This window comes from Budorcas taxicolor, chromosome 21, assembly GCF_023091745.1.
Source record: "Budorcas taxicolor isolate Tak-1 chromosome 21, Takin1.1, whole genome shotgun sequence".
Classification (NCBI taxonomy): Eukaryota; Metazoa; Chordata; class Mammalia; order Artiodactyla; family Bovidae; genus Budorcas; species Budorcas taxicolor.
In genome coordinates, this window is record NC_068930.1 from 68675995 (window position 1) to 68804102 (window position 128108).

Here is a 128108-nt window from a genome sequence, read left to right on the forward strand (position 1 = left end):
GGCTGTCGAGCACCCAGTCTAATAGCTCGTGCTTCTCATTCTTAGCTTCCTGACTTGGTTGAGGATACTTGAAGGCAGAGCAGTATCCTCTTCGTTCCATCTGTCACACTTGAGCAGAGTGGATGCAGCCCAGCTTCTCAGCACTTTTTATTTACTCATTTTTATTACTTATTTCAAACCTCCTGCCATATGCCAGTCATTGTTATAGGCTGAGAAGGGGAAGTGGCAGGAAAAAGGCCAATTTGCTGCCTTTTTGACGTCTGTTCACTTCTGAGCATGAAGGCAAGATTGAAATTTCGAGAGAGGTCCTGAATCTGGGGAGCAGGCCCTCTTGTGCCCGGGGAGATCAGGAGAAAGGCCTGAAAGGACCAGGTGGTAGATTTTCGAATCTGTAGGGAGTTAAAAGGGTTTGAGCTAGTAAAAATGCATGCGAAATTTAAAGAGTCCTTATATATTTTAATGAAAGTATTCTGATTCTTCTGGATTCAAATGCAAATAAGATAACACGTGTGCAATTGTACCCACTGTATTCCAGGCACTTTTGTTATCATCTCTAATTTTCCCAGCAATCCTCAAAGCTCGGCATTATATCTACTATTTTATCTAAGGGGCACCTAAGTTTCAGAGAGGTTAGATCCCTTTCCCACACATCTGCTTAATCGGTAAAGCTGAAAATCTGACCTATGTCTTCTAATTAAAACGTCAATGCTTGTTTTTATCATTCTGACCCTAATTTTGTGAAACAAAGTCTGTGAGGTGTTCTGGCTCTATGTGCTTTATGTAATGTTTCGTTGGTAACTGACTGTATCGCATTGCTGAGCCCTGACTGTGGTCAGTGACAACCTGCTGAGAACTTCATTCGCCTGAACATGTGCAGTACTTTCCTCATCAGAGTCCTGTGAGGGAGCTGCTGGCATTGTCCTGTCTGTTCCGCAGCTTGTCCAGCTTCACATGAGCTGGCACTTGAACCCGCGCCTTCTGACTCTGGGACCTGTGCCTTTACTGTCTTAGTCATACGAGGGGCTTTGTGGCTGAAGAGAGTTCTGTGGTCACTTGGATGAGAAAAATCGCACAACCCCCCCCCCCCCCGCCCCCCCCCCCCCCCCCGCCTGGGCCCTGCAGAGTATCATGAAAGCTCTGATGCATCCTGCATGGGCAGCTATTACATGTGTGAATTTTGCCCCTGAGTTTCCCATGTATGTTTGATGAAGGGATTTGTGCTGCTTAGCATTTGCATGCATGCTAAGTCGCTTCAGTCATGCCTGACTCTTTGCGACCCCATGGACTGTAGCCCACAAGGCTCCTCCGTCCATAGCATTCTCCAGGCAAGAATACTGGAGTGGGTTGCCATTTCCTCCCCCAAGGGAATCTTCCCCACCCCGGGATTGAACCCGAGTATTTCTGCATCTCCCGCACTGTCAGGCAGGTTCCCCACCAATAGCGCCTAACACTAAATTTTTAGTTCAACCTCTGGAAAAATTCTGCTGTACAGGAAGGAGAATCTGAGCCTGGGAATTAGAAGAGGGAGGAAAGAGAATTGTTGTTCAGTCACTAAGCCATGTCCTACTCTTTGCAAACCCATGGATTGCAGTATGCCAGGAGAAGAGAATATTCAGGGGGAAGTACATAAATGGAGGAAGATAATAAGGCCTGAGATTTGAAGTCTCATTTAGATATGAGTTCAGGCTTCTGCTCTTACTGGCTATGTATTGTAATTTGGGGGGCAAATCATTTTTTATTCTTTTTGGGTCTCACTTGCCTTACCTGTAAAATATTATTGTGAGGAAAAGTGTGATTGTATATGCAAAAATGCTTTGTTAACAGTAAAACTCATGTAAGTTTTTTTTCTTTTTTCAGTTGGTGTTTACCAAGTTCATTGCCACTCTAGTACCCAGTACAACGTCTACCAGCTATTTGAAGATCAGTTAACAGTTGTTGGATGAATGAGTGGCTTTCGTCTTTTAGGTCTCAGGGTTCTGTAGCTGGTATGTTACAACTGAGAAATGTTTTACAATGAGGATTTGCTTCTTGGATTTTCTTTCTAAATTGTGTTTTGTGTGTGTTAAAGATGTTTACTTATCTGGCTGCATTGGGTATCGGAGCACATGGGATCTTTACTTGTGGCTCATGGACTCTGGTGTGGTGTGTGGGCTCAGTCATCGTGGCGGGTGGGCTTGATTGTTGCTGCATGTGGGATCTTAGTTCCCCGACCAGGGATTGAACCCGTGTCCTCTGCCTTAGAAGGCAGATTCTTAACCACTGGACCAGCAGGGACGTCCCCCTAAATTGTATTTTTGCTAGGTTTTCTGTTTTTGGAATTTAATGAAGTCACCCAAGTGGAAAATCAAGACTCACTCACTTTGTTGTATTCCAGTTTGGACTGCTAAGGCAGTTTATTTTGTGTTTTTCTGATATGTCCCTGGCAGCTAGAAATTTTTGGACAGTTGCAAAGCGGTAAATTGCATTCAACAGTGTGCATGTGGTGGCTTTTTTTTTTTTTTTTCCTTTAATAGCACTGTTGAGTCTCAGATGTGCCCACCCATCTGTGGTTTATTTTTTAAGGAATTTCTAATATATCACCCTCTCGATGTAATTACTCTTGATGTTTCCGTGCTAAAGTCTAGCTGTTCTAAAGGACTGTCGGGAGAAGACACTTGCTGCACTTCTGCGCACGAGCGCAGGTGGGGGAGTGCTGACGTATCAGAGCGCTCTTTGGCAACTTCAGATAAGTCGCTTGTGTCTTCTTCTGTTTTTATTCAGTCACCAAGTCATGTCCAGCTCTTTGCTACTCCATGGACTGCAGCACACCAGGCTCTCTTGACTTTGTGCTTTTGCTTTCCAATCCTCTGTGATGAGAAGGACTTTTCTTTTTAATAATTACTTTTTAAAAAATTTGGCTGCGCTGGATCTTAGTTGCAGCATGTGCGATCTAGTTCCCCGACCAGGGGTTGAACCTGGGCCCCCTGCGTTGGGAACACAGGATCTTAGCCACTGGACCCCCAGGGAAGCCGGAAAAGGACATCTTTTTTTGATGTTAGTACTAGAAGGTCTTGTAGGTCTTCATAGAACCATTCGGTTTCCGCTTCTTTGACGTTAGTGGTTGTGGCATAGACTTGGATTACTGTGATGTTAAATGGTTTGCCTTGGAAATGAACTGGGTTCATTCAGTCATTTTTGAGATTGCACCCAAGTACTGCATTTTGTTGACTATGAGGGCTACTCCGTTTCTTCTAAGGGATTCTTGCCCATAGTAGGAGGTATAATGGTCATCTGAATGAAATTTGCCCATTCCTGTCCATTCAGTTCACTGATTTCTAAGATGTCAATGTTCGCTCTTGCCATCTCCTGCTTGACCACTTCCAATTTACCTTGATTCGTGGACCTAACATTCCAGGTTCCTAGGCAATGTTGTTATTTACAGCATGGGGCTTTACTTTCACCCCGCAGACACATCCACAACTGAGCGTCATCTCCACTTTTGGCCCAGCCTTTCATTCTTTCTGGAGCTATTTCTCTGCTCTTCCCCAGTAACATACTGGATACTTTCTGACCTGGAGGCCTCATCTCCTGGCGTCATATTTTTCTGCCCTTTCATACTGTTCACGGGGTTCTCGAGGCAAGAATACTGGAATGGATTGCTATTCCCTCCACCAGTGGATCACGTTCTGTCAGAACTCTCCGCTAGGACCCATCCCTTTTGAGTGGCCCTGCGTGGCGTGGCTCATGGCTTCTTTGAGTTACGCAAGCCCCTTCGCCGTAACAGGTCTGTGGTCCATGAAGGGGAGTTGTGTTTCAGCACCCGGCCGGAGAGACAGGGATGAGCTTAAGGGTATTTCAGTGGGTCAGATGTGGCACAAAGATCGAGGGTCTGGGTGTTTTTGTTTATTTTTGGCCATGCTGGGTCTTTGTTGCTGTGCATGGGCTCTCTAGTTGCGGCCGGCGGGAGCTGTTCTTCCCAGCGCATGGCCTTCTCGTTGCAATGGCTTCCCTTGTCGCGGAGCACGGGCTCTGGAGCTCAGGCTCAGTAGTTGTGACTTATGGGCCTAGTTGCTCCGCAGCTTGTGGAGTTTTTCCGGACCAGGGATCAAACCCATGGCCCCTGCCTTAGCAAGTGGATTCCCATCAACCGCTCCACCGGGGAAGTTCCAGAAGATTTTTTAAAGAGAGACAACCAAATTATGTTTTAGCACACCTGTTTGCTTCCCTGACTAGCACTGTTATTCCTTAAGAGAGGCTGTGTTGTGCACACCAGCCGTTTCTGGAGAGGGGGTTTAGGTAGAGGGGAACCAGCAGTCCGCCGCAGTCACCTGACCTGGTCATGCAGTGTGTGTGGGCCGGCCACGACCCAGCCCCTGCCTTGGTGATTGGCTCAGGTGCAAGGTGACATCTGAGTCCTCCCTGGGACCCCAGCTGTTAGGAAAGGTGCCATCAAGAAAGCCCCAAGTCATTGTAGCCCTCTTTCCCACTGTGTGGGTAAAGACCGTCTGAAAATGAAGCCAGAGAGGGTGGTAGGGTTCAGCAAAGGCCAAAGAAATGGAATTCTCCTGGCATTGTTGAGCCTGTGTGTCCTGCGTGCCGTCCTGCTTAATCCAGACTTAGCCAAGTGCCTTATCTTTTTTGTACTGTATGAACTAATTCCATTTTTCCCCATTAGTGTCTGTCACTTACAACCTAAAGAATCCCAAATAATTCAAAACCATGCAAGATAAATAAAAACAGAGTAAAACCTGTACCGTTTTTACCTCCAGAGGAGATGAGTGCCCCGGTTATCTTCTGAACTGTCAGACCACGTCCACTGGATTGTATCCATCAGGCTTCCAACAGAGGATTGTGGTCTGGGACACTTGTGGACTGAATTGTGTCCCCCTAAATTTGTGGGTCGAAGCTCTCAGCCCCATTGCGACTGTATTTGGAGATGGGGCCTTTAAGGAGGTACTGAAGGTCAAACCGGTCGTAAGGCTGGAGGCTTCGTCCACTGGGACTTGTTCCTTTAAGAATAGCAGAGTCTCCAGGAGACCTCTGGCACAGAGGAAGGCTGTGTGAGGCGCAGGGAGGGGCGGCATCCACAGCCCAGGGAAGAGGCCCCGCGAGGAAGCCGCCTGCCCACACCTCGAGCGGGACTCCAGCCTCCTCCTCCTACGAGGAAGGGAGTTGGCGACTGCTGGGACACCCAGTCCGTGGTATTTCATTACGGCCGCCCAAGCAGACACATTTAAAACAGAGAATAGGATGCTCAGGCAACTCAGGATGTCGTCTGAAGACAGTCTGTGAAAGGCTTGGGGGGTACTTTCAGAAGAAGAAAAGGCACCTTTAGAACTGAAAAAGCTCTTGAGTTCTCCTCTGGCTCATCGCACTACGAGCCACTTTTTTGGACCCAGTATTTCAATACTTTTCATTTTCAACGGGGTCCCTTGAGGCGTTTCCATTGGGAAAGGGAAGTAATATTTACTCTGTGTCTCAGGCAATTTATAGTTATTATATCCTCGTTTATCATTCAGAGCTAGACCATAGGATACAGATGGGACAGCTTCTGTAAATTCCACTACTAAGTGCCAAGAGCTCTATTTTAATACATTATTTAATCAACACCACACTCAGCAAGTTAGGAATTACCTCCCTCTTACGGACGAGGAAACAAAGCGGGGAAGGGCCTGAACTTGGGCATGATTGCCAGGGTAGCTCTCAGCAGAGCCGGGTCTAGGACTCAAGTCTGACGACTCCTATCCTGTTGCCTTTCTCCCTGTGCCCTGTAAGGACGGGAAGTGCAGACCTGGGAAGGCTGAGGACCCAAGGCCAGACGAGGCAGAACAAAGCCAGACCTGACTCCTACACGCAGGGTGAATGCACTTCCTTGGAATGTACTCCCTCGCAAGAAGTTAACCCTTTCTATGGATCTTCCCGCTCTTTTTGCTCTGACATTTTCCTACCTACCCCCAAGTTTATACATCAGTCAGTCAGACCTTCCCTGGAGTTAGAGACCAAGAGGAAAGGCTTCCCCGGTTAACTCTTTGTTGGCCTCATGTTTAATTCTCATTTGGTCCATGAGTAGCTCCATTCATCAAAGTCACTCAACTGTGTTGTGCCTCAGTTTCTTCTTTTTTCAGATTAGCATGGCACGGTGAACATGAAGAGCTGACGAATACGTAAAGTCTCACACTAAAAAGTCATGGTATCATTATTACGTTCATAATGTAGGAATTTATAATGCATAGTCGTATATGTTTTGTCTTTGAATATGAATATAACTGTTACTGGCAATAATGGTCCGCCTTCTGTTGTCCCCTTTAATTCCAAGACCTTCAGGAACACAGTATTAATTAAAGGAGGAAGTGGTGTTTAGCAGCATGGAGAGGATGCATTTGAAAAGCTACGAGAACTCCTGGGTGTGAGACTGAGCTCTAGCAAGCTGTGAGATATGGGCAAGTCCTTCACACAGGCTTTGAATGCCCTCCTTCAATGTGGTGATGGATAACCTCCCACATCTGCCTCACAGGACAGCTTCCTTAATTGGAGGCGTGATGTTTGTGCCTTCATTACGGTGCGGGGAGAGGAGCGGGAGTAGAGTGCGCCATGTGCCGTGGCCTGGCTTCAGGGCGACTTGCCACCTGCTAGTGGCCTTGAGCCACTCCTGGCTTCAGTTCACTCGTATCTAAAGTGGAAAGAATGATAATAGATGTGAAGAGTCCAGTGTGCAGTAGGTGCTCGGTAAATGTCTTTAGAGAGAGGGAGTGTTATTAGACGTATACCCTGGATATGACATTTTCAATAGTATATCACCAAATGGCTTGCACCATGGATTTGGACCCGATGGATAAATTTGTCTTAGTGTATTTTTCCAGATACTCTTTGGCGAACCGTTTTTTATTTTTGTGAAAATGCTGATGTCTGTCTTAGAAAACTCTCTCTGAAAGTTTTGCTTTTGATTTGCAGAGAGTGGAACATTTCTAAGGCGGGAATTAATTACCCGAGCACAGACAGAGTGAATCGAATCAGAGACTAGTGGATAGTGGTGCCGTGTCCTCTCGAGCAGCCCTCACGGATGGAAATAGAACCCAAGCTGCAAGTGGGAGCCATGTGCAGCATTTTAAATATTCAATCGCCCTGTTAAGTAAAAGGAACAGATAAAATTAATTCCAACAATCTCTTTATCTAAAAGTACTGCATCTAAAATATTATAATTGCAACACGTAATCAGCAGAGAAACTATTGATGAGCTATTATTGGATGACTTTTGGTTCTAAGTCTTTGAGGTCTGGTGTGTCTTTTACACTAGTATCGCTCCTCAGACCAGCCCGTTTCTGCTGCTCCTGGTCACACGTGCCTCAAGGCATGGCTTTGGACCCTGCAGCTCCTGAGTCCCCCTGAACTGAGAAGGAAAAGTAACTCAGACCTCTGTTACATTATTGCATTTAGCAAATGGACTTGAAATTGCTGGGCCAAATAGAATCTCCAGATTTGTGCAGTATTCCTTGCTCTGTATTGGGTTTCGCTGCTTTTGGAGGTTTCCAAACACTTCGTGAATTGCTTCTGATTTCTCTGTTCCTGACGAGAGCACCACGGAGACTCTGCCTCTTTAACCCTCATGTCTGGGCAGCGGCCCCCGAGCAGGAACACACCGTGACAGGGCTTCAGCAGCAGCCCCCGAGCTCGAGGAGTTGGGGGAGTGGGGATGCTCTTTTTGGTGACTTGGAGCCCTTTTGAAAAATTAGTGGAAATTATTAATACAGTCACTGAGAAAGTCTGACGTGCTTAAGCCACAACGTTGTGTGCAGTTTCGGGGGAATATGGATCCAGGAGCCAGGCTGCATACCTCCAGCGTCGAGTGAGGCATGTGGCCGGCCCCCGTTTGTGAGGGAGGGGAGGGTTGGGGAGCTCACAGCACACTGGACAGGGCAGGCAGCAGAGAACAGACACACAGTTGGCACTTGCAGTTGCCCCCGGACAGAGCTTTCTAATTTAAAATCTTTTAATTCTTCATGACACACGACATTTCTTAAACACAGAGGTTTTGCTTGAACACACACACGTAGCAGCAACCCCTCTATCCAGAATCCCATGTTAGAACTGTCCAGAGACTTCCCTAGGGGTACAGTGGTAAGACTCTGTGCTGTCAATGCAGGGGGTCTGGGTTCAATCCCTAGTCTGGGGACTAGGTCACAGATGCCCAGGAGGAAGATTGAAGATCCTGTGTGCCTCAAATAAATATTAAAAAAAAAAAAAGAGGATGCACTTTCTATTAAAAAAGAAAGAACTGTTGAGAAAGCTTCATACAAAGCCATAGGAAAATAAACATGGGCTGAGCACTCCCAGGCTGCCGGGCGCTGGGGAAGATAAAGTCAAACCTGGTGACTGCCCTCCCGGAGCCCACAGTGACAGACCCAGAAACAGATGGTGTAGTGGCATCCATGTAGTGGCGTCTGAGCTGCAGAGCTGGGGTTGGGGGACCTGACACGCATGTGCTGCTGGGTGTGTGCTGAAAAGGTTCCGGCAGAGACGGAGCCTGAAAGCGGTCCTCCCACATAATTTGCATAATTTGTGGTCGTGGGGACTGCATTCATGCTTTCCCCTAAGGGGGTAAAAAAGGCAGAAACCGTTCGAAGAAAAGCTGGGCAGAGACGTTGACAGAGGAGCTCGTTCCAGCCGGTGTGTTGATACGACCCCACCCGAGGGTGGTGAGCCTCCTGCATGGGGTTGATGGAGTTAGAGCCGCCTGTGAACTCTGGGTGGGAAAGGGCTATGGAAAGTGGGGGACCACTGAGAGGCAGGAGCCAGACGAGGAAGCTCTGAGGGGATCTCTTCTCGTTGGGACACTGAGGCAGAGAGGGGACTCGCTTGTCCAAGGCCAGTGGGGGACGGATGGGAGACTCAGGACCAGCTGCCCAAATCCCGTGCCTCCTGGGCTCTTTCCTCTGTGCCCCAAGGGGAGTGTCTCTTGAGCTTAGGATTTTTTGGAGGCTGCTAGCACATGGGATTAGCGTGGCATCCTTTGTGTTTACAGGGCAGGGAGCATCTAGGAAAAGTTCTGAGTGACAGTTACTATCCCAAAGGCCAGGCTAGCAGAGGTTTCTTTACATATATGTAGAAAAGCAGCCCATTGCTTTGTACTTGCTTTGCAGGATGCCCGTGGCTTACAGGTCTGCTGTTGCCTCATCAGTCCCAGGCAGCGTCAGGATCAGCCACCTTATTAAATCATTTTACAGGGGATTGCCGGGGTCCAGCCCCGGTGGATCCAGGGAATTCGAAGCGGGGACGGCGTTGGCGAGGAAAGACTTATTTATTTATTAATATAAGATTAGATCAGGAAGAAATAGTGTAGTAGGAAAATTTAGTGGAGAAAAGAGTCTGATTAGCTTGGCTTACGTGGAAAACCAATGAAGTTCCGGACAAGGTACTTGCACCGGCTACGTTAGGCCGCCGGCGCCCGTTTGAATATCGGAGAGTGCCCCGCCTTGGGCGCTCTCTCTTACGAGTAAGTAGACACAGTGAGCCTCCACGTTCCAAGGGATCAGCCTGAAAAGGAGAGGGAGGGAGCAAGAGAAAGAATCGACACGGGGGAGGCCAGGCTTGTGCAAAAACCCCCTCCAACTTTATTATTTAAAAGGTGTTTATATACCCTAAGTTTTACATAATGGAAGATACAGAGTTACGCAGGGGCAGCAGTCCTGACCCTTTCTGTATATCTTTTTTGTATACAAAAGGTCTCAGGTGATTTACAGTATCTTCTGGCCAGGAGGCTTGCTAACACTTTTTTGGCTCTCTTTCTTAATGAACGTTAATCTCGTTTCCCCTGAAGTGTTTTTCTTTAATCTGCATCTCCTTAAAGCACTAAAGTTACATCTCTGTAGAACAAAGGTGCAGTGGGTTATAACAAAGAAGGTACTTAACTCAAAGATCTAATGTTGCTAATACCAGGTCTACTACTTGTTTTTCTGTATACCAACTATATCTAAAAATAAAGGATATGAAAATTTGGCAGCAAGCATTGACTCAACAAGTGAAACCTTTAATCAGTCCTATTCTAGTGATTTTGGCTCCTCGGAAGCCCCTACATTCCTAGGATGTTTTAAGCTTCCTGTGCCTCTTGCGGTCAGGAGGCCTCAAACAATCACAAGCGCAGCTGTACGAGCCCTGCAGGCAGGCTAGAAAGCCATCAGAGGGGTTTTTGGGTTGAAACACTCTTTCAAATGCAGAAGACTAAAGCCCTGAATTGACTTTTTCCAGAGAATGTCAGAAGAGTGGAAAAGCAGGCAGATTCTTATTTTTTGGGGTACATGCTCAGGAAATGCTAGGGGGAAAACCTGAGGTCTGACTCGACCCTGCCCATCAGATCTCTGCCGCTGCATGACCTTGTCACGGGTGGAATTCCTCACGCTGGCTTCCGGCAGGGGATGAAATAGGCCAGGGTAGAGAGGTGAAGAGATTTGCCTGGGGTCCCACTGCCGCTCAAGGACAGAGCTTGCACTGGTCTGCATCTCGTGGTCCCAGGGTCAGGCCATTCCACGGTCACAGACTGTTCTTCCTCCATCCAGTAGTCCTCCGTTTAAACAACTGCCTGTGTCTGGTCCTGCGTCGGGGCCTGGGGCTGCAGAGATGCTCAAAGCGGCGTCCTGCCCAGTGGCTCAGTTAGGTGGTGGTTTCCCAGAGGACGCAGCGCTGCAGTAGACACAGCTGGATGGAGCAGGGTGTTGTCTGCCCTGCCTGTTCCCTTGCGGGTTCACAGGTAGGTCTGTTTGTTCTCGATCAGTTTGGGCAGGACCTTGATTAATCATTTCCCGGCTATGAACTCAAAGTTGAAAAAGAGGCTGGTATTGGTGGGAAATCAAGATTATTAAAATTTTAGAGCGGAAAGGCTTTGTGAAGGGCTGGAGCTGATGATCTCCGGAGGGCCTGACGGCTGGAGCAGCTGGATTTAGTCACTGTCGCATAGATGACCTCAAGGTAGCGACTTCGGAGGCACTCCGCTGCAGCCGGAGGAGGCGGAGCTCCGTGGCCGAATGTGCCTGTTGTCAGAATGCAGAGATGGTAGCGGCATGTGTCAAACACAGATACGTTAGTTCACAGATTGCAGGCCAGGATGGTAGGGGTTTTTTTTGTTTTCGTTTTTTAATTTTTAAATCGTGAACTCTGTTATTAGCTAGATCTAGACTGATGAAATTGAAGTGCAATTCAGTGGAAGTTGAAGAGTCCCGCAAACTAGGAAGTGCCCACCCAGGGTTGTATGGAATGTGATTCCACTGCTCTGCCAGAAAGATCACATTGTATTGTAAGGTAGCAAACATGATGTTGTGGGGTGACTTTGATTTGGCTTGGTGATGGGGAAAACGGTAATTCTTGCAAATGTTGCTACTTCATAGTAATAACTTGCGGTGGAACTTTCTCTCGAATTTTTCCCATTGCACTGAATGAACTGCATTCCTTAGTTGAGAGCTACTGCTGGAGACCCCTGTGAACAGATAAACTGGCACCCGGATAAATTGGCCTTCCCTGTATTTCTAGAGGTCCACGGCCCTCTGACAAGCTTCTCTGACAGTGACATATCCTGTTTTTCAGGAGTTTTTCCCCATTCATTGTTTTATTTAATCTTCACAAGCAGAGTGGAAACAAAGAAGCTGACTCAGACCAGATCAAAATGGTTTGAGCCTCAGTGCCGACTGTGCTCAGGCGGCCTGCTCATCCCGCTCCCTCATTTGAAAGCTGAGATGACAGTCCTGGAAGGTGACTCGTTTCCCTGAGACCCGGAGCCCGGCAGCTGTAGCCTGTGCGTCCCCCATCCAGCATACCTGCCCCTGCATCCTTGAAGCCTGGTGAGGGCATCAGTCACAGGAGAAACTTTAGCGGGGGATAAGCCGTCAGCAGCAGAACTGCCTGAAACAGCAGCCAGGCTTTTTGGACAAAGATATTTTTTAAGAAGACTTTTTTTTTTTAATTAGTTCATTAACAAAGTAATTCTGTCTCCTGTCGGCAGAGGCTAAGGAGCTCAGCTATAGCAGCTGCCTCCCTAGTAACAGGTTTTATTGGCTACCCTCAGAAGCAGCATCATTGGCTTTTGTGGAATAGAGGATTTAAAAATAGACTGGACTTGGTTTGCAGAGCAGGGAGGGCTCCTCAAGGTGAGCTGGCAGTTCTCTCGCTGTGAGGACAGGCAGCGATGCGCAGAGAGGCGGGGGCGCCCTGCAGTTAGGCGGGCGGCCTCCAGTCAGGGCCTCCGCCTCCACCACCGGGGGCCTGCGTGCTTGCCCTCACAGTACAGCCCTTTCAGAGGGACCTCCCCTCATCTCCGCACCCACTTTGTGGGCTGCAGCAGGCTGAGGAGCAGGGCTGGGGCGAGGCGCCTGTCAGCTGCCCGAGAGGGTGCTGACCGAGGCCTGCCCTGCTCTGCAAGCTTGGGAACGCTGGGTAAAGAAAGCATTTCATCCTTCTGAGCTTCAGAAAATATGTTTTTATCTTGGCCTCTTCCGCCGACCGACCGATTGCACTGATGAGGCTGTTGTGATGACTGAGAGTGTGAAACCAGCCTCTTTAAATGCAGATCACTGTAGAAATGGTAAAGGCTGTTCTAGCTAGGAGTCAGAAATAGACCTCCACTGCCTACCTCCTCCTTTGCTTTTCTCTTTCCCCTCGTCTCTCCCTGTCGGTGCTGCTCTGACTCTAGGTCTCCAGCATCAGTCAAGTTCCTGCCTTGGCCCCTGTCCTTCAGGCTCGTTTCCTTTGCTGCCCAGGTGTAGAGGGGTGCAGGCTGTATGACCTGGGACACCTGTCTGAGGTGCCAGGTCACAGGAGACCTGCGTTCAGGTTCCAGCGTTTCCACTAACTCGCTGTGGCTTTTTAAATGAGCTGCTGCTTCTCTGTGGGCCTGTCTTCTTTACAGCAGGCCTGCTCCACATTGGCACAGTTGACATTTGGGCCCAGGTGATCCTTTGTTGTGGGGGCTGCCCTGTGTATTTCAGGAGGTTTACAGCATCATCGGTCTTACCTAGTACATACCAGTAACCTCCCTGGTTGGGAGCCTCTGCTTTATAATGTTCAGTCGCTAAGTCTTGTCCAACTCTCTGACAACCAGGCTCCGCTGTCCATAGCATTTTCCAGGCAAGAATACTGGAGTATGTTACCATTTCCTTCTCCAGGGGACCTTCCTGACCCAGGGATTAAACCCATGTCCCCTGCATTGGCAGGCAGATTCTTTACCGCTGAGCCACCAGGGAATCCTCACTGATTTTTAATAGAGTAAGGGTAATCATAAAACCAGGACCCACTTTGCAGATTATCTTGAGCATCATATGAAATAGAGTGAGGCATTTTCTAAAATCTAGCACAGTCTTCTGCTGCCTTGATCCCCTGTTCAGGCTGAACGTGCACAGTCGTGGCTCCTAACTGCCCCGCCTGGGAACAGCCTTTCCTGTGCGCTCAGGTCGCCCCGTGCTTTCCCAGCAGTGTCCTTGCAGCAAGCAGCGTGTTGCATCTGCCCGTCCCGAGTACAGGGGTGTGTTTCGTTCCACTTCACGTCCCTGATGTTTCACAGCACATGCCTTGTCAGAGGTGCCCCACACATGCTTGTTGAGTGAATACATCTCTCCCTTGGGAGCAATGCTTTTTCACGTTTCCCCACCCATCATCCGCTTTGACCCTCACCAGAGCTCTGTCAGCCAGAACGGGCTGGGGTTACTTCTCTCGCCTCTCGTGGCTGAGCACGCGTGAGAAGGAGGAGGCTTGGGGAGCTTGGGGAGGGGACTGGCAATAAGTTCAGGTGTTACTCTTTGTCTGCTTTGTTCTGTCCTGAGTATATTAATTAAGACTAAATCACTCCGTGATGTTTGTTCTCCCTGTGTGTCTGTGTTTATGGCTAACCGGCAGAATAAAATTATGGAATGAATCGATGAATTCCTGGAATGCTCTGAGGCCACTGTGAGCCCTGATGATGTTAAGCAGTCTTGACAGCTTTTTCCTCCAGCCATTATCCTGAATCCCATGAAAGCCAAGTTGACTTCCAGCCTAATCAGAGCAGTAGGTCACCCAGAAGCAGCTTAGAGCAGAACTAAAATCTTGAGAAGAGACCTGTCTGGTGTGATGCGATATTTTCCCTCCATCTTGTCATTGAAAACAAAAGTGTTGAAATTTCAGACGTAGGATTCCATTCTCTTTAAAGGCTTCTGAGACAGTGAGCCTACAAGACTGAAAACGCAGAGGGTCAGAACCCAGGAGACACTGTGAACAAAAAGGAGCATCGGGGTATTTGCTGCTGGTCAGTCACAGTCGTGCCTGACTCTTCGCTGCCCCGCGGACCGCAGCATGCCTGTCCTTCACCGTCTCCCGGAACTTGCTCAGACTCATGCCCTTTGAGTCTGTGATGCCATCCAGCCAGCTCAACCTGTCATCCTCTTCTCCTGCCTTCTAATCTTTCCCAGCGAGTCTTCAGCAAACACAGTGTTGATTAAAAATTTTGATAAACAGTAAGAAGTCCTGGACTTAAGCATCAGGAGGTTTGGCTTCCAAATTCAGTTTTTCACCCACTGTTCTGAGACCAGGGTCAGATCTCTTTCACGTGACCTGAGCCTCTTCACGAGGCCATTAAACCCAAAGACAGAAACAAGTCCTCTGTTCAGAGCAGAGCCCGTTGGGCCGGCTGTGGCAGTCACACAGAGTCGAACTCAAACATTCCGTCCAGCCCCCTATAAACAGATGGCTGCTACACTTAAAACTGACCGGATGGCCTGTGTCAAACCCAAAACCGTTTTCCCGCTCTAAAGCAGGAAGCACTGCTTGTCTGTCTCTGGACTCCAGCGTCGCGCACATTCCCTGCTTGCTCCACTGGCCCTGATCACCTCCCTCGGGACCCCATGAAGGCAGCGTTCCGCCTCTCCAGCGAGCTCCATTTCGCAGGCCCAGAGCGCGCGCTCTCGCTTCCTTTCATCCCTCAGCCAGTCCTTATGCGTTCTGACGGCTGCTTGCCTCACTGTCTTAGTCACCCTCTCAGAATGTTTCCAGGGGCCAGTACCTCTCACACGGTGATGCCAAAACCTGGTCTCATCATTCCTTCTGTGCTCCAGCCCGACAGGGCCTGGCTACATACTCCGCGGCCTGTATCACAAAATAACGGAGTCAAATACCCATTCAGTGTTCTGGTTCAAATTCTGTGTTCCAGTAATGAGATGTGTGTACGACACCAATACGCTTAGTACCTCATGATTTTTCAAGATGACTTGGGGAGATGTTGGACAACTGATGTTTGGCAAAGGTAGTTCAATGAAGAAACCAGTGTCTTTTCAGCAGATGTTCAAGTTGGAACAATTAGATGTGAATATGCCCAAAAAATGAGCTTTGACCTAACCCCTACACATTGTACAAAAGTTACCTCAAAGTGGATGCTAAATCCAAATGTAAAATACGAAACTACAAACATTCTGGGAGAAAACCGGAGACAACCTTCAGGACCTAAGGTTAGGCAAAGGATTTGACCAAAAGCAACCATCCATAAGAGAAAAAAAGAGAGACGGAATGGACTTAGTCAAATTAAAATAACTCTGGTTTTCTCAAAATTAAAAACTGTTAACTCTGTGAAAAGACACTGGGGAGTAATGTAAAGGCACAAGACAGACTTGGGAAAATAATCGCATCAAAGGGCTCGTCTTTAGAACGCGCAGAGAGATTCTCAAAGCTTAACAGCAATGGAACAGCCCAGTGTTTAAAAAGCGGGCAAAAGATTGCATAGACATTTCACCAAAGAGGATGTACAGATGGCAGACAAGCACAGGAAAAGATACCCAGCATCATCAGTCATCAGAGAAACGCAAGTTAGAATTCCAGTGAGCTATGACAACACAGTTACTAAAACGGCTGAAATAAAGAAGATCCCGACGGTGCCACGTGCGGGTTCGAGGACAGCTCTCTGGCATTGCTGGTAGGGGTAGAAACAGACCGGCTACTCTGGAAGACAGTGCCGTTGGCAGCTTCTTATGCAGTTAAGCGTGTAACCCAGTAATCTTAGTCCTAGAGACTGCATTTGTATAACATTCTGTGAAAGGAAACGGCGACGATGGAGAACAGATCAGTGGGAGAAAGTGGCGGGGGGGGGGGGTGTGAGCCTGAAGGGGTAGTGGAGGGAATTTTGGGGGTACGGGAACTCAGTCTGGTTGTGGTGATGGTTACTCATATCCAGACAGGCATTAAACTCATTCCAAATGAAGTAAAAATCAAAACCAAAGCAAAACAAGTTCTGAGGAACAGACAAAAAGCACTGGGAGTTGGAATGATGAAGAATGGTTTCTCAGTATCCTGCTCCTTTGGATTTATAGTTATGATTACTAATTAACCATAACTAGCTGCTGCTGCTGCTGCTAAGTTGCTTCAGTTGTATCCGACTCTGTGTGACCTCATAGACGACAGCCCACCAGGCTCCCCCGTCCCTGGGATTCTCCAGGCAAGAACACTGGAGTGGGTTGCCATTTCCTTCTCCAATGCATGAAAGTGAAAAGTGAAAGGGAAGTCGCTCAGGCGTGTCCGATTCTTAGCAACCCCATGGACTGCAGCCTACCAGGCTCCTCCTCCATCCATGGGATTTTCCAGGCAAGGGTACTGGAGTTGGGTGCTATTGCCTTCTCCATAACTAGCTAATTGTCCTTTTATCGTCAAATGCTTGTTAAAGCCGTTGGGTGTCACTGAAAGGAGGCAGAAGGCTTGGAAACATACAAATACTCAACTTACAGCTTGAGAAGTTAAATGTTCTTGGGCCAAGTTCCTAGACTTCCCTTAAAGCCTGAGCATAATTCAAGTTCATGGACATTGCCTTGAAGTCACAGAGCACGTACACTGCAACAGCTGGATTCCAGGAAGGCCTTTTTAGTCAGAAATCCTATTTTGTTCTATTTTCATTTTATTCTCCAAAAGGCTGACATAACTTGAGAGTTGTTGAGAAAGAGGTCCTTTCTACTGGGATTATTTCTGATGTGAGCCAAAATGGTGAGGTGATTTTCCTCAACAGCCTCCAAGTCCCACCAATTCATAACCAACCCATTTGGAAGCATTGCAGTTGCTATATTGGGGATATTTTTTAAATCATAGCTTTATTCAGACATAATTTACATACCATTAAATTTGTCCAGTTAAAGTGTGCTGTTCAGTACACTTTAATATATTCTGTTTCGCCGCTGTTACTGCAGTGAATTTTGGAACATTTTTGTCACCAAAAGAGAAACTCTGTACCGCTTAGCCGTCCTTTCCATTTCCCCCGTCCCTTCCCCCAGCAACCACCGAGCTACCACTGTCTCTGTGGATCTGCCTAAGCCGAGCATTTCAGTAAACGGAATCTTGCAATGTGTGCTTCTCTCTCCTAGCCTGATGTTTTCAGGGTGCCCGCACGTTGCCCGTGCGTCACTCTTGGAGGTGTTGAATTACACAAGTCCGTCCAAGAAGCAGCATTTCCTCTCGTCCCTCCCCTCAAGGGGACAGAGGTGTAGTGGAGGCATCACTGTGATAAGTGAGATTTGTGAGGTGATGGAATTCCAGTTGAGCTATTTCGAGTCCTAAAAGATGATGCTGTGAACGTGCTGCACTCAGCATGTCAGCAAATTTGGAAAACTCAGCAGTGGCCACAGGACTGGAAAAGGTCAGTTTTCATTCCAATCCCAGAGAAAGGCAGTGCCAAAGAATGCTCAAACTACCACACAATTGCACTCATCTCACACGCTAGTAGAGTCATGCTCAAAATTCTCCAGGCCAGGCTTCAGTAGTACGTGAACCATGAAATTCCAGATGTTCAAGCTGGTTTTAGAAACGGCAGAGGAACCAGAGATCAACTTGCCAACATCCGCTGGATCATGGAAAAAGCAAGAGAGTTCCAGAAAAACATCTATTTCTGCTTTATTGACTATGCCAAAGTCTTTGACTGTGTGGACCACAATAAACTGTGGAAAATTCCGAAAGAGATGGGAATACCAGACCACCTGACCTGCCTCTTGAGAAACCTGTATGCAGGTCGAGAAGCAACAGTTAGAACTGGACGTGGAACAGACTGGTTCCAAATAATAGGAAAAGGAGTATGTCAAGGCTGTATATTGTCACCCTGCTTCTTTAACTTCTATGCAGAGTACATCATGAGAAACGCTGGGCTGGATGAAGCACAAGCTGGAATCAAGGTTGCCGGGAAAAATATCAATAACCTGAGCTATGAAGCGACTTAGCAGCAGCAGCAGCAGCAGCAACATGCAGATAACACCACCCTTATGGGAGAAAGTGAAGAAGAACTAAAGAGCCTCTTGATGAAAGTGAAAGAAGAGAGTGAAAAAGTTGGCTTAAAGCTCAACATTCAGAAAACGAAGATCATGGCATCTGGTCCCATCACTTCATGGCAAATAGATGGGGAAACAGTGGAAACAGTGACTGACTTTATTTTGGGGGGCTCCAAAATATTAAAAAACAGAGACATTACTTTGCCAACAAAGGTCTGTCTAGTCAAGGCTATGGTTTTTCCAGCAGTCATGTATGGATGTGAGAGCTGGACTATAAAGAAAGCTGAGCACCAAAGAATTGATGCGTTTGAACTGTGGTGTTGGAGAAGACTCTTGAGAGTCCCTTGGACTGCAAGGAGATCCAACCAGTCCATCCTAAACGAGATCAGTCCTGAATATTCATTGGAAGGAGTGATGAAGCTGAAACTCCAATCCTTTGGCCACCTGATGCAAAGGACTGACTCATTGGAAAAGACCCTGATGCTGGGAAAGATGGAGGGCAGGAGGAGAAGGGGACGACAGAGGATGAGATGGTTGGATGGCATCACTGACTCAGTGGACATGAGTTTTATTAGGCTGTGAAAGTTGGTGATGGACAGAGAGGCCTGGCATGCTGCGGTCCATGGGGTCGCAAAGAGTCAGACACGACTGAGCGACTGGACTGAACTGACTGCATACAGACATTCTGGGGAGAGCGGACCAGGGGAGAGGAGAGGGGCGGGGCCTTAATTGAGCTTCGGTATCTTTCTATGGTTTTGAGTTTTCTAACTTGAAATAAACAGAACTTTAAAACAAGGAATATCTGAGTGGAGAACTAATGCCTCCCACTTTTTTTTTACTTTGTATCTGTCTCTTTTAAGAAAGATCTAGTAAATCATGTATTTCTAAAATTTCCCTGGGATGGACTTATTTCTCCCCATCATTTTTCCATTACGTAGTTGAAACTACATTCGTTTGTACTCACGATTATTTTTTCATGTTTAATATTCCCCTGGATCCCTCATCATGCTTTTTCTCCTTTAATTGTTGTTTGATATTAAAATTGCTAACAAGTGTTCTTTTTATTTGTATTTGCCTTATAGCTTTCCATTTATTTTCAGTCCCGAAGTATCCTTTGGTTTTAACTGGCTTGTGTTGACTGGATAACTCGGGTTCTTTTTTTTTTTTTGTCCATTCCAACGTGTTATATTCCCTGTCTGTTGACCAGTGATTTCAACCCCTTTACAGTAGGCCATGATTGTTAGTGCAGCCGTTTTCAGACTAGGGCACGGTCATTCTGGGGGGGTGTCGGGCCTTCCCAGAGCTGCACTGGCAGAGGTAGCCTGAAGGGGGTCAGTTTCTGGAGCTCCCAGTTCCATGTGTCTGGGGTGTGCTGGCTTCCCTTCTTCACGTGACCCCTCGCGGTCCCACTTTTCTCACTGCATGGAGAGAGGCAGGCATCTCTTTCGCCCTTCCCAAATCTTGCGAAGATCCGTTGCTGCAGGATACAGTAACCTTCAGTGGACCAAACAGGAGTAATTTGAGAATGCGTTGGTCCTGAAGGAGCCTCCCGCGAGCCAAGCAAAGACAGCATCTGCAGGAAATAACGAAGGGGGCAGCTCTTGTTTCATCCAGGCTGCCGGTTTTGTGCAGAGGGCCGCGCCCCTACCTGCCTAGTTGTCTGTTCTAAAAATAAGAATTCTCTCGCTGTGGTGTGGATAAGCATGTTAAAGTTGGAAAATTAGGTTTTTTCTGAGTAGAAAGTGAAACTAATGTGGCTGGACAGTTTGATAGAGCAGACAGGCTCTACCAGTGAAGTTTTAGGGCAGACCTTTTTCATAAACTGAAAGAATTTAAGCTCACATCTTAAGGTGCATTTATAAATATTAGCATATTTAATCCATGCATACCATATATGATGTTTGTAAGTATTAAATCGTTTGCAATTATCTGAACTTCCTGTCATGGTCTGAGTGCAGGTTGGCACCCCACTCCAGTACTCCTGCCTGGAAAATCCCGTGGATGGAGGAGCCTGGAAGGCTGCAGTCCATGGGGTCGCTGAGGGTCGGACACGACTGAGCGACTTCCCTTTCACTTTTCGCTTTCATGCATTGGAGAAGGAAATGGCAACCCGCTCCAGTGTTCTTGCCTGGAGAATCCCAGGGACAGGGGAGCCTGGTGGGCTGCCGTCTAGGGGGTCACACAGAGTTGGACACGACTGGTGACTTTGCAGCAGCAGCAGAGTGGGAGACGCTGTTAGAACGGCGGGCCAGCTCAAGGGAGAACTGACGCTGAACAGGGGTCCCCAGGGTACAAGGAGTGGGCTAGGGGTCTTGCGGGTCGTTTGCTGGTTGAATGCCTCGTGTACACTGGGTAGGGGAAGGGTAGGGCAGGTGCCTTCTCCCTCTGGGGTGGGAGGGGGGACGGGTTATACTACTCCATTGACCGTCACAACTTGGGGGCGGGAGGGATGATAAGGGTCTGGGCTTTCTGCCCCTGTGTTCCCAGACCCTCCTTGGCTTTATCTGCTGTCTCGTCCCTGGCTCACCACGTTTCCCATGAAAAATTATAGATGTCACCTTAAAAATATGCAGCAGGGTATATAATTTTTCTAAATATTTCTAGAGGGTACATAAGCAGAAAAACTGGGGGACTAGAATAGTACACATATTTCTTCTTAGTCTGTATTTTCTATTTTTAACGCTGTTTTTTCCTTGTTTTCTCCCCCCCTCCCACTGCCATCCCCATTCTGATACACATGCTGAATTTTCTTAAATTGAGTTGAAAACTAAAGGCTCTCTCTTCCCTCTGCCAGCTGCTCCTCCTAGCTCACTGTGCCCCTGCTCACTCTTCGTTTTCATCAGCAGTGTTTGGAGTCTGGTCAGGGTCTGGCTTCCCTGGGTCTTCAGTGTGCTCTGACCTCTCTTCCTCGTAGAGTAACCCCCCCCCCCACACACACACAAGGAATTTTTGTTCAGAATTAGAAATACGCTCCCTTAAAAAATGGTTTCTGACTATCATTGCTTACTCAAACATAATTAAACCTCCAGCTGCAAGAAACTTTATCAGATTTTCGCGCCAACACCCCCCCCATTTTTCTAGCCATTTAAATCATTTTGCAGTTTGCAATTCAGTGATATTTTCAAAACCTTTTTATATCACTTCAAAAGAAAACTCCATGCTTATTAAGTCATCTCTTCCCATACCTCCCTACCATCCCCCCATATTCATTATATTTTTAATTTTATTCATTATATATATATATATTTTTTTTAATGTTTTGCCATCTTTGGGGGCTCTTGCTGGTTGAGGAGAGACTGCCCTTCCCAGGGCAGTAAATTTACTGTAGACAGTAAATCTGTTGGTGAGTTCACTTTTCGTAAACACACCAGCCAGTCTGCAGTCCATACTCTTCATCCTTCTCTGTCTGGCTCACATTCCAAGCCAGTATTTCTTCCTGCCCTAAAGCTTCTCCGGGCCCCACAGCCTGCTGGAATTATTCAAACCAGCCAATCCTAGTCTGTTTATCCCGCCCTGCTTTCCCCACGGAAATTCCGAGAAAGGCTGCAGCCCCTGGCCTTCCGCTCGCTCCTTCCTGCCTGCGGACCAGCACTGGCGCCTCTGCAGCACAGACCTTTTGTTTCAGGGGGTCGGTGAGTAACGTTAACTTTTCTTTCAGTGGCACTGCTGCCACTCAGTCACCTTTATGGATTAAGATCCAGACACAAATTAGCACCACTGTGACAGTGGTGATCTGTGTCCTGTCTCTCTGTGAATTCTACATTTCTTGTTTAAATGGAATCATACAGTGTGTGGTCTTGATATCTGGCTTCCTTCACTTCACGTAATGATTTCAAGGCTTGCCTATGCTGTGGCGTGTATCAGTACCTACCTCCCTTTTATGGCTGAACAGTGTTAAATTATATGCTCCCGCTTTTTTGTAACTAGTTATTTCTTCATAAATGTTCTTTTGTGCTTGAATATATCCAGTAAAAGGTCTTCAAAGTAAGATCTGTACCTGGTAAACTTAAGACCTTATATACCTGAAAATGCATTTCCCCCTCATATTTAAATAATAATTTAGTTTGGTATGAAATGCAAGTATCGAAGGTTTTCCCACTAGAATTCTGAAGATAACATTCTATTGTCTTTTTGCAGCTAGGATGTAGAAGTCTGGTCTGACTTTCATTTTTCTATTGGTGATCTGATTTTACACTTGGAAACTTTTTAGAATTTTCTCTTTGTCTGATGTTTGTAAATATTATAATCTGGGTGCTTGGACATGCATACTTATGTGTTTCATTTATCAATTTTTTTTTTTTTTCATTTATCAATTCTGTTTGTCACCCTGTGAGCCTTTTCAGTCTAAGCTGTTAGGTCTTTCTTTCTTGGATTCTGAGAAATTCCGTCATTGATTCTCCAGATGTTTCATCTCTTTCTCTTCTCTTCTCACAGGAGTTGGTACTTTTCTCCTTTCCTTGCTCTTCCTTCCTGATGGGCCTTTTGTTGTGTTGTGTCCGTCGCTCATTCGTGTCCGACTCTTTGCGGCCCCCTGCACTGCAGCCTCCAGGCTCCTCTGTCCCTGGGATTCTCCAGGCAGGAGTTGTGGAGCGGGCCGCCATTTGCTTCTCCAGCGGATCTTTCCAGCCTGGGTCTCCCACGCTGCAGGCAGATTCTTTACCATCTAAGCCACCAGGGGAGCCCAGGTCAGTTGTGTGACGTGATTTTGTGTTTTTCATCTCTTGTCAGCTCTTCCACTGAGGCTGCCCATTGAGTTCTTTATTTCAACAGTTATATTTTTACACTAAAAAATTACTTGGTTCTTCTTTCTCATAGCTTATTCCCACCTTATAATTGTATCTTCCCTATATCTCCAATGGTTTTATTATGCTGGTTAAATTTTCAAAGTGTTTCCCATGGTATAGTTTGTCCATAAGAAAAGCTTCTGTGTGTTTCATTTACTATCACACTACTCTACTACAACACTGCTTCACTTTTTAAATTTTTATTTATTTTTATTAAGTATAGTTTATTTACAATGCCGTGTTAGTTTCTGGTGTAAAGCAAAGTGATTCAGTTCTATAAATATATATAAATATGTGTGTGGGGGAGGTTTTTTTTTTTCAGATTCTTTTCCGTTATAATTTATTACAAGATACAGAGTATATAGTTTCCTGTGCTATATAGGACCTTATTGTTTATCTATTTTATGCATACTAGTATCTATCTGTTAATCCCAAACTCCTAATTTACCCCTCCCCTCTCTTTCCCTTTTGGTAGCCATAAGTTTATTTTTGGTGTCTGTGAGTCTGTTTCCGTTTCCTAAATAAATTCATCTGTGTCATGGTTTAGATTCCACATGTAAACGACATCACACAATATTTGTCTTTCTCTGACTTAGTTCACACAGTAGGATAATCTCTAGGTCCAACCATGTTGCTGCAAATGACATTAGTTCATTCTTTTTTATGGCCGAGTAGTATTCCATTGTTGGAGAAGGCAATGGCACCCCACTCCAGTACTCTTGCCTGGAAAATCCCATGGACGGAGGAGCCTGGTGGGCTGCAGTCCATGGGGTCACTAAGGGTCAGATGTCAGACGCGACTGAGAGACTTCCCTTTCACTTTCATGCATTGGAGAAGGAAGTGCCAACCCACTCCAGTGTTCTTGCCTGGAGGATCCCAGGGACGGGGGAGCCTGGTGGGCTGCCGTCTATGGGGTCGCACAGAGTCGGACACGACTGAAGCACCTGAGCAGCGGCGGCAGCAGCAGCAGGGTTCCATTGTGTATATGGGCCACATGTTCTTCGTCTGTTCTCCTGTTGATGAACACTTAGGTTGCTTCCATGTCTTGCCTACTGTAAATAGTGCTGCTTTGAACACTGAGGTGCATGTATTTTTTCAAATTAGAGTTTTCTCCAGATACATGCCCAGGAGTGGGATTGCCGGATCACATGACATATTGGTAACTCTCATTTCCTAAGGAAGCTCCGTGCAGTCCTCCATGGTGGCTGCACCAGTTTGAATTTCCACCAGGTGTAGGAGGCTTCTCTTTATTCCACACCCTGTCCAACATTTGTTATTTGTAGACCGCCATTGCTTCACTTCTGACCCCAGATGTGTGAGGTTTTCACACATGAAGCATTTTTGCGACACTAACTGGGTGTCCTGCAATGATCTGGAGATAGCGTCAGATCCCGTAGGCTACGGGCTCTGTCCCACAAGGCTGTTACCACCCAGTCCACCCCCACCTTTGCTTCAGATATCAGTCACAAATCCAGGTTATTACCTGGGCTTCCCACCAACTGGCTATTAATTGGAGGCTCCCATACCCCCTTTGGTGGGGTTCAATTAGTTTCCTTGGAAGAGTTTGGAGAACTCAGGGAACCAGTTTATTACAAAGGAGATGAAAGGATACAGATGGAGTCAGATGTAAAGACATACAAGGCAGAGTCCAGAATGGTCCTGAGCACAGGGGCTTCTGTCCTCGTGTGGAGGTTGTCTCGTCCTGCCAGCTCTGGATGCATTCTCTCCACCAAGCTGGAAGCTCTCCAGACCCTGCCCTTTGGGGATGTTATGGAGGCTCCGTCAAATAGGCATGGTTGAGTACATCATAGCCCATGATTACTGAACTCAACCTTCTTGGAAGCAGAGGCTTTGGATTGTAAATTACAATCTAAGGGGGTTCCCTTAGGGGGTTTCCAAAAGTCACTTCATTAACGTAAACTCAGGGGTGGTTGAAAGGTGCTTGTTATCAATAACAAAAAGACACGGTTCTCTTTTATAGCTTTCACACAAAGCTGTTTCAGGAAGTGAAGACTAAAAGACCAAGTATTAAAACAAGGAATGCTTCCCTTGCTCTTATACTTTGGAAATTCCAAGCGTTTGGAGACCTCAGAGCCAGAGACAGGGACAAAGAGGAAATATGTGTTTCTTATTGTGTGTCACAGTTTTCGTCGTTTAAATGACGCCTTTCTTTTAAATCTTCGTTTTGTAGTGCTTGTACTTCTTAGAGGTACTACGGTTCTCCCTGTGAGTTCATTGTTTTCTCGGAACGTTCAGTTGCCCCCCTAGTCCTGTGTGGGTTTGTGCTGCAGATGAGTTTGGCCAGGAGCTTAGCTCCCCTGGTGGCTCAGATAGTAAAGAATCTGCTGCAATGTGGAGACCCAAGTTTGATCCCTAGGTCAGGAAGACCCTCTGTAGAAGGGAATGGCAACCCACTCCAGTATTCTTGCCTGGAGACTTCACGGACAGAGGTACAGTCTGTGGGGTCGAAAAGAGTCAAGCACAACTGAGCGACTAACGCTTTCACTTAAGTTGAGATGGAAGTTCCTCGGGCAGATCACGATAATAATATGGACAAAGCCCATCTCTTCCCTTTCCAGATGCTTAGGTTTGAAAAGCAAGACCGTATCTGTATCCTCTCTGTACCACCCATAGTTCGTATCTTTTTAATCCCAGTCTCTGCAGCAGAACAGTTCTGAACACCCACTATGTACCAAGAATTATGCTGGGCACAGGTGGTTATAACGGATGAATAAAACATGGTAGCTCCTACCTAAAGGAAGTCATCTATGACAGCTGAACTGATAATGTTGTTAAGTGCTGAAGAAACACAGCAGCAGGAATGACTTTTTCTGGGGGTGTGGGGGGCACTAAGTGCCTCCTTGAAGAGCAGTATGTAAATTGGGTCTTAGAGGACAAAAGTCTGACTGCAGTTGGTCATGAAGCTTGCTAATTGCTCTGGACACTTGAAGAGTAAATCAGTGAGACAGTTATGAAATTCTGTTTAAGGAAGCACCCTATAATGTGTTACTGCGAATTGAGCTCAGCACCTAGTAACGCTGTTCAGGGTATAGTCGGTGCAGGGTAGATGTTGAGCTCATGAATAAATGTATGAATAAAGAAATGAAGGAGAAGGGCACCAGTGATGGTCACTAATTCCGTGTAGTCATTTCTCTGTCCTCTTTTTCTCTACTCCTAGAACACAAGGACCTTCTACTCAGAAGGACCTTCTACTCAGAACACTCTGCCTTCTTTTTAACACAAATTCTCATGAAAAGCCAGTATTATATAAGCATGATTTTTTTTTCTGTATTTCTTAAACAAAGACGCTTTTATGCTCAAATATCCCACCAAGACTAAGTAGAAGAGAGATTAGTCTGTTTAGAGAAAAGGAAACTAAAATCAACCAGTGACTTAAGCCACACGGCGACTAGATCTTAACTACATTTCCTAAGTAAGCTATCTTTTAGTATAGCTCCCTAATTTATTTTCAACCATTCTGCTTCCTTTTGGGATCCAGCCACGTGGAAAATACCTCTTTCAATTCAAGTCAGTATAGTTGTCATTTATTGAGCATGATCAAGAGCCGTGCCTTAGCATTCAATTTAATATCCTATGTGAGATTTGGTGCTCCTTGGCTTCATTTCTTTATTGGTATATTTATTGATGCAGTCAGCATCTGCCCTGTACCTAGTATATTCAGAACAGCTTACTAGATGCTGAACTCAATTCGTAGTAACACATTATAAGGTGCTACCTTAAACAGAACATTTTTTTAACTGTCTCACTAAATTTCTCTTCAAGTGTCAACAGCCCCTATCCTACTTTTCCAACATTTTCTATTTCCCTGACACAGTCGACTTAGAAACTGGTGCTGCACCTGCAACCCATAGTTATTACTATAACCGGTCCTTTCATTGAACATGAGGCAGCTAGGTCAAACATGGAGGAAGTGAATGCCTAAGGACAAACAGCATGCCAGTAATGAAGCATGGGCTAGACTCCATATCTCAAAATCTCTGGCCATAGATCTTTCCATGTTTCTTGCTCCATCTCAGAATTCTTCCACTCAAGTGCTGTATTAAAGCCAGATGGTAGAGGGTTTTTTTTTTAATGCCCCCCAAAATTCACTCTTACCTGTTACCTATTTATTGAAGCCAAAAAAAGAGAGTAGAAACATGTTTGGAGAGCAGACGAAATGAAGGATGAAAGTAAAAGGCACATTTCCATAATAATGATATTTAAACTCAGCCTGGTATCTTTAGGAAATGCTCAGGAAATGAAAAATAGTGCCCGTTGATACTTTAATAATCATAATGAACTTCTGCTTCTGGCTGTGACAGAGTAATTGTTATAGACTTGTCATCTTGACAGAAACAACTATGAAACTGAACAAAGCATTCAAGATTCCTGAATAGATGGAGGATATTGAAATTCATACGAAATATTAAGTTCTTAACAATTTTCAGGCACTGAACAGGCAGCACAGTACTCTGAGTGGAGATGCCCCCGTGATAAGCCCCACCATTGGTCTAGCTTTCTACCTGGAGTTTCCTTCTGGTCCTGGCACAAAATGGTGGAACTCAAGCTAAAAGTTGATCTTAGTGAGCTCAGCAGTCAGATGTTGGAATTCCAAGCTTCTGAAATAGCTGGACATTGCAAGGGCAAGGAAATAGGGAAGCGGAAGCCAGCTTGAGTTTTGTGTAGGGATTCACTTCAGGTTGTTGGCTGCGGGCTGCTGTGAATGAGTAGAGTGAGACTCTCCATGAGTCTCAGCACAGATGGCCTTCTGTAGGGCTGGGAGCTGAATGATGTCCAAGGTCAGGCAGTGCTGGGAGATGCTGGAGATGCCTGTCAGCCCAAATGAAGAGGCCTCACTGAGCACCTAGGCATTCAGGTGAGACCCCAGAACAGCTGCACTTTAGGAATAAGGACTATGCCCTTGAGAAAGGGACACACCCTAGGACTAAATTCAAAGTGGAACCAGAACTTGAGAAAGAATTAATCCAAGCTTGAGAGCACTGAAAGGACCTGCCAATAATTTACCTAAGAGCCGAGACAAGCTCAGTACCTTTAAAGGAAGACACCATGATCCAGACCCTGAGTGTATCATAACAGTGTCAGATGTATCAATTCATGGACATACAGTCAGAAGATGTGCCCTATATACATAAGGGGAAAAATCAGTAGACAGGTGGCTCTGAAGTTGGAACTAGCAGACAAGTACTTCAAAGTTGATGGTATAAAAATATGTTCAAAGACTTAAAGGGAATGATGGATAAAAAGACCAAACAGATGGAGACAGAGAAATGGAAATTATTAAAAATTTGCCAAATGGAAACTATAGCCCTAGAAATAAAGGTTTAAAATTCACTGGATGACGGAATATTCGCTGGTGGTCAAGTCGTTGGGACTGCATGCTCCCACAGCAGGGGGCACGGATTCAGTCCCTAGTCAGGGGACTGAGACTCTGCAAGCTGTGTGGCCCAGCCAGAAAATTCCCTGGACTAGATCACAGGTGGATCAGAGACAGCGCCAGGAAGTGTTGGTGGACTTGGAAATGAACCAATAGGAATCATCTAATCTGAGAAACAGGAAAATAGTACTGAAAAAAATTAGCAGCCTTGGTGACTTGTGAGATAGTAACAAGAGGTCTACATATGTAGAATCAGAATTCTGGAGGGAAAAGGGAACAGTGGGACAGGAAAAAATTGTTTAAAGAAATAATTATCAAAATGTCCCATGTTTGGTGAAAAGCCTGAACTTAAACATCCAAGAATTCCAGTAAACCCTAGCAGGATAAATATAAAGAGAACCACGCCGGAGGCCATCATGGTCACAACTGCTGGAAACCAAAGAAAGAGAGAAAATATTAAAGGTGGCCAGAAGAAGGATTACATAGAGAGGATGATGATGTGGATGATGGCTGACTTCTGTCAGATGCTGTGGATGCCAGCAGACAGTAGAAGAACATTTTTGAGGTGCTGATAGGAAAAAAAAATCTCAACATCCTCTATTCAGAAAAAAAAAAATGCCTTTGAGTATGTTAAGCAAAACAAAGACATTCCAATAAAAGAAGGGTAAGAGATTTTATTGCCAGCATCCCTGATGTATAAGAAACACTAATTGCAGTTCCTCAGTCTGAAAAAAAATGAAACACCGGACTGGAAGAAACACAAGCTACAATCAAGACTGCCGGGAGAAATATCAATAACCTCAGATATGCAGATGACACCACCCTTATGGCAGAAAGTGAAGAGGAACTAAAAAGCCTCTTGATGAAAGTGAAAGAGGAGAGTGAAAAAGTTGGCCTAAAGTTCAACATTCAGAAAATGAAGATCATGGCGTCCAGTCCCATCACTTCATGGGAAATAGATGGAGAAACAGTGTAAACAGTGTCAGACTTTATTTTTTGGGGCTCCAAAATCACTGCAGATGGTGATTGCAGCCATGAAATAAAAACACGCTTACTCCTTGGAAGAAAAGTTATGACCAACCTAGACAGCATATTCAAAAGCAGAGACATTACTTTGCCGACTACCGTCCGTCTAGTCAAGGCTATGGTTTTTCCTTTGGTCATGTATGGATGTGAGAGTTGGACTGTGAAGAAGGCTGAGTGCCGAAGAATTGATGCTTTTGAACTGTGGTGTTGGAGAAGACTCTTGAGAGTCCCTTGGACTGCAAGGAGATCCAACCAGTCCTTTCTGAAGGAGATCAGCCCTGGGGATTACTTTGGAAGGAATGATGCTAAAGCTGAAACTCCAGTACTTTGGCCACCTCATGCGAAGAGTTGACTCTTGGAGAAGACTCTGATGCTGGGAGGGATTGGGGGCAGGAGGAGAAGGGGACGACAGAGGATGAGATGGCTGGATGGCATCACGGACTTGATAGACGTGAGTCTGAGTGAACTCTGGGAGTTGGTGATGGACAGGAAGGCCTGGCGTGCTGCAATTCATGGGGTCGCAAAGAGTCGGACATGACTGAGCGACTGAACTATACCATTAACGATGGGAGTGGATTTATGCACTCGTAAAGTTCTTATGTTTTACATTAGTGTAATATTAATTCTAAGTATACTGTGCAAAGTTAAGAATGTATATTTAAATGCCTAGAAAGATCTCTAAAAAATAATGTAAAGAGGAATAGCTAAAAAGTCAACAGTATAGAAAAGTTAAAATGGAGTTTTAAAGAGTATTTAGTTTACCCGAAAGAGTGCAGGAAAGGAGTAGCAGGGAAACCAAAAACAAATGAGATAAACAGAAAAAATAGCAAAACGATAGGCTTCTACCCAAACACATCAATAAATGTAAATGGACTAAATACTCCAATTAACAGGTAGAGGTGGGTATGCTCATTAGCTTGATTGTGGTGATTATTTCATAATATATATGTCTAGCATTAGCCAAGGAGTGCAGGTAGCCTCTGGAAGCTGTAAAAAGGCCAGGAAATTGTTCTCCTTTTGAGCCTCCAGAAGAGCCTGTTGAACTTTCCAACACCTTGGTCAAGCCCAGTGAGGCCATGAGATCAGTGTCAGATGGCCGGCCTACTATTATCTTATAAAACTAAGGTAATAAATTTGTGCTGTTACAAGGCATAAGTTTGTGGTAACTTGTTTTAGCAGTAAAAGAATTTATAAGGACAGAAAAAGATATACCAGGCAAACAGTGAGCAGAAGGAAGTTTGAATGGTTGCATTAATATCAGATAGAGTAACCTTAAAGACAGTGTTAGCAGCAATGAAGAGGGGCATTTTATACTGATCAAAAGGGCCATTCATCCAGAAGATAGAATATCCTTAAAAATATATGTACCTAACAAGAGCTTCAAAATAGGTGGAGGAAAACCATTTGACAGAAATAGACAAACCCCCAATCATGGTCGAAGGTTGTAACACTCTTGTGTCAGCAGTTGGTAACAGCAGTTAGAGAGAAATAAGTCAGCAGTGACAGCAGACCAATACGGACATAAGATCTGAACCAAACTGTTAAGCACCTTCACTTGCCGGACGTTTTTTGACCCCTGTACCCAACGTCAGAACGCACCTTCTTGTGCATGTGGTACAGTCGCCAAGATCAACTACCTCCTGGGCCGTTGAACAAGCCTCCATAAATTTAAGAGGATTGAAGTCATACAGGGAAAATGAAGAAAGACTCCTGTGTACGTTCTTTGACCACAGTAGCACGTCAGTCGTGTCTGACTCTGTGCGACCCCATAGATGGTAGCCCGTCAGGCTCCCCTGTCCCTGGGATTCTCCAGGCAAGAACACTGGAGTGGGTTTGCCATTTCCTTCTCCAATGAGTGAAAGTGAAAAGTGAAAGTTTAGTCGCTCAGTCGTGTCCGACTCAGCGACCCCATGGACTGCAGCCTACCCGGCTCCTCCGTCCATGGGATTTTCCAGGCAAGAGCACTGGACTGGGGTGCCATTGCCTTCTCCTAGTATTAAGTTAGAAATAAATAATAATAACAGAAGTAGGATAACACCGAACATTTGGAAATTAAAGTATTTCTCAATAATAAAAGAGTCACAGGGTAAAATAGAAAATATTTTGAACTAAGAAAAAAACCACAGTATGTCGAAGTTTGTGGTTTGCAACCTAAAGCTGCTTTTAAAGGGAGATGTGTACCTTTGAAATCCTTTGAAAATGCATTTTCGGCACTCGGCTCTCACTGCCTGTGCTTTCAGCTCTCCAGTCAGAAGCACTCTTTCTACTGTACCATACTCGGAACAGCTGTTTTCTGCTCTATCGGTAATAACATCTTAACACATCAATTTGCTAACCTGTCAGTCGCTTCCTTTCTCAACAGTAAAAGCCCTTCAAGGACAACAGTTGCCGTTCAGGTCAGTGTTTTGTCTCCAGTTTCTGACACAGCGCATGACGCTTGGAGGGTTCTCAGTCAGTTCTGAATGAAAGCAGGGGAGTGGATCTTACCTTCCTGAGAACCCAGTGGAGACAGGCGGACCGAGGATGATTAACCCCATTTTACAGCAGAGGAAACACAAGCCCAGGTTCCGTTAACGAGCCGGTGACAAGGCCAGGCTTCCATCACCCCTCAGATATTTTCCTTTCAGGCCACCGATAACAGAAATGTCACCATTCATGAGAAGCGTCTCCCTAACAGAAGTACGGAGTTCATTAGCGAGTAAACCGTCAGGCCGTCCCCAGCTGTAATGCCATCATGGCGTGTGTGCACGCTGGAGGATGGGCCAGGTGCCTTTCCGAAAGCGTCTAGGGAGCCATTGGTGCTGGGCCCCCGAGTCGGGACAGGTGGGGAGCCAGGGCCTTGGCCTTCTCCGCGCCGCACCCACCCGCCCGGCCCCTGCAGAAAGTGCCGGAGTGCGAGGCTGCAGCCTGGCACGCGGGCCGCCCACACTGGGGGCTCTGTGCCGCAAGCTCTGTTTCTCTGTTTTCTGCCTAGGTTTCAGTTCTCAACTGGGGCTTGTTTCCCCTTTGTCTCTGGTTCAGCTTCCTTTTCCTGTTTGGTTTCAAGTAGAGTCTAAAACTCAAGTTGCTGCCTTCCCAGAGTCTGTGCGCTCAGGTCAGCTGGCCTGGCGGGAACTCGGGACTCACCTCCTCGGGCTCCCTGTCCTGCAGACTTGCAGCCATGACCACTGTGTGAGTACGGGGGCCGCAGGGGACAGGGGACCTCAGGAGCAGACCTGCAGCCGTAGCGGTGTACAGCCCGAGGGACCATGGCAGCCTCCCCAGGTCCCCCGGTTGCACTGATAGGGAGACCGAGGCCAGAGGGCAGGAGGACTCACGACCACTAGACAGTTATGGTTACGATGGAGCCGCCCGCTCCGTCCGCTGGTCCATCACCGCACCAGCCTGTGCCTCTGGATGCCAGTTGTCGTTAGTGGCACTGTGTATATGAGTGTGTGAGTGTGAGTGTGTGTGTGTGTGTGTGTGTGTGGCAGAAGCACTTCCTCAGAAGTCAGACACCTGGCTCGGTTGGTGGGGGGCTCCGAGCTATCTCAGGGTCTGGGGTTTGGCTCAGAGGTGCTCTTCTCTCTAGAATGGCCTGAGAGCGCTCGGGGATGTTCTCTGAATCCTGGGCACAGAGGGAGGGACTGCGGTGCCTTTTGTACAGGTGGAGACCGCATGGGCTGTCTCAGCAGAGCCCCGACCTTCTACCCAAGGCCCTCGGGGCTGAGTGTAGGCAGCGGATGGCTTGGGCTGCGGTGGTTTGGCACGTGTGTGGGCACCAGCCAGTCCGCGTCCTGCCCTGGTAGTTGTGAGCTACTCTTTCTGAAGGTGAGATGCGACTCAGACTTGATTCTCCCCCACCCTGAGATCCCATGGAAGACTGGATCGTAAGACAAAGCTTTATCCTCTGGGATTTGGGGGACTGAACTTCATCGACTCATGGCAGCCCTATGTCTCAGCATAAGTTATACTCCTTCCCCTTTAAAGATTCCTTCTCAGTTCCCAGACTGCTGTTTGACCAGTGTTCTTGTTTGATTCTTTCAACCATGTCAGGTGGTCAGCTCAGGAAGGGTCATCACTGCTGTTCAGGGGGCAAGGAGGCCTGGCCTCTGACCAGCCTTGGAGCTTTGCTCAGCGCCGCATGGCTGGTTGAGGAGGGCCAGGAGAGCCTACCCAGCACAGGATAGCCATGTCAGGAGGTTCTCCCGGGACGCCGAGCGGGCTCTCTGTAGGTGGTCTGCGGGGAGTTACGACAGGGACAGAATAGTAAGGGGGCCCGTCTGGCGCTCCTGGTCAGCAGGGGAGCTTTGGCCATCGCAGCATACCCCACCCCACCCTGAGGGCCTCAGCCAGGCTGCCAGAGCCCCTTGCTCCAGGCCCAGCGGCTCACAAAGCCCAGGGACGCAGTTGGCCTCTCCTGCTCCTTTGCAGCTGGTTTTCCTTTCCTTTAACATTTACTTAGTTGGCTGCAGCGGGTCTTAGCTGCAGCATTCAGGATCTGCAGTCTTCGTTGCAGCACGTGGGATCTTTAGTTGCGCCATGTAGAATCTAGTTCCCTGACCAGGGATTGAACCCGGGCCCCCTACGTTGAGAGCACAGAGTCTTACACTGGACCAACCGGGAAGTCCCTGCAGCCAGTTTTACATCATTTTAGTCATTCCCCTGAGCTTTGCGGGATTTGTGAGTAGAGTTGTGGCAAACAAGACTTGCCTCTTTAAAGGCACGTCAGCTTCCACAGAGGGCAGGGACCAAAGTCATCATCACCCGAAAGCTACACTGTGGGAAGCTCAGTGTACTCCATCCTGTCTGCTGCTGAAGGCAGAAAACAATATCAGAAGGAAACGAGCACGGAGCAGAGCCACTCCTAAACCGTTAAAACCGGAACAGGCTTGTAAGTCTCCATCTTCAAGCAACTCGAGGCCCTCCACCTGCAGTAGGGCGCCCAGGGGAGTGGTGCTTCAGGCACGTTAGCCTCCTCGTCTACCAGATTCGCCCTCTCTTATCTTGTTTTAAGTATTCCTTCATATTTGTTTAAGGGGGGAGAAAGTTGTTGCTGGTGATAATACCTTGAAATCTGAAAACTACTGATTTAGTCCAGCTCTGAGGTGCACGGATGGGGAAACTGAGGCCCAGAGTCAGGGCAGAGCTTCTCTGTGAGTGAGTGAGTGGTCCAGCCAAACCGCAGGCCAGGTTTTCTGGGGCTCCCGCCCTGCGAGGCCCCGGCCCACAGGCTATCAGCGGGGCTGCCCCTGCAGCAGGGCTGTGGAGCCTGGTCACTGAAGAGCGTCTTGAAACTTTGCTGTCCTGTTCTGATCAGAGCATCTCCTGGGAGTGTGTTGTCTTCATTGGGTGTCCTGAGGCAGGAAGTGCCTGAGAGCCGGTCTAGACTTTGACAGCTGACCCCTTAAAAGAGAAAATAACAGCGGTACCCAGTTTCCAGTTCTCTGCCAGGCATTGTGCTCATCATGTGGTCTGATGTATGTTGTATTTAACCTCGTCCTCTGTGGTTCCCGCCGCTGTTCCATCTCGCTGGTAAGGACAGGGGTCAGCAGAGTCAGCTTACCAGCTCCAGGGCACACTGTTGGGAGAGTTGGGGTCTAAAGCCAGGCCTCTTGTGTTTTCAAAAGCTAAGGGGTCTCACAGAGTCGGACACGACTGAAGTGACTTAGCAGCAGTAGCAGCAAGCTCGTCTGTAACCTCTCAAAGGAACTTGCCCGGAATCAGAGTTTGAATCAAGGCTGCTAGTCTCTGTTACTCTGTGTAGTCTCCAGTTTCCCACTGGTAAGACCACGGAGGCAGGAGGCCTCCTCAGCCCTCCTGTAGTGCCCATGTTGCTGTCAGTCATCCTGCCTTCGCCCCCTCCCCTCCCAGCCTAGAGCTGCTCGGGCACAGGGTCTGCGCCTGCCCGCGTGCCCCGGGATGGCACACACTCAGGTGTCAACCTGAGCCTGTGATCAGGGGCTCAGCTGGGCTCAGCCTGGTCTCGTCGCCAGGCTTTAAGCTTACCCTCGGAGATGCATGTACTGCCCTGTTCCTTGGCCTGGCCAGATCTCCTCAGAGGCCCCCAAGCCTGTGGACCCCTGCTTCCCTTCTACATAGACTCGGGGACGCAGGCGTATATTGGAACTAGAAAGTGTCTCTGAGGTTGGAGCCGCCCTTGTGTCCACCTGGCCTGTCAGCTGGGTGGCCTCGAGAGGAAGAGTGGGAAGGCTTGAGACGGGCTCAGGCTGAGGGTGTCAGACTCTCAACAGTTGGTCAGAGTGTGTGTTCCAGATTCTACCAGGCTTCCCAGAGAAGCAGAGCCAGCTGTCCAGGCATCTGGGACACTGGCGTCGAAGTGAGGAGAGACCGGCAGTCTTGGCCACACATGGCCTGGCAGTCTGGCTCTCCCGACCAGCTTGGATGGCAGAAAGGATTTGGGGGCTTGACACTGAATTTATTCCTCATTTACCCAAAGCCTTTCTTTAATTGGCACACTCACAAAACTGGGCCTTAGTCACCATTTGAGATTCTGCGTGTTGCTCGGTGATGTCTGACTTATTATTTTCATTCCTGTGGTGCAGCAGTTCCCAAAATGTGCTCAGAAGACCTGCCCTCTTCAGGCTCTGAGTCAAAACTGTGTTTGTAATAATACTGAGATGTTATTCTCCTTTTCCAGTCTCATCTCATGAGTGCACGGTAGAATTTTCCAGAGGCTCTATGACATGTGTTGACATTGTCACTGCGCCAGCCAAGGAAATGTGTGCTTGCGTTTTTTTAAAATTCTTAGGTTTAATTTCAGATACGATAAATATAGATAGACTTAATCTCCATAAACAGAAGCTTTTTGGCTCCCTCAGTAATTTTTTAAAACTTATTTTATTGAAGTGTAGTTGATTCACAATGCTGTGTTAATTTCTGCCACACAGAAGAGTGATCACACGTACATATGCATTCTTTTTCATCTTCTTTCCCAGTATGGTTTATCACAGGATGCTGAGTCTAGCTCCCTGTGCTGCAAGGCAGGGCCTCGTCTGTCCATTCCGCATGGGAGAGTTTGCCTCTGCCCATCCCAGAGCACAGTCCACCCCTCCGGTGGCCCCTTGCAGCCCCCGCTGGCAAGCCCGAGTCTGCTCTCTGTGTCTGAGTCTGTCTCTGTGTCATGGATAAGTACGTTCGTGTCACATTTCGGATTCCACATGTAAGCGACATCACGTGGTATCCGTCTCTCCCTGTCTTCACTTAGGGTGATCATCGCTAGGGGCCTCTGTATTGCTGCAGATGGCATTATGGACCCTTCTGTGCGGCTCAGTGATATTCCGCTGCGTCTATGCACCACATCATCTTCATCCACCCCACCGTCAGTGGACGTGGAGGGTGTTTCCGTGTCTTGGCTATTGTGAATAGTGCTACTGTGGACATAGGGGTGCACGTATCTTTTTTAATTATAGTTTTTTTTTCGGATGTCTGCCCAGGAGTGGGATTGCTGGGTCATATGGGAACTTTGTTTTTATTTTTTTGAGATATTTCCATACTGTTCTCCATAGTGGCTGCGCCAATTTATATTCCCACCGGCAGTGTAGGAGGGCTCCGTTTTCTCCACACCCTCTCCAGCATTTGTTTATAGACTTTTTAATGATGGCCATTCTGACCGGTGTGAGGCGATAACCTCATTGTAGTTTTGATTTGCATTTCTGTAATAATTAGCTACCATCTTCAAATATTTATATGGGTGTAAAGGGGCCCTGAGACCAAAAAACATTTGAGGACCACTTCTGTAAAATGGCTGTATGACTGAACTACAAAAGGCAAGCAAGAATCTAGGCTGGCAGCTCCCACTGGCCAAGGAGAGGACTGGGGTGCAGGGGCCTCTTGAGCTCAGCAGCTTTCTGAGGTGACATCGCAGTTCCTGGGCCAAGTGGGATGGCGGCATCATGGGAACCCACGCCTGCTTCTCACAGTCATCAACTGTTTCAGAATGAACATTTTTAAGTTTAGAACAAAGTATCAAATCTGTTTCAGGTCCGTTCACATTAAGAGAAAAAAGGTCACCCTAGAGAGAAGGCAATGGCACCCCACTCCAGTACTCTCGCCTGGAAAATCCCACAGATGGAGGAACCGGGTAGGCTGCAATCCATGGGGTCGCTAAAAGTCGGACACGACTGAGCAACTTCACTTTCACTTTTCACTTTCATGCATTGGAGAAGGAAATGGCAACCCACTCCAGTGTTCTTGCCTGGAGAATCCCAGGGACAGGGGAGCCTGGTGGGCTGCCGGCTCTGGGGTCGCACAGAGTCGGACATGACTAAAGTGACGTAGCAGCAGCAGCAGAGGGGATTTACTTGTTACCAAGGGGAATGTCCCTTCCCACTGGGAAGATCTGGCATCCGCTCCAGTCATCAAGTTTGTGTCTCGGAGGAGGCAGCTGAATGTGCTTCCTGATGTGGTGTGAAAAAACGGCTACCCACTCCCACCTGTATGTCGTGTTCTTCCTGTTCACCCCGCCCCCCTCTGCACCCCTGGAGTGCGGTGGGCCATGTGCCTCCCCTTGAGGACGCAAACCACGGCTCTGTTCAGACAACCAGTTTCTAAGTACCAGGCATGGGCATATACTTGGTGCATAGTCAGTACTCAGAAAAAGGGGTGTTCTCTTGGTTTATTTGTCAGATTGATGCAGGAAGAGAAAGCAGTAGTGACCCAGTCTTACGGGAGTCTTGGTCCCATCCCCTACCCCTCACGTCCACCCCAAAGAATCCCTAAAGAGGCTGAGAAATACGATACCTGGCAAAACTAGGCACACCCGAAAGCAAGCATTTATGCAAAGATTATTATTGAGCAGTCACTGGGGCTCCAGAGATGAACAATACTTTTGAAACAAAGCACAAAAAACCTGCCTCATGCAAGACAGAGAAAATCGACAGACCTTCAGGACAGTGGCAGTGAACAGGGTAGGGGTTTCCTGGAGGCAGTAGCACCGACCTAAGCTGAGACGGTGGGATGCAAACTGTGTGGGTAGGGAAGAGAAACCGTCCCGGATGAGGGAGGTGCTGGCTTAAGCAGATGGCACATCGGCATGAGGTGAGACCTGAGATAGCCTGGAGAGTCACCCTGAGCATCCTGGCAGGACGCGGGCCGTCGGGTCCTGCCTGTGCCCCGAGCCCCCAGGTGGAGGCTCACCGCCAGAGGCTTGGGCCGTGCTGCAGGGGCACCCCCCCACGCTGGGCCTCTGAGCCCTGCTGTGCCCGCGTGCGCTCCTGTGTCACCTCCTGAGAGGGCGATGCCGCAGCCCCACTGAAGAGCCTCTGGGTGACCTTTCTTCACACCACCTACTGTGCCTGCTACTGTTGTGCGGGTCTGTCTTCGCAGGTATCGTATATCTCAGCTTGATGGAAGAGAAATGAGAGCTGGAGGCAGCAGCTGGGAGCGGGTGCCAGCTCCTATCAGCTTACAGCAGCCAGGCTCAGGCTCAGCATGTTTTCAGGGGAGAGGGAGCGGGCCCTCCCAGTTGTCTAACCACTACCCCACTGTGCCTGGGACTGTCCTGGTCTTAGCGCTGAGCGTCCTGCCCCGCCTCCCATGAAGCCCCTCAGTCCCAGACAAAGCCAGGTTGCCGGTCGGGACAGTGTGAGGAGGTGTTCAGTCTAGAGGGGGCGGACCCGCTGGGTCAGGCTGAGCAGGGCCGGTGGGGAGGGTGAGGCGTGACTGGACCCGAGTGCGCTCCTAGGGGACCCGGGGGCCAGCGCGCGCCTTCCCAGAGCAGCAGATCTCTCCCCCACCGGCCTCCAGGGAGCCTCACTCTGCAGCAGGCCCACCTCAGCCTTGCGGTTTCCTGACTCAAGATCCCAGGCCGCAGTGAGACCCACAGCACTGATGGTAATCTGCAGCAGATGCTTCTGTTTGGCAGTTACTTACTGCCTCTCTGAGAATAAACAGAGTAGGATTGTAGGTGGAATGTTCCCACGGGCACACGACCACGAGGGCACTTGTGCACAGTCAGAGCAGTTTGCAGCACATGAGGGACCACGTTTACAAAGGGGAAAGCCCCCCGCCCTCAAGGAGCTCGTCATCTAGTGGGGCAGACGGTGCTTAACACAGATGCTGAGAAGCAGGACAGATGGGTGAGAGCCCTGGTGAGAGGCAGAGATGAGCGCAGCGCTGAGGGGCTGGTCCTTACAGGTCCAAGTGCTGAACAGTGTCCAGGCTCAACCCTGGGCTTGGTTTTCTGGCAAGCCTCTTGGGGTGGCCTTATTGCTGTCTGTTCCCTTCTTGGTTTGCATCATTTTACTCGAATTTTACGGCTTCCTAGGTGGTACAGTGGTAAAGAATCCACCTGCCAGTGCAGGAGACCCAGGAGACACAGGTTCGATCCCTGGATCAGAAAGACCTCCTGGAAGAGGAAATGGCAACCCACTCCAGTATTCTTGCCAGGAAAATCCAATGGACAGAGGAGTCTGGCGGGATACAGTCCATGGGATCACAGAGTCGGACGCAACACACACCCTAACTTTGGGACATCATCCTCTGTCCTTCAAATCATAGTAAATGCCTGAAAAGGCCCCGAAAAGTATTTGTAGAGTAGAAAGGATTCCACGTTGACTGCACAGGAAAGAGTGTGGCTGGGATGGGGTGTCAGTGCCAGCCCATGCAGGGTCCAGAGGGCTCATTCTCGGTCATGCAGGGAGTGGTGGGGCAGGAGTCCAGCGGCTGGTGGACGTGGAAGCTGTGCTTTCCCAGGACTAGACGGGGGTGGGGGGAGGTGGAGACTGACTTCAGGCTGCCCTCTCCACGTCTTCCCATGTGTTGGTTTTATCCACAAGCACATCAGTGGTTTCTTAGGTCAAGTCCAGGAAGATCCCTGAGTAGATTGCACAGTTGTCTGCAGAAAGTCTGTGGTGTGTTTGCCGCTTTTAAGTGAGAGATTTCAGTAGTGGTCTCTGAAGAGTTAACTGCTGAACCAATGACAAGACTCTGACTCTGCTGGCCAGGGGCTGGGCTTCTGGGCAGAGCTCAGCATGAACTCAGATGTCTGAGGAGCCCTGAGGTCAACCAGCCTGGTGTCCATGAGGAAACTGAGGCCCAGAGCATGCCCTGACCAGAGAGCCATCCACGGCTTTGTTATTGTCCATCTCACACAGCACTGGGAGGGAATTACAGGCTGGGGTTTTTTGCAGGGCCCACAAATACCCGTACAAAAGCCCAAAATGAGACTGGACTTGGACCGCTCACTCTGTAAGAGCCTTCTCCTGGGAGAGAAGCTCTGCTTGTACCTCCAGCTCAGAACAGCCTGTCAGGTCCCAGGGGGAAAGTCCGTCAGCCTGGCGGTCCATGTGAACGCAGCCCTGTGTGAACGGGGCCTGGTGGACGGACCCCACTGGTCAGTGGTGGTTTGCTCTTGTGAAGGTAGCGTGTCTGAGATGAGCGCCGGGAGGACCAGCCTTGGTGCAGAGGGTGTGGGGCTAGGGCTGGGCAGGTAGCAATAGTCTTTTTCAGTTTAGTAAAGGGAATCGTGTATATATGTGTTTAAAATACAATTCAGTGTAAACTGTACTTGAAAATACTTGTTTTCAATAAACCATTTTTGAAAGTACTCGTTCACCAAATTGTTGTTCAGTTGCTCAGTGGTGTCTGGCTCTTTCAGGACCCCGTGCGCTGTAGCCCGCCGGGCTCCTCCGTCCATGGGATTTTCCCAGGCGAGAACCAGGGAGTGTGTTGCCACTCCCTTCTCGAGGGGATCTTCCCGACCCACGGTTCGAACCTGTGTCTCCTGCATCGGCAGGCACATTCTTTACCACAGCACCACCAGGGAGGCCCCATTTACCAAATTAACTTTCCTCAAAAACACTGATTGGGACAAGTGAAGTGTCTGGTGCATGTGAAATGTGTGTGTAGTACAGAGTTTCATATTCACCCAAGTGGAGCTGTTAAATAGGGACAGGGAATATATGGCGCTCAGAGACAGTGTCTAGGCTGAGTAGTAATCAAGAGTTATTAAAACAAGAAAAAAAATTTATAACTAGATATGATGGATGATAAGACTTACTGTGGTGATCATTTTGCAATATAAACAAATAGTGAAACATTTCATATACCTGAAACTAATATAATGTTATATATCAGTAGTATCTCAATAAAAATAATAAATAAAATGCTGACTCCTATAAAACAAAACAAAAATCCCAATGGAATAATAAGCCATATCTTAAGTGAAGAAGTACTTCCTTGCATTTAGGTTTTGTTAGTGGTAATAAAATAAGCAGAGACAGATAAACACTGGTCAAATGGTCGGGGGGGTTGGGCGTTTGGGATATTTGGCCATGCTGTGCAGTGTGTGGGATCTTAGTTCTCTGACCAGGGATTGAACCTGCGTCCCTGTACTGGAAATGCAGAGTCTTAACCACTAGACCGCCAGGGAAGTCCAAAAAGAGGGTTTTTTTTTTTTTTAATCTACAAGTTAAATTTGAACCTGAAGTTCTAAAAAAGAGAGGGGCAGTAGGGAGGGGCCTGTGACTATAATTACTACTTTAAAAATAGTGGTTTATGTTTCAGCATCTCCCAGGGGCAAGCACAGCGGTGGACCCATGCCTTACCATCTCCACTGAGCAGCCCCGGAGGTGTGTGTGGGGCTGCTGGGTTGGCTCCGCGTGCAGCACACCGTCCTCGCCCCCCTTCACCCCCACCTATGCTGGCCTCCCCCGCCTGGAGTCCCACATCCCCTTCCTGAACCCGCCTGGGGCTGACAGCTCTGCATCTTCAAACCCACACCGCAGTTTCTTCAGAAAGTCTCCCCGGTTCCCCAAAGCCCTCCAGGCTGAGAAGGTGTGTGATCATTCGTCGTCTTTCCTGAATAGCTCTGAGCTCGCTGAGGGCATCTCTGCATCACTGAATGTGTCTTGACTCCTCACTGGCATCTGTGCTTGTCAGATGAAGACAAGAGGGTCATGCCAGAAGTGGGACCCAGACCCCAAGCGAGCATGTGACCAGGGGGACTCCCTAGAGCAGAGTGGGGTGGCTTTGTCGTGTGAACGATGGATACTAGAGCCAAGACATTTGTTCACTTGTCCACTGGATCAGGCAGAACTGTTGGAACACCTCTGCACCTCAAGGGTGCGGAGTGGACTGTCCCTGAGGACAAGGAAAACTCAAGCTGCTCTGCAGCATAACGGGCTGGTGTGTAGAGCAGGGAGTCCCTGTGGCTGGCAACTCCCTCAGAGGCTCGGTGGGGGCTAGGGCTGCTTTAGAAGATGGGTCGTGTTGTGCGGGAGAGAGTGGGGTCCCCTCCAGAGCTCTCTTCACAGGGGCCGGTTATCAGGCCCTGCTCTGTGCCAGGGTCCTGAGACTGCAGAGAATGAGACCTACGTGTCCCTGCCTGCGGGGAGCCTGCACCATGCAGGCTGTCTCTTTGGGTCTCCTAAGAGGCAGGCCCCAAGACCCCAAGGAAGGTTAGTTACTAGAGGTCAGTGAAGGATGGAGGGAGCGGAGAGGCCCACAGAGCCTCAGGCCACGAGGCAGGTCTGCAGGAGGAGAGGGGGCAGGAAGGACTGAGGAGGAAGCATCTCCGGTTCGGGCCTGGCTAAGGAGGAGGTTTCCCCTGGGGATGACCCCTGCCCCCACCAGGGACCAGGTCACCTTGTCACCATTTAGTCGTTGGCAGAGAACATGACCTCTGTGCAGACGTGGTGGGTGTCCAGGGACAGCAGCTGGAACCTCTGGTGGAGCCAGGCTCTTTGCAGGTGAACTGAAGGGCGCTCCTGCATGGCCATCGTACAGGGTCTCCGCCACACGCGCCCTTCCTGGTTGCTCCCCCAGGGGCATCTTGGGGCTTTTGCATCCCATGCCAGTGAGTGCCGCAGCTGGGGCTTCGGCTCAGATCCCCTGACTTGATCGCACCTGTGCCTTGCTAACAAACTTCGTGCTGCGTCTCAGGGTCCCTCCCAGCGCCTGAGCCGGCATGCGCGCCTGCTCGCTCCCTTCCCTGTGGGCCTGAGCACAGCTGCAGCAGTGAGTAACACACTTAGCCCCGACCCTGACTAGTAGTTTCCATCAGGGGGGACTCTGACTTGACCTGGACCAAGGCCTGCTGATTCTGTGTACAGTTCACTCTGATTCCTAGCAGACTTCGTGAGGACAGGGCTCAGCTAGGGGAGCAGCAACTTGCGGCTGCTGCTCAGTCACTTCAGTCGTGTCCGACTCCGTGCAGCTCCATAGACGGCAGCCTGCCAGGCTCCTCTGTCCCTAGGATTCTCCAGGCAAGAGTAACTTGCCAATATTCTCCTAAAAGAGACACAGTTTCAGGCTCCAGAACTCAGAGAAGGCAGAGCATAGTGCTGTGTTTGGCTTTGTTTTTTAAAACAGAAAAATTATTTTTAGGTGTGTATTTATTTGGCTGTGCTGGGTCTTAGTTGTAGCATGTGGGATCTAGTTCCCTGACCAGGGATCAGACCTGGGCCCCCTGCATTGGAAGCGCAGAGTCTTAGCCACTGGACCCCCAGAGAAGTCCCTGGTTATCTTTTTGTTTTGCTTTCTTCTCCCTGCCAATATGATATGGCTGTCTTCTGGGAAAACCCCTGCCTGTTTGGCTCATCACTGATTTCCCCTTATTTGTTTGTTGAATGAATAATGAATCATGAAAAAAAAGGTGTAGCACGATCTCAGAAGAGCAAAACCCATATCGTGCACTCCCAATACGTGTGACCACAGGCAGCCCTCGACACAGGGCTGGGACAGCTGGCGTCAGGTGGACCCGACTGCTGCTCCCTGGGGCGGAGCTGAGGGGGCGGCAGCCCAGCCGAGATGGAGCGGAGGAGGTATTTGGGGGCGGGGGGTCTGGGCGCTCTGAACGTGAAGTCATTGGCTGGACTGCTGTGGAATGTGCGTTGAGGCAGTATGTGTGCATGGGTGTCTGTGCACACGCCCAGATTACCGTTAAGATAATCGTAGTCTGCACGTGGTCCTCCACCTTCTAGGAGTGTTAGGGGAGCGGGTCCTGGGGAGGCTCGGGCACCGACTGCTGAGGCCAAGCTGAGGTTGTTCCAGGCCACTGAGGGCCAGTCGCATAAAACCACAAGTTTGCCGCCTGGTGACCACCAGGAAGGGGCCGAGGGAACCTCCTCAAGTGGTCGGTCTCCCTGCCCCTTAAATATGGTAACGGGACTGACTGACTGTCCTGCCTGCTCGGTCTCCTCATGACCGTGCCCACCGCACACGCTTTCACTTCCTCAGACACCGGCCCTGACTTGCTGGGCTTCACTTTCCACTCCGGATTCCTGAGCTGTGTTCCTCCGGCCTCCCTTCCCACTAGCAGCCGCTCCCCACCGCTGCTGGTGTGCCTTCCTGTACAGCCACGTCTCACCTTCTGAACTAGGGGCTTCCAGCAGACTAGAGACGGAGAGCGTGGATGCCCAAGGTGATGAAGGTGAAGAGGCGGCAGGCCCGGGAGGCTGGCCCCAAGCTGGTGGCAGGCGTGGTAGTACGCTGACTTCCCTGATGACTGTCTTCTCTCTCCAGGCGCTTCTTTCACTTTTTCCCTGGTTTTCTGTCATATTCTGAGCAGGGGAAATTGCTTGGAAATGTCTCCAGTGAACAGGGTACAGCCATCTGCTTGTTTTGATTTCCATCATTCTGTTCTTTAGACCCTCACCTAGTCATGTTACTGTCTGCATAGCTCGTGTGAAGCTGCACTCTCGTAGCATCACCAGTTGAGCATTTTGTCGGCTGTTGTGAAGAATGTTATCGATGATGTATACTCTAGAGTCAGACAGAACTGGTTGGAGGTCCCAGATAAAATCACCCAATGCCTGTGTGAATTTGTGTAAATCTTTCCGAGTCTCCAAGCCATGCTTTTTCTCAACTACAGAATGGGGAGGAGAAGTGGCTGCTTCCTAAGTTGTGAAGCTTAGGTGCTTTAGCGCGTTTTCTTATCTAACATTGTGCCTGGAATATTGTAGACAGCACATTATGGCTGAAATTCCTTTTCCCGTTCAATCACTTTTCCCCTGAAGGCAGAGCTGTGAGTCTCTTCCACGTACCTCCATGGAAACATTGACCCAGGAGCTCCTCTCCACTCCCCTGGTCTGTGAATTCTCAGAACCCATCACCTCACCCAGCAGCCCTTCTGTAGGGAGTTGGACGCTCTGGTGACCAGGGAGTTCCTCTGTGGCAGCTGGCCTCCGTTTCAGAAAAGGACAAAGCCAGCATCCATCCCTTGTGGCTGAGGCCGACACTTAACGTTCTCTCTCGCTCTGCAGTGAACAGAGTATCTGCCAAGCCCGGGCTTCCGTGATGGTCTACGATGACACCAGTAAGAAATGGGTACCAATCAAACCTGGCCAGCAGGGCTTCAGCCGGATCAACATCTACCACAACACTGCCAGCAACACCTTCAGAGTCGTCGGAGTCAAGCTTCAGGATCAGCAGGTAAGTGCTGGAGGGACAGGCCATGCCCACGAGCCTGCGCCACACACGCACGCGCACATACGCACGCACGTGACATGGTGACGTGGTGGAGAGCGGCCGGAACAGCACGGTCACGGTTTCGTCAGAGGCCTGGCTTCAAAGTCCTGACTACATATTTTCATACTCCAAGGTGTTAGACCCTGAGCACGCTGTCTTCTAAGCTTCCTTTCTCAGAGACAGCAATCCGCACCATGCCTCCCTCGTTGTGATATCATATTAGAATAAAAACAGTAGATGGGAAACGGCTTTTACAAATGTGCCACTGTGTTAGCATTACTCTCTGCCTTGTTACTGTTGTTCAGTTGCTAAGTCATGTCCGACTCTTTGCAACCCCATGGACTGCAGCCTGCCAGGGTCCTCTGTCGTCCACTATCTCCCAGAGTTTGTGCAAATTCATGTCCATTGAGTTGGTGATGCCATCCAACCGTCTTATCCTCTGCCACCCTCTTCTCCTTTTGCCTTTAATCTTTCCCAGCATCAGGGTCTTTTCCAATGAGTCAGCTCTTCATATCATGGGGCCACAGTATTGGAGCTTCAGCTTCTGCATCAGTCCTTCCAGTGAATAGTCAGGGTTGTAGCGAATAAAACAACAACATTCTCTGCCTACGTACCTATAAATATTGGCCTGGCCAGAAAGTTCGTTCGGATTTTTCTGTAACATCTTGCAGGAAAGATGTTAAGGAAAAACCCAAGTGAACTTTTTGGCCAAACCAATCCTATAGCTGTGAAGAGTTTTTGGTCCACCAACTCCCTGAGTCTTACTTTGAAAGGCAAGAAGGTACTTAAATCTTCAAGATGATTTGAAGATTCTGGGATCATTTATCTCCTTAGCAGTGCATCCTGGGCAAATCAGATGATCGCGTTCATAAGTGTGTCTGATAAGCACGTGTGCAAATAAATACACGGCAAGTCCGCCTGTGCCGGGGTAGTCGTGTAATATAACTCGACAGAGTGGTCTGACGTGACACGGGCTGAAACACAGACATAGACAAAGGGCTCGTGTGGCGTAACCACAGCGACTTTGGTCAGGGCTTCAGCTCTTTTCTCAGAGATTGACAAGGACATTTTCAGCAGCGAAATAAACAGATCTGTAGTTTAGCATTTGTGAAAACCTTAAATAGCACCTTCTGGCAGCCCGTGTTGGTCAGTCCTCGGCTGAGCTGAGCAGCAGGTTAGCTGCTATCTCTGCAAGAATCATCATGTTCGCAAATAGAAAAGAGAACAGAAACCAAGACTCTATTTTTAAAGCGTGTCGCCTGTTGAATGGGTTTCTGCTTTGGCCAGAACAGTCCGATAGAATTTCAGATTCTTGTGGCTAAAGAGCGGAGCCTCACTTCAGAATCCCTGGTCCGAGGGAGTCTGTCTGACCTGGAGCCCTGGCCACCTCCAGGTCAATCTCCATCCCTTGGGGTTGAGCCTTACTGGCAGGAAGGTTATTCTAGGAAGCTTCTAGAAGTTGTTTACCTGTTCTTAAAGTTCATTGATTCTTGCTCTGCTTTTTAGAGGCACACCACACCATACACTGCAGGGACATATGACACCTTTAGCTCCAGCTGCAGTGACAACCAAAACATCTCACACGTTTCCCTAACACCTATGGGTGGGGGCCAAGGCAGTTCCACTCTGGTGCTCACTTTTGATATACAGCCCACGGCCTTGTGCAGTTCCTAAATCACAGTGGGTGTCCCTAAGTGGACAAGTTTTCCATTCCCTTCATGCCTCTCGGTTGCCCTGCAGGGCACACTGGGAAGATACCATGGTGTGTGGGAAGGGCTTGGGACTGGAGAACCAGATTCCCTGAAACCAGCATAAACCTTGTTCTCAGGAGCCTCAGCCACCTTCAGAGGAAAGCACATATCGGGGCTCATTTGGGAGGAGGCCTTTCCTGCATCTGGGGGTGGGGGCAGGCAAGCAGTGACCCCCCCCCAGGAAAATTCAGAGAGACTCAGTTGCCTTAGCAATCTTCTCGGTCTGACAGAGGAGTTAGCAACACAGCCTTCCACTTGGAATTACACATTCAGCAAATAGGCTCCTGGAACATGGTTGCAGCTCTGCCTGGGTGGCTGGAGCATGTTAGTCAGAAACACAAAAGAGGTTCTCAGTAAACCAAGGCATTAGAGAGAGTGGAAGGAGGCCTGGTCTATAATAACCTTTATGGACAGAGGAGAAGAAGTTTATTTTCCTCAGGTCTGTTTTCCAGCAATATGGATTACAACGTCAAGCATCTTCAGAGAAACAGATTCCTGGTCTTATACCCAGATAGGGATATCTTATGTGTGTTTAATGCTCTTTATGGCTCATGGAGCACCCTTCACGTCTATTATTTCATTCCCCCAATAACACCAAAAAGGAGAATGCTGTAAGAATTCTTGCCCCCATTTTGCTAAAATAGGTGGACATAAAACCAGGTGATTGTATGTGGGGGAAAAGGAGTGGTAAGACAGTATCATTAGCCAAGGTCTAACCTGAATGAGGGGAAGAAACCAAAAAAAGCTTAGTGGAGAATGATAGTTCATTATGTCCACTGGAAGTGTTAGCTACCAAATGTAGTTCTCAGGCTACGTTAATAGAAGTAGAGGTGCGGACGGAGGGAGGTTATAGTCCTGCTCGGCTCCACCATGAACTGGTCGTACTTCACCGTGAACGTCAGGACTAGATCTGAGTGCCGCATGGCATCTGTAATGAGGACAGCAGCCAAACTGGTGAGAAGTCTGAAAGCAGCGCTAATATGTGGAACCGTTGAAGAAGTAGCAAGAGATACATACCTGGGGGAGAGAAAAACCGAAAGGGGCATGAGCACAGTTTTCAGATCTCTGAAGGGCTCCTTCTCCGTATGGAAGGGAAATCTTACTTCCTCTGTGAAACCCGGAGAACAGAACTAGGAATACTGCATGGATACAATCAAGAAGGTTTAAACTCCATAAAAGAAAGAACTGTTTAACAAGGATTCTATGGAAGAGTGTATTGCTTTGTGAGCCCACGAGCCAGCTGGCCATTTGGTAAGCGTCCTGGGAAGGACATCCTGTCACTGGGTAGAGGTTTGGATGCGGTGAGACCTCACATGAGGCCTTGGCCAGCATGTAGACCCTCAGGTTTCAGGCCCAGATGAGCTCGTGGGCCAGGAAGACTGTTGCCCACCATCAGCTTCTTTCTCTGTAAAGGGCTCTTGACTATTCTTATTCAGAGGCCTCAGAAACATGTTAGATAGTATTTGGAGTTGCACAGCCTTCCTTGAAGAGGACAGGAAATCACTCCCACTTGTTCCTGCATTCCTCAAAATAAAACATGTGCAAATGTAATTGTGGACTCTGACACACACACACAAAAAGTGACCTTTTAAAATAAGTTTAACCTTCAGTACTTGTCTAGATTAGTCCTGCCAAAGCTTGGAGAATTAGTTTTAAAATAAAGCATATAAGGACACAGGTTAAAAAGTAACAGAGGGAAAAAGCATAAACCTTACAGACACTGACCAAGGAAAATGGTGTGACTGTATTAATATTATACAGAATAGACTTCAAGGCAAAGAAGTATTACTGAAGATATAGGACCTATTTAATGATAAAAAGCATCAGCTGAAAAAAATATAACAATCTTAAATTTTTAGGCTCTAATATATCTTCAAAATATATAAAGCAAAAATGGGCAGTTCTAAAGGAAGAAATAGAAGCATCCAGAAGCCTTGTTGGCGATTCTGATGACACCTGCAAGAAACTGAATAAGCAGACATAGAAAATTTGAAGAGCGTGATTGACCAACTTGACCTAATTTACATTTATAGAAACTATAAGCAGTCACAGTAGAATATACAATCTTTTCAAGTGCACATTGAGCGTTAACCAAAATAGACTGCATTCTGGGCCACAAAGTCAATCTCAACACGTGTAATAGGATAAAAATCATACAGAGGTTTTCTTTGATCACAGAGGAAGTAAACAGTATATAATTAAATAATCCATGATACCAAAAGAAAAAAGAATTCACAATATAAATTAAAAAGTATTTTGGACAGAACAGTAGTGAAACTGCAATGTAGCAAAACTTGTGGGATGAACCAGCATGTAGGGAAATGTATAGTTAGAAATGCATATTTTGGAAAAAAAATGAAAAGTCAGTGACCCAAGCTTCTATCTCAAGAAGCTAGAAAAAAAACATAAACCAGCAAAAATAGAAGGAAAAATTAAAGCCTTAAATTTAATGAAATAGAAAGCAGATACACAATAGAGAAAAAGCAAAATATTTTTGTTTTTTATTTTTTAAAGAGTCTAGGTAGACCTCCATTTATATGGTCACATGATTGATGACAAAAGTACCATTATACTTCGTGGGCTAAAGATGGTCGTTTCAATGGATGATACCAGAACAATCAGATATCAATACCAAAAAAAAAAAAGAAAGAAAACTTTACCCCATCTCATGCTATACCCCCAAATTAATTCGAAGTCAACCTAAATATGAAAAGTGAATCAGTAAAGTATCTACAAGAAGATTCATGAAAATATCTTCATCCTATTGAGGGGAAAATACAGGAAAGCATCTTTATAACCTGGAACAGGACACAAAAAACATTAACTGGAAAAAAAATAATGAAGTTGGACTTCTTTAAAGTTAAGGAGTTTTTTTATTAAAAGGCACCATTAAAAGAGGTCAGACTAGGAGAAGGGGTGTGTGTCTATGAATATGACAAAGAACTCATGAAGAATATATACAGAACTCCTACAACCTAAAATGAAAAAGGCAGATAGCCTCTTAAAAATGAGCAAAAAGACTTGAACAAGAGTTTCACAGAAGGGAAAAAAAAAAAAACAGTGGCAACAAGACATGCAAATGAGCCCATGGAAGTTGCTCCGCATCATCAGGGAGGTGCGGAGATATCAATGATATGATATCAGGGAGGTGCGGATGAGAACTGCCGAGCACTTACACACACACACCAGGCACTTACACACATACCAAGCGACCAAAACGTAAAGGCTGAAATGGAAAAGGACGCCACATGTGGTGAGGATGCAGAGCAGCTGGAGTTCCCACTGGAGCTGGTGGAGGCGTCAGTCAATACAGCCTCTTTGAAGAATGGTTTGCCAAATCCTAGTAAAACTCCATGTATACCTACTCGTGGGTAACATACCCACGAGAAAGGAGCACCTGTGTGCACTAAAAGACCCATGTGAAAATGGTCACGGCAGTTTTACTCCTAATAGCCAACAGCTAGAAATGATGGGCAGGAGAATGGATAAGTAACTTATGGTATATCAAAAAAGAGAATGGCACTAGCAATCAAGAAAGCCTGAATTCTTACCAACGCAGTGGCACAGGTGAGTCTCATAGACGCCACATTGAATGAAAGAACATCGAAAAAGAGTGCGTGCTGCGTGAATTCACTTCTGTGTCGTTCCAGAACAGGAGAAAGTAACTGATGCTGGCACTCAGAAATGTGGGCATCTCTGGGGAGGAGTGTGTAAGATGAAGCTGATCCACACCCCTAGGTGGACTTGCAGTAATGCGCATGCTGTAAGGAGGTGAACAAAGGAGTGGAGCCACTCTAGGCACAGAGCGTTTTAAGCATCAGCCCATGAGGCCTGTCCGTCAGTTAATGAACCCTGACCACCTCTCAGCAGATGGTCAAGTGAGTCGGCTGTGTGTCATCCACACATCTGTCCAAAACACATTGCATGAACTCTCATTTTTTAGAAGGCATTTGGGAGGTTTAGAATAGATCTTTTCAAGCAGAAAATACCAGATGTTTCAATGACCGTGTCCATTGATCCAGAAATTCTGTTTATAGGAATGTTCATGCTGATATATCCACAAGGATATTCAGTCCAGCATAATTTATAATATTTTCATTTTACATATGAAAAAAGTAATGTCAATAACTTTTCCAAGGTTAAAAGACCCTGATGCTGGGAAAGATTGAGGGCAGGAGAAGGAGACGACAGAGGATGAGATGGTTGGATGGCATCACCGACACAATGGACATGGGTTTGGGTGGACTCTGGGAGTTGGTGATGGACAGAGAGGCCTGGCGTACTGAGGTTCATGGGGTCGCAAAGAGTCGAACACGATTGAGCAATTGAACTGAACTGAACTAGATATTCCCTCTGGTCTCTGAGTTCCTTAAGCCAGTACTTTTGGCCACACTGTTCCTGTATTCAGGATAGGCATCCACCACCCCCAATTTCCACTGCCTCTAAGTCCCCCTCCAAGAACACAGACAACCAGAGATTTCAAACCATAGGTTCTAAGTCTCACTTCCCCACGTCCTCCCCTTGGGTACCTGATAGATACACTGAAGAGTCTTTTTTTTTTTTTTTTCTATCTGCTTCAGTATCCCACAGCCATTCTTGATACGACGTGGTTTCCAGACCTCCTTCCATTTAAAATGTGGCCCTCTGTGTCCACTAACGGTGCAGCACCAAAGCCACTTGAGCACAGGCTTTCTGGGATGGACTTGCCTGTGTGGAAAGGGAGAGGATCCTATCTCCCTCGTGCTGGCCACTGCACTGCGATTAACGTGCCCTCTGAAGAGCCATGTTAACCACAAGTCACTGTGCTTCTTATCACGCGTGTAACCACAAAACCTCCAGCCCTTTTTCTGACCATCTAAAGCTGAACCCAGAGAGAGAACTACCCCAGGAACCTGGGTATAGAGGTTGGCCCATGCTGCACTGTCAGTGTGTAACAACTAAGTTGTGTTTCCTTAGCTCATTTAGTACGCATGCCTTTCTCGCACCCTCTCTCTCTCTCTCTTGCTCACCCTGTCTTTTCACTGTAGGACAACCCAACCTGCCTTCCACGTGGCTAAGGCTTAGGGGAAAACGGTATCGCCCACTGTGCTCTGGCCTTGCTTTACCCAGCAGCACAGCAGCGTGGGGCAGTAAACCCGAGTTCTCATCTTAGCGCCCCAGCAACGTGCAGGGTGTCCCTTCACATCTCTGAATCTTCCTGAGCTCACCTCCCTGACCAGAGGCAGGCTTCCCTTGTGGCTTAGCAGGTAAAGAATCCGCCTGCAATGCTGGAGACCTGGGTTCGATCCCTGGGTTGGGAAGATCCCCTGGAGAAGGGAAAGGCTGCCCACTGCAGTATTCCGGCCTGGAGAATTCTGCAAAGAGTTGGGCGCGACTGAGCAACAGTAGACTGAGCTGCCTCCAGTCTCAGATCACAGACCCTGGAGCCTCACAGCCAGAGGAGAGCTGAGAACCCATCTCGTACCCCTCCTAAAGCGGGATCCTTTCCATCGCGTCGCTGACAGCGGGCCATCCAGCCTCATCCAGACGCCACTTGCATAGTTCCATCTCTAAGTACTGAATATTTCTCAGTTAACACTTGCTGGCAGCTTGCTCTGTGGTAGCAGCTGTGTTAAGCGGCTTCATGTGCATAATTGCCCCCCATTTCCTACGGCCCTCCTCTGGCAACCATCCATCTGTTCTCTGTATCCATGAGAACATACGAGATAGAGCATATGGTATTTGTCTTTCTCTGACTTCTTTTCCTTAGCATAATGCCCGTGAGACCCATCCATGTTGTCATAAATGGCGAGGTTTCTTTCTTTCTATGGCTAAATAATATTTCATTGTGTATACAGTATACCACAGTTCCGCATCTATCCATGCGTCAGTGGATGCTTGGGTTATTCTGTATCTTGGCTAGTTTTAAATGCTGCTCCTGTGAACGTGGGGCACGTCTGTGTGTTTGAGTCGGTGGTGGCAGCTCGGTTGCTAAGTCGTGTCCGACTCTTGTGACTCCATGGATTGTAGCCGCCAGGCTCCTCTGTCCATGGCATTTCCCAGGTGAGAATAGTATTTTCATTTTCTTGGGGTAAATACCCAAAAGCGAAATTGCAGGATCATGTGATAGTTCTATTTTTAACTTTCTGAGGAACCTCTGTGCTGCCTTCTAATAGTGGCTGTACCAATTGCATTCCTACCAGCAGTGCACAAGGCTTCCTTCTGCTCCACATCCTCGCCAAACTTTATTTCTTATCTTTTAGATGATGCCATTCTGACATGTGTGAGATGATAACCCCTTGTGGTTTTGATTTGTATTTCCCTGATCACTGCTAGTGTTTAACATCTTTTTATGTATCTGTTAGCCATATTAGTCCCTTATCAGATATATGAGTTGAATCACTTTCTCCCACTCAGCAGATTGCCTTCTCATTCTGTCGATGGCGTCCTTTGCGTGTAGCTTTTTAGTTTGATATAGTCCCACTTGTTGTGCTTTGCTTTTGTTGCTCTTGTTTTTGGTATCAGATTCAAAAAAATCACCATCAAGACCTGTGTCAAGGAGCTTATCACTTAGATTCTCTTCTAGGAGATTTACGGTTTCAGATCACAAGAATATGGAGATTAAACAACATGCTGCTGAAGTGGATTGAAGGACAGATCGAGAGAGACTTTTAAATGCCTGGACACAAGCAGAAATGGGAGCCTAACCTAACAGAACTTGTGAGGCGCAGCAGAGGCAGTTCTCAGTGCTACTGCTAAGTTCATAGCGGTCAAGGCCTCCCTCGAGAAGCAAGGAAAGCCTCACACAGCCTCGCCCTACACTCAGGGCCCCGGGAAACGATGAGCAACACAAGCCCGAAGTTAGTAGAGTGAAGGGAGCGGCGATGATTAGAGCAGAAAGAGAGACTAAAAAGACCATAGAGAAGAGCAGTGAGACTAAGAACTGGTTCTTTCAAAAGATAAAACTGACCAGCCTTTAGCCAGACTCACCAAAGAAAAAGAGAGAGGACTCTGTGTTCAGGTTAGAATGTCCATACTTACTCAGAGCAGTCAAGAGACTCAGTGCAGTCCTTATCAGAATTCCAATGGCATTTTCCATAGGACTAGCAGGATAATACTGCAGTTTATACGGAACCACAGAAGACCCCCATGGCGAAGCGATCTTGAGAAAGAACAACAAAGCTGGAGGCATCACATGCCCTCATTTCAAACTATGTTACAAAACTGTAGTAATTTAAGCACCATGAGATTGTCATTAAAGCAGAAATCAGTGGAGCAGAATAGAGAACCCGGTCATAAACCCACGCAGATACGGTTTATTAGTTTATGACAAAAGGAGTCAAGAACATACAGTGGGGAAAGGGCATCCTGTTCAATAAACGGTGCTGAGAAAGCTGAATAGCCACATGGGAAAGAGTGAGGAGTCGTCCTTTTAACTAACAACCTTTTGGTTAACGCATTCTAGACTCTGCAGAGAGCTACGGGAGCATAAATACGAATTAGAAAAGACTCGCCCTTAAGAATCTTTATATCTAGAAGTCTTGATGAGATATGTGTCACACCGTGACCTCTGCAGTAACCCCATTAGGTCGGTCGAGCCAGGATGACTATCCCCGTTTCACAGTTGGAGAAACTGAGCCCCGGGGTGCTGCCTGGGGTGACAGGGCCAGGACCCGGGAACCCGACTCCCAGCTCAGGCCTTGACCACACAGCTTTATCAGTTAAATGAAGTAACTGGTTTTCAGACCCTCGCTGTTCCGCTGGTCCTGTTGAAGAGCTGCCTGGCCAAGCTACCCCTTCTTCTGATGCATCCACGTCCCCCTGTCCCCTGGTAGCCCCAGGGACACAGTGTCCTTGCCCCGGAGTCCTTGCCCCGGAGCGGCTCTCTCCAGCTCACTTAGCTTTTATTTATTTAAGCGTATTTCTCTCTCTTTTCCCTTTCAGGTTGTGATCAATTATTCAATCGTGAAAGGGCTGAAGTACAATCAGGCAACGCCAACCTTCCACCAGTGGCGAGATGCCCGCCAGGTCTACGGTTTAAACTTTGCAAGTAAGGAAGAGGCAACCACGTTCTCCAATGCCATGCTGTTTGCCCTGAACATCATGAATTCCCAGGAAGGCGGTAAGTGGGGCTTTGTCTGGCCTGGCGCCCAGACCCTCCCTCCCCTCCCTCCGCCCTTCCACGGCTCTGGCTCCGGGGGCGTCCTCGACTGCAGCTGTGCTGAGCTGACGTCTGTTGGATTCACAGAGAAAACTGCTGCCTAACTCTAGATAGAAAGCACTATTAGCAGTTAGAGCGAGAAGAGAGACCTTGGCATCGTTTCCGCCCTTTGTGAGCTGGAGAGAGCTGTACTGTGTGCCTGAAATGGGGCATCCAGATGTGTGTTGCCTGTGTCGTCCTTCTGTCCACATTCTCAGCACATATTTGGCAGAGTTTGGAGGGAACAAACAAAACTGTATTCTTGGATTCAGTTATTCCCAAGTTAACATACTGTTCCTGAACACTTCTGCGTGTTGCAAACTGTCTGGGGCAAAACAGGTCAGAAGTGAATCGATGGAGCCCATTGACTCATGGCATTTGGTATCCAAGAGAAGAAGGATGGGCCTGTGAACCGCTAGTGATAACGTGTTGCGATAAGGGCTTTGATAAGGTGTGAGCAGGGCAGGGGCTTCAGGAGCATGGAAAGGAAAAGGAGGGACTGCCCAGCTGGACTTCAAGCGGTGGCAACACTTGAGCTGGAGTTTCGACCGGCAGGGAGCTCATGAGATGGGGGAGTGGGCATCCCAGGCAGAGGGAACGGCAGACACAAAGGCTCCTGGGCCTGAAAGCCCAACCTGTGCGTGGAGGAGGGCGTGCAGTGTCTCTGGGGCCCGCCGTGCCAAAGGAAGGAGGCTGGACGTGGAATTGGAAGGTGGCAGGGATCGCACAAGGAGAGGCTTTAGCTAACCTGGGAGACTCGGGGTGTAGACAGCGGGGTGGGGCGGAGAGAGGGGCCAGCAGGAGCGTCTGCAGGGCGGGCAAAGCAGAGACGCAGAAGCACACGTGGCTCTTCGGGCAGTCCGCTTCCGTGGAAGGACGGGGCCTTCCAGGGTGTCAGCATCTTGGAGGCCAGCGACGTCCAGCGCTTGGCTGAAGGACTCAGCCTCGGTGGGCATGGCGGCGTGGGGCTGGGCCCGGGGCGCCCTGCTGCCCTTGAGTCTAGCGCATGTCACTTAGTCTCTCTGTGTCTGGGTTTCTTTTCTGTAAGGTGGGTGAGGAGTTGCTTTTATGTGTGTGTACTCAGACCCTTCAGTCGAGTCTCTTTGCGACCCCAGGGACTGTAGTCCGCCAGGCTCCTCTGTCCATGGGATTCTCCAGGCAAGAAAATGAGTGGGTTCCCATTTCCTCCTCCAGGGGATCTTCCCAACTCAGGGATTGAACCCTCGTCTCTGGCATCTCCTGCATTGCAGGCAGATTCTTTACCCACTGAGCCACCTGGGAAGCCTGATTCTATATTTAAATGAATTCAAATATGAGATGTTAGTGGGCCGCCTGACATGTGTGCATCTCCCAGTATTACTATTTGTGAGTATTATTTCTGTCATTGCCGCTGCTGCTGCTGCCAGAATTAAGGCAGGAAGTGGGGAGCCATGGTACTTAGAAGCTGCAGGGAGATGCCTTTTAAATAACTGTTTTGCCTTATAGATCCAAGCTTTGAGACCTAACTTAAACCCTCAGAGAAGTTTGTTTGTTTGTTTAAATAGTGAACGTGTTTAGAGTATGCTTCCTGCAGGTCATACGCAGAACCAGCACTTGTAGAGTTCTTTGCCCACTATGAAAAGACTGCAAGGTTTGTGGATCCTCTGCTGAGAACCGGGGACTGCATGGTGAGGGACCACAGCGTTACTGAGTGAGGAGTGCAGCGCCTGAAACATTGGAGGCCCCAAATAAACATTCATTAAACTGTCTTTTTTCCACCCAAGAGCCTTGAGCCTTAAGGAAGGAGCTGAGTTTAAGGTTTCCAATCTGAGTGGCCTCACTTGCCCCAGGACGAGAGAGTTTAGCTTTATTTTATCTATATATATAGATACATTAAGGTGGGGAAAAGGTTTTCATTTAATCAGATGGCTGGCTCAAAGCAACTACTATTGACTTTATTAACCTCACGGTAGAATCACAAAGAAATCAGCTAATCCGAGCCTCATTTTCAGATAGAGATCTGTGACCAGTATAAAAAAATAACTGTTGTCAGGTAGTAAGTCACCTTGGAACCCCAGTCCCCCTGGGTGGAACGCTGTCCTTGTCGGGGTGGGTGGGTATGTGCTCACGTTGACGGGGGCCTGACCTGAGACTCTGCCCATGAGTAGTCGTCCCTCCTGGCTCACTGGCCTTTGGAGGCCGAGAGCTGGGCCCCTGCGGACAGAGCCTGCTGTACCTTACAGACGCCTGAAGCGTGAGCTCCATGAGCTTGTACAAAGGCGTCTGTGGGACCCCGACAGAGACCACACCCGTCCACCCCTCCCAGCCCAACCAGGGCTTCAGGTTCTGTGACAACAGAGCACCTTTACCTGTGTTTGAACTTAATGTAAATGGATCGTACAGTGCGGACATCGGGGTCTGATTCTTGTCCTTGACCTCACATCTGAGGCACCCGCCCCCTGACCCATGTGTGTCCGCGGCCAGCCCTGTCCCTGTGGAGCGCGCTCCAGGGTGTGGCTGTGCCTCCCTGCCCAGCCGTGCAGCCCCTGGAGCCCGGGCAGGACCCAGGCAGCCTCCCGCTGCAGATAATTGCGACGTTTCTATCAAATGCCCTGCATTGGGAAGTGCTGTTCCGCCGTCCTCGGTGGGTGCCGTTCACAATGCAGCGGACCCTTGAACAGCACAGTTCTGAAGTGGGCTGTCCACTGATGCGCGGCTGCTTTTCCAAGAGTACATCTCCGGCTCTGCGTGATTCGCAGCTGGTCCTCTCTGCAGGTGTGGAGCCGACTGTGTGGTTACACGCAGGTTCTGACCTCTGCAGACCAGAGCCCGCCCCCCATTGTGCTCAGGGGTCAGCCGTGGTGAGGAAAGCGTATGCTTGGAGGCCCCAAGGTCTTGTATCGAGTCTTCACTCTACCACCTGTGGCCCTCGGATAATAAACCCTACTTCCTAGGACTGACATGAAGATTCAGTGTGTTTATAAAGCACTTAGCATGGAGTGCCTCATATGTGATAAGAGTGTGAATAATACTGATTCTTCTTTCCACTTCCGGTCTTGCTGAATTTGCTTGTCTTTAGGTTTCCGCATCCTTGTTTGTAAAATGGGGTCAGAAGTCCCACTTAAGAGGGTGGAGGAGAGGATTCAGTTGCCCAGCGCGGGGCCGGGCATCTGGTAATCAACCACCTCTGCCCCTTCCAGTCCTTACTGGTGTGTCCTATTCCGAGCCGGGCATCCGGGGCCCGAGCTCTTAGACCGTGGACTCTCTGAGCCTCAGGGTCCAGCAGCATCTCCCACCCCCACGCTTGTGCGTGAGGGGCGCCACTGTGCGCGAGCGTGAGTGACGCCGGCGTGCCCTTGTGCGTGAGGTGCGGCTCTGTGCGTGAGGTGCGGCGCCGCTGTGCGCGAGCGTGAGTGACGCCAGCGTGCCCTTGTGCGTGAGGCGCGGCCCTTGTGCGTGAGGCGCGGCCCTTGTGCGTGAGGCGCGGCCCTTGTGCGTGAGGCGCGGCCCTTGTGCGTGAGGCGCGGCCCTTGTGCGTGAGGCGCGGCCCTGTGCGTGAGCGGCGCCGCCAGCGCGCCCTCGCGTGGTGCCGGGCTCAGTGTTTCTGGGTTTCCGTGTGACGGGTGTGCTGGGGGCTTCAGAGCGGGGCTCCTTGTGACTGGCGGATGGCGGAGATAATGATTATGGTAGTAAGAGCATCTGCACTTTCTCCTCACAGCCCAGGACTTGTGTGTGTGTTTTTTAACCAGAATCGTGTCCCGCGTGCCCCTTCCAGCCGCTACTTGGGCAAAGACTCCCGCTAACCGGGCAGCCTGGGGGCAGGCCTTCGCTGCCCGAGGAGATGCTCCCGAATGCCCCCCTTTTTTTTCCCTGCAGGTGTCAGGCCAGCTTCTGTGACACACGTTTACCAAGACGGCGAGTGGGGGCTAACGGGGGACATGTCTGCAGCAGCCCTGCGGTGGAACTGACACTTGTATTTAGGGCCCCTGATTTGAAATCCAGTGTTTTTTCTACAACTCTGCGCTGCCTCAGGAGGTCAGAGAGGAGGGTCAGCCAGCCGTGGGCCCAGCCTGACCCTGCAGCTCTGGGCGGTGGTCTCCCTTTGGGGACCACAAGGGCTTGGGCAGGGTGGTCGGGCTGGCTCGTGGCACGTTACCGCCACTGCAGACAAAGGACCACGGTCGTGGGTCTCAGTGTCAGGGGTCTTCATCGTCCCGACTCCACAGTGCCAGTATCCTTACCTGGCTTCCTCTGCTACCACCCTCCGTGGGCGCCCACCACCGTCTGCTTAAAGCTGCCTGTTATCAGCCAGGGGAGCCATGTTTTGGGGCTGTACTTGGCCGCCAGGCCCGCCTGGGCTTCCCTTCCTTTCTCAGTTCATTCTCTGTGCAGACATCAGTTTAGGGTTAGAGTTACAACCCTGATAAAGGCAACTGCTTCTGTGTGCGTCCATGTGAGCCTGCTTCTGACCTTAAACAGGGCACTTCTCGGGGACCCCGGTCCACCCATCTCTGAAAATAGGGGTACCAACTTGGTCAAGATCTCTGCAAGTCCTTCTCACGCTCCTGGTTTAGGTTTTAGGTGCACTATCTGGACAGAGTGCATGCCAGCTCACTCCTTACAGATGTGTCCCTGTGGCCGATGCTCAGAGCAGGGAGAGCTCGGAGAAGAAACTGGAATGACGAAATGTCCCTCTCTACCTCCCGGAGGACCTAGCACCTCGAGAGACAGGTTCCCTCATCACCCACAGTCCTTGTTTATTATTGAAAAATAGAAAATGCCAATGAGCACACAAAAAATTCCACACTTGGAGTTGTGTTCACAGGGGAGAGGTCAGGAGCAGCTCCCCCCACAGATAGGCCATCAGACCTCAGTTAGGACTCCCCTAGCCTTAGCTTCTCCGCCTGTAAAATAGGCGGCCAGGCTGGTCTTAGATGGGATCCTGAGAAGTGAAGTTGCTTAGTCGTCTGCGACTCTTTGTGACCCCATGGACTGTAGCCTACCAAGCTTCTCCATCCATGGGATTTTCCAAGTAAGAGTACTGGAGTGGGTTGCCATTTTCTTCTCCAGGGGATCTTCCCAACCCTGGGATCAAACCCAGGTCTCCTGCCTTGCAGGCAGACCTCTGAGCCACCAGGGAAGCCCACACGTGGGTGCACAGCAAAGTGTGGTGTGCGTGGCAGGAGTTGTGAAGACTGGCTGGCCTGTCTCGAGCAGGAGGTGGCACCTTGGCACCCCCCGGCTCAGGGTGAGAGAAGAGCATCCTGGGGGCCTTGGTGCAGGCTGAGACGCAGGGGTGCCTCGTGGGGTTGGTGGCTGCTGCTGTTGCGGGGCAGGAGCTTGCCTGTTGGAGGCAGCTGTTTCCAGTTCAGGGTTGAGCACAGGGACTCTCAAACAGGGTATGTTGTGGAGTTCCGGGGCTCACCAGGCACGTCCAGCCCTCGCCTGACATATCCAGAACAGCTCCACTTTATCTCTTGGGGCTCTGCAGAAAAGGAAGAGAAACCCCTGAGGGCGTGGTGCACCTCCACGTTGGCTGAGTTTAAGCACAGCTCTCTCTCAGAACCTAGCACTGCAGCCTTTTCTTAACCTGGTTTGCTCCATATGACGTCACTGGTACCTTTCAAGCTGGTGATGGACATTCTCTTAGTCTTTCCGATGTCCGTGTCCTTAACTGATGCCCAGCGTGGCGTCACTCCCAGTGGGCAGGCGCCCAGGCCGGGGCCTCTCCCAAAGAGTGAGGCCCAGAGCCCCTTCCTCCTGTGTCCCACCTCTTAGCTTCCTGGAGTGGGGCTGGATCCTGCTTTTTGTAAAGCTCTTTTCTTCTGAAAATTATCTAAAGTAAAAGAAATACTGAGCTGTCTTTCTCTCCTTCCTGCGGAAGCCGTGGGCACTTTCTATCCCCACCCTACCCGAAGGATCGCTGGGGACACCCACTCCCTCCTGGCAGCTCCGCTCCTGGCGGCTCCCCATGCCTGCTCCCCATGCCTGCTCCTTTCTGCCCCCTGGCGGCCACCTCCCGCGCACCAGCCACCCAGGCCGTCCTACCGCCCACACCCACAGTGACTCAGCGGGGCGCCTTCCCCAGATCCCCGCCTGGCGTCCCCTCCTGTCCCCACACATCCAGCCCCACCCGTCCTCTGGGAACCTTGCTCTGCTGACAGAGCTGTTTCCAGCCATCATGGCAGGGTTCCCTGTCCTCCCCTGCACTCCGTCATGATAGGTAGCACCCCCTGCCGTGTCCTGTTTGTCTCTGACCCTCAAACCCAGCCCACTGTCTTAGCTGACAGGCTGTGGCTGCACCGATCAGGTTAGGTGAGCACACCCGGGGTCTTGCTGGTCTAGAGACCCCCAGGCTTCCGTGAGTTCTCTCACTTCCCCTCCCCTCCCCTCTCTTCCTGGGGCCGCCTCCCGCTTGTTGACCTGCATTGGTGCACTTGTTTTGAGCCCGAGATTGGTTCATGTAGACTGTGAGCCCATCCAGGGCCCTGAAGCAGGGCCGACGGGTCCCAGGGGAGGGTGGGCTTGTGGCACCTGTCTGTCTGCCTGCCTGTCTGTGCCCCACGGGCCCCTCCTGCCGCCACGCCATCCTCTGCCGAACTAGACGCCATCGCTGGACCAGCAGCCTGTGAAACCGGGCACGAGGCGAGGGGTGCTATCTGTGGTTGAGGACACGGCAAATGGAACTGTCTCACACAGAAATCGCACCCATCTCCTCGGCCCGCCTTGCACCACGCAGACGGACGGCGCGAGGCATCTTCCCAGCCGGCAGCCACGTCCTCACCGACCTCCAGCTGCCGTGGCCTGTGGCCTGTGCCCACGCGTCGGACGTGGAGTCAGATGGGGCTGGGTTCCAGCACTGCTTGTGCTGCAGGTAACCCTCGGGCAAGTCGTTGGGCCTCCCTGAGACTCGGGTTTACCGTGCCCACCTCGCAGGGCTGTTGTGAGAATGGCCTGAGGTGTTGTCTGTGCAAGTTCCTTGTCACTTGACGATGACTAACAACTTGAAGTCACTCTTCATTCTTTTTTTAATGTTTGAAAAGCTCACTAACCAATGTATCAAGGTCTGTAGTGATGCCTTGGGAGGTACGGGGTGGGGCGGGGCAGCACGGGCTGGGGTGGTGAGTCCATTCAAGGGTCCGAGGAGAAGCTTGTCTGACCCCGGGGTCTCCCTCTGCTCCAGGCAGGACTTCGTAGCCCTCGCGAGCCCCCAAGTGGCGGCCTGCTACTACCATCTCCTTCCTGTTAGGAATTCCTGTCTGTGCACAGCTCCCACCTTGGAGGAGGAGGACCCATTCCACCAGCCCCGGGGTTGCCTCCCTGACACCACTGGAGGGGTTTCTTTGGGGCTTTTCGTTTTTTCATAGATCTGGCCTGGGTACCACAAGCCCAGTTAGGACTTGGAAAGGGTCCATTACAGAGGCTGCCTCATAGGTGCCCACCCGCCTAGTACTTGTTGAGTTGAGGTGTGGTGACTGATAAGTGACACAGACTCCGGGGGCAGGGATGAAGTGCCGGTCCCATGCCCTGAGCCCCTGTCACACAAAGAGCCTGTGAAAACTTGAGCAAGCTGTTTCATCACCCCGAGATTCAGTTTCCTAATTTTCAAAGTAGATGTGGAACCGCCTGCAAAGTTGCTGTAAGACTTGAATTGTGGCATAGACAGAATGTGATTTGTAAGCTGTGAAGCAGCCTAAGAATACAAATTGTCATGCTTGTTCCTGGAGCACCCCTGTCCCAAGACATCCTCCTGGGTCTCAGCCCTCGCTGGGGCGGGAAGAAGCCGGGGCACCATGGGGCCGGCCCACATGTCCTCTTTTGTGCCTGCCCCACCCCATCTCACTGGGTCCCCATGGCAGCCTCTGGGGACTGTCAGGGACACCTTAGGAATTCTTGTCCCTGCCTGCAGGTTGAAGGTTCACAGCAGTGATGCGCCCGAGGCCACCCTCGTGAGTGACAGAGACCCCAGTGAGCTGGTGGCCTCCGTGTTTTCTGAGTCATAACCCAGCTCGACTGTAGACTGAGTCACTGGACCTTGGTTGCAGTGTGTGGAACTTTCCTTGGCAGCACGCAGGCTTCTCTCTGGTTGCAGTGCACAGGCTTAGGTGCCCTGTAGCATGTGGGATCTTAGTTCCTGGACCAGGGATCAGATCCACGTCTCCTGCATTGGAAGGCGGATTCTTGACCCTCTGGACCACAAGGGACGTCCCCGTGGGTTATTATGGACATTTAACCTGGCCTATCTTTATAGCCAGATACTTACATATTCTGATATAAGTCAAAAATTAGATAGCATCCGTTTTCTTTTTTTCTCACCTGGCATGCTTAATACCTTCCCTAAAGAATGATGATTTCACAGGTCAGTGTTCTACCAACTTTAGCTCACATTGGATAAGAGCCAGCTCAGATATTTTCGTAAGTGACCATCCCAGGGACTCACGAACCGGAGCTCAGAACTTGGATGCAACCTGCGGCTCCTAGAGTAGACAGGGTATGAGCACTGCAGGCCCCGCCCCCTGCCTGCTTGTCAGCTGCCTGCCTTCATTCATGATTTATCCATTCAGCAGACACCTGGGTTCTCACAGCGGACACCAACTTGATTTACCTGCTTCTGCACTTAGCTGAGATAGTCTGTTCTCCACACACAAGCAGATTGATCTTTGCACATCTCGGTCAGGCCGGTTCAGCCTTCCTCAGGCCTCTACAGGGACTTACAGTCTTACCCAGCATCAAATCCAAACCCTGACTGAGGCCGGCCTGGGCCTCGCTGGCCCTGGCTGCGTTGCTCAAGCACTTCCACCCCATTCCCTCTCCCACGGACCTACTTCCGATTGCAGGGGCCTCCTGGCCTCCGCCCTGATTGTGCTACATGCTTCTTTACCCTGCAGGCCCTCCGCCCAGACCGCTCTTCCCTCCAGGTAGCTGTGGCTCCATCCCTGGTGCCTCTGCTCGCGACACCCCATCAGGGAGGCGGCACCGCCACACCTGGCCTGTCAGCTCTTTCCTGCTGCGGTCTGCCTGTCACATGTTGCCTGTCTCTCCTCTAGAGAACCTGGGTCCAGGGCAACCATCGTGTCCACGGCTGCCTCCCCAGTGCCGTTTTTGTGATGGAGGAAGGACCGCTACAGGCGTGTACCGGGCCTGTACCGTTCCGGGCCGTGCACCAGCACCCAGAGGGGACGACAGAGCTCAGTCAGGCGGGGAGGAGAGCCTAGAAGGCACAGCATGGCCAGTGCCGGGGCAGAGAGGGAAGAGGCCTGGCCCGTGGGGACCTTTCCAGAGCTTAACGGGTGGAGAGGAGTTTACCAGGTGGAGGAGAGAGAGGGCAGTTGAGAGAAGCTGCCCAGCAGAGGCACGGAAACTTCTCTGCATTGAGCTCACAAGAGCAGTTCCCATCCAGGTGGGTGTAGAGGGATCTATCGGTGAGGTTTACGAAAGTTGGTCAGTCTAGTTGCTCAGTTGTGTCCGACTCTTTGTGACCCCATGGACTGCAACACACCAGGCTTCCTTGTCCTTCACCATTTCCCAGAGTTTTCTCAAACTTGTGTCCATTGAGTCAGTGATGCCATCCAGCTGTCTCATCCTTTGCCGCCCACTTCTCCTCCTGCCCTCGATCTTTCCCAGCATCAGGATCTTTTTCAGTGAGTCAGCTCTTGGCATCAGGTATCTTCAGAGGTGAAAAATTGCATCCTGATACCCTGCCCTGGAGCCTGTCTCTTTCCAGGGCTTAGGGGGAGGGTCCTTGCGGGTTCCTAGCTGCCTGCTGGGACCCAAGGGCCTCAAGCGCTGCCTCTCAGCTACTATGCAGCAGTGGCTGCAGCCCGCGGCTCCTAAGTAGACTTAGCAATGGTTTGCCCGGCCGGCTGGCCTGGGTGCCCCCTGCCCCTGTCTGTCTCCCAGCTTCAGGGGAGCACAACGCAGACAGGCGTTGCTGAAGGAATCCAGCTCAGCCACCGCCAAGGTGGGCGACTTCGGGCCTCCAACTGTGTCCTGACCTGTTGCATGGGGTACTGATAAGAGCCTGTCAGGTGTTCTGGGGAAGTACACGCAGCGATGCGGAGGCATAAACGTGGGGTATGTCCCTGCTCAAAGTGCTCGCCCTCCAGCAGAGGCGCACACAGACACCTACCAACTGTTCTAAAAAGCGGCCTTGGGCCTGGCAGCCAGGGCTTCACCAGGGCCCTGGGCAGGCCTCGGGGTGGCAGGCCGGTGGGGCAGAGGCGGGAATGGGCCACACCACAGGCAGAGGAAGCGCCAGAGAAAGGTGGGAAAGACAAGGCACATCTGGAGGACGCAGGACCTCTGTTGTAGAGCAGAGGTTAGGAGAGCGGGTCACAGGGCCTTGGGTGCGGTCAGGATCCCCCTGTCCTGGGCTGGTGCACGGTGGAGCCGCAGGCGACTTGCAGTCCCAGTCCTTCAAGTCTTGGCCCGTGTGTCGTAAAAGCCCATGCCCATTTTACACATCTGTCCCTCCTTGCCTGTTTGGAGTTACTTCCCCTTCAGTAAGACTGATGCTCCAGAGGGTGATCCGTGCCCTCTTGTTTCTGCATATATCTCAGTACCACCGAGCGGTGGAAGGGTCTGCCAAGGGCACGGGGCCACTCCAGGTCAGCTGTGCAGCGTGGCTTGGCCTCCGCCGCAGAGTGCAGGAGCGGCCCTGCCTTGTGACCTCAGGGACTCAGGCACGGCTGAAGGTCAGCCAGACCACAGATAACTGGCGGATAACTTACCTGATCTCGTCTAGAAATACCTTCTCTCCGTGGGAGCAGAAAACTTGGAATAAATCCTTGTTGAAGAAGGAAGAGACAAGGTGTGGACGGGCACCGCCCGGGCTTATAAGCCGCGGGGGCGGGGGTTTGGTTGCGGGCGGTTTGGGTTCTGGTTCTGATTGTGTCACTTGCCGCAGGCAAGCTTCTCATCTCTCTGGGCATCCCTGGCCTGATGGGGTAATGACAGTTCCGCTCCTGGGATGTGTTATGAGAATTTAACGCTGACATGAAATGATGGTCACTCAGGATTACCTAAGAGGAGGGGGCTCTGGCAGGGCTGAGTTGCGCTGTGTCAGACTTTAGGCCGCGTTGAAGATCCACAGCCCAGACAAGCGATGCTCTCGGGCGTTTCAGACTGGAAACCGGGGTCAAAGAGCTTCAGTCGTGTCCGGCTCTGTGCGACCCCATGGACTGTATCCTCCCAGGCTCCTCTGTCCATGGGATTCTCCAGCGAAGAATACGGGAGTGGGTTGTCTTTTCCTCCTCCAGGGATTCTTCCCCACCCAGGGACTGAACCCCTGACTCCTGCATTGGCAGGTGGATTCTTTACCACTGCCCCACCAGGTGAGCCCTTCAGGAGCATGCCCAGGGTCAGAGTGACAGAGCCAGGACTCAAATTTAGCTCCAGGTAGCTTCAGGCCCGTGCTCTCAGAACAGTGCCAGGCATGTGGTAAACGCTTTGAGAAGTGGGGTACTGCTCCCAGCCCCTTGACACCTCCTCTGGCTCAGCCCTTCAGATAGGAAGATTAAGTCCCAAAGAGGGAAGACGACCTGCCGCCCCAGACCCCAAAGCCCAGTAGAATCCACGTGTTCATCATCCAGGGAAAGATTTGAAAGGCAAGGCTTTGTGAGCCCCGGGTCAGGGAGGAAACGGGTGGGGCTGGGGAGGTGCCAACCTTAAGCCCCTCCTAGGCAGCAAGTCTGGGGGATCTGAGATTCCTTCGAAGTCTAGCATGGTACCTCACAGATTCATACATGTCTGTTTTTTATCCACGAGGGAACGTGGTAAGGGAGGTGGTGCCTGAGCCTCACAGGTCACTGGTGGGGAGAGAGGAGGCTGGGGAAGCAGGTTAGCCTGTAAGAGGCCTCGCTCACATCCCAAAGGAAGCATTTCCCATAGGACCTGCGGAAACGGTGCTTCTTGTGCAGGGACCAGCAGAGAAGGGCTCTGCTTTCTCCTGTTTCATGTGGAAACTCAAGGAAAGAGTCTAAGACCAAGAGAGGGGAGGAACCAGCCCTCCTGCCAGCCAAGGAGCTGAGGGAGGCGGCATGGGGACAGAGACCTCTTAGCCAGGGCTTGGAGGGCCCCGGGCCTCTGTCATCCGGGGAGGGCAAAGGAGCCTTCACGGCGGAAGGAACAGCCCCTGTGCCATAGGTGCCCAGAAAGGGGTCCGGGCAGTGGAAGAGGCCAGGCTGCTAGTTGGGCCACAACAGAAGACAGGACAGGCAGGCTGGCTGGGACCTGAGGGGAGCGACTGCGAGGGGCGCCTAGGGGGAGTGGGCGGCCACGCAGGGCAGTGCCCAGGGCTCGTCCTTCGGTCGGTCACCTGATCTCTCTGGATCCGCACCCACCCGGTCCCTCCCCACAGTCCCCAGGAGACAGGAGAGGCTTCTGGAAGACACGTGGTGCCCCGCGGGCTGGCCCCACCAGGGGTCGGGCCCCTCCTCCATGGGCCCCCGAGGTTTCGGGAATCAGGTGGACAGGAGGGTTCTGATAGGTTGGCTGGGAAGCCTCATTAAAGATTGACGCGGTGAAGCCCATTAGACGGCTGCCGGCTGCCGGCGTATCGGTTTCCCAGAGCCCAGGCCAGCGGCGGAGGAAGGAGAGGTGAGTGGGCAGGAGGCGAGCGGCGCGCCTCCCGGACGGCTCCCCGGGGCCCCGCAATGGTCAGCAGGGAGTGGACCTGCCACTGCTCCTGCCTCTGCCACTGCCGCTGCACCATCCTCTGCAGAGTGAACTGTAGGTGACGGGAGCCCCTCCCCGGCCCTCCCGCTTCACTCCCAGCTGCTGGGGTGGGGGTGGGGGCAGGGGCAGAGCCCTGGGTCCTGGGACCAAGTCCCTTCACCGACGGTTGGAGGGTTGAGATGCTGTTCTGGCTAAGGCCTTGTAGGAGGGGCGGGCCGCCACGGCAGGTAGCAGACTCGGTGGTGGTCAATGTGGGCTCCTGTCCCAGCAGCCCCGTCTGCATGGGGCGCCTGTGGCCTTAGGAAGTCACTCACCATTTCCAAGCCTCAGTTTCCCTCCATCTGTGACACAGGTCCGGCAGGCTCCGCCCTGAACAGTTGAGCAGCTGAATCACGGAAATGGCGCAGAGGTCCTTTGCATGATAAACCTGACCAATTTTATTGCACATTATCCTGTTTGAGATTCTTTTCGAGGTTTGTTTAAGTTCTGAATGGAGCTTATTAAGAAAAGGAGAAAAAAAATGTCTTACTCGGGCAGTAATTGTCCCGAGCACCCCGCTGAGTGGGACTGAGCAGGCTGGTTGACGGTGTCCCGGCCTGGAAGCTGGGAGGCCTGGGTTCCAGCTCCATTTGTCCCAGTTCAGATACGTTCTCAAGCAGATCTCTCCCTTTGCCCCACCTCAGGACCCTTCTACGCCAGGAGAAGGGAACATTTCTCGCTGGCACACAGGCCTCCTGCCATCACGGTCAGAGTGAAGGAGCCTGTCCCCTCCGGGGTGGGGGTACTTACTGGTGCTTAGTTTCGAGGCTGGGGGTTGCTTCTCACTGTGTGGTCCTGGGCAGCCTGCCCCTCTCTGAGCTGCAGCCTGTGTATCTGCCCACGCTGACCTTCTGGGTCTACAGGTCGTTTCGATGCTGGCCGCTTAGACATAGCTTTAACTGCTGGTTACCCTGGGGTCGAGCCGTAACTGGCGGGCCAAGGGTTGAGGGCATGCTAGAGGCTTGCAGTGGAAAATGACCCAGAGGAGGGGTCATTATCATCTGTGATAAACCATCAATTTATCAATGCAGTGATAAATCGTCTGGCTCTGTGACCTAAGGAAAACAAAGCCAGCTGCCCCACGTATCAGCTGCTCCTCCGAGCCTAATTTCACTGGTAAGGAGTGGGCTGAAAAGTACACAAGGCTGACTTTAAGCAAGAAGCAGACTGGCAGGGTGGTGGCAGTCAGGATTTGTCTGCTGTTGAGCCAAGCTCGGGAAGTGGGGCAAGCCTCCCACACCCCAGGCTTCCTGAGCACAGGGGACAAGGCAGCTAGCTGTCTGTCTGTCTGTCGGTCTAAGCAGGGCTGGGCATCAGCGTGCTGGTGTGGACAGAGCCCTGGGCTGCTGACACTTGTGCTGGGCACTGGTCCCAGCTCTGTGGGGCCTTGGCAGGGTGGCTCTGAAGACCATGGCCAGCCCAGATCAAGGCCCCGCTCCCGTGAGAACTCCCACTTGCTTGGCAGGAGGAGCCTCAACACCAGAGGGGAAGGCTGCACCCCATCTCAGAGCTCACTGGCTCTGGGCCCGTGCAGGACAGAGGTGCCTCGGGAAACAGGAGAATGAGCCTGCAGAGAGGTGGGGAGTCTGGGGGGGCTTGGGTCTCTGCCCAATGCGGGCCAGGTGGCTGTTGCTCGCCGGCCAGGAATTCCATCAGCGCCACTGAGCAGGTGCTGCGTCCGTGGTTCCTGGCGCTGCTGGGGTCTCGGGTTCCATCCTCTCTGGAGGCCCAGGGGATTGCAAGTAGAGGCCGCCTGGAAACCTAGCCCCTCCCTGTGTCCCAGCAGCTGGGTGGGTGTCCTGGGGCCCCACGCATGTTAACAGGTCTCTGGAGGATGATCCTTCTCGGGAGGAGGCACGTCAGCGCTGCCTCGGTTCGTCCGCCCACCTTGGCTGGGCAACCAGAAGTGCAGTATCTGGGGCAGGAGCCGTGAGGCCTGCCTTGCCCTGTACAGCCAGACTCGGAGAGGAGTCACAGCTGAGCACTTGTCCCCTCTGTGGGGACTCTAGTACAAGGTGGTGCGGCCTGCTGGTACATAGACGTTCAGAAGGAGGGAAAGGATCCCACAGCCCCGGGATGGCCTCTGTGAACATCCTGTCCTTTGAAACTGTAGTGAACAAGAGCGGGGCGATCCTCGGTCCCATCTTTCTCACCTGTAGAATCCTGGAAGGTGAGAGGCTTAACTAGAGAGCACTACACTCCAGCAGGAAGCTGGGTCTCCCGGCTCCAGGTTCGCTCCAAAGGGGATTGTACAGTCTGAAACGGTCCAGAGAGGCCAGCCGGGAATGGGAAGGGGCTGGAAAACAGGAGTGGGGGCCGAGAGGGGCTGCAGGGGGAGCAGAGCCTCGCTGTCCACCATCCAGGCCAGTGTCTGGTTCCGACCAGGATTGCAGGGAACAGTGCTCGCTGCGGGGGAACCCAGGGCCGCCTCTGGGGTTTCTCCTCCCTCGATCCCTTCAGGGTCTGCACACCTGAGAGCCTGGGGTCCACATCTGCCTGCTGGGTCAGGTGGGCTGGTTTGCACACACCTTGCCCAAATACTGCGTGTGCAGGGCACCTGCGTGTGGTCGGGAGGATGGCAGCGGGCAGGCCGACCTGCCGTCTCCCTCCCCGAGGACACTGGTGCTGAGAGGCTGCGCAGGGCAGGTGCCTGCTGAGAAGGGTGGCCAGGGCACCAGGCCGTGGCAGGCCCCTCTGCCGGCCCGGCCACCACCCTGCCTCTTGGCCTGCTCACGCTCCCGCCCAGGCTGTTTCTCTGCTCAGTGTGTCCCACCCTCTTCAGGACCCTCTGCCCCCTCCTCATGTCTGGTCCCCCACCCTCCTTTCCCAGGGAGGTGGCGAATGTCTGCAGGCGCTGAAGTCCCTGTGGACGGAGGGCAGTCCTGGCGTCCTCTCCTCTCAGCTTGCTTAGGGTAGGATGCGGAAGCGTGCCCGGCTCCGGGGATGAGCTGAGGGTGACGTGAGTGGCATCTGGGTGGCTGGCTCAGCACCCTGGCGGCTGCTGCATATGCCCAAGTCCTGTCTCCCCGTGTCCCACGCCCTCGTGCATGCCCAGTGCCTCCGCTGCTGGTGACCACAGGCCCCCTGGTCGGTCACGTGTTTGCCTCGTGGGAGGCGCGCCCCCAGCTTGGCCCAGGACGGTTTTCTAGCTGGAGGGAGGGCTCTAGAAGGAGCCACCCACTCTTTCTCTGTAGTTGTTGATCGTGAGACAGTTTGCCTGGGGCCCAGTCTTTCATTTATTCAATAAATATTGGTCGAGTGTCGACCGGGTGCCAAGAACTGCAGTAAACGCTGGGAACGAGGAGAACCCGACAGTTACGTTCCTGGAGGTGAAGTCGGACGGCTGTGCGCCAGGGTCCTGCGCATGCGGGCGCATGTCATGTCTCCATGTCCTCGAGGACAAGGGGCCCGGGCTATACCCCCTGCACCATGGAGCGTGACCTCTGCCCTGCCTGTCCCCTGCCCCCTCAGCAAGGCTGGGGCGGGCTGCAGGGTCAGCCCCTTTGTTCCTTCTCCCGGGAGCCTGATCCTGTGCATCCAGCTTTTCAGCCATCTGCTTCCCCTGCGCCTTTCTGCTGAACCGGGGCAGCGTCCCTGGCGGTCGCACCTCACCCTGGAGTGTCAGCCACAAGGCCAGGGACGCCACGCCAGGCGCTCTCACCCGACCCGCCAGCTGCCCTGCTCCCTGTGGAGGGCGGGGCTCGCTCACCCTGCTCACAGGTGAGGGGCTGAGGGCCTGTCCCAAGTCTGACCTCTGACCTCAGACCTCTGGCCTCACCCTCCCCTCCAGTCTGGCCTGCGGCAGGACCCTCGGTCACTCACACGACTCGCTGTAGGGCCATCAGCTCCCACCCCTCCGGCGCCTCCACTCCCCTGTGGCCGCTTCCTGGGTGGGCTGGTGCCCCGAGACTGGCCAGCCTCCCCCGCCTCTGGCTCTGCTTCTCCTCCGTGTTCCCGCAGCTCGTGACCCCAGGGGTGGAAGGACGTCGTCCGGGCCAGCAGCTTGCAGGAGTGGGCATCTGACGTGCCTTCCACCTGAGGCTGGAACGCGGGCCTCGGGGCCGGAAGTCCACTGCTTCCGTCTGTGTCCTCAGGACTCAGGCCGAGCCGGCCCTGCTCTGTGTGCAGCTGCCACCGCCTGGGCTCATCAGGGTGTGAGCCCTGCTGCCATGGGCGGGACCCACAGGCCGCCAGAAACAGGCCCCTGCCTCTCCCGACGCTGGGCCCCTGTCCTCCGTCACATTTTCCTCTCACGTGTCTGCAGTGCCAGTCAGGCTCTTGATTATGACTTTGCAAAACTTGTTTGAAGTGAGAGAGAAGGGTGAGGACCATCTGGAGCTCCCAGACTTGGCCAGCTCCCTTAGCCCCGTGGCCTGGGGCAGGTCCCCTGCCCCTCAGAGCCGCCAGCACCCACTCCTAGCGGGGAGTGGTGAGCCTGGGCCCCGCACCTCGGTCGGCCTCTTCTCTGAGCAGGCATGGCTGTGGGGAGCCCTGTGTTCCTGTGGCTCACCTCTCGGTCGATCTTACTTTCATCCGAGAAGCTCAGCCCCGTTCCTTCGCCTGGGCTTTCTCCCTGAGCTTGGTGAGCACACGTTCCCCGGGACCTCCCTAACTCAGTTCAGTAAAGCACGCCAAGCACCTGACGTGAGCCGGCCTTGAGCGCCGAGTGAGAGGCGCGCGCGCCCTGCCCTCAGGAAGCTCAGGGTCTCGGGGGGAGAGGAGACCCGCCGTCCGGTCAGGGTGGTATCAGTTAGAAAGTGGTGTTGTAAGACAGGCCCTGGGCATCAAGCAGTGGGGGGCAGGCGGATCTTGACAGGCTTCCTGGATGGGCAGCTGCGGAGCTGGGCCTTGAAGACTTGGCAGTGAGGAAGGTGCCCGAGGGTAACGGGGGGCCCACAGAGTCGGGGAGGGGCGCACCGAAGGCGGTGCGGGCTTAGTGAGCGGGTACCCAGGGGGGCGGGGGGGTGCTCTCCAGGAGCAGTGACCGTGGGGATGGGCTTGACCTGGACCCGTAAGGGTCAGGTTTGTGTCTTCCCGTGTCGGGTGGAAGATGAACGTGGAGAAAGGGAAGAGGGTAGAGGCTGAGGGCCCCTCGGTTGACGGTGGCAAGGGTCAAGGGTCCGGGAGAGAGGCTGAGGCAGCCACGCGGGGAGGGAGAGGGGTGTGGGCCCTGCTGGGATCTGAGCGGGGAGTGTCCCCACCTGGGTCCCAGAGGCAGGGGCACGGCTGGCCTGAGACGGCTCTGGGGCAGGGGAGACTCACCCGGGCCTCCACCTTGGCTTCTAATTGCACCCCTGGGACCCTGGCCAGACGGGAGTGGTGACAGCCACCCAGCACTCCCACCCTGAGGTTTCAAAGCAGGAAGCACTGTGGGCGGCTCTGCCTGAGCATCCTAAGGGCCCTAGACCTTCTGGAGGGCAGCGCCTCCTCCCCATCCTTGCGCCTCTGCCGCAGGGCACATGGCCAGCGAGTGGAATGGACCCGCAAGACGGAGACGCGCCCCGTGTGACCCTGGACAGACCCCTCTCCCTGAGACAGGGCGTGCACGTCCCAATGCAAAGGACCCTCGCAGCTCAGAACCAACCTACGTGTCCAGCGGTTAAGAGGAACGAAGACCTTACACAACCAGAGGCATCGCTCCCTGCTCCGTAGTGTCTAAAGGCCCGGCTGTGTCGCCGTGAGAGCGAGGGGTGCACGCCCCGAACCTCCACGGCATCTCGCTGCCAGCCGGGGTCCTGGCGTGGTCGGGCTGGCCCCAGCCAGGCAGGGTCTCCAGAGCACGGGCTCAGCCCCAGGAGGTGGAAGATCCAGACACGGGCCAATCCAGGCCCGGCAGCTGAGGAGCCCGGGCATCAGGCCTGATCCCCAAACACCAGGCTGAGTGGGCAGCACTGCCCGCCACGTGGACGCCAGGCAGCACCCGGGCGCTGTCCGGGGGCTGCACCCCTCACCCAGGGCCCTTCCGGCCAGGCTGCCCTCTGCACGCCTCATCCTTGAGGCCAGTCTCAGTAGACAGGCGCTGCAGCTGAATTTAAGAAAGGGAGTGGCATTTCTCGGGTAGTCTGGGCCAGGCTCTGCTGCTGACAGCTCTGTCACTTAACTTTTGCTGGGCCGTTCCCACACCTGTTACAAGTCTTCCTGGGAACTGTCTGCTGGGATTGTGAGAATTAAAGTAAACGTAAATTAAATTAAGAAAAGTGCCTTGATGCCACGGTAAAGCACTGTTCTCATATTCTGGCTCTGGTTTCCTGAGAACAAGGAGGAGAGGAGCCCTCAGGCCTGGGACTCATGGAATAGGAGAGAAAAAGACCTCCCCTCCACCGCAGTTTTTTTTTTTTAATTGGGAATGTTTCTTTATTAATCTTTAAAAATTCTCCCAACACCTATACTGAACATATTGACAAACCGGTTTTTAAAAGGAGCAAAATTATTGTATGTTGAATAAATAGAGCAGGAAAAGGGTGTTTAAAGACAGAGAAAGAAAACTAGTGTTTCTTTCACTCCTGTGTGTCACCAGATATACACGTGTACGTAGTCACCTCTGTAGAGAGCCCGCAGGCGTCTTACCTCCTGCCCGAGCGGGTGCAGCAGTGGGTGCCCAGCAAGGCAGGGTCTCCTGGGGAGGAATGTTCCCACAGTGCTGGGTGGGCTTCCTGCCATCAGGCAGCTGGCCCACTGCCCTCCGCCTGGACCCTCCTCTTTCGCAGCCAAAGCGTCCACACGGGCCAGGAAGCAGTAGGCAAGGCTCGCAGAAAACTTGACCGAAGCACATGGCAGGGCCCAGGGTTATTGCCGAGTATGGAAGCAAGCTTCCGGCACAGAGCGGGCTGTCAAGTATAGAAAAACAGAACAAGATTCCACCCGTGTCATCACCCCTAGGGGTGGGAATCAGGCCTTCATGGGTGTGGGTAGGTTGGGGCCTCCGTGTCGGAAGGAACCCGCTCCCTTGGCAGGTCAGACCTCCGTCGCCGGGAGAGCGGCCTGGAGGCACCAAGGGCTCCGGTTTTGGGCAGGGGGTGACCTGTTTCAGCTTGGGGATTCTGTTACCCTGTGTCCTGCCGTGCCCCGCTCCAGGGGACACACGGCTAACCTCCCAGGTGCTTGAAGCACCTTGTGGGACAGGCCTTCTGCCCATCGTGGATTTTGTCTTGCTCTTGAGCGTTGCTGGCCCCTCATCCTAGGTTGGAGATGACGCCCCTTCCCCATCTCGGCAGCGAGGCGTGAGGCCAGCTTGCCCTGGTCCCTCCCCCGCCGCCCTGACTGCCTGCAGTTCCCCGGTGACACCTGAGGTGACACCTGAGCCGGCCGAAAGAACGAACAGTCGGCTCTTTCTCAGATTGGAGCCAAAGCCTGATTTTGTTGTAAATGTAACACAGCAGCAGCCTTTGTCTGAACACGAGGCATGCGCGGCAGCCCTTGCCGGGGCCCTGCCTTCCACGGCCGCTCACTCGTCCTCTGCCGCCCCCGTCACCTGCCCTCGCCGCACCTCCAGGCTCCTGGGTGCAGGCAGGAGGGCATCCCGCCGTGGGGAGGGCCACGGGCTGAAATCCCCACCCCGACTCTTCCTGCTGGGAGGTCACTCCCCTGCTCACAAGGCGGAATAAAATGGACCCACTGGGTTGGCAATTCCAAGTTGGAACGGCTTTGTGGGAAGTGGAGGGACTGTAGTTCGAGGTTAGGGGATTGAGGGCGAAGTGGCAGCCGCACGTGCCGTTTGAGGGGAAGGAGAGAGGGGTCAACACGAGAAGGGATGAGCTTGAACCCTGTGAAGTGGCTCCATGGGAAGACCCACAAGAAAGGGGACAGAGGGGTGATGAGAGGATGGTGTGGGCCGGGGCGTCGCGAGGTTGAGAGCCAGCGTGAAACCGTCTCCTGGGGGGCAGGGGGCAGAGGCGGGGCCAGCCCCCGGGGTTCTCTCCCCGGTAACCCCCGTGCCTCTGTGCTTCTCTTCCCCACAGGCCCCTCCAGCCAGCGTCAGGTGCAGAATGGCCCCTCTCCCGACGAGATGGACATCCAGAGGAGGTAACTCCCCCCAGCAGGGCTGGCGTGGGGGGCACACCCAGGCGAGTGGCGGGAGCACAGGCCTGACCAGAGAGGAAGAGGAGGCAGCTGGTTGCCACTTTGCCAGCGACGACATGAGCATGTGGTTCCACAGAGCGAGGGCACCGCTGACTCCGGAGCCTCACCATCAGCCTGGCAAGAGTCCCGGCCCGTCCACTTATGAGCACCCTCCCAGGTGTATTAGGAGGTTGTCATCCAGGGACCCGGGGATGTGGCCAGGGCCGCATGCAACCCGCCAGGCCAGTCTGACTGAGCCCGTCCTAGGCCCCCGTCTCGTATCTGTCTGGAGGCCTTTTGAGCCCCGGTCTCTCGTTGGAGGCCTTGGTGGGTGCCCCGCATGGCCTCTGCAGCGGGGGTTGAAGCGGACGGAGGCCGCGAAGGCGCTCTGGGCTACAGCTGCCCACGGGTGGCCAGGCCGGGCTGCGGAAGAGGCCGCTCCCGTGGGGTAGAGTGGCGCGTCTTGAGTGTCTCGGGCAGCGCTGTTGTTGTGAAGTTACAGAAGAGTCGCGGTGGCTAAGGAGCCGCCGCCTCCCCAGTCCCTGTGCCAGAGAGCAGGGCCAGGCCGTGAGCCTGGCCTGCTGGGCAGGGGCTCTGCATCTCTAAGGGCCTGGCACCCCGGCTCCGTGGAGCCGCGCCGGGAGGCAGCCTTGGGCCACATCCTCTCCAGGGGAGCGGAAGAGGACTTGGCTGCTGGGCCTGTGGCCAGGCTCAGGCAGAGCCCGAGGTCCGGGCTGGGAGGCCCTCCCCTGGCTGAGGCGTCGGGGTCCTCGCCTGGAGCCTGTCCACTGCCCTGAGAGCCTTCGGCCCCCACAGTGGACTTCGTGACCCTGGGCCTTAGCCTCCTGTTGGCAGATGGCAACGTTAGCAAGGGAAAGACGGGCACACGCTTCCTAGACTCGGGTCACAGAGGCTCCCATTTATTCATCCCTAACCTCTCAGAAGAATACTGTGTGGCTTACTAGGGCTTTTGCACGCCTTGTCTCATTTTAACGCTCACGTTAGCCCTCGGGGGTTACCATTACCCTGCTGTTTCTCACGTGAGCCACTGAAGGCGGGAGAAGAGAAGGGGAGCAGAAGTTAGGAGCAGAACCAGGACTGGCCCTGGCCCAGCCCTCTGCCAGCTCCCAGGCCGCCTCCTTGAGAGGGACAGAGGTCCCACACGGCCTGCACTCGGGCTCTCAGAGCTGGAGAATCACCACTGCCAAGTCCAGCGTCCAGGGCCACTGGCTGCAGAGGGCGGTTCACTTTTGTCTGACCCCTGGAGGTCAGCCTGTGACCGCAGGCATCAGACTCCAGAGCAGGGACCTGCTGGTCAGGACGGAGGGAGGCCAGGAGAGGTTGCGTGGTGCCCACGAGGGACGCAGTGAGCCCAGCACGGAGCCATCCTGTCTTCTCACCACCAGCAGCCTGTGTCCACAGAAGACTGATTCCTCTCGTGGAGGGATTTGGGGCACGTGGATCCTGCTGGAGCGGCTAGAGTTGGGGGTGATGTTTTGGCAGTTTAGATGGAGAAGCTTAATGCAGATGCTGCTGGGAGTTTTTCAAACATCTTTAGTGTCTTTTTCAATATTTATTAGATATTGGGCACAATCCTTCCAAGAACCCATGACACGTGTTCTTATTTATGGAGAGGCATCTAGGCCCAAGAAAGGGGAAAAGCTCCCCCATGACTCCCAGAGTGGGGACCGGAGAGCACTCTGCTGCTCAGTGGCCGTGCAGTGAGCCCCACGTGTCGCCTGTCCTTCCTCCAAGGTGAACGCGCTGGCAGCCCTGCGTGCTTAGTCCCCACCAAGCACACCCGGAGCAGCCAGCCCAACGCCCGCGCGCTGGGAACCGGCGGTGCAGAGGCACGGCCGCGGCCTCTCTCTCTGCGGGTGCCCTGCCGCCTCCCGCCCAGGAGCACAGTAGCCCTCAGAGCAGTCCTGGGCCCCGCGCCCTGAGACGGGCCTTCAACGTCGGCAGTTCAAGCTGCACTGCCACCCACAGTCCACGTGACTCCTGAGCCCCTCCCGCACTGGCATGGCAGCCCCAGACTCTGTGCACGTGCTTGTGGGCCCGTGTCTTCACTCAGCCAGCCTTGAAGAGCAACCCAGGGCCCCTCCTGTCAGGAGCCAGGAGGTTGTCCCTGCTGAGGTCACCCGGCACAGCCACACAGCCTCCCGTGGGCTTAGGGAGCTAAGCCAGGTGGAGTGGGCGTGAGTGGCCCTGAGGTCGTGTCTGCTGAGGCCTCCAGACACCAGGCAAGCTCGTCCAGCCTGGGGGAAGCTTGGTCACTCGACCAGATGGTCACTTCAGCCTCGTGAGGGGCTCCCTGCCCAGGTGTCAGCGGCCATGGGCTGCTGGCACTGCCCTGGGTGGGGATCTGGGCTGGTCACAGCTCGGCCTGTGTAAGCGGGGACTGCAGGCCCGGCAGGCAGAGCCCAGGGTAGGACGAGGCGGGCTCGCTGCTGAGCCCCGGGGGCACCGGGAAGCCTGACTCTGCAGCCCAGGCTCTGACTCAGACTTGTTCTCGTTCCGCTGTGGCCGCTTCTCAGACAAGTGATGGAACACCAGCACCAGCAGCGCCAGGAGTCTCTCGAGAGAAGAGCCTCGGCCCCAGGTGAGAGCATCCCCCCTACGGGGCCACCCCGCCCCGGACGGTGCCGGCCACACCCCACATTTCTAACTCGGATCTGACCCTGTCGCCGTGTCAGCTCTTCCCCTTCACGCTGAACAACCCGGGCTCCCTGCCCGGCCTCCAGGTGCGCAGGCCCGGTCCCTGCAGGCCCATCACCCCGCGAGCACCCCTCCTGCAGCTCCTTCACTTCCTCCGGGGCCGCCGCCTCCCTCGCACCCGTGCCCCCTTCACCAGACCTCACTGCTGTCCCAGCATGGTTGTTCCTTCCCTAAGGAAGCTTTCCGTGGGCTCCTGGCCAGCTGGAGCCCCTCCTCACAGGCCAGGGTAGCACTGTGTGCCTGCTCCTGGCGGCACTTGTCACCCTCCGCAGAGACAGATGTGCAGTCGTATGATTGGCTCACTGCTCCCCACCAGGCCGTGAGCTCTGAGAGCACGGAGCCCGCGGTTACTGGTCCCCAGCGCCCTGCACAGGGCCCGGCAGGCAACAGAGACTCGGGTGGTGGACGGGGGTCGGGGACAGGACTGCCCAGCCTGCGGCGCCGCTCCTGGACACATGCCCCCATCGGCCCTGCCGCCGTCCCCCGAGGCCAAGGGGGCGGGTCCCCGTTGCATCTTGGGGACTGACAGCTGCCAGTGCCTAGGAGGGTGCTGAGTACCAAGGGGGAACAGAGGGGGAAAAAGAGATACTATTTGGGCACCAGAGGGCTTCCTCTCCCCTGGAAGACCACCACTGGGCAACAGGAAGTCAGTGGAGCGCGGGGGTGCAAAGCCAACATGTGACACTGGGTCCAGCCAGGCCCCAGGTGTCAGGAGAGACTGATAGTAGCAGGCGCCTCCTGAGGGGCTTCTTGGAAGAGGTGACCCTGAGCCGTTCCTCGTACGCAGAAGAGCGCCCCAGGAGGCTCCAGCTGGGCCTGGGCACTCACTGAGCTCACCTCTGTGTTTCAGGACCCAGCCTCCAGCCGGGGCACCCGTCCTCTGCAGCCTGCGCCCCCCTCTCATGTAGCGGCCCTCCACCCCCCCCCCCACCCCCTGTCCCACCGCCACCCACGGGAGCCACACCCCCGCCCCCGCCCCCACTGCCGGCTGGAGGAGCCCAGGGCACCAGCCACGACGAGAGCTCCGTGTCCGGCCTGGCCGCCGCCCTGGCTGGGGCCAAGCTGAGACGAGTCCAGCGGGTGAGCGTCGTGGGCCCCAGGGGCGGGTGGGGGGAGGACGAGGCTGGGGGACCCTTCCCTGCCGGGGGGAGCAGCACCACCCTCCCCAACCAGACAGCACCTCCTGCCGCCTCGGTCCTGGCTCCCTGGTTCTCGAGAGAGCTGGGGCGGCACTGCGTGAGGCTGGAGCTGCCACCCTCCTAGACAAGGAAACCCAGGGCCGGGCTTGTGAACAGCTTGTCCGGAGCACGCAGGTCACCAGCGGCAGCTTGGACTCAGGCCCTGGGTCTGCTGAGTTTACATCCATCAGCTTCCTCAGGCTCAGCCGGTGCACCCCAGCCTTCCCCAGTGTGCTGGCAGGAGGAGCTTCTGGAAGAAGGCCGTGCGTGCGTGCTAAAGGGCACCTCTGATACAGAGTAGTGCCCCCTCGCCCCTCAGGTCACACCGGCCTCGTCAAGGCTGCTGACCGTGAGCCAGTGGACCCAGGGCGTGTCTGTGAACAGTGACCTCCAGTCGACGGCGCCCTCTGGACTCTGTCGCCAGTGGGTGGGGCTGGGGAGATGGGACCAGAGGGCCTGGCCTGGCCTGGCCTCTTTCCGCTCTGCTGTCACACCCAGCCCCTTTTCCCTCAAGTCACCGGCCTGAAGCGCCCTCTCCCCTTAGCCAGAAGATGCATCCGGAGGCTCCAGTCCCAGCGGGTCCTCTAAGTCTGACGCCAACCGGGCCAGCAGTGGGGGTGGCGGAGGAGGCCTCATGGAAGAGATGAACAAGCTGCTGGCCAAGAGGTGGGTGTGTCGACTGACCCCAGCTCAGCCACTTGTCTCGAGCTCCTGCTCCCAATGCCCGGCCCAGGGGTGCGGGAGGTGGACAGCACCACCCTCCCCAACCAGCAGCCACTGTCCCCCTGGCTTCAGCCGAGCAAGGGGACTGTCACTCAGGTTTTCCCTTCTCTGGGGGTCAGCATGAGACATCGAGCCAAAAGGAGTCCTCTCAAGTCTAAAGCGTTCCTCATTTCAGTTTAACAAGTGTTCGTCTCAAAGTATCTGCCATGTCCCAGCCTTGTCCTGAGCAGAGAGAAATTTGAAGATAATTTCGGAGATAAATTCTCAGGGAAAAAGAAAACTATTCCCCCTGGGGAATGGGTGATGATGGGGCGTGTCCTGTGGGGGTGGTTACAGGGCCCCCAGGAGGAGTGACCAGGTGGCCGGAGCCCCCAGGGACGGAGCAGCAGTGCCCCCACGTCCTGGTCAGTTCCGGGGCCCGGGCCTCCACTCCCATCCACACTTGTTTGGTCCCCAGCTGAATCCCAGGCAGGTGGAGTGATCAGTCAGCCGCCTCTGGGGGGTGTCGCAGAGCTCGGGCTGTACTTGTGGACGTGGGGTGGCAGCAGGGGTACGCTGACGGGGCCCTGTGCCCTGGCTCACCCGGGCACCGGAGGACTGGGGAGCAAGCCTCGGAGCAAGCAATGCAGGCCGGTTGGATTCCATTCCAGGGGAGCCCCACGTTAAAAATAGAAGATTTTCTTTAAAAACAATATATGCACAGTCACTGCAAGTCCAACGCCAGTGCATTCATAGTAACAGCTTTGCCTTGATGGTTTAGACCAAACGGAGAGGAAGTTTCTGAGAACAGGAAAAGGCCAGTGAGCCAGGAGCCAGGGAGACGCCAGATGGCTGGTGGCAGAGCCGGGCCCGCAGTTAACACAAACCCCACACGACCGGCAAGGAGCCGTCACGCTGCCCCATGAAGCCCCGCTCGGCGCTGGATGTCAAGTGGAGCCAGTGAGATGCCCTCATGGGCTGTTTCTTTGAATGAAGGTCCTGGCAGAGTTGCTGGCTCCTCCCTCGAAGGGCTGCCCCACACCCTTTCCCAGGCGGGGGCATCTTGTCCACAGGTGTCCTGCGCAGGAAGTCTCCATGGAACTGGAGGGGCCTGGTCTGCTGTGTTTTCTTGGAAGACTGAACCTGGCTCTGGGCAGGCGCCATGTCACGGGCACAGTGGCCGGCCAGGGAGGAGCCGGGGTGCTTGCACCCAGCGTTGGAAATAAAGACAGGACAGCCAGCCCAGAAACAAATGCAGAGGCAGGACTGAGCGGGCACACTGTCGGGAAGAAGATGTCGGGGACGATTCCCGGGTTTCTGAGAGGACCCATCCTTCCCGGGATGAGCCAACAAAGAAGGGGCCCCAGTGTGACTGAGAAGGCTGCAGCGTGGGCTGGTCTCCTCGACGGGGACAGCCCGCTGGTGGCCGTTCCCCCCCATCAGGCCAGTTTCCCCCTTGATGGGCAGCTCACTTGTGAGCTCTTGAGCACGGTGTGTTCTGGCAGCTTCAGAGAGGCTGCTGTGTATGGGTTTGAGAATTAGCCAGATGTCGGTGCCCAGTGTGGCCAGCAGAGAGCAGGGAGTTTTCAGGGTGTTTGAGCAGGGGCTCATCCCTGGGGGGTGCTGTCAGTGACCAGAGGCGTCTGTCGGAGCCTTTCCTTCCTGAGCAGCTCTTGGCGGTATCCGGGTTGATAGGGCGTGGCTGCTGAGCTCCGAGGCAGGGGACTTCAGGGAGACAGGCAGGCTTCCTTCTCGCGCAGGTGGCCCGCAGGTGGGATGTCCGCAGCGTGACCTGTGGGCTGGGAGCTGTCTTGCCCCTCGCAGCCAGGCCTGGGTGTTCTGAGGCCATAGCTGTACCCAGCTCTTCTGACTGGGACGGGGTGTGGACCAGCCTCCTGCCCCTCAGGTGCTGCAGACAGAGATGCGAGTGTCCCCATGACCCTGCCAGACCAGTTTGGCATCCAGGGTCCTGGGACCAGCATAGAAGGCCTCCACACTCACTCAGGCATCACCCCAGGCCAGATGGGTGCCTGGACAAGTTACCTCCTCCACACGAAACTGGTTAGACCCCAGCAAGGGGCTTAGGATCACGTCCGCATAGAAGAGGCATCCGGTCAGTGTGGAAACCTCCGGGGCTGATGGTGTGTGTTCTCCCTTCTGTGTTAGGAGAAAAGCAGCCTCCCAGACAGACAAGCCGGCTGACAAGAAGGAAGACGAAAGCCAAACAGTAAGTGCACCCACCGCCAGCCTGCCCCGGCTTCCCGTGCCATGTGGACACACCAGGCCCCGCGGTGCCGGGGGTTGGACAATCACATGATAGATCCTTCACTGGGTGATTGTAGGAGGGCAGGGGGATTCCTGTCCATCCCCCTGCTCCACGGGGCAGGTCTGCAGTCACTGAGCGTCTGGCAGCCTCGTGGGAGAGGCAGGTGGGAGGCAGAGAAGCAGGGTCCAGTCAGGAGTGTCGTGACGAGAGGGCCTGGAGCCTGGGGAGCTCAGACACATGAACAGGTCTCCTCGACAGCCTCGGGTGCAGTCACGGTAGGGGGTGTCTGCTTCAAGACCAGGGCTGTTGCTATTTATTTCTACTCCTAAAAGATGTCACTCGAGTCCATCGATTCCAGCAGAGCCTCGGATGAGCTGGGCAAAGGACCCCGAGCCTCAGGCGCTTGTCCGGATCAGGATCCTAGAGTCCCGTCTGTCCACCCAGAACTCCACGTGCCTGCCTCCACGTAGTGCGGCTAAGGCTTTTGTCCTGTGTGTTAAGCTTTCCCTGTAAAAACAGATTCCTGCTAAAACCACTAAGTTTAGACCTTAATTGCAGACCGCATACAGGTTGCATCTCAGTGACAGAAATGCCAGGGCACGTGCACTTCCGTGCCACTGGGTGAGGCTCGCCAGGCGAGGCGCAGGGCTCCGGTCCTGCCAGCGGCCCTCCCACCCCCTCATCCCCAGCCTAGGCACGTGCAGCCCCCTCGGCCCCCACAGCTGACTCCTCCCCAGTCTGGACGTCTCTGCATAAGCATTGGTCCCTGAGAAATGGGCTCCCAGACCCCAGACTAGGTAAGGCTCCCTGCAGCTTGGTCCCCGGGCGCCTCTCCCTGCTGTGCTTCTGCTTGGCTCTCAGCGCACACATGTGTCTCGTCTCCTCGCCCCTTGCTGCCGGAATGTGAGCCCTGCGAGGACCACGCGTGCACGTCCCCCTGCCCGCATGCCTTGCACCCGGTGTGGAGCCCATCCAGCTGGCTCCGCCTGAATACCTCCAAGTGCAGAGGCCTGTGTGGCCAGGAGCCTGGAGGTAGTCACAGGCCTCTAAAGACTGGCGGGTTCCAGCCAGCACCGCCAGCCCCAGCTCCCTGGGCTCTAGGAAGAGAAGGAGTGGAAGTGCTCCGTCGTATCCGACTCTTCGCGACCCCATGGACTGTAGCCCGCCAGGCCCCTCTGTCCATGGGATTCTCCAGACGAGAACACTGGAGTGGGTTGCCATGCCCTTCTCCAGGAGATCTTCCCAAGCCAGGAACTGAACCTAGGTCTCTGGCATTATAGGCAGATGCTTTACTGTCTGAGCCACTAGGAAAAGAGTAGGGACCCAGGAGAGATCTTTGACCCCAAGGGTGGAGTTTTCCTCCTCTGACTCCCCTTTCTCTGTAGGCCTCTAGGCTTGGTTGCATGCAGTCGGGAGGCCCCACCCACATGGGAGCAGCCTCTTCCAGGGCTGGGACAGTCCCGCACAGCAGAGCGAGTGCAATGTGGCCAGGGACACTGGCGGCTGGCCTTTCTTTTTTCTTTTATTTGGCCGTACTGCGCAGCTTGGGGATCTTAGTTCCCCAACCAGGGATCGAACCTGGGCCCTCAGCAGTGAAAGCAGTCAGTCCTAACCGCTAGACCTCCAGGGGAGTCCCTGGCTTTTTCATTTCTATACTTTTCAGTGTTTTCCAGATCTTCACCGAACATGTACAAAGTTTCAAGAAGGAAATGTGGAGCCCTCCGCATTCGGGAGAACTCCACACTCCCGAATGTGGAGTCAGGTGGCTTGGGCGGGGCTACTGCCCCTTGCTGGCCACGGGGCTCTAAGGATGTGTCCCAGGCATGAAGAGCACAGCCCCCAGGCTGCGAGGTGGCTGGCGAAGGGGTCTGCGGGGGTAGGGGGGCTCTTCCCGGCTTGCAGCTGAAGCCGGACTTCCCTTTATATAGGGAGCAGTCTTATTAGTTATTTTTGAAATAATAGAATGATGTTAAAAATTTTTTCTGGTTTATTTTCCAGTTACTCTAATTTCACCCATAATATCTCCCACTCTGGCCTGTTTCCTTTGGGTCCTGGTCCCCAGGCACACGTGTTGATTTCCATAATTTCATTAACTCCACTCTCTCACAGCGAGAGGCCTCAGGAGATCTTCCTAGGGTCTTCCTGTGGGTCTTCCTCTGGAGACCCACAGCCTAGCACATTCTTTTGCCCCTGAATCAGCGACTCCGAGAACTCTCTCCACGCACCCCACAAATACGGGGTGGGGGTTCCTGACAGTCACGAGGTCAGTGCTCGGTGCGGAGGCCAGGGGTGAGCAGTTGTCCTGACTCCGCTGTGTCTCCCTGCAGCCTTCCTCCCCGACTGCCATGGGGTGGAGACCTGGGGCTTCCGTTAGCGAAGCACCATGGTGGTCTCACGGTAAAAGTAGCACTCGTTCACTGGGGAATTTGGAGAACTGCGGTCCCCTAGATGACCTGGCCCGAAAGTCCCCACCCAGCCGCCCTTCCTAACCAGATCGGCAGCAGAGCCTTTCTCTTCCGTTTCAGGAAGAGCCCAGCACCTCTCCATCTCCGGGGACCCGAGCAGCCAGCCAGCAGCCCCCCAACCCGTCAGGTAAGGGGCCCACCCTGCCTGCACCAGGCGTGGGGTCCTAGAGTGGGAGGGGCTCTCACAGGAAGATGATCTGACCCCCATGGCCTCACTTGGCGGATGAGCAGAGGCTGCGCTGGCGGGGCACCCTGCCGTCTTACAAGGAAGCCGCCCCGACCCCTGTCAGTGGCCGCCTGCAGTCGGAGCCTGAACATGTGCAGGGCATCCTGGGGGAGAGAGCGCCCCCGTCCAGCTGTTTCCCCAGCGGGCCTGCCCACACCTAGGAGGGGTGGGGAAGATGGGACTGGAGGCTCAGCTTCCTGGCCTTGGGCCCTGCTCTGAAGAGGAGCATGTAAATACCGCAGTCAAAACGCCAGGGTGCTCCTTGTGAAACACCAGGATGTTATGGTCACCACCAGGGAGCCTTGCTCACTGAGCAGTCAGCCAGATGAGGCCTGCAAAGCAGACGGCCTGGAACCTAACCTGGTCCGAGCTCTGAACGGGTGTGGTCAGAAGAGCGCCTTCAGACTGTGTGGTGGGAAGACGCCACGGCATCTGGTCCCTCAGTCATTCAGCAAACGTCTCGGGGTCTGCTCTGAGCCAGGCCTGTGCTCCCGAGCGTGTGGTGGGGCCGGGGGGGACAGAGAGAAAACAGGAAGCCTGTGGCGAGAGGCTCATGCCCGCTGTTGGCAGCTCACTGGGGCACGGCTCTGCGGCCACCTGGGCCTCATGTCCTGCCCTTCTGCTGGCTCGTCGGCCTCCCTGTGAGGCCGGGGTCTGTGGCCTCTCCTCAGGCAGTGCCACGATTCTTGGTGAGTGACCGCGTGAACGCCTCATGTCCCAGCAGAGGGGCTGCGAGTTCCTAGTTAGAAGCTCAGTGCTTGTAAGCGGTGTGCCCCGGGCCACGTGCCGGAGCTCGGGTGTGGTCCTGCTCCCAGGTCCACCCTGCAGGCTCAGCGAGGGTCAGCCCACGGCCTCCAGGCTCAGCTCAGAGCAGCTGGCCCCTTCTGCCTCTCTGCTCATCCTGCCAAGTCAGGGAACTCAATTCATTTCAGTGGACCTCTCGTAGTAAAGTGAAATGCAGTTAAAGAGCACTCGAAAAAGGAAAGACAAATCAGCTTCCAAGGCCAGGTCGGGAAAGAGTCAGCAGCATTGTGTGGGGAAAGCCACGGAGCCGGGGACGGCGGGGGCACTGGCTCCCAAAGGCGAGTGTGGGGTGCGCTGAGGGTGCAGGCGAGGGGCTTCCTGTGCCTCCCCGGCCCACTGCTGGGGGCACAGGCTGCTTCTGGAGGTCCTGGTTCAGAGCTTCCCTGCCCAGCCGGCGCATTCCCAGGAAAGCCCTAGCCATGGGGAGAGGACTTGAAACCAGGTCAACCGAGTTGCGGGAGCGGGGGCTCCCGTCCTGAGTTCGGGAGACGCAGGTGGCAGGCCTGCGAGGGCCGCCTGGGCCACGGGAGCCTGGGCGGGGCCGTCTGCCTGGGATACTGCGGGGCGCAGGGCCACAGCACACTCCCAGCCCTGAGGCGCTTCGTCCACCGACAGAGGCCAGCCGGAAGCCCTGGGAGCGGAGCGGCTCAGCGGAGAAGCCCGTGTCCTCCTCGCTGTCCAGGTGAGCCGCCCCAGAAGCCCACGCTGCACCTGGGGCGGGGGCCCAAGCGGGCCTCGGTGCCAACTCACCTCTGCTCCATTCCACCCACCGCGTAGAACCCCGTCTGTGGCCAAGAGCCCGGAAGCTAAGAACCCCCTGCAGGCACAGCCTCATTCTAGGTACCGCACCGCCCGCCTCTGGGGCCGCCTCTGTCCCCTCCCGCGACTAACACCTCGGCCCCTGTCGCGTTGTCATCTAACAGCTATCTCTGGGAGAGGGCGGGCTGTGCGTCGTGAGGGACAGGGCAGGCCGGGTCCTCCTCACCCTCATTGATAGGGGGCCCTGAGGCCCGGGGGGTGTGACTGTCCAGAGAGGCCGTGGGGAGCCGCGGAGGTGCAGTCCCAGCTCTGGGCTCGCCAGCCAGGACACCGGGCTAGCCAGGGGCCCTCTGCAGCCTCCGCTGCTCGCTCCAGCCCGCGCGGAGGTCTGCTCACCCCCCCGCAGCGTGGTCGAGTGTGGACAGCAGCCGCACACAGCGAGTACCCCTCCCCAGCGCTCGCTGTGCCCCGCGGCCTACAGTCCCGGGGCTGTCCCCGCACCGCCCTCCTCCGCTTCCTCTGCGTCTTCCCAGGGAGATGCTGGCCACGTTTCCCAAACCAAAAGCTGAGGTGATAACAGGATGGGTTGTTTGCTACGGAGGTTGCTCAAAAAAAACCTCAGGCAATCAGATAGTAACCACAGGCCGAGCGTGGCCTGAATGTGCAGGCTTCTAGAGCCCACACTAAGGGGTGTCTCCATCGCCCGTCACGAATTGGAGGGAAACAGCCCAGAGCAGGTGGCGCTTGGTCCTGGTCTGGCTGAGTCAGCAAAGAGAGAGCTCTGGCCAGCTCCGCAGGAGCAGTGAGGACAGACACGGGTGCTCAGGGAGGGCTGTCCCGGTGTCAGCCAGGGCTTGTGGGGGTCCCGAGTCAGCCAGCTTCTCGGCCAGGCGTGAGGTCCCTGCCTGCACAGAGCTCGTCTCCATGTGCAAAGACCCACAGACAAGACAACCATGCGTTCCCACAGGTGCTCGGGGGAAGACACCAAGGGTTCCGTGGTGGGCAGTGCCAGGCACAGAGGGGCTTTAGCGAGGGGGCTTCTCAGAGGCAGTGTTGAGCGGACACGGAGGAGGGAGCCCGCCCTGCAGAAAGTGGGGGGGGCGGACTTGCGGTCTGAAGGAGCAGCGAGTGCTGAGGCCCCGAGGCCTGCTGCCACCCTGGCGAACTCAGAGCAGAAAGCAGAGCAGCATGGCTGACAAGTGTAGGACGTGGGGAGGGCGGAGCAAGGCACACTGAGGGGAAAGGCGTGGGTTAGTCCCACGCACAGGCCGCGGTCCGTGCACCCTGGGCCAGGGCGCCATAATGCAGTGCCTCTGGGCCGCTCGCCTGGCTGGAGGCAGGAGGTGAACCCGTCAGGCGGGAGCCAGATCAGGGCCGGGGAGGCGAGGCGAGCAGGGCCCCTCGGCAGAGCTGGCTGCTTCCTGCTGGTGGAGCAAGGACAGACTGCCAAGTTCCGAGCAGCCAAGCGTCTCTCTCAGGGTGAGAACACTGTCCAGGGTATTCTCACTGGGAAAGCAAGTTCTCCAGCTCCGAGCTGGAGTGCTTCCTAGACTCACAGATGGTGCCCTGGGGGCAGCCACTGTAGGGCCCACAGAGATGTCGGGGTCACTGTCGGGGTTGGGGGGCTGTCCAGAGGGGAGGACCAGGGCCCAGAGAGGTGACGTGGTTTGTCCCGGTGCCCCGGAAAATCGCTCTAGAAACAAGGACTATGAACCTACAGCAAGGCAGGGGACCTCTTTCCCCACCAGGATCCAGAATTGCACTCAGGACCACGTTTGGCCTCTTCACTGAGTTCGTCCAGAGATGTGCAGGAGCACTTAATTTTTTTCTTTTTTAATCTGGGTATGTGCACTGGACCACTAAAATTTTATTTACATGGCATTCCGTGGTTTTTCAACCCAGCTTTCCTGAGATATAATTGACATCTAACGTTGTGTGAGTTCAAGGTGCCCGGCATGGTGACTTCATGTGTTAGATGCTGTAAATGATTACCGCAGGCAGGCAGGTTTAAACATCCGTGACCTCGCACAGGCACCTTCCTCTGTGTATGCGGTGAGAACTCGCAGACCTCCTTGCTGCGCTCCTCCCAAGTGCGCAATGCAGCACCTCCAGCCACGGCCACCGCGCTGTGGGCTCAGCCCCGCGGCCTGCCCGCCTCGCTACTGCAGCCTCGCGCCCCTCGGCAGCCTCACCAGCCACCCCCACCCCCACCCCTGGCAGCCACCAGGCCAGTCTGTTTCCATAAGTTTGGCTTTTCGAGATTTGTTTATTTTGTGTTGGAGTATAGCCGATTAACAAGAAACGTTGTGACAGTTTCAGCTGCACAGCATGGGGACTCAGCCATACCTTTGCTTGTATCCATTCTCCCCCAAACTCCCCTCTCATCCAGGCTACCACATGGCCCTGAGCAGAGTTCCCTGCGCTGCACAGGAGGACCCTGTTGTTCACCCATTTTAAATACGGGCTTCTCTGGATTTTACGCATAAGTGAGATCACGCAGCATTTATCTTTCTCTGGCTTATTCACTCAGCACCATGTCCATGTTGTCACAAACAGCAGGACTTCCTTCTTTCTCGTCGTGGAATACTTCATTATATAAGTGTGTGTGACGTGTACCTATACATGTACACATGTGTGCGTACACACCCACGTAGATACAGATAGGACGTCATCTTCATCCACTCATCGGCCAGTGGACACTCAGGGGGTCTCCGTGTCGTGGCAGTTGTGAACAGCGCCACGGCGGACGTGGGGTGCGGCCGTCTGCGGGGAGCAGCGAGCTTGTTCCCTCTGGGTGCGTCCCCAGAAGGGGGATTGCTGGCCCACGTGGAGGCTCCTCCACTCTGTTCTCCATCTCAGCCGCACCAGCGCTTCAGTGTCCTGCCGGTTCTCCGCTGCGGAGGACACCAGCCGGACCTAATCTGTATGGTGACGCCTGGCAGTCGTGCCAGTTCCCCCAAGTGTGTGTCTGCTGGTTGTCACATGTCCACTCCCCCAGTCCGTGTGTGTCCGCCAGCTCTCACGTGTCCACGGGCTTCAGGTGTGTGCCCACCAGCTGTCACGTCCATGATCCCTGTAGGCGGCTCTGACCACATCATTTCCCTGAACCTGCCTCTCTCTCCATGTGGGGAGAGAAACTGAATCCAGAAAGTGCTCCCTCGGCACCATGATTCTCCTTTGAAAGGCCAGGTGAAAGCATTTGCCAAAATTTTCTTTTTTTTTGACCACGCTGTGCCACTTGTGGAATCTTAGTTCCCTGACCAGGGATCGAACCTGGGCCCTGGCAGTGAAAACACTGAGTCCTAACCACCGGACCTCCAGGGAAGCCCCTGTTGAGACTTCTCAGGGAGGATTCATGTGCAGGGAACATTAAATTTCAAGCCAGCTAAGCTTAGTTCAGAAACGTCAGAGAAGGACAGTCCCCAGAACTGAACCCTCTGCCTGAGAAGAGCAAAACCACACGCAGAGCTGGTCCCCAGCACCAGGGCCGCTGGCTCTTGTCACACATGGGTGCCTCTGGGCTGAGCAGTTGTCTCCTGTTTAATGCCAGCATCACGGGTTCTCCCCAGGCCGTGGTCTAGCCGGGATCAGAGCCCTCACTCTGAGAACCAGCTTATCAGCATCCTCTTCCCAGGGTTGGGCGGGGGGAGGAGCGTGTGGCTCAGAATGCCGTCCACACGCGTGGGCGCTTCCATGTGAGCACTGTCAAGTCGGGAGACCCCAGGTCCTGACGCTTGGGTTGGGAAATACAGTCATGGTATCCAGGAGGCCCGCTCAAGGTGGAGACAGGGTGTGAGAGTCCTTTCTGAAGCGCCAAAGCAGCAGCATTTGAAGAGGGCAGAGCCAGGCCCTCAGCGGGCAAGCACTGGGCACCCACTTGCCTGTCGAGCTCGGCCCCCCAATGCCCACCCAACCACACCCCGCCACCCTCTCCCCAGGGTGAAGCCGGCAGGGAGTGTCAACGATGTGGCCCTGGATGCCTTCGATTTGGACCGGATGAAACAGGTGAGTGTGTCTGTCCAGAGGGGCTGTGAAGGAGCCGGGCCTGGGGGCTTCTCGGGGCTGCGAGGGTGGCAGGTGGTGGGGAGGAAGGGGGCGGGAAGCCACATGCATCTTCACCAGGAAAGGGCTCCGGGCCCTCCCAGCCTGCCTCTTGGGGGGGCCGCCCTGGCTTCTCCCAAGTATTTCTGAGGCATCGCAGGGTGTCCCATCCCCCGTCACACACACCCTTCCCCAGTGCGGGGTGGGGGGCCGCTGAGAACACAGAGGGACGTGGCTCTGAAGGGAGCCCGGCCTCCCTGCCTGTGACCACGGCCACCTTCACCCCGAGGCCCTGCTCCCAACAGGAGATCCTCGAGGAGGTGGTCCGGGAGCTTCACAAAGTGAAGGACGAGATCATCGACGGTGAGTGGCAGGGACCCTCCACCCCGACCCCCACCACGGGGCGGCGCCCAGCCGGGCTCACGCCAAGGGTCCTCGGGGAGGGCAGGGGTGCCTGTGCCCAGGGCTGCAAGCCAGGGGCCAGGAGGACCCAGCCAGTGAGGCTGTTCTGGGCCGGAAAGCTGAGGGTTTGCGCTGAGGGGTTTCGTTCTTCCTCCCCGCAGCCCACACCAGCCTCCCAGTTCTCTGGTTGGGCAGACTGAGGCTACTCAGACAGATTAAGGAGCTTGTCCAAGTGGGAGCACATGCTCGCGGTCTGCACCTCGGTCTGACCTCCCCAGGCTCCCTCCTGGGGGAGCCAGTCCAGAGCAGCTCTGAGCCATCTGTTCTTTATCTTGGTACCGCGTGGACTTAGATCACTCTCTCTATCCTGCTGCTGCCGGTCCCTGAGCTGGGGGCTACAAGGGCAGCTGCTGCCTTCCCAGAGGCTAGAGGGCCCCAGAAGCCGCAGAACTACCTACGGGCCTGACCGAGTCCACAGCCTGCTGGGCGCTGCTGGCCTGGGGAGCAGGTGTGCGGCTCCAGAGAGCAGGGCCTCGTCGCAGTGAATCACATCCATCCGTCCACTCCCCAGCGGAGCCTTTGAAACGGCCGGCTCAGATCTGGGGCCAGAGGAAAAGGAAAGGCGTGGGCCGAGCTAGCTGAGCCCACAGAGCAGGGAGGCGCGGTCCAGGCGCCCCCCACTTCCCTTGCCATCACGCCTGGGGGACTCTAGAGAGAGGAGAGCGGCTGGGAGCCAGCGGAGCCGGACTCCTGCCCAGGGCTGGGTGATCAGCCACGCCCTGTCCTTGATCCAACAGAGAGCGCTCAACTTCCTGTTGGTCCAGTCGCCTACCAGGCTGGGATGGGCAGATAAGGAATTAATGAATGAAGAGGGGAGACAGAGCGGGAGCCAAAAAAAGACAGAGGCCAACTGTTAACCCCACTTTATTGCTGGGTGCCCCTGCCTCGGGAGGCCATGGGCCAGAGGGGTCGGGGGGAGCTGGGGGCACCTTGGTCTCCGCCTGCTGTGGCAGCCTCAGTGGACGCAGCCCGTCGGGTGGGCAGCTGGGACTGAGCCTCTTTCCCGCCCTGTCCCCCAGCCATCAGGCAGGAGCTGAGCGGGATCAGCACGTCGTAGGCCAGAACCCCCGACGCCGCCCACAACCCGGGCCACCTGACGGCGGGGACCCCATGGAGCCCAGCACCCAGGCCTCTGGCACACTCAGCACGCGCTGAAGCTAGGACGTGCTTCGTTTAAAAGTCTTAACCTGTGATAAAATATTAAAATGAGAAAAGTTCAGTTCCTCGATTTTTTTAGATTCAACCTGACAGAACACCAGGCCTGCCGCCTTTTTTTGTATTTTATATATGCCTATTTAAGTGTACGTTTCTTTGGGTTCATAGAGAAGACACCCCAAGTCACGCGCCTCGTTAGAAGGTCTCAAGTTCTCTTCTAGGTGCCCCCGGGAGCAGCGGCCGCTACCACATGGCTCCTCCCTGCATCCTGGCGGCAAGGATCCGTCCACGCACCAAGCCGTCTGTGTCCACGTGGTAATAAACGCTTACTGTCCACACTCTGGCTCCGGCTTGTTCACTCAGCACCAGCTCCTGGTCGTGCCTGGCTGGGGAGGCCTCTTCTTGGGGGAGGGCCTGCAGAGTGGTGCCAGGAGTAGGGGGGCCCAAGACGGGGCCCTTGGGAGTGAAGCAAGGAAGGACGGGGTGTGAGCCGCCACCTCAGGCACTTCCAGCGGGAGTCCTGGGGCTGCTCCCGGGCCAGCCTCCTCCAGGGAGCTGGGCCCTGTGTGGGGCCCATGCAGGAGCATCAAAGGGGACCAGGAGGGTGTACCTGCTCAAACCCCCACCCCCACCTCCCAGATGGGGCCCTGTGACTTGGGCTCAGCCAGACAGGAAGGCAAGGCAAGCAGGCGTGGCCTCTGCCCTGCAGCGCCTGTGCCCATCAGAGGCACGTCTCAGACCATGCAGGGCTGAACCACAAAGGGCCTGGCCCTCAGCGCTGCCCACTGCTGCCCCTGTGCCCAGAGTGGCCCCAGCTAGTAGGAAAGCTTTGAAATCCTGTGACCAGCCTCCAGGACAGCAGTGTGCCCTGGCCCTGGCCCAGCCGTACTCTGGGGGCCGTGGGAGGAGCCCCCCACCACAACCCCCCAGTCTGGCTCAGGAAATGGGACCACTTGCTGGCCAGGCTGGACATAGTCCATCTCCGTGCATGCTCCCAGCAACTGAGAGACAGGAAGCTGCTCTGCATGTCAGAAGGGGAGCGGCTTTAACCCACAGTTCCAAGAGGCACTCTGCAGCTCCTCCCACCTCCCACGGTCCAGGAATCCTGGGGCCATGGGGAGGGGGGCTGGCAGGTGTCCACAGGGTGTTCCCAGTTGCCAGGCTGCCGCCTCCCAGGAAGGTTAACAACCCTGGGCTCTGGGCGGGGTCAGGTAAACGCCTGGCAACTGGGAGGGCTAAGCTGGGCTCGGAGCTTGCCGATTGGCGCTCCTCTTTGGCATCGAGCGCAGGGGTCTCCTCCCCGGGGCCATCCCAGTGGTCAGACCACTCGGTGCCACTCCCAGCCCTACCACACCTGCCCCCAGGGTGGTCCTCGGCCTCCCCAGCCTCACATCTCCAAGGGGGGCTGTATTTCCCTCACCCGGGCACCCTCCTGCTGCCTACCTGCCTCTGGGAGACCCAAACCCCTATCCCAACACAGCCCCTTCCCTGGGCCAGGGGCTGCTGATGCCTCCCCCCTCACCTGTGCCATCAGCCTTGGCTTAGCCAGGACAGGCTGTGCCCCAAGTCCTAGAGACACCATCAGAGCCTGCCCTTCACGTGGGCTGTCACCCCTCGGTCCAGCCACCTGTCCACCTGCCATCTCCCCAGCCCGTGGTACCCCTTCTCCAGCTTCACACCTGAGCTGGTGAGGGTGTGGGCTCAGGCTGGAGCAGGAGTGAGGCAGACCTGGGCGGGGGACGGGTTGAGGCAGGAGCATGGGCCAAGGGCCACATGGACCTTGGCCCATGCCTGGGGCCAGCCAGGATGCTGCCTCAGTGTGGTCCCCACCAGGGGGCACAGAGCAGGCCCTGCCGGGGAAGCAGACTCTGGGGACTTGAAAACCACTGCTGGATTTAATTTAGGGCATGGGAACGCCGGAGGACTGCTCCCTAGGCGCAGAGTGCCCAGGGCAGGGTCAGGCCCAGCCCTGAAAAGGAGGGCCGGCCTGAGGTCACCAGTCCATGTACAACCCAAGCCGCCATCCATGCCCGCTGCCGCCAGGTGTTGTCTCTGGGCCCCGGGGTAAAAGAGCAGTGGCTCAGGGCGCGGGAACCAAATGCAGCCAAACCAGTTCTGGGCACTAGGCCGTGGGATGGTGACAGCCAGCCCTGCATCCAGCGGCCGGGGCGGGGCAGCAGCGGAGCGCACGGCCCCAGGGCGCCGGCCGGCCGTCGGGCTCACAGGCGGTTCTCCGCCAGCTTGCACACCCGCTTCACCCGCGCGAAGGGCCCCAGGGAGTCGTCGAACACAAAATCCCAGAGCACCTTCACCCACGAGTGGTGCTGGGGCAGGTGGTCGTAGTACTCGGGCGCGATCTTCCGTACCTGCAGGGGAGGGACGGGCGGGTCAGAGGCCGCGCGTACGCACGCACGCACGCAGACACGAGCGAGCACACAGACCACGTGAGCACATGCACGCGCGCACAGCCCTGTCAGCGCTGAGGGTACCCGTGTCCTCCAGCTGAGTCAAGCAGCAGGCCGCAGGCGCTGCCCGAAGGCGAAGGGGCCATTGGCACCAGGAGGCGCTGAGCTCCGACCTCTCCCAGCCCCCGGCCCCAAGTAGGGTGAGGAATTAAAATGCATACTCCCCTCCTTCCCGGGGGCCCACACACAAAGTCTCCGATCCAGGAGCCCCGGGGTGGGCCGGAGTTCTTGAGTCCTGCTGAACCACGGTCTGTCCCGGCGCCTCCGTGCCGGCACAAGATGCCCTCGTGAACCTGCAGACTCTCCTCTGACCTCGGCTCCCACCACGCTCTCACCCCATCACCCTCCTCTCTGGCCTCAGTACCTGTCATTTCCCACTCCAGCTCCCTGCCCCTCTCTGCATCTGACACCCTCAGCCCGCCTCCTCCAGGAAGTGCTCCAGCCTCAGCAGCTACAGCCACACCAGCACCTCCCTGCTCGCCAACCACGGGAAAGGCCTCCCCTTCCCCGCCCCGCCCGCCCCCCCCCCCCCCCCCCCCCGCTTAGGACGCGCCAGGTGCACAGGACCTGCTTTAGAGCCGAAGATGGGACGGGAGCGGGGAGGAGGGCGCCCTCCGGGGTATGAGGGGACCCGCAAGGCGGGAGCTGGGAGCCCTTGACTTTGTTTGGGAGGAGTAAAGGGTCACAGCTGACACCAGATGCTCCTGTGAGCGTCTTGGGTCAAGAGTCTGGCTCTGCTGCTTCCTGGGAGCAGGGAACCACCCCCCAACCTGAGCCTCTGCCTTCTCATCCACGAAATGGGCATGATGACCTTGAAATGTCGCACGGGCTTGTGGTGCGACAGTGCCCAGCACAGAGCAGGACCTCGGTGCCGTGGAGGAGCCACTGGGTGGGCACGGTCCACACACCTGCACACCCAGACCAGTGCTCACACACACTCGGACACACATGGGTGGGTGAACATGCACACCCAGACATGCATGTACGTACAGGCACACCGAACCATGTGAACACACAGGGACACACACACAGACTCGCACACTCCCTCTTCCCACCACAGCAACCTCCAGCCTCCCTGGGCACCAGCACCTCTGCTCTAACCAGCCAGCAGCAGAGCAGAAGGCCTCCCCCTCCCGCCTCCCTCTTGCTGCTTTAGACATTCTCCAGCCCCAGGTCTCCAGGACGGAGGCACCAGCCCAGGCCGGAGGCTTCGCTCTGAGACAGCTCCGGCCAGACCCCTTGGGTCACAAAGGGCAAGGCTCTCTGTCCTCTTTGTGCCATGAGGGGGCCCTGGAGGGTCGCAGGGCAGGGACAAGAACTGAGGAGGGAGGGGGTCAAAAGGCGGGTTGCTTCACTCGCACCAGTGCCACTGCTGCAGGCACGCTCTGAGGCACAGAGAGGGCCAGCGGGTGGGCCCAAGACACACAGCCAGCCCGTGACCATCACCGCTGTGCTCAAACAGGGTCGCATTAAACCAAGAGGTCTGAACTGTAACATGCCCCTCGAGCCCCTGCCCACCGTGAATTCACCTTCTTGTTCTCCAGCCAGGCACTCTGTGTGCCTTGTGGCCTTTCCTCCTGCCCTGGAGACCACAAGGGAGAATGTGGCCATCCCGTGATCGGCAAGAGAGAAAAAGAGGCCACAATGCAGCCCCAAACCCTCCCTGCACCTTCCCGCCTCGCGCCCCCCACACCCCCTGGTGCCTGCCGTTGCCCTGACCCCACCTACCAGGGGCAGGTTGCAGCCGGGGATGCTGGGGAAGTCATGATGTTCCATGTGGTAGCCCACGTTGAAGGTGATCCAGTTGAGGGGCCCGTAGTAGGAGTAGGTCTCATGGCCCTTGAGGAACATGTAGTGCTCAGCCACAAAGTGGCCCGAGATGGGGTGCAGGCCCAGGCCCAGCAGGGAGCTGGCCAGTAGGTAGACCATGGGCTTGAGCCCCCAGAGGGCATAGATGGTGGCGTCGGCCGCCAGCTGCACCAGGGCGTTGCACAGCTCCATGCGGGTCACGGCCTTGGGGTGCACGCAGAGCGGCCGCAGTGAGTAGAAGAATGGCTGCAGGACCAGCCAGAGCAGCTTGCGGGCCGGAGTGCAGAAGAGCCAGCCCTCGAAGCGCGTGGGCACATCCACATCCAGCCCGTCGCCGCCCAGGTAGCGGTGGTGGTCCACGTGATACTTCTTGAAGGAGGCGGCGTAGGGCAGGCCTATGGGCAGGTTGGCGAAGATGGCGAACCAGCGGTTGCAGGCAGCACGGCCCGTGCCGAAGGCGGTGTTGTGCGAGATGTCATGGATGGCCAGCGTCAGCGAGTGGTTCACACAGCCCCCGAAGGCGTAGGCCCAGAAGAAGAGCCAGCGCCATGCCAGCCCCCGCGCCAGCCAGCAGGCCAGCAGCTGCACCAGCACCATTCCCGTTACCGTCCACTTGAGGTGGGGGTCCGGCCGCATCAGGGCCTTGATGGCCGGGTACTTGGCTGCAGGGGGGACAGGGGAGAAGGTGAGGTGGGCACTGGCCGCCTGGGTCCCAAACCCGTGCTTCCCCTCCCCCTGCTTCCCCTCCCCCTGCCGGCCCTCCCCTCCCCCTCCTTCCTCTCTCCCTCCTCCCCTTCCCCCTCCTTCCACTCTCCCCCCTCCCCGTCTTCCTCTCCCCCCTCCCCTCCCCCTTCTCCCTCCCCCCTCCCCCTTCTTCCTCCCATTTTTCCTGCCCTCTTCCTAGCCCCGCCCCCCCACCTCTCCGCTCCACCATCATGCCCCCAGGCAGTGACGCAGAGAGTCCTGCAAGCTCTGTGCACCTGCAGACCCACCTCCACCCCCCACCCCAAGGGGGCTCTGGGGAGACTTCCCAGAGTGCCGGGTCTTGGTCACCAGCCTCAGTAAAGAGCAGGTGTCAGCCTGGGTCACAGAAACGTGATACCCAATATCAAAGCAGCTGCCAGGAACTGTGGTGCTGTGCGTGGTTGGGTCTTCAAGGGGGGGCCACCGGCAGACTGTCTGGGCCCTGGGAGGGGGCAGCGGAGCTGGGGGAGGGGAACGTGGAGGGCTCTGGCTTTGTGCTTCAATCCTTTTAAACAAGATCTGAAGGAAACATGATAAAGCGCTGGATATGCGTATTGGGGTGGGGTGGTGGGTGTTTGTTACCATGCCATTTATACTTTTCTGTATTTTGTTTAACAGAAAAGGGAAAACACAATGCAGTGGGGGTTGCCCAGGCAGGGGCGGGCCTTCAGGAGTAGCCAGGAGAGAAAAGGGTGGAGTCAGGGCCCTTAGGTCTAGAGGGCAGCGCCTGCTGGAAACCTCTGCTTGGCTGGAGGGTGGGCAGGGCCAGGCGCAAGGCTGCCGAGCTGGCTGGCGCTGTGTCCAGAGCCCGGGAGGGACAGGCGAGGGGCGACACGCGCTCGAGGGGACAGTCACGCTTCCACAGGTCCGCTCTGTCCCTGGGTTCCTCAGGTGGGGCTAGTGCCGGGGCACACGGGTGGGGATTGAGGCCAGTGAGGATGCAGGCGCCCTTACGACAGTCAGTGCCCGACTCCCGCGTGCCCAGTGTCCACCCCTCCTGCCCAGCCAGCAGCTGGGCGGCCTCAGGCTGGCCTGGGAAGAGGGTCTCCAGGGCTGCAGCAGAGGCCGGGCCCTGACTCGAACTGGCCAGGCCAGTGTCAGATCCTGGCCTGCTCATCCCTCTGAGTGACCCAGGCAGTCGCTTCCCTTTTGCGCTCAGAATGGGAAGCAGGTGACAGCTCCTCCTTCCTTGAGCACTTCCTGTCAGAGCCACTCAGCAATGGAATCAACTGTTTTAGAGGTGGCGAGCTGCCTGTGCCTGGGGGTATGCAAGGTGAAACACACGAGAGCCAAGGAATTCTGTCCAATCAAGGGGGAAGCTCGCTCGAAGTCCCCCTCCCTGAGCTGCAGTGGCGCCACAAGCCCGTCTCGAGATCGGCCCTGATCTTGCTGGGTGGCCATGGTGCCACCCTCCCTGGGCCTCCGAGTCTCAGAGGGACACGCATGGGCCGGATGTGCCTTGCAGGGTATGTATCCCCCAGACTGGTCCTGGCTCCTGATGGCAGGCCAGCTAGCATTGGCTGGAGATGCTGAGGGGGGCTGTTGGGGTCCCCACGTCCTGGAACTTCTGCCCAGGAAGCCCACAGAATCCCCCTGGCAGCACTTACACCCCCGCTGCCTACACAGCAACACTCCCACCGAGCTGTCACCTCACCCGGCAACTAGTGGTTTGGGCTCCAGGCAAGTGAGCAGTCACGCTACACTCGGCCTCAAGAGAGCTGGCCGGGGGCCAGGGTGGGGTCTGAATATCATACCCTTGCCCCCTGTTATTTTTTTAATATACAATTCTACTTATTTGGGGCTGTGCTGGGTCTTCGTTGCTACGAGGCCTTTTCTCTAATTGGATCAACAGGGGCTGCCCTCTGGTCGTGGTGCCAGGCTTCTCATTGCGGCGGCTTCTCTTTGCAGAGCGCGGGCTCCGTGGTTGCAGTCTGCGCGCTCTAGAGCAGAGGTCCAGTACTTGTGGTGCACAGCCTTAGTTGCTCCACGGCGTGTACCATCTTCCGGGACCAGGAACTCATATCTCTTGTATTGGCAGGCAGAGTCTTTACCACTGGGGCTTCCCCGGTAGCTCAGCTGGTAGAGTCCGCCTGCAGTGCAGGAGACCCCAGTCCGACCACTGGGTCAGGAAGATCCCCTGGAGAAGGCATAAGCTGCCCACTCCAGTGTTCTTGGGCTTCCCTGGTGGCTCAGATGCTAAGAGAATCCACCTGCAGTGTGAGGGACCTGGGTTCGATCCCTGGGCTGAGAAGATCCCCTGGAGAAAGGAACGGCTACCCACTCCAGTATTCTGGCCTGGAGAATCCCATGGACAGAGGAGCCTGGCAGGCTACAGTGCATGGAATCGCAGAGTTGGACACTACTGCGCAGCCTTCACTTACTTTTTTACCACTGAGCCCCAGGGAAGCCCTCCTGCCCCAACCCCTGTTCTTATTCTGGCCGCTTCCAAACCTTGCACAACTGCCTGGGTCCTTTGATCCAGAGAGCTCTCCCTGAATCCGCCAAGGACACCACCTAATCAGGTCCAAAAGAATGGTGGTCACAGCACAGTGTCAAAGCTGAACCTGGGAAAGCGCAAGCAAGCCCAGGACGGACGATAAATCTCAGCCCTGCTTAACGGGCCCCCAAGGACCACAGCATCCCCAGGTAGGGTTGGAAGGGAGCAGCGTTCATAACACATTCGAATTCCAGCTCTGGAAAGAGGCCTTAATAACCATAATATATAAAGGTCTCATTCAACCCCAAACAAAAAGACAAACAGCCCCAGTGAAAAATGGGCAAAGGAACCTGAACAGACATTTCTCCAAAGATGTGTACCTGGTCCTCTAAGCACGCGAGAAGATGCTCAACATCGTCAGTCACCAGGGGTGCCACCAGCACCTCAGTGCGGTCCCGACTCCGAGCCGCTAGGACAGCTAAACTCAGAAAACAACAGGGCTGCGGAGAAACAGGGATCCTTGTCTGTATGTTGCCAGTAGGAACACAACGGCGCAGCCACTGGGGAGAGCGGTCGGGTGGTTCCTCGTAAAGTCGAAAATGGAATCAACCAGGGACTTCCCCGGTGCTCCAGTGGCTGGAACTCTACGCTCCCATTGCAGGGGCCCAGGTTCAGTCCCTGGCTGGAGATTAAGATCCCACATGCTGCATAACTCGGTCAAAAAAAATATTTTTTTTTCATAAAAAAAATGGAATTAACCATACGACCAAGCAGTTCCACTCCTAAAGAATTCAAATTCGGGGACACAAATAGATACTTGCACACCCATGTTCAGAGAACTGTTCACAACAGCCAGAGAGTAAGAACAACCCAAGTGTCCATTAACTGACGAGCAGATAAACAAAAATGAGGTCCAGCCACACAATAGAATATTATTCGGCCTCAGGGAGGAATGAAACTTCCAGTTCTAAAACAAGCAGGACATAGGAATGTAACTCCCAGAATGCTGATTACATTTAGTCATACTGTATTACATCTTTCTAAGTTGTCACAGAAGCAGGTCTTGAAAGTTCTCATCAAGAACTTGTCATCCCATGTAACTAAACTTACTATGGTAATCATTTTGCACTATATACACATATCAAACCATTATGTTGCACACTTTAAACTTATAAGATGCTATCTGTGAATTACATCTCAAAACTGGAAAAAAAGAATTCGTTATCCAAGAACTCATCAAGATAAAAAATTGTAACACTATAAGATGACAGATGTTAACTAGACTTATGGGAGTCATTTTGGAATATATGAAATCATTGTGTTCAGGGGAGGGATAAATTAGGTGTTTAGGATTAAAATATCCACGTAACTATATATAAAATAGATAATCAACAAGGACCTACTGTGCAGCACAAGGAACTATACTCAATATCTTGTATAATCTATAATGGAAGAGAATGTAAAAAAATAATATGTATATATTTATATATGTGTATATGTACAGAACTGAACCATTTTACTGTATACATGAAACTAACACATTATAAATCAACTATATTTCCATTTAGAAAGTTTTTTTAATCATTATGTTGTATACCTGAAGCTAATATAAATATAATGTTATAGGTCAGTTATACTTCAATTTAAAAAATCCTTACATGGAGAAGGAAATGGCAACCCACTCCAGTATTCTTGCCTGGGAGATCCCATGGACAGAGGAGCCTGGTGGGTGACCGTCCATGGGGTCAAAAGAGTCAGACACAACTTAGCAAGTGAACAACAACAGCAAGCACACAATCAGGCCGGTTGTCATTTGGGGAAATACCTCTTGATGAAAATGTGATGGAAGATGGAGAGCAAAGTGGCCTAGCAATATGGAATGTAGAGTTTTGTAAGAAATTAAAACTTATGTATAGAGTCAGAGTTGCAAATATTCAAATAGTAAAGTTGGGGGCTACGGGAAAAATAAAAAGTCCTTATATTGACTTTCCCACTTCCCCACTTCACAATGTCAGCGTCCTTAATCCTGCTCCTGGGAATTGACTCCCGAATAAACTACCACCACGTCCTCCTCCAAACACAGGAATAAAGGACTGACCCAGGCGACTTACAACATGGATAAACTTTGAAGACATTACGCAGAGTGAAAGCAACCAAAGGCCACAAACTGTATGATTCCATCTAAGTGAAATATCTAGAATAGGCAAGTGTACAAAGCCAGAAAGCGGAGGCTGCCAGGGCGGGTGGGTGCAGGGGGACGGGCCGTGACCGGGAAGGGGTGTAGTGTCTCTGTCTGGAGTCAGGAGAAAGGTTTGGAGATAGGAGTGATGGCTACACCACACTGTGAATTCACGCCACCAAATCACACGCGTTACACACAGTTAAAGCAGGGCTTCCCTGGTGGCTCAGCTGGTAAAGAATCCGCCTGTGATGCAGGAGACCCTCATTCCATTCCTGGATCAGGAAGATCCCCTGGAGAAGGGATGGACTCCCCACTGCAGTATTCTTGCCTGGAGAATCCCCATGGACAGAGGAGCCTGGCCGGCTACAGTCCCTGGGGTCACAAAGAGTCGGACACGACTGAGCAACTAAGCACAGCACACATGGTTAGGATGGCGAACTCTGTGTTATAGCTTTCCACAATATAAAAAAAGTTAAAAAAAATCCCAGCTCCAAGCAGGTTACCTCAGCTCCAAGGGTTTGTTTCTGAACCATAAACAGGCCACTGGGAGGATGGATAGATAAGGCACGGAGGCTTGGGCTGACTGGCTGGGAGCAGGCACCCAGATTAATCTGTGTGACGAGCGGCCAACACGTGGAGACCCGGCAGGTTTAACAGACCAACAACCAGGGTGCTGCCCGCAGACGGGGATGCCGGGGATGGGGTTGGTGGGATTAGGCCAGTGGGCACTTCCTCCCAGGCCTGCCCACGTGGCCCAGCGGCAGCCACATGAGTCGTCCCCCTGTTGTGGGAGGCCACTTGGCTTCCCCACGAAGGCCAGAGGCCTCCATGTGATGCCTGCTGCCCCAGGCGGGCAGAAGAAGGGGCAGGACAGGAGAACAAGGCCCTGCCGCCTGAAACCAGCTCCCAAGGTGGCGGGGGGGGGGGGGAGGCTGGCAACTGGGAGGGCAGAGAACAGCGCCCCCAAAGATGCCCACCTCCTACTCCCCACTTCCACGTGAGGTCTGTGGACCTCACGACAGCAAGGAGCATCTGGGTTATCCCAGCAGCTCAGCGTCACGCCAGGCTAGGGACAGCGGGGCAGCCTTCAGGAGAAGAGGTTCGGGGATGCTCAAGGTCTCCATCTCCCTCGCTAGCTGTGACGATGGAGGGGCCGTGAGTCAAGGGAAACAGGCGGCTCTGGGAGCTCAAAAGGCTGGGAGACAGATTCCCTGGCCAGTGACCACGGAAGAGACTGCAGCCCCATGAGGCCCAGGTCAGGCGTCGGACCTCCAGGACCTTGAGAGGACAAGTGTGTCTGCAGCCCTAGGAGGCTCGCAGCAGCTGGACGGCGGATGAAGAAAGCCCGGGGCTTCAGCGGCCCTCAAGGCCTCGGGGCCCTCCTCTGCCCGGCCTGGCGCTGGGCACAGCGGCCACGCACGCTTGCCCCTGTCCAGCGAGGGCTGCACGGCCCGCCCGCCTTGGCCAAGGCGGACCAGCCAGCATGGCATGCGCCCAGCATCACCCTGCCGAGCAGGGCCAGCGAGACCAAGGACCCAGCCAGGGGGTGGGAGCTGGGGTGTGGGACCCACTCAGGAGTGGGTGCAGGGGGCAGGCCTCGTTCCAGCTCGTTCCAGCCCTGAGAGGGGGTCAGGGTGAGCAGGGACATGTCAGAGAGTGGGCCTCAGTGCTCCCCAGGAAGATGAGTGCCTCCGGTGGGGGGCTGAGAGGCCTGGGGAGGGGATCCAGTGGCCACGGCGGGGTAGAGCAGGGGAGGAAGAGGCATCTGCGTGACAGCCGGGGCCAGAAGGACACGCCTGCGACCTCTCACCCGCAGCCAGGCCTGCATTTCATCAAATGCAAGGTCCCCGGCCTTCGCATCCGGATGTCAGGCTGGGACCACAGGCCCCGCTGGGCTCCATCAGTCTCCCGACCAGGAGGGGCGGGTCTCTGGGCACCAGCCTCCCTCCTTGAGCAAGCAGGGACTGGGCCCTTACCTGCCTGGGCACACCTGGGAGCTGACTCAGGTAGCCAGAGGCCACCAGCCTCTACAGGGCCGCCCCCCACCCCCGGCCGCCGTTCCCCTTGGAAGGAGGCCAGGCCCGGGGCAGGGCGGGGCAGGCCACACCTGTTTCAGGTAAGCACAGCCTGGCAAGTTCTGGGCCAGCAGGGACCAAAACCCCAGCTCAGGGATCCAGGCTCACGAACAGGCCACTCCTGTGCCACTCAGAGCCCAGGGCTGTGACCTTGAATGGGGAGCCTCCAGTGTCCCGTTTGTCAAACAAGGCCAGTAAGTCCTGCATGAGTGGAACAAAGGGCAGCACCCTGGGGGTCACCCCGGCCTGGCCTGGCACCCCCTTCTTGCTTTCCTGACAGTTCTTCAAGGACCCAGCTGCCCTCAGCTTGACCGCAGCCCCAACACGGGCGGGAGTGCCTGGTCCCCAGCCCCCGACCCTGGCCAACCAAGTCCTGGACACACACTGCCCCGGCCTAGGTCTCCGCATCCGGGAAATGGGGGTGATGCCTGCTCCCCACCGCCGCCCACATCCAGACTGTGGCGATCCCAGGATGACAGCTCAGAGCCCCAGGAGCTGTTACTACTGTTGTTATTAAACAGTTTCCAGACCTGAGAGTAAAAACGTGCAATTTCTGACCCTTAGGGCCATGGGCTGATGGTGGAAGCCGATCTGGCCCCAGACTTGCTTTAACCTGTGAGAACAGGCCGCTCCAGGCAGCCTCCCAGACCACTACACCACTGGGCCTGGCCGTCCTGCCAGAAGCGATGGGAAAACGGTCAACGCACAAGCTAGATGCTGGGCAGCTCAGGGGCAATCTGGGAAGGGGCCAAGCTCCAGATCACCTCCGGCTGCCCAGAGCCCCGCCCAGACCACAGAGACGGGGGGATGGGCAGAGCAAGTGCTACAGCCCAAGGGGGACCCGGAGAGACCCTGTGAGGGTTCAGAGCGGCTGGGGGCGGGCGGGCAGCAGATTCCAAGGGTGGCACAGTTGGGAGGCCTCACTGAACAGACTCAGCCTTCAGTAAAGACCCCAGAAAGGCACCATCTAAGTGGGGCCACTCTGGAGAGTCCCTTGGACAACAAGGACATCCAACAAGTCCATCCTAAAGGAAACCAATCCTGAATATTCACTGGAAGGACTGATGCTGAAGCTGAAGCTCCAATACTTTGGCCACCTGATGCGAAGAACTGACTTATTGGAAAAGACCCTGATGCTGGGAAAGATTGAAGGCAGGAGGAGAAGGGGACGACAGAGGATGAGATGGTTGGATGGCATCACTGACTCAATGGACATGAGTGTGAGCGAGCTCCGGGAGTTGGTGATGGACAGGGAAGCCTGACGTGCTGCAGTCCATGGGGTCACAGAGTCGGACACAGCTGAGCAACTGAACTGGAGCAACTCTGGACCAACCTGCACAGCACTGGTGAGCGGGTCATGCTGGTTCACTCGCCATCTACCGCCTGCTGGACAGGTGGAACAGCAAACATTGAACCTGTTCAATGCCAGGGCTTCCGGGCCCCAGGGGAGCTTGGGAGGCTTGGGGTCCTCCCCGAGAAGACGTTCTGGGGACCTCCAGCCACGCAGGCCTAACGAGGTCACTGGGCACAGTCAGATTCTGGATAGCTATAGCTGTAGCTGTGGGCTTGGGGTGTCCCACTGCGGGGGTCAAAGAGGGTCAGAGAAAGGAAGGCAGGACAGCCGCCTGCTGGACTTAGCAAGGCCCCTGGGGACCCCAGCAGGAGCTGTGTGGGCAGGGAGCAAGGTGAGAAGGTGAGGCCGAGTGAGGGCAAGGGGGGAGAGAGCTGGCTGGGGGGTCGAGATGGGGGAGAGGGGGCGGGGTGACGGCCGAAAGAGGGGATGGAGGTGCGGGGCGAGGTCATGGAGAAGGCCGGGGTAGGGGAGCTGGCCTGACCAAGGGGTTCCTCTTCCAGGGCTCAGGGGTGCGGCCGGGGAGGGGAGAGACACTGGCTCCATCTCTCCAGGTCCCAGGAGAGGAGTGAAGCCTGAGGAGGAGGACAAGAGCGTCCAGCAGCCCCCAAAGCAGAGCCCTGGCCCAGTCTGACCAGGCTTTGCCCGCCCCCCCCCACCCCCGCCCCGGGCGATCTCAGCTGACAGCAGGGGAAACCTGCCCACCCGGGCCTCCCGCGCAGAGCACCGCAGAAGCTGGCTAAGGACACACGTGCCTCAGGGTTCTCTGGTCCAGTCGGGCAGCCTGGAGCCGGGCACGGACTGCCACCTGGAAGCAGACCCATGCAATGGCTTTCCAGCAGCTGCTCAGGTGGGGCCCAAGGCGCGGACTATGAACAGCAGTCACTGCTGGAAGGCACACTGTCCAGGCACGACACAGGAGGAGGGATGGGGGCCCAGGGAAGGGTCCGGGCAAGGCGGGGCAAGGCCAACAGAGTGAGACTTGACCTCAGGACCCCTGACTTTGGGCCTGCTGGATGCGAGCCGGGGCCTGGGTGTGGAACTGGACCTCGGCAGGTGAAACGTGCTCAGCGTCTGACACACACTTACTCATTCGGGCCTCACCAGTCCGCCTAGGAGGGCACCGGGCCCCCATCTTAGAGACGGGCACACAGAGGCTCCACCACAGCTGATTTTCTCTGTCTCCTTCATTGTCCCCAAGGACCCCTCAGTCCCAGAGGGGCTGTTTCCTGAAGCTGGGCTGCAGTCATCAGGACCCAGTGCCCAGAGATAAACCCAGGTCCGCATTCAGGAGAGCCACACAGCAGCCTGACTCAGCCCGGCTGCTGTGCGCCCTGGGGCAAGCCCCTGTCCCTCTCTGGGCCAGCTTCCTCACTCTCCCTCCCTAAGGCGCCTGCTCTGACAGTCCCGGGCTATAAGCACCCGGGGGTGGGGGTCTTCCCCGCGGCAAAGGGGCAACAAGCGTGCAAGAGGGAGGAGGCCGCAGGCCCTGAGGCGTCGGGGAGCCGGTGATGGGAACTTGCACGTGTTACATACATGTACATGCATGGCGGACTTGTTCACAAGGCCCCGAGGGCCCAGCGGAGGAGCAGCCTGTGGGGAGGACCCAGTTGGGCCCGGGGTCCACTGCAACCCCACAGAGCAGTCTCCCGTGGATGCCCACCTGGCTGTTCCCAGAAGCTTTCCTGACAAACCCTGCTGTGCCAGGTGGCAGCGGGCAGGGAAGGCTGCAAGGTCCTCACCCTCTGCGGGCACCGGGGTTGGGCACCGAGGGTGGTCCCCAGGCCCCCACCTCGGCCCTGCCGACTGGCCGGCCGTGAGGTCTTCTCCCTGACAGACCACTTCCCCCAGGGATGTCAAGTGCCACGATGGTCCCACTAGCTCCGGGTGGAGGGGTCCCTTCCCCACCGGGTGCTCCCTAGTCTCGAACATTCCCTGATGTCTGTCAATTCCCTGCTGCCCCCCACATGCTGCTCCGGGAGTGGTGCCTTCCCTCCCCCCCTACACACACACACACACACACACACACACACACACACACAGAGCCAAGCGGTCCTGCTTCCGAAGGCTTCTTGGACAAAGGCGCCCCAGCCCTCTCCACCCCTCCCTCCTGCACGGCTTCTCTGCGGCTCTGTTAAGCCGTCCCCCCAACCCCCAGCCCTGTCTCTCCCACCTGGGTTTCGGTTTCGGAGCCAAAAGGCAAAGCCAGGCCTGTCTGGTCAGTGTGGGAGGCACTGGGGGTGGGGGGGGAGGACGGGGGAAGGGGCCCAGAGCACCTCCAGGAGTCACGACCCCACCCCCTCACCTGCTTCCCGCTGAACCTGCTCCTGATTCATTGACAAATATTTGCCAAAGCTCACCCCAGATCCCGAGGCGGGAGAGGCTCCTGGGCTGAGCCAGGCTAGGCGTCGCACTTCGGGGGGCACAGTGTGTCCCGAGGAGGGTGTGCCAGGAGAGGACGCACACCAGGCCCCGTGACCCTCAGGCGGGAACTCGCAGGACAGGAATCGGGATTTGGGTCCAGGATAGTGACTGCAAGTGGTCCTGGACCCTCCGGGGTGAGGGGAGCGCTCTAAACTCGATTGTGTAACCTCACTAAAAATCGCTGGACTGTGTCTTTATAATGAGCGCATTTTATGGCATGTAAATCATGCCTCATAAAAGTGGGTACAAATTAAAGAATGCGGGTTAGAAGCAGGCCAGGCAGGGAGGCACAGCACATACATCAGTACAGAGGTCGGAAAGAATGAGAGGAAGGGGCCACGTGAGCTGGAGCCTGCCCACGAGTCACGTGCCAGGGACTGGACGGGGGACAGCCTCTTCTCAGGTCCTGGGTGGAGAAGAGGGTGGGACAGAGATGTGGGCTGTGTCCCCAGGTTAGAGACTTGTCCTAAGCCCAGCTCTGGCTGGCCGGGAGACCTTGGGCAGGGTGCCTAACCTCCCAGAGTCCCGCCCTGCATTAAAAAAAAAAAATGCAAAAAAGATGCAAATGTCTGTAAGATTAAATTTTAAAAAGTGGGGAGGAGGAGAGGAAAAAATGAAAAAAATGTCCTAAGTGAAAAGACAGGGCTTCCTGCTCCCCAGGGGCAAGGATTAAGCTGTATGCCCCGTGTTCCCTGGCACAGCTGTGGGCTAAGTCCCTTCAGTCCTGTCTGACTCTTTGAGACTCTATGGACTGTGTAGCTCACCAGGCTCCTCTGCCCATGGGATTCTCCAGGCAAGAACACTGGAGTGGGGTGCCAAGCTCTCCTCCAGGGGATCTTCCCAACCCAGGGACCGAACCAGTGTCTCTTATGTCTCCTGCATTGGCAGGTGGGTTCTCTACCACAGCGCCACCTGGGCATTGCTGGAAAGGGGATAAAGCCCCTGGATGGTCCTGGCAGGTGGGACTAGAGATGGCTCAAGATTTTGTAGGTCCCTGTTGCCTCCTGCAGCCTCGCTGGGACAGGCACAGGGGGAGGTGGGCTGACCCTGCCCTGCCCTCGGGAAGCTCAGAGTTGAGTGGAAGAGTGGGACAATTAAAGCTATCATCCCACAAGCCAAAGCAGATTTACAGATGGGAGCAAAGGTCCTGAGGTAAGAGTGCACAGTACTCCAAGGCAGGACAAGGGAGGGGTAGCTGGGAAGCAAGGGTGGGGTAGACTGTGCTGTAGACCACCAGCCCACGCCTGACTCTGTCACACCCCAAGTAAGCTCCTGTCTCCCCAGCAACGTGGGCAGCGATGCCTGTTGGCAGTTTGAAACTGGCCATGATGGAAATAGTTACAAACACTGACAAGTGCCAATTCGCAAATCAGGGACTTTCATTTCCCCCAGTTAACTGATGATTTATTTCCAAACGAAATGTGTGTGTGCACACGTACTATCAGCCACTGTTTCTGAGAAAGGGACGTCTAGTCTGAGACCTGAAGGAATCCTAGAAGTAGGTGGAGTAGGAAAGAGCGTTCAAGCAGAGGACGCAGCGTTTGCAAAAACCACGAGACGGGCAGATGGAGGGCTAGCTCTATTCCACTGAGTGGTCAGAGAGCAGGGGCTAGGGAGAAAGGGTACCAGAGTACTGGGGTGTCAACGCAGAGATGAGATTTTTAGGAAGGGAAACCCTTGGAGCAGAGGCCCCCAACCTCTAGGATCTAATGCCTGATGATCTGAGGTGGAGCTGATGTAATAATAAAAGCAGTGAAGTGCACAAGAAATGTCACGCGCGTGAATCATCCCCAAACCCCACCCCACCCCAGGTACAACGACAAACTGTCTTTCATGAAACTCGTTCCCTGGTACTGAAAAGGTTGGGGACCGCTGCCTTGGAGGATTCGAGCCAGGAAGGACACAGTTAGGTCAAACAGGGCCCTAGGGATCACTCACTGTCTGTGTGGCCATGTACCCAAGCGCCCCTCCCTTCCCAGCCAACTTCGCTGGAGCACAACACCCCTTCCCTCCGTCCTCACAATGTGATGCTGTGTGGCTTGCCCATCATCACAGCCCCTGCCCACTGGCTAATCAGAGGACTCACAGCTCTGGCCAGAGGTGAGCTGGCTCAAGGGGAGGACGCACTGCTCAGGGCAGAATGGGAGGGAGGCACCTGCTCCCTCTGTGGGATCTCGGAGCTGGGTGGACGCAGGCTGCAGCCCGCCTGGCAGACATGGAGAAGGCGGGTCAGGCAGGATCAGGGACAGAGAGAAGAGCCCTGTGGCCAGCCTGCCCTCCTCTCTTGTGGTCTCCATGAATTCCCTTGAGCTTGTCAGCCAGTGCAGTTTTGGGCTTAGCCACTTGCCACTGAGAGAGCCCCAGCAAAGGCTTTTCCTAAGCAAATAAGCCAACAATTGCCGGAGCCTTACTTCCTTGGATTATTTTTTGATTATTTGATTTTTTTTAACTATGTGTGTGCCCTTTCATAAATAAAACACACACACACACACAAATCACAAAGCTATTTGTTTTGGAAAAGACAAATTCAAACGCTGCCTCTTACTCCTCTGGGCGTGCCTGGCTTGGGCTCTGATCTCCGACAGGACAGAGCTCCTACTGGCTCTCTGCTTCTGCCCTCGTAGCTCGCGGAACCTCAGCCCTGACTTGAGAGGCATGTCCCCTTCGTCCAGGCAGGATCTGGAGGTGGACTTTGGTCCTGCACAAAGAGCACCGCGGCTGGCTCTACGCAGGGACTTCCTGGGTTCCGACTCCAGGATTGAGCTTCCCTGGTGGGAAAGAACCCGCCCACCAATGCAAGTAAATGTAAGAGATGTCTGAGTTGGGAAGATCCCCTAGAGGAGGAAACTGCAACTCATCCCAGTGTTCTTGCCTGGAGAATCCTGTGGACCAAAGAGCCTGGAGGGCCACAGTCCATGGGGTTGCAAAGAGTCAGACAGACTGAAGTGACTTAGCATGCAGGCACGACTCCAAGAGGTGAGGCTCTTTAGGAGCATCCAGTGGCCCCCAGGGAGCTGGCTGGGCCTGGGGCACATCCCTGCCTGAACACCAACTTGGCCTCTGTGGCCTCTAAGCTGTGTGGCCCTGGGCAAGTCACTTCCCCTCTCTGAGCCCCACTCTGGGGCCTCCCCTGTAAAGACAGGCTGACAGTTAAATGTAGGGTTTTTCTCAGGCTGGGAAACAGCAGATGGAAGAAAAGAGGAAAACAGAGATGGAAGAGCACTCACTCCCGGTCCTTGGGGAAATCACGGAGCCTTTCTGATTGAGTGGTGGCAAAACACTTCCCCCCACCTCATCTAATCTGCACAACATCTCCACAAAGGAAGCACTATGATGAACCCGTTTAACTCAATCAGACCTCAGTTTCTTCATCTGCTTATTGACCCACCCAGCGTCACAAAGCTGATGAGTGGGTGTGGTCCTGGCTCAAAATCAAGGTCTACAAACCTTCTAGGTCTGGAAACCTGCCTCCAAGAGATAAAGACCTGATGGGCTGGAAGGGGAATCCCATGGGAACACCCTCCCCCAACCCAGGCCAGGAGGAGGCTGTTCCTGCAGGAGAGAGAGCTGAGCTTGAACGAATAGGGCAGGCAGGAAGGACTCGGGGTGGAGGAACCGTGAGTGCAATGCCTGGGAGGGAGGGAGGAAGACACATTCCAAGTTCGTTAGCTCAAAACTGGCTGTGTGGGGAGAAACCCGCAGCACCCACTGCAGAATGGGAATCTGCAAAGCGCCCTGGAGAGTCAGCCCTTGAGAACTTGTGCTGTCCCCGCCCTGGCCCAAGTGGCCGCCCTCTTCTCTAGGTCTTCCAGGGTTCCCAGCCATCCTGTCCAGGATGCTTCCTGGATTGGTTCTAGGGCCTGTGGCTTCTCTCTTCAGAGAGGAGTCCTTCTCCACATCCTGGCTTGCTGGGTAACACACTGGAGCACCTTCTCACTCAACATCTCCTTTTATCCTTATACCCACTCTGCCAGAAAGGATGACTGTGCCCATTATGCAGACTGGGGAAGTAAGGCTGTAGTCCAGAGTGTCTGCATCCCTACAAGCAGCTCTGTGGGCCAGGCTACATCTCCCAGCCTTCTCCACCTGGGGCCAGGTGTGCAGTGAGTCCTGTAAGGGGGGTGGGCAGCGGGGAGAGCCCAGGAAGGGGAAGGAGACACAGCCCAGCAGGACCCTCTGAGCCACCTGCAGGAGGTTCGCAAGTGCAGCAGACGATGCTGCCCCCGCTGGGGCCACACACAGTGCAGGGTTATCGCTCACCTCACAGGAGAAAACCACAGACCCACAGACCCACCCAGGGGTCTCCAGGCCCTGGAACCCCAGCAACAGCAGGGCAGAGCCCTGCATTAACCACTCAGTGCATCCGGTGTCTCAAAGGTTTAAAAGGAATAGGAAGATACTTCCCTAGTCTTGGGGTGGAGCAGGAAGACACAAAAGAGAAAAATCTGAAGAAAAAAATCCAATTCATTCAAATGCATTAAAAAAAAAAAAAAGCTCCTGTGATTATAAAGGGAAAAAGATTTGCAATGCATTGTATTTATGACTAAGGGTTAAAAACTTCGATACAAAGAGCTCGAACAACCCAGCAAGCAAAACTCCAACCCAAGAGAAAGCAAAACACAAATTTAAATGACCAATTAGACATTGAAAGCAATCATCAAATCAAACATAAAAGTCGTAATGAAATAGTATTGTTTTGTCAACCTGTTTGGCAAAGATTAAAGACTTTTGCCAACTGCAGGTGTGGGTGAGGGTGTGGAATGGTGACCGACTTTAGGGAGGGGGACCGTGTTCACCTGGAAGCCGGCTGCAAAGGCGACTTGGTGGCACTGAGCAGAAGCGGCTCTGCAGGTGCGAGTCCTTGAACCCCTTATCGTGGGAGAAGGAACCGTACATTCTGGGTCCTTCTGAGAGGCTGATGGAGCCCGCAGGGTGGGTGAGTCCACAGGACGGGTGACCAAGTAAGTAAAAATGACTTTCCAGGACACTACATAACAGAGAGGGGCCACTGGACACTGGGCTACAAAATTAAAGGACAGACTCTGGTAAACCTCTGTTTGTTGTTTGTTTGTTTTCAGATAAGTTGTCTCTCGTTCAGCTTTGCTTCCTTCCAGGCGTTCATTGTGCCCTAAAGCCCGGTTTTGGGGCTGGGCTTGGGGCCTCTCGGGCGGGGCCGCTGGGACCTGGCGCTTGGCGCACAGGGGAGCCCAGGGTGCGGCGGACGACAGGTGGCCACGGAGTTGCCTTCGCGGGGCGGGGGCGGCGCATCCCTCACAAAGACAGTCCTTGGGGCTGACCTGTGCGCCTCGAGTCCCGGGAGGGGCTCCCGTCCCACAGCCGGGATGGAGTAGCCGAGACGCGTTCCCCCGACGTACGGATCTGGGCTCGGGTCCTCGGGTCCCCAATCCCGGGACAGAGGCAGAGACGCGAAGGGAGTCTCAGACCGGAGCTGGGGACCCTGGGCCGGGGAAGCTGCCGGACGGGGAGTGGAGCCCCCACCCTCTGAAGCAGAGGTCGGGGAAGGCCTGCTGGGCATCCGGGCCGCGCAGGAGCGACGCCTCCCCGGGCTCGGGCTGACCTGGGACACTACACGGCCCCAGGGCTGTCCCCACTTGGGGCCCGCGCTCACCGAGCATCTCTTTGCGCCGCTGCGTGTGAGGCTGGTCCGTGTAGACCCACTCGAAGTCGCTGCGGCCCGCGCTGTTGCCCATGGTGGGGCTGGGAGCGCGGCTCTGAGCGCCCAGCTGCTGCGCAGGGCTCGGCTCCGCGGCACCTGTCGTCCTGCGCCGCACGAGGACCAGTTCGGGGCTCGGGGGCGGGGCGGGGGCGGGGCTTCGGGCGCCTGGGCCACCGGGAGGGGCGGGGTCTTGGGGGCGGGGCCTCAGGGCGGGGCCGGGGCGCCGGTGCCAGTCGGAGGGGCAGGCCCTCGGGGGCGGGGCCTCGGGCTGGGCGGAGGTGAGTCCCCGGGCCTCCGGGCGCTTCAGTTGCCTCGGGTTGGAAAATGGACTGTCAGTGTGACCCCGGGAGAGTCCCTGGGCCGCGGGGTGTGCGGGGACGCCCGTGCCCCCGGCTTCCCGGAGGCCCCATCGCGGCTGGGCGCCTGTTCTCTCAACGGCCCAGAGCCACTCGCGCTCCCGCCGCCCCTGCCCCGACGGACCCGCCAGAGAGGAGCGTCCCCCGTCGCCCCGCCCCGCGGCCCGGGGCAGGGGTTGGAGGGTAGGGATTAGACGGCTGCGTTGTGCAGATGAAAAGAAGGGGAGGCTTCCCTGGCGGTCCAGCGGTTAAGACTCCGCGGTTCCACTGCAGAAGGCGTGGAGGCAATCCCGCATGCCCGCATGCCCCGCCTTGCAGCCAGAACGAACAAACAAAAACAGAAGGAGCTGGGGAAAGGTTCGTCACAGCGATCCGCCCTGCCCCTACCCACTCCTTTCATGCGATTAGGCAGAGGGCGGGGGATGAGGCGTCTGCAGCTTCAGGGAGATGAGTCAGCCCCATCCCCGCCTTCAGGGAAAGCCAGGGACAGGAACATGGGCACGGAAGAGGCTGGTTACGACTCAGGATGATACGTGCCCGGACACAGGTAGGTCCTGGGACAGCCAGGGCACAGTCCAGGGGTTTTTGTCTTAGGTCTCAAAGGGTGAGTAGGAGTTCAACAGCTGAAGAAGGCCAAGGGCATTGGTGGTAGAGCCAATGGAAGATGCAAAGGCTGGGACTTGGAAGAACCCAAACCTTGTCAGAATGGAGTCTGGTTTGGGGGGAGTCGGGGCACAGAGCTCCTAATTTTCCTCCTTCCCAGGGGTTCCCCGCCCCCCCCCCCGCCCCCCCCCCCCCCCCCCCCCCCCGCCATCCTCCTCTTGCTCCTTTGGGGCTTTGCGTGGTGTGCCCTGTGTATTGGAGCCGGACCTGCAGGAGCTGCCTGGAGAAGCAGACTGACCTGGAAGTCAGAGGTACCACAAGGCAGGCAGGAAATGATGGTGAGCATCACCCCCAGTCTCCTGCAAGTCTGTGGCCACGGGTGTGGTACATTTGGCAGGCCACCCTCAGCCTAGGGCCAGAGGCAGTCCTGGCATGAGATGACACGGGAAGCAACTATGTGGGCACACCGTGGCAGCCAGCCACCTGCCCCAGAGTCAAGGGTAGGAAAATGGGCCAGTGCGGAGGCTGGCTTCCCTGTCCAAAAGGGACATGCTTAGAGCCTTGGGTCACCACCACCCCCTGCACCACCCAACAGTGTCATCTTCTTGGCTTGCACGCCTCTGGAAACGGAGAGCTCGGCATCTCCCAGGGCAACCTGCTCTGCTCACAGCCAGAGGGAGCCATAGCAGTCATCCCAACAGCGGCCACTTTACAGATGGGTAAACTGAGGTTCAGAGATAAAGAGACCCTCAGAATAAGGTTCCCTGATGACTCAGACAGTAAAGAATCTTCTTGCAAGGCAGGAGACTAGGTTCAACCCCTGGGTGGGGAAGATCCCCTGGAGAAGGGAATGTCAACACACTCCAGTGTTCTTGCCTGGACAATTCCATGGACAGAGTAGTCTGGTGGGCTGCAGTTCACGGGGATCGCAAAGACTCGGACACCAGTGAGCAATGAACACTTTTACTTTCTTTCACTTTTCAGAATAAGCAGGAAAGCTGGGACACGCCCCTGATCTTCGACTTTAAAGGCCAAAGTCAGAATGTCGGCCCCATGTTATAACCAGTGAGATCTGGGTCCCAGCTCTGCCCTCTGGGCACCGCCATGCCTGCCAACTCCCTATTCCCAGGACAAAGATCAGAAAACCGCTCACAGATGGACCCCAGGACTCCGCCTGTCCAGTTGACACTTGCCCAATGGCTTCATTTTACAGATGAGAAAATTGAGGCCGAAAAGGGGACAAGTCAAAGGACAGACTGGAGAGACACCTGGGAGTGTAATAAAAGTTCATGACCTTCAATCCTGTTGTTGTTCAGTTGCTAAGTCATGTCCAACTCTTTGTGATCCCATGGGCTGCAGCACGCCAGGCTTCCCTGTCCTTCACCATCTTGTTCAAACTCATGTCTATTGAGTCAGTGATGCCATCCAACCATCTCATCCTCTGTCGTCCCCTTCGCCTCCTGCCTTCAATCTTTCCCAACATCAGGGTCTTTTCCAGTGAGTCAGTTCTTCGCATCAGGTGGCCAAAGGATTAGAGCTTCAGCTTCAGCATCAGTCCTTCCAATGAATATTCAGGGTTGATTTCCTTTAGGATTGACTAGTTTGATCTCCTTGCTGTTAGAGACTCTCAAGAGTCTTCTCCAACACCACAAAAGCATCAGTTCTGCATCACTCAGCCTTCTTTATGGTCCAACTCTTACATTCCTACATGACTACTGGAAAAACCATACTTTTGACTATATGGATCTTTGTTGGCAAAGTGATGTCTCTGCTTTTTAATATGCTGTCTAGGTTTATAGAGTTTTTCTGCCAAGGAGCAAGCATCTTTTAATTTCGTGGCTGGCTGCAGTCACAGTCTGCAGTGATTTTGGAGCCCCCAAATATAAAATCTACCACTCTTTCCACTTTTTCCCCATCTATTTGTGATGAAGTGATGGGACCGGATGACATGATCTTTGTTTTCTGAATGTTGAATTTTAAACCAGGTTTTTCCATTCCTGAGTAATCCCCAGTTCCCCAAGGTCAGCTTGGACCACAGAGACTCAGCTTCAAGACAGTGAACCCACTCAGAACACATGCCCTAGCCTCCCTACCACGTCTCAGGTCCTGGAAATGAAAGAAACTGCATATCTGCTTGCAATGTGGTATCCTACGTGGGATCCTGAGCCAGAAAATGGGAATTAGGTAAAAACTAAATGAATCTGAATAAAGTATGGACTTCAGTTGATGATAATGTATTAACATTAAAAATGTTCATTTTTCTTATTCATTAGATTATATTAATATCTTATAAATAGAATTGGGTGTAGAGGCTATGGAACCATCAATACTATCTTCACAGGTTTTCTGTAAATCTGTAGATGTTAAAGTTTATTTAAAAATGAAGCATAGGGACCTTGCTGGTGCTAGTGGTTAGGACTCCTCTCTTCCTCTGCAGGGAAAACAGGTTCAGCCCTTGGCTGGGGAACTAAGAGACTGCATGGCACACAGTGTGGGGAAAAAATTAGATAATTAATTGAAATAAAAATGAAGTATATAAAATATACATATACACATATACCTATACATACCTACAGATACAGACACGCACACACATATGCATATATATGTAATTGTTGTTGGTAAATCCCTAACAGCATTGGAAAACAGAGACTTTTGCGGGTGGTAACTGAAAGGAAGCCAACAAGGCCAGCCACTCTTCCACGACTTCTGCATCTCCTTCAGCCCCCACTTCCTCTAACCTGATGCCAGCCCCAGTAGGGGGGCTCACTGACCCCCAGGAGGGACCCTGACCAGAGGCTCTTAGGGTGCTCTGGCATCTTCAGCTGCCTGTGAGGATCAGGAAGCACCTGTGCCCATAAGTCTTAACATAGTGCTTGCTGCTCCAGCAGAAGTCCTCTCCTGCCCCATGTTTGCAGAAAACAGGCCAGAATGCATTCCACACTGCACCTCCCCACCCTCCCCAAAGCCAGCAGTCTATCAGCCCGTGACACAGAGCCAGCCAACACCGGAGGGAAATCACCCCATGAAAAAAGGGCAACCAGGGGCTTTCCTGGTGGCTCAGATGGTAAGGAATCTGCCTGCAATCCAGGAGACCCAGACTGGATTCCTGGGGCAGGGAGATCCCCTAGAGAAGGGAATGACTACCCACTCAAATATTCTTGCCTGGAGAACTCCATGGACAGAGAAGACTGGGCTACAGTCCATTGGGTCACAAAGAGTCGACACGACTGAGCGACTAACACCCCAAGAATGGGAGGAACTTCACACCTGGCAAAGCAGAGCCAGGTAGGGGAAGAGAACTGGATTGAGGAATGAGAGTAACGTCTCCCAGGAAACATGAAAGTCTATTCCAACCTGTTAAAATAAATAAACACACCAGAGATGGGTAGGTGCAAATTGCTTCTTTAAAAAGAAAAAACAAGCAGCAGCCAATCTCAGGCCCTCCCCCACAGGCCAGCGGTTAAGAATCTGTGCTTCTAACTGCAGAGTTCCAGCCCTGGCTGGGGAACTAAAATCTCACATGCCAAACAGCACAGCCACATGTGGGGAGCGAAACCTCTGTTGAAATGAAGGCATGTAAAAGAAGAGAACTGAAGAGCAGGAATAGAAACCCCGCATCCTCCCGATGAGATTTCTAGAAGGAGAGAGAATGAAGGAGAGGTGACATTTACTCTTCCCCTGCCTTTTCTTCTTCGAAGAAATAACCTCCCACTGAAATTGTAACGTGATGGTATGTATGGACGGTTCTGCCAGCCTGGCATACATTGTTACATCCTGTGCAGATTTGCTTATTATCTGCTCCCTCCTCTAGAGCGCCTTGCTTCCTGTGGTGCAACTCTTCACCCCTAATGCCCAAAAGAGTTTCTAGCATAGGAGATGACCTTAATAACAATTTGTTAAATGAAAGAATGAATGAGTCACATCAAACATGTGATAAATTTCCCCAGAACCAAGGAAAGATGTGAGTTTTCAGACTGAAGAGGGTGTCGACAAGAGGAAAGCTTGGTTCAGCCAGTTTGGCAAATTCTGCCGCAAAATCTACCGAAGCTCAACCTCCATCCTGATGGGGGGACTTTCACTCCTGGGGACATCGTGCAAAGAAACGGAAATGACATTCACCAAAGACGTGTGCTGGGATGTTCATAGCAGCTTTACCGGCAGGAGCCCAGTCCTGCAGACAATCCCAGCCTCCAACCACGGGAGAACAGACAGAGGGCTCAGGGCCAATTCACCTGCTGGAAGGTGTGACGAGATGAAACCACAGCACCGAGACTTACACCAACGTGTGTCCCACCCGAGCTTTGTATTTTTTGTTTTTCTTTTTTATAATGCTTTTTATTTTATATTTGATTTACTTAATATGTTTCGGGGGGCTTACTTAATATGAGCGGGGGGCTACTCTTCATTGCCGTGTCCGGGCGTTTCGTGGCAGTGGCAATTCTTATTATGTTTCGGTTGCACTGGGTCTCTGCGGCTGCGCGGATTATTCTCCCATCACAGCGAGCGGGGGCTACTCTTCTTCACTGCCGTATCTGGGCGTCTCGTGGCAGTGGCAGTTCTTGCTGCAGAGCACGGGCTCTAAGCGCGGATGTAGTCATTTCGGCTCACGGGCGGGTTCACTGTGGTGCAGCAGCTTCGCTGCTCCGAGGCATGTGAGATCTTCCCAGACCAGGGATCAAGCCTGTGTCCCCTACACTAGCAGGTGGATTCACCGCGGGGGGGTGGGGGGTCCCGATTTTCTGTATTTCTGATGTTTTGACATCCTGGGGCATTGGTGACCCTGAAGAGACCACCCTCCAGGGCTAGCCAGTTCCTAAAGATGGTGAAAGCCTAGCCCAGGAGCATGCCTTTCCTATAGGGCTAATGTGAGTCGCTCAGTCGCGGCCGACTCTTTGCGACCCATGGACTGTAACCCCCCAGGCTCCTCTGTCCATGGGATTCTCCCGGCAAGAATACTGGAGTGGGTTGCCATTTCCTCCTCCAGGGGATCTTCCTAACCCAGGGATTGAACCGGGTCTCCCGCATTGCAGACAGACTCTACGGTCTGAACCACCAGGGGAGCCCCCTTCCTATAGGGCAAACTCAGGTTTGTGGGGCCTGCCTGCTCTGTCCTCAGGGCCAGCGTTCCCCTACCCGGATCACCCCAAGGCCAGATACCAGACCACTCGACATAACAGCCTGAATAAAACTCTTCAAAGGAGGACTTCCCTGGCGGTCCGATGGTTTAGACTCCAGGCTTCCATTGCACGGATTCAGTTCCTGGCTGGGGAACTAAGATCTCACATGCTGCCTGGCAAAAATAAATAAATAAATAAATAATAAAATAAAATTTAAAATAGCTTAGAAGTTATTCAAAGTGGACTTCCCTGGTGGTACAGCCAATGAGAATCCTCCTGCCAATGCAGGGGAAACAGGTTCGATCCCTGGTCTGGGAAGATTCCACATGCCTCGGAGCAACCAAACCCCAGAGCCACAGCTACTGAGCCTGTGCTCCAAAGCCCAGGAGCCACGGCTGCGAAGCCAGCACACGTCGAGCCCGCGCTCGGCAACAAGAGAAGTCACCGCAATGAGAAGCCTTCACACCACAGGGAAGCGGAGCCCCTGCTCGCCGCAGCTAGCGAGAGCAGGCGTGTGGCAAGGGAAGACCCAGCGCAGCCAAAAAGAAACAAATAAAAATACTTAAAAAAAATTATTCAAACTAACTAATCCTAAGCATGAGGACCATGCCTCACCCGTTCCTTCCTGGAAACCACAATAAAGGCTCCGGTCCTGCTCCGCGCTCACACCCTTTGCTCTTGAACCTGCCCTGGTGGCCTGCCCCTGCTCTTGCAAACTACGCAGGACGACTGTCTCATTCAGGACAGTGGCTCCCTGATCTGCTGGCTTCACCGAACCTGAATGATGGTAAAACCTACATTTTGAAGCGGGGTGGTTGGGCCTCCGACGGAAGGAGGTGCTCTTCGCGGACTCGCTGGTCCCACCAGAGGGCACTGGCTGTCCGGGAGCGTGGCGCCACCTGCTGGCAAACGTGCGTCGGTGTCGCTGCTGTTTTGAGTCAACTCTTGCCCAGAGGCCAGAGGACGTTCCCTGGGGTCCCCCTTATTCTTGGTTAACCAGCTAAGTTTCCAAAAGCCCCCAAGGGCTGTGGCCTAAAATATAGAGATGTGACTTCCCTCCAAGTGCTGTGGCCGCGGGCCCAACCTGGCAGCCCTGATGCATGTGGGCACACCGAGGTGCCCTGGAAGGTCCTCTGCCTTTCAGCCTGGCCCTCGGAGCAGGGGAGGCCTCTTCAGAATCGCCCTGCCAGCACACCCACCCCAGAGACCACGACACCCAGCAGGGCCTGGGGGCAGGGCCGTAGCTGCGTGGTTGGCCTTGCTGCAGTCCTATTTTCCCCCCTGACCCAGCAGAATAGGAGAAGACCACACTGGTGGAGACATGGGAGGAAGGGGAGGGGGGCCCTAAAGAACCACCCGAGGTGGGGCTGCAGCCTTGACGGTGACCACTGGGCCCTTGTTCCTGCCCCTCCTTATTCCTACCAGCCCAAACCAGAAACTAAAAATCACAGAGTGAACCAGAATAAAAGCCTCAAGGAAAAGAAAAAGAGGAGGGTAGAGAAGAGGAAAAAAAAGAAGAAACACCAAAGCCCTAGATACAGGGGGAGGACACAAAAGGTGAATAATAGATTATATATTCTATACATATCCATAAAATGTGATAAATTGACATAAAGTGTATATTTAAAATATTTTAATAATTTATAAAATATATAATAATTTTTACATATATACTTTAATTAAAAGTCATAGTTTCACCCAGTTGGAGGTACAAAATTTAGAAAGCAATAAATTATATATATATATATATATAAAACTATACTAACAAAAACACCATAGAGTTTATCTAACAAAAAGATTTAAAACGCACCAGTTAGCTTTTGTGCTGCTATAATCCCGTATTCTTGCCTGAGAAATCCCACGGACAGAGGAGCCTGGAGGGCTATAGCCCACAGGGTCACAAAGAGTCGGACATGGCTTAAGGACTAAGCATGCATGCACGATTCCATTACATATGTTCTAAATTGCTGGAGTGGGTAGCCATTCCCTTCTCCAGGGGATCTTCCCAACCCAGGGATCGAACTCAGGTGTCCTGCACTGCAGGCAGATTCTTTACTGTCTGAGCCACCATGGACGCCCAAGAACACTGGAGCGGGTAGCCCATCCCTTCTCTAGCAGATCTTCCTGACCCAGGAATTGAACCTGGGTCTCCGTACTGCAGGCAGAGTCTTTACCAGCTGAGCTTCCAGAGAAGCCCCGGGTTCTAAATTAGCTTTAGTATTTGCTATTAATAACATCATCCCCTGACAAAACTTCATGGGACTTACTACTGGGGCTCAAAAGATTGTCATACCTGGGAATCCCACCAACTTTGAGCATTGTGACCCCTATAATCTTAGGGAAGAAACTGAATATAAAATAGAGAGGAGACAGATATAATTCACTTTAACACTAGCCTTATGTAAATTTCCCATGGTCATAGTACTCTTTGCCCTAAAATATCCCATATTGGGCAAAGATGCTCTAACATTATGAATAATAAAATTAAATTAAAATAAGTCTTTTGCATCTACAAACTGATTTGATAAAATGGGAACCCACAGACCCTCAATTAAAATAGTTAATATGACCCAATGCAAGTTAGAGCAGACTTTATTTTTTCAGTTCAGTTCAGTCGCTCAGTCGTGTCTGACTATTTGCGACCCCATGAACCGCAGCATGCCAAGCCTCCCTGTCCATCACCAACTCCGGGAGTCCACCCAAACTCATGTCCATTGAGTCAGTGATGCCATCCAACCATCTTATCCTCCGTCGTCTCCTTCTCCTCCTGCCCTCAATCTTTCCCAGCATCAGGGTCTTTTCCAATGAGTCAGCTCTTTGCGTCAGGTGGCCAAAGTACTGGAGTTTCAGCTTCAACCTCAGTCCTTCCAGTGAACACCCAGGACTGATCTCCTTTAGGATGGACTGGTTGGATCTCCTTGCAGTCCAAGGGACTCTCAAGAGTCTTCTCCAACACCACAGTTCAGAAGCATCAATTCTTCGATGCTCAGCTTTCTTTATAGTCCAACTCTCAAATCCATACATGACCACTGGAAAAACCATAGCCTTGACCAGATGGACCTTTGTTGACAAAGTAATGTCTCTGCTTTTTAATATGCTGTCTAGGTTGATCATAACTTTCCTTCCAAGGAGTAAGCATCTTTTAATTTCATGGCTGCAATCACCATCTGCAATGATTTTGGAGCCCAGAAAAATAAAGTCAGCCACTGTTTCCACTGTTTCCCCATCTATTTGCCATGAAATGATGGGACCAGATGCTGTGATCTTAGTTTTCTGAATGTTGAGCTTTAAGCCAACTTTTCACTCTCCTCTTTCACTTTCATCAAGACGCTCTTTAGTCCTTCCTCACTTTCTGCCATAAGGGTGGTGTCATCTGCATGTCTGATATCTCATGTACTTAAGCAAGTCATGGTCAAGTGTCAGCTCATAATTATGATAAATGAGCTCAAATTATATTACCTCTTTTATTTATGGCGCATATAAAACATTCCTAACAGCCTTTTAAACTGAACTTTGTTTGACAATAATTTAAATTAATGAGAAGGTAGACAGGCAATCATTAAAGCTTGTGCTTCCTCCAGCCCAGCGTTTCTCATGATGTACTCGGCATATAAGTTAAAAGCAGGGTGACAATATACAGCCTTGACGTACTTCTTTTCCTATTTGGAACAAGTCTGTTTTTCCATGTCCAGTTCTAACTGTTGCTTCCTGACCTGCATATAGGTTTCTTAAGAGGCAGCTCCCAAATCACTGCAGATGGTGCCTGCAGCCATGAAATTAAAGGACGGTTGCTCCTTGGAAGAAAAGCTATGACCAACCTAGACAGCATATTAAAAAGCAGAGACATTACTTGGCCAACAAAGGTCCATCTAGTCAAAGCTATGGTTTTTCCAGTAGTCTTGTATGAATATGAGAGTTGGACCATAAAGAAAGCTGAGCGCTGAAGAATTGATGCTTCTGAACTGTGGTGTTGGAGAAGACTCTTGAGAGTCCCTTGGACTGCAAAGAGATCCAGCCAAATAAATAAACAAATATTAAAAAAGAAAGAAAGAAAGAAAGTTCCAGCATGGAGTCAGAACGGGCTTCTCCCTGCAACACTTCTACGCCCTCCAGCTGCCGAGCAGGACCATGACGACTTGCCTCTTCTCTTGATTACACGCAACACCAGTCCCGCTCACCTCCTTCACACAGACTTTATCTGACCATCAGCTCGTGCCCCTGGTATCGTGACTGCCCCCAAAACACACCGAGATTGTATCATTCAAAAACAGACAACAGCAGCAGCAAAAACACATGCATCTCTCGGATTTTTGACACACTGTAGAATTCCACGGAGATACTGTTAGAGACACTGGGAATTTCAGAGCTGGTTTATTGGGTGTTACTGTTGTTCAGTTGCCAAGTCGTGTCGGACTCTTTGTGACCCCATGGACTGCAGCCCACCAGGCTCCTCTGTCCACGGGAATCTCCAGACAAGAATACTAGAGTAGGTTGCCAGGCCCTCCTCCAGGAGATCTTCCCGACCCAGGGATGGAACCCAAGTCTCTTCTGTCTCCTGCGTGGGCAAGTGGGTTCTTTCCCACCAGCGCCACCTGGGAAGCCCATGCTATCCTCTCCCTTTCCCCAAAGTAGCTGGAATATTTCCTCTGCTCATTAGCCTAAGGAATTACCCACCCCTATTAAAAGCTAACCCCGTATCCCAGGGCTGTTCTCACCTTCTGGAATGGCCCACACTCTCTCTGTGGAGTGTGTTTCCCTCTACATAAATCCACTTCTTACCTATCACTTTATCTTTCAGTGGATTCTTTCTGCGATGAGACATCAAGAACTTGAACTTCATTAAGTACTAAGGCCAGGTGTATGACCTCAGTTAAAAGACCATGTTCAAGTTCAAGTCCCAGTCAGGAGTACACGGTTTCAGGACACCTAATACTTGCTACCTGTGCCCTTTCCTTCCTATTCTCACAATAAAATGTTTTCCATGCTGTTTAGGGAAATGTATGCCCTACTCTAAAAGCCTCCTCTATTATTACTCCCAAGGAGTCCTTAAAATCACGTCACAACATCATGGGGCCAGTTGTATTATTCACAGCTATTTGTTTTCCATACTTCTGATGCTCTGACATCTTGGGGTCCTGTTGACATTGAAGAGACTACCCCTGCCACGGCAGCCAGTTCCTGTGCTGAGCTGCTTCAGTCGTGTCCGACTCTTTGCAACCCCATGGACTGTAGGCCACCAGGCTCCTCTGTCCACGGAATTCTCCAGGCAGGAATACTGGAGCGGGTTGCCATGCCCTCCTCTAGGGGATCTTCCTGACCTAGGGACTGAACCAGCATCTCTCACGTCTCCTCATTAGCAGATGAGTTCTTTACCACTAGCACTACCTGGGAAGCCAGTTCCTGGAGATAATAAACTGGGCAAGGATGTGGGGCAACAGAAACTGCTACATCCATACAGTTCAGTTCAGTCGCTCCGTTGTGTCTGACTCTCTGCGACCCCATGGACTGCAGCCCGCCAGGCCTCCCTGTCCATCACCAACTCCCGGAGCCTACCGAGACTCATGTCATCTGTCAGTGTCCTATCTTTTTGCCTTTCCACACTATTCGTGGGGTTTTCAAGGCAAGAATACTAAAGTGGTTTGCCATTCCCTTCTCCAGTGGACCACATTCTGTCAGACCTCTCCACCGTGACCCGTCCATCTTGGGTGGCCCCACACAGCATGGCCTAGTTTCACTGAGTTAGACAAGGCTGTGGAGCAGGAGGGTTCGATCCCAGGTCAGGTACTAGGATCCCACACTTCTCGGGACTACTCAGCCCACAAGCCACAATGACTGAGCCTGCGCCGCAACTAGAGTGAAGCCCCCAGACCACAAGGAAAGATCTTGCAGGCCACAACGAGGGTCCCGAATGCCGTAACTAGATCCAGTGCAGCCAACAATAAGATTGAAAAAAAAAAGAACTGTGGTCTAGTTAATAGTTTCCCACGGGGACAGGTGCTAACAGTTCTAGAACCACCCTAGAGGTATCCCGGAACTGAACAGGTAGGAAAATGGGCGGCCGATGGTGAGAGCCAGGTTTCTTGCTGTTGGGGAGGGAGGTTGAGATACTGCCCCACATCCTTGCCCAGTTTATTATCTCCAGGGCAAGAGTCTGAAACATTCCATGCAGTAACTGATTCTGATCAGGCTAAACTTACGTTTAGCCTAACATATACGCAAATAGATCGCCTTGCTTTGTTAGCTGAGAACACCTAGTATGAACAAGGACACGGCAGTAACTATGATCACAGTTGATTTTGATTTCTAATATCCTTCTTCAGTAAAATAATTGGTGCTCTTTGGAGAAACGACAGATGGTAAGACTAGGGTGCGGAGAGGGCAATAGCACCCCACTCCAGTGCTCTTGCCTGGAGGGAGGAGGAGCCATGGACGGAGGAGCCTTGTGGGCTGCAGTCCATGGGGTTGCTGAGGGTCGGACACGACTGAGCGACTTCACTTTCACTTCTCACTTTCATGCATTGGAGAAGGAAATGGCAACCCACTCCAGTGTTCTTGCCTGGAGAATCCCAGGGACAGCGGAGCCTGGTGCGTTGCCATCTACGGGGTCGCACAGAGTCAGACACGACTGAAGCAACTTAGCAGCAGCAGCAAGACTAGGGTAAGAACTATACAAGATGAACCGGGAGCGTCCTGAAGTTACAGAAAGTAAGGAAGTGCTCAACACACACAACACCGCGATGGGGCATGACAGAGACCCAAGAGCCACTGCAAGAGTTCCCAATGGCCAAAGCGCAGACAATTTGAGCAACAAAATAAAGGAGCATTGAATATTAGAGAAATGCAAAAATGCAAATCAAAACTACAATGAGGTATCACCTCACACTGTTCAGAACGGCCATCATCAGAAATTCCACAAATAACAAATGCTGGAGAGGGTGCGGAGGAAAGGAAACCCCCCTACACTGTTAGTGGGAATGTAAATTGGTGCAGCCACTGTGGAAAACGGTATGGAAGCTCCTTAAAAAATTAAACTTGGAGTTACCATATGACCCAGCAATCCCACTCCGGGCCATAGATCCAGAAAAGATGAAAAATCTAATTGCACCCCAGTATTCACAGCATCACTGTTCACAGTTGCCAGGACATGGGGGCAAGCTAACTGTCCATTGACGGATGAGGGGATAAAGAGCATTACTCTGTCATAAAACAGAAGAAAACAATGCCATCTGCAGCTACATGCGTGGACCGAGGGACGATCACACTAAGTGAAGTCAGAGAAAGACAAACTACATATGGTACCGCTTATACGTGGAATCTAAAATATGAGATAAATGGACTTATTTACAGAACAGAAACAGACCCAGAGACATAGAAAATAAACTTATGGTTGCCAAAGGGGGAAGCCAGTGAGGGAGAGAAAAGTTAGAAGTTTGGGATTAGCAGACACAGACTACTATACATAAAACAAGGGACAATGTCCTATTGTATAGCACCAGGCACTTTATTCAATATCCTGTGATAAACTATTATGGAAGAGAATCTTTAAAAGAATGTATATACATTCCTTTTCAC

The 128108-nt window shown here is 53.5% G+C and overlaps 2 protein-coding genes across 4 annotated transcripts; one reads left to right on the top strand and one right to left on the bottom strand.

The window, feature by feature from the left end:
* Window positions 1-21810: 21810 nt before the first annotated feature.
* On the top strand, window positions 21811-93624 carry EVL (Enah/Vasp-like). Of its 3 annotated transcripts, none has more exons than XM_052659634.1 (14): window positions 21811-21853; window positions 45632-45800; window positions 55511-55688; window positions 76418-76481; window positions 79055-79119; window positions 80086-80315; window positions 80958-81079; window positions 83282-83342; window positions 85907-85973; window positions 87492-87558; window positions 87654-87716; window positions 91574-91640; window positions 91982-92039; window positions 93158-93624. In XM_052659634.1, the coding sequence occupies exons 2-14, from the start codon at window positions 45666-45668 to the stop codon at window positions 93193-93195; spliced, it is 1215 nt and encodes a 404-aa protein (XP_052515594.1). In that variant the 5' UTR covers window positions 21811-21853; window positions 45632-45665; the 3' UTR covers window positions 93196-93624. The 3 variants fall into 3 exon arrangements, with proteins under 3 accessions (XP_052515594.1, XP_052515593.1, XP_052515595.1); XM_052659633.1 differs by lacking the exon at window positions 21811-21853 and adding an exon at window positions 32486-32597; XM_052659635.1 differs by lacking the exons at window positions 21811-21853; window positions 87654-87716 and adding an exon at window positions 32486-32597.
* A 1713-nt stretch (window positions 93625-95337) lies between these two features.
* DEGS2 (delta 4-desaturase, sphingolipid 2) lies at window positions 95338-114491 on the bottom strand. The gene is made up of 3 exons (XM_052659974.1): window positions 114410-114491; window positions 97487-98229; window positions 95338-95659 (listed from the first exon to the last, which is right to left on the bottom strand). The coding sequence occupies exons 1-3, from the start codon at window positions 114489-114491 to the stop codon at window positions 95513-95515; spliced, it is 972 nt and encodes a 323-aa protein (XP_052515934.1). The 3' UTR covers window positions 95338-95512.
* Between the last annotated feature and the right edge of the window lie 13617 nt (window positions 114492-128108).

What these genes read in the sequence shown, in the direction of transcription:
- DEGS2 (XM_052659974.1), bottom strand. Translation starts at nt 114,491, where the DNA reads ATGGGCAACAGCGCGGGCCGCAGCGACTTCGAGTGGGTCTACACGGAC. An exon ending in GCGGCGCAAAGAGATGCTCG is followed by an intron (nt 98,230 to 114,409) that starts GTGAGCGCGGGC and finishes TCCCCCCTGCAG; the next exon opens with CCAAGTACCCGGCCATCAAG. An exon ending in CCGGCTGCAACCTGCCCCTG is followed by an intron (nt 95,660 to 97,486) that starts GTAGGTGGGGTC and finishes CCTCCCCTGCAG; the next exon opens with GTACGGAAGATCGCGCCCGA.
- EVL (XM_052659633.1), top strand. An exon ending in AGGAAGACGAAAGCCAAACA is followed by an intron (nt 83,343 to 85,906) that starts GTAAGTGCACCC and finishes CTTCCGTTTCAG; the next exon opens with GAAGAGCCCAGCACCTCTCC. An exon ending in GTGTCCTCCTCGCTGTCCAG is followed by an intron (nt 87,559 to 87,653) that starts GTGAGCCGCCCC and finishes CCCACCGCGTAG; the next exon opens with AACCCCGTCTGTGGCCAAGA.